This window comes from Ursus americanus, chromosome 22 (assembly GCF_024610735.1).
Source record: "Ursus americanus isolate L20-20 chromosome 22, mUrsAme1.1.p, whole genome shotgun sequence".
Classification (NCBI taxonomy): domain Eukaryota; kingdom Metazoa; phylum Chordata; class Mammalia; order Carnivora; family Ursidae; genus Ursus; species Ursus americanus.
In genome coordinates, this window is record NC_142148.1 from 27,733,792 (window position 1) to 27,875,015 (window position 141,224).

At 53.1% G+C, this 141,224-nt stretch overlaps 2 protein-coding genes and 1 long non-coding RNA gene across 8 annotated transcripts; 2 read left to right on the forward strand and 1 right to left on the reverse strand.

Annotated features, from left to right (window-relative positions):
* The first annotated feature begins 14,812 nt into the window (after nucleotides 1–14,812).
* LOC123800494 (uncharacterized) lies at nucleotides 14,813–28,166 on the forward strand. The gene is made up of 3 exons (XR_006781927.2): nucleotides 14,813–14,967; nucleotides 25,612–25,817; nucleotides 28,064–28,166. It is a non-coding gene; the product is annotated as an uncharacterized LOC123800494 (long non-coding RNA).
* An 8,646-nt stretch (nucleotides 28,167–36,812) lies between these two features.
* Nucleotides 36,813–77,481, forward strand: LOC123798988 (tyrosine-protein phosphatase non-receptor type substrate 1). 2 transcript variants are annotated; one of them, XM_045807827.2, is made up of 9 exons: nucleotides 36,813–36,972; nucleotides 38,000–38,087; nucleotides 55,158–55,511; nucleotides 60,022–60,342; nucleotides 60,930–61,268; nucleotides 63,125–63,232; nucleotides 66,139–66,163; nucleotides 72,596–72,635; nucleotides 74,898–77,481. In XM_045807827.2, exons 2-9 carry the CDS (start codon nucleotides 38,009–38,011, stop codon nucleotides 75,150–75,152), a joined length of 1,521 nt encoding a protein of 506 aa, XP_045663783.2. In that variant the 5' UTR covers nucleotides 36,813–36,972; nucleotides 38,000–38,008; the 3' UTR covers nucleotides 75,153–77,481. The 2 variants fall into 2 exon arrangements, with proteins under 2 accessions (XP_045663783.2, XP_045663791.2); XM_045807835.2 differs by lacking the exon at nucleotides 36,813–36,972 and adding an exon at nucleotides 37,358–37,428.
* A 35,424-nt stretch (nucleotides 77,482–112,905) lies between these two features.
* PDYN (prodynorphin) lies at nucleotides 112,906–131,388 on the reverse strand. Of its 5 annotated transcripts, XM_045810219.2 has the most exons (5): nucleotides 130,462–131,387; nucleotides 127,397–127,519; nucleotides 126,097–126,153; nucleotides 116,363–116,510; nucleotides 112,906–115,010 (listed from the first exon to the last, which is right to left on the reverse strand). In XM_045810219.2, exons 4-5 carry the CDS (start codon nucleotides 116,489–116,491, stop codon nucleotides 114,363–114,365), a joined length of 777 nt encoding a protein of 258 aa, XP_045666175.1. In that variant the 5' UTR covers nucleotides 116,492–116,510; nucleotides 126,097–126,153; nucleotides 127,397–127,519; nucleotides 130,462–131,387; the 3' UTR covers nucleotides 112,906–114,362. The 5 variants fall into 5 exon arrangements, with proteins under 5 accessions (XP_045666175.1, XP_045666182.1, XP_087709836.1 ...); XM_045810226.2 differs by lacking the exon at nucleotides 127,397–127,519; XM_087853710.1 differs by lacking the exon at nucleotides 130,462–131,387 and having other exon boundaries at nucleotides 127,397–128,108.
* Nucleotides 131,389–141,224: the final 9,836 nt, after the last annotated feature.

The window sequence follows — 141,224 nt, forward strand, 5'->3', positions numbered from 1 at the left end:
AATGGGGCTCAGAGATGGAAGTGATTTATGCAAGGTCACAGAGGGACCAGCTGAGTCGGAAGCAGGTGGTACCTGTGACCAGGCCAGACAGTCCTGGGGTACAGGATGTGGCATCTCTGGTCTTCCAGTGAGAAGGGGTGAGGGGAGGAGGGAAGGAGGGGAGGAGAGGGGGGAAGAGGAGAGGAGGGGAGGGGAGGGGAGGGAAGGGTGGGGGAGGGGAGAGAGGCAATGTTATTAGACATCCAGGTAGGGCACATGCACAGACCTTACCTGGCCTTTGCACCTGCTGTACCCTCTCACCGAAATGCCCCACTGATGTCTACCAGCTTGTTCTAACCCCCCAGTCGGCTGTCTGCTCCAAGCCCACCTTACCAGAGGGGCCTCTCAGCTGACTTCTCTAAGTACAAGAGCACCACCTGCCCATAACTCCAGCCCCGACATCTATGCCCTGCCCCGCCCAGCTTGCTTTCTCTTCAGAGCACTTACCACTTCTCTCCTGTATGTATTCACTAATGGCAAACAAGTGTGCTCTGTGATAGTAGGGCGTTCGGCGCTGGGGTTCACCTGTGTTTCCAACACCTGGTGCATACCTGGTGTTCAAGACACAAGAGTCAAATGAATTAATGAGTAAACAAACGAATCCCAACTCCCTCTGGACCTAGCTATACAAGCTTGAACAATGACCCAACGACAATAATAATAGCATAATTATTAATGGTGCATTATTATTATTATTATAGCTAACATTTCTGAGCACGTGGTTTTACATCCCTCATTTAACCCTCACATCGACCATCTGAGGCAAGAGGGAGACCTGTTTCCATTAGACAGCTGCAGAGGCCGAGGCTCCAAACAGTCAGCTACATGGCCCAGAATCAGACAGCATCACCAGCAGAGCCAAGCTTGAATCAAGTACGTCTGGTTCTAGAACTTACTTCCCTACCCACCACGTGATGATGTGCTGGGCGCATTCCACCCAATGAGAAGGCAGGTGCTACCTCTGCATTATTCATTGCTGTATTCCCCGTGCCTGGCACTCACTTGCTCCGGGTGAGAATTAGTTAAATAAATCAGTGGTTCCCAAAGCGTTGTCCCTGGATCAGCAGCAGCCTTGGGAACTTGTTAGAAATACTGACTCTCGGTCTGAAGCAGACCGACCAAGTCACACCAGGTGACTGAGTCACACCTAGAGTGTCAGAACCACAGGGATTAAGGAACAGAAGCCCCAACCTGTTGCCCCATCCCTACGGGGGCTGATCATTCAGTAGGGTCTCCGTGAGGGCAGGATGAGACTTTTACCCAGTGCCAGACCTGGCAGGGCTACAAGCTTTCCTGGTTCTTCCCACAAGCTACTGGAGGAAAAGTTTTCAGCTCACATTTCAGGCCTTTGATTTTGGCCTCATCTGGCGGGGAAGATGCCAGCTTGTCAGAGGGAGCGGAGAGCTGGGAGTGATGGCGCTGGAGCAGGAGGATTTATTATTAATTACCATGTAACATTGATTAAGAGCCCACAGGGCACCGCGGCTGCAGGAGCGTGGGACGGCCTCCACTCCTGCCTGGAGGGGAAAATGATTAGCCACATTATGAAAGGAAATATTCATCCTGTAGCAGCCCTGAGCAAACACCTCCAGGGGTGGGGAATTTCCTTCTCCCAGGGATCTCTCTTCCTGGAGCAGGGCAGCTGGCTCTGTGGCCTGGGGCAGGGTTGTTGGGGTAGGAGGCTGGACCAGCTGACTTCTAACCTGCCTGCAGTCGTGGGGGGACTGACAGATCTGAGAGCAAGGGCTCCTCCGCCCAGTTCTAGGTGGTCCGAGATACCCAGCTCAGCCTCTTGAGAAAGCAGTTCAAGGGGACTGGATCTTTCTGACTGAGAGACAGAGCCAAACCGGATTGGGATGTCAAGTCTCCTCATTTTTAAATATGTTTAAAATAAATTCTGGGTTTCTAGCTACTCAGCTGCCATTGTCCCACTTAAGCTTTTCAACAACCCCATCTCCATCTTCTAGATGAAGAGACTGAGGCTCAGAGTGGTCATTGGCATGGTAAGTTAGTGGAGGAGCCATGATTCAAGCCCACAAGTACTTCCTGAGTCCTACTGGACCACCCAGGTGTCTTGCCCTTTGTGTTCCCAAACCACCTAAATATATTCCAGAAAGTTTACCATTACTGCCCAGTCTGGGCTACCCTCATCCATACTGTGCCTCACACGCAGGTCTAGCATAGAAATCCCTAGTCAGACAACACATCTAGGTGTCTAGATTCGAACACCTGGTCAACCCACCTATCCTGTGCTTCTAGAGGTAACTAACTCCCTGCTGCTTCCCTTTGCCTCTCACTTTGACTACAGAACGCTGTTATTTTTTTTGCCACTGACTAGCCTCAAGATTTAGACAAGACCCTACCCTTCTCTGGGACTCGATATCTTCTATGTGCCAAAGAGGACTGTTTAAACCCAAGAATCAAGTTCTTCACTTTGTTAGTTCTATGATCAAGTCACTGGCCAAGGTGATTCCTAAATTCCAGAGCAAGAAGATGCACCCCGTAGATGGCGGTGGTGATGAGGTTGATGGCAAGATCCCAGCTAACAGTGTTTCCATGCAACCCATGAGCCAGGCACTTAACGTGGGTTCTCTTGTTCAAGCCTCTTGCCAGACCTCCAGACAAGGCGGTATTTTAAGCGCTGTTTTACAGAGCCGAGATTCAAGCCCAGGGAGGGAAATTACTCCAGAGCACATGCTCTGAGCCATCACTCCGACGTCCACCCTGCACCCTCTCCCTTCGCCCCTAACCATGAGGCACGTTGGCTCCTTCTACATTTTTCCATTTGCAGATGGAACCACACCAGATCCCTGGGGGCTGAGCGGTTCGCCCTTGTTTCCCAGGAAACCATTTTGAGCCCTGCGGACCTATTAAGGAGTCCACAAACTTGGGGAAGAGTTTTAAAATTGGTCCAGGTGACAACCAATCCCCAGGGAGGTAGTAAGCTCCCCGTCCTTGCGGGTGTGCAAACTACGGCCAGGCAATGAATTTGGGGGAATGTTGTAATAGAGTTTCCAACAACAGATGCGGAGACAGAGGATGGGCCAAATCAGCGGCATTCTGGGGAGAAAACAGAAGTGAGGAGTCAGACTGCCTAGGTTCAAACTGCACTTGCTTTGCTATCTGACCTTGGGCCAGTTGCTAAGGTTCTCTTTGCTCCGTGTCCTTGCCTTTAGAACAGAACTAGTAATAGGACCTACCTCCTTGCACGGCTGTAAGATTACACAAATTAATATGTGTGAAGAAACATTTAGCAGAGTGCCTAGCACGTGGCAAGTTTACAGCATATATGTTTAAAGTATTAGTTATTACTTTCGAACTTTAGATTTTAACTTCAGAGCCCAATCTTCCAAACCCAATTGCAGTGGATGCTGATACAAGAAACAGATCAAAGAGAAGTCGCTTGCCCGAGGAAGGGGGGCAGGGGCACGGGAGCCCTGCCAAATCTGCCCCCTTCCTGCAATGGTCTCGATACCACATCAAGGGTCCGTGTGGCCGACGCGCCACCCACAGCCTGCGCCGCCAGAGGCCCTCCACCTTGCAGGCCCAGAAATGCTCCCTGCCATCGAAATCCAATCTAGTCAAGATTCTCAAAATGATAACATTCAGCTGGGGGGATTTTACAGATAGGGGAACCTGAGGTCCAGAGAGGAGCGAGAGCTTGCTCGGGTCACCAGCCCGTTGAGGGACAAGTTCCCTTGACAGGGCAGAGGGGCTTCTTAGCCCAATTCCCAGAAAAAAACCAAACACCAGGTCCCAGAGGGGCCTGCGGAGCCTCCTAATACCTCCTCCCCAAAACAGGGCCTCCCTATGGCAGGAAGCTGGCTTCTGAGAACAGTTGCGGCCTGCTGGAAAGTCAACGAGAGGAAGTGATATTTAGAGAAGGAAAGAGGGGTGGCAAGAGGAGAGAAGGTTGAGATGGAGGGGGTGGGGTGGGAAGGCAGCTCAGGCCTCCCAGAGACAGAGAGAGGCTCTGCCCAGCCCCACTCGCCAAGCCTGGGAGGGAGGAAAAGGCAGTCAGCAAAGCTAGACCAGCCCCCAGATTCCCCCTCACTGCCCCTACCAGGACCCCGCTGCCTGGCTCTCAGGGAAGGCATGGCCACAGGCTGCCTGAGGTGTCCTGCCTGGTAGGATTCTGTCTGAGTCCCATCAGGAGAGGCCTGTAGGGACCGTCGGATTCCAGACCCTCCCTATACAGAGGGGACACCAGCCCAGAGAGGGGCAGCAGCTTACCCAAAGTCACACAGCAGGTTGAGGCTGAGCTGGGACCAGGCCCCTGACATCGGGACCTCACTCGCTTTCACTGGCATCCAAGCTTATCACAACAACAATTGAAGAAGCAGGCACAATTCTAAGTCCTCATAAAGCAACCCCATGGGGAAGGACCATGATCCCCGTTTCACAGATGAGACCCATGAAGGTTATAGAACACGCCAGGCACGCAGCTGGTACTCGGTGGAGTGGGGATTACACACCCCAGACCTTGATCACTACTCTGTCAGTGGGGAGAGGACCTTCTTTCTGGAAGTTCAAGCATTAGGGAATATGGGTGAAGGGGACTTTGGGGTTTGGGGAACCACCGTAGAGCTGTTGAAGCCATGTGTGGACAGCTGCCTTCCACACAGCTAATATTCCTCTCGCACCAGCTACAGGAAAGCCAAAAACGTGATTTTCTCAGCTTCCCTTGTGGCCCGGAGTAGCAAGTGACAATGATACGGTCAGTGAGATTTAGGTAGACGCCTCCCAGATAGCATTTCTCCACAACCAGAAAGCCCTTTCTTTTTACTCAGTCCTTCCCCTTCTTCCTCCATGGAACAAAGACGCGACGCCTGAGACCTGGCAGTCATCTTGGAACTACGAAGCCCCAGGAAAGAAGACAAAGGACTACACGCAGAAGACGGCAAAGACTCTGGTGAGTGGAGCCCGGGGTCCAGGGGCATCAGCAAGAACCACACTGGTTCCGGGGGCCTACCCTGGACTTCTTGCCATTTGGACAGTAAGCACCAGCCAGGTTATGCCTCGACAGTAGGGTTTCTGCTATTTGTAGCTGAATGTGTTACTAATTCTGCTAATGGTGGGGACGAGATGGGACCGCAGGCCCAAGTGACCCCAAGCCCATGCTCTCTGTCTGTGGAATCCCACTGCCTCTCAGGGGTCAGCCCTTTCCCCCTGCCTGTCTCCCCAAATGCAGTAGCATTAGGCCTCAACCTGGATCAGGGCTCAGAAAAGGCTCCCGAGGGATTAATTGGCCCTCAGGCCACACTGTCACCAGCCACCAGACCCCCTGACACGAACCCACGGGAGAACTGTAAGGAAAGGAGTGGGGGTCTTGCCCTAAACCCAACGACATGAAAATGCCAGGGTACCAAGTATCCAGAAACGTGGACCTTCCGGGACCACATTTGACTTTGCCCACGATTGTCCAATGCCCCCACTGTTCATTTGACTATTAAATATTTATTGCGGACATGCCAAGTTCTAGGTGCTTTCAGGTGACCAAAGCCAGCCAAGTCCCTGCCAGCAGAGCTCACATCCTAGCGGGGAGGGCCGACCATGAACAAGCGCATGGCTACATTCTGCTGGACAGCACCCCTCACCTCTACAAAGAAAGCACGTTACAGTTGACATTATCTAACTCCGTCCCCTCAATGACCCTGCAAAGTGGGGGCCATTTTCCGGTTTTGCGGAAGAAACAAAGACACAAAATGGGGAACTAAGTAGCGACTTTCCCAAGATCACCAGCCACATCCAGGAGGCAACAAGGTTTGAACGTTGGTCAGGCTGGCCGCAATGGCCCTCTCCGGGGTATGTCCTCTGTCACTGGAACAATCGAAGCAGGTCCCTCTGCCACTGGGATCTGTTGCTCCCGGCGGCCATGGAACCACCGTCAGAAATGAAAGGCCTCCACCCCAAAACAGAGTCGGGCTGGGACGCAGCATTGCCAGCTACACAGGAACCCCCCCCCCATCAAGCTGTTGGCGCCTGATGGTTCTTTAATTATTCATCCCTGCTGAACACAGGCCCAGGGCCTCAGCCATGCTTTTGGAGCTTACCCATGGGGGAGCCTGGGTAATGAGTCCAGACCTGTCAAGAAGTTTGGAATCTGTCTGCCCACGACATGTTCCCTGGTCCTCCCATACCAGCCCCATCAGGCAGAGCAGAGTATGACAACGAGCCAGGATGCTTCAAAGACACCAGGGCCCAGGCTGGGTTCGCTGTTTCGAGAGCTCCAAACCTCTTGGCCCAATTTCCATCCCATCCAGCCCAAGGTCTTTCAGACTTCGAGCTAAGCAGAGGAAGTTGTGAGGGCAGGTGAGGGGTGAGGGTGGGGGAGTCATTTCTTCAGGGGACCTGGGGGAAGGCAGTAGCTCAGTGGTTTGAAGAAGCCACTTGAGAAGAAGATCTCTTTCTCAACCTGGACAGAGCCCAACAGACCTGGCTTCGATCTTGGTTCTGGCATTGGCTAGCTGTGTGTCCTTGGACACGTCACTCACCCTTTCTGAGCAGGTACCTTGAGTATAAAATGGAGATTCATCCATCCCCTGAATGTGTATTGGGTCCCTCGCCTGCACCTGGCACTCGGGACACAGCAGGGAGAATGATGAAGAAACCCCTGCTCTCAGAGTGGGGCTTCTGTGAAGACCGGGGGACATAAGTAGCATCATGGCCCGTATTAATAAGGATTCAATGCCTGGTCAGTAGGATTCTTGTTATTATAAGAGAATTTGGGCTTTATATACCCAATTCTTTTCTATCACCCACCCCATATGATCATTTTTTACCACGGCAGAAAAAGATCCCCCCTTGCCACTCATGCACGCACACACACAGGTGGGCACACACACCCGTGCCAGCCATTTTGAGGGAGTTTATGTCCTCCTCCAAAGTTGCCTTTGACACTCATATTTCCTACCCTGCGAGTTTTTTGTCTCATTCATTTCCCCTCCGTCCCAAAGCTAACTTGTCCTGGTCTCATCCGGCATTGAGCAGGGACCAGGGACTCTTTCGTTCCCTCATTCCCTTATTCATTCAGCCATCCGTTCATTCACTAGACAAACTCCATGGAGTCCCACAGGGTGCCAGGCCCTGCTGTGACCAAGACAGATAAAAGCCCTGCCTCATGGAGTCTCCATCCTCAAAGGGAAGACAGAGGACAGGCAACAAGTACACGGAACCCACAGGTGTGGGTGCTAGGAGAGGGTGGGGTGGAAGGGCCGTTCCAAATGGGCTGCCGAAGGAAGGTGTCACTGCAGAGGGGACATCTGAGCCCCAAAGGGTAGCCTGCCCTGGGTTCCCAGCCGGCCAGCACTGGTCATCAGCCTGGCGACTCCCTGGACTTACTCAGACTCCTAGAATAGGGGCTCGAGAGGTTACCTCAGACTCCAACCCCTCTCTGAAGAATTGGGAGAACGGGGAACAGAGAGGTAAGGGGGTTCCCCAAGGTCACAGAGCCCACAAGGGCACACCTCCTAACTCCAGCCAGTGCTGTGGTCACAAAACTACTCACTGCCTTTCTGGATGTCACACTAAGGGGTCGAGAAGAACCTAGGAGATGCAGAGGGTCGCACAGGTTCACAGACAATCTGGAGACAGAGAAACACGAAGTGTCCCTCCACTTCCAGCCATGCTTGTGCTCCTGCTCAGAGAACCACAGGAACCCACAGAAGGCAGCCCCCATCCTGGCTCAGCATCTGGGAACCATGGTTACAGCTGCCTTGATGGGCAGGGGATCCGGAACGCCTTCGAGCCACCCCTGGTTCCTAGAGGTTGTGTCAGAAACAGGAGCAAGGTTCCAGGGGACAAGCTGGAGGTCACCAATCACCCTGGGCTACCACCGCCTTCACCTGCCCCTCCAGAGCCGATCATCCGGGCACCTTGCACCACTGCGAAATCCTTTTTAGAGCCCTGAATTAAAAATAAATTTGCAAGCACATAACCAGATGTTACATGGGGAAAAGATAAATAACTCAGCCTGTCAAGGAACTGCCTCATCTCAGTCAACCCTCTCTCTTTCACAAGGTTTTAATTTTTAATTTCACAGCGGTAACTATAGCAACCTGCAAAAATAATATATTCCAAAGCAAAACAACTTTCTTGGCTCTGGCTTGGCATCTCCATGTTCCCTCCTTCCCTCCTCTCTACCAACTTCACGCAGGTCTGTGCCCAGAGTGGATGAATGTTCTCAGCTTTGAACTCCCTTACTCATTAAGCAATTAATTCATTCATATGTGAGTATCTCTTGCCACCCAAATCCACACCACTCCTGGGTTCAGGCTGCAGATTGTTGGACAATGGGTTCAGAATCTTGAGGGACACCATGTTACCTAATTTATTGGTTCCTAAGTTTCGAGTGGATAGGAGTTAAGAGTTTGCCTAGCAAGGGACCCCTGTATTCACTGGAAGCCAAATTCGTCCCGGGTTCAGGGCTGGGCACCAGGCCGAAAGAGCTGAGGAGGACTCAGCCTGCCTTCAAGGAGTCCAAAGTCCTGTGGGGAAGACAGACATATAAGCAGATCATTGCAAGGGTGCCTGGTCAGCTCAGATCTTAATCTCAGAGTCATGAGTTCAAGCCCTGCCTTGGGCTCCCAGTGTGGAGCTTACCTAACTCGGATGGCTGCAATAAGATAAGACAAGTCTTGGATAAAAGGGTGAATCATGTGTACAAATGCGGCACAAAAGAAGGAAGAGGTTTCCGTATCAAGGGGGCGTCTAGGAAGGCTTCAGAGAGGAGGCGACTTCTGAGATGGGTCTTGCTGATGAGCAGAAGTTTTCTGAGTGCCTAAGATAGGAAAGGGCCTGCCAGGCAGGTGGAACGGAAGTGCAAAGGCAGAGACACGGGAGACAGATTGGAGGGGCCCCCACGCAGGACGCGGGTTGTGCCTCGGTGACTGGAATGCTGGAGAGGTCAGTGGATACAAGCACACAGAGCCTAGATTGTTGTGCTGAGGAGTTCCACTCGGAGGCAAGGGGAAATCAGCAAAGTCATGGGGGTGGACAAAACATATTTTAAGAGGTGACTCTGGGGACAAGTGTGGGGAATGGATTGGAGGGGACAGAGTGGAGACAGCCTGTGGGCAATGCGGTGGGGAGCAGCCTACAGTGGGTCTTGGCTGCAGGGCAGAAAGGAGGGTGGAAGTCTTAGTTTGGGGTCCCTGAGAAGCAGACCCCGAGCCAACGGTTCAAATGTATGTGGGAGGTGATCCCCAGAAGCACTGATTGCAGGTGGGGAAGTGAAAAGAAAAGAGAGGAAGCCATTGAATGTTTAGTAAGAAGAGGCTGGAGCGGAGCCTCTGCTGGGAAGCTCTGGGAGCCAGTGTCCAGGGTTGTGCCCCTTGACAGCAAAGGACCTGGAGTATTTACATGCCGATTTCTATACTAATTGGTAGGGCTGCTCCCAGGAAGCATCCGTTCCCTGGCACATCTGACCTGCCACTCAGGCTTCGGAGCAGAGCAGCCCCAGTGGCCAAAGTCCCCACACAGCTGGACGCAGGGCCAGAATGCCCTGAAGTAGGAAAGAGAGACCAAAGGGATATGGAGGGGGCATCAATAAATAGCATCTGCCCGAGTGAAGTTGTAGGAGGTAATAAGTGGGCATGATGGGCCCTGACATTGGGGGGGGATGGGCAGACGCACCAGCCGGGCAGCCTGGTATGGGGGCTCAGGGCAACATGCCCCAAATAGGGATGGACCCACAGCCATCTGGATGCAGGCAGGTTAAAGCTGGCTAAGGGGAGACTGATCAGAGCAGCCCTCGGGGCCCACACGGGGTGCACTAGACCTCCTCTCCGAATGGGGAGCCTCTGGTCTTGGGGACGCAGATCTACCCCTCCCCCCAGTCCCTGGTGGAATGTGGAATGGGGCAAGAAAATGCGCCAACGGGGAAGATGCATGTGCAGGGAAGTATTCGTGCAGAGATGTAGCATGGATGTGTGACCTTGGGCTGGGACTTCCCCTCTCCTGGCCTCAGTTTCCCCCTCTGTAATGAGATGTGATTTATGGAAGTTCTCGCTGTGCAGGCTTGTTGTGAGGACATCATTAGATGCTGCTTCATGATGCCTGGAAGTCACCTTATAAATGCGACCTGTTATTCTTGTTATTTGGGGCAAGAGTTTTGAGCACGGCACACATGTCAGGCCCCCGGGGGTACAGTGGTCATCACGCGCACACACGGCTCCTGCCCCCTGCTCGCGTGCTGCACACAGCCTCGTGGACATACTGAAGTGCTTTATATAGAATGTTAAAGAAAGCAAGATAGGAAATTATGCATAAAGCTTGATTCTAATTTTGTTTAAACACACACACTCACAAAGGCCCGAGGGATATACAGCAACGTGTAACGATACTTAACACTAGATGGTAGAATTGAAGGTGGCTTGCATTTTTACAATTCTTTTCTGTTTTTTTTTCTTTTCAAAATTTCGCAGTTAGATTGTATTATTTAAATAGCCATTTTGCAAAAAGAAAGGAAAACAAACATGCTTCTTTCCCTGACTTCCCACCCCTCGCGCATTTCATCTGCTTTCTGGGGAAGCGGGAGCTCCCCCTTCTAGGGGTGGCTTGCTGGTGCTTGCCAGGGGTCCTGGGGCCTGGCCTTGTCCACAGCACAGGGCGCGGTGGGCCAGGGCTGGAGGGCAGCCAACAGAGCTCCGATCCCAGCCTGACCGACCATGAGTCGGGAGGAAGAGTCGAGCTCCCTGTCAGTCTGCCTGTGAAGATGGGCTGTGCCCCTGGGGTCTGAGGACGCGCTCTGTGCTCGCCCATCAGCCTGTGACCAGAGAGGCAGAGCTGTCCAGTGCTGCGGGTTGGTGCGAGCTGTTCCATGGGCCCGCCTGTCCAAGCCACGCTGTCTAGATGGCTTTCTATAAGCTGACATTTGTTCATCTCTAGGCTCCTTGGCCCCTCTACTGTTTCTGAACTTGAGTGGGGGATAAAGGAACGTTGTATGGACACCATCAAATCACAGGGTCTCCACCTGGATCCTAGAAATGGGCTATTCATACGGATATTAGCCACAGATTTTTTTCAAGGTTCCTATCCAGTTTGACATCTAGGACAGTGTGATATGCTCAACGTTCATGGAAGGTTCTCATAAGGCCCCCGTGGTGAACTTGATGGTATTATCTGAGTCCCTTGTTGGGAAAATGGTCCTTTTCCACATCATGTGGGCTTCTCGGAGCTTCCATGAAGGGCACTCGAACAAGGGTGGTCATGGGCATCACGGAGCACCAAAGTGATTTTCTGGGATGGATGTATGGACATATACACAGATATACGACATGTAGGAGAAAGAAGCCCTCTCTCCGGCCAGATGGCTGATCTTGGGGCACAGGAGTCTTGGTCTGCTTGTTAGTGGCCCCCTTCCCTGTAACCTGTGGAGAGCCGCTTGTAGGATAAAGCCAATCAGAAGAGATGACTGTCGAATCCCTCCGTCCAGCCATTCCTGAAATGGCCTTCCTAGACCAGAACCGGTACATTCCTCTTCTTTCTTAAGTGAATGCAAGTTGGGATTTTATCTATTGAAACTGAAGGAATCCTGACCGGCATACTGGAGTGGACATCTACTGGGTGGAAGCTGATGGCCACCCGAATCCACACCCCCTTCCTCCGCACCCTCACTGAAAACATCAGGAGGAGTTCCTGGGTCATGACCCCGTCCCTGCATCACTGCTAGGTCACTACCTGGATCCCAAACAGACCAGGTGAGTTGGCCATGAGCCCCTTCCAAGTGTGCCCACGAAACCTTCAACCTGGCCCTCCAAGCCCTACCCTTTCTTCTCCTCTACTGGGGGAGGCAGAAGGTCCAGAAAGGAACTCCAAACCCCAAAGGTATGTCAAAGCCACTGGGTGGAAGGTGGGGCGTCCCAATGACTGTGACGAGTTGACCCATGTAGGACTATATCATGAGTGGGAAACACACCTTGTTGGGTTGAACACTGAGATTTGGGGGTCGTTTTTTACAGCTGCCATCCCGCCCTGATCACTATGATAGGGTGGTACTTTGGGGATCAAACCCAAGAGCTATGACCCTGAGGGGTCTCAGAGCTTTCATTCCACCAAAGATATTTATTAAGCTCCCATTCTGTGCTTGCCTAGCCCCACTGCCTTTCTCTTTATCCTACTCTGGTCTCAATGACCTCCTTTCCCAAATATCTGTCTTAACCGCCTGGACCCTAAGCTCCCCAAGAGCCAGGTCCTTGATCTGTCTTCTTCCTCTATGCTGCGTCCCAGGGTCTAGTTAAGTGTCAGGCATACAGTAAGTGCTCAATAAATATTGATTAGCTGCTTTGCGAAAGGATTACATGCACAGAATTGTTTGAGGCTTAAGTGAGGTTTTGACTGTGACACCACATGGCACCCAGCAATTCCGCAGGAAATACAGAGTAAAAGGAGCTAAGTGAAGACGCCTGCGGGCTGGGCAAGGCTCTCAGAGGAAGGGCAGACATCAGCCAGGACTGTCCTAGGCCACACCCTCCACAGTCAGTTTCCTGGTCCCTGGCTGGCCCCAGAGTCCATGCAGGAGGCAGAAGCGGGGGACAGAGTGGACAGGGGAGGGGACCAACGCTTCTCTCAGGGAGCCCCGGTCCCAGGGGATTTGGGCTGTGGTTGGGGTGAGGAGACACTTCAGGAAACCTCACTCCGAAGGCTTTTGCTGTGCAAGCGGCCCTGGAGCAGACTTCTCACCTTTGTCTCCATGTGGGGGTAGATGTGGGAAGCCTGATGCGCTTCTGGGGTAAAGCTTCCCTTAGCTGTTTGAGATCTCGTCTCAGGAAACATTAACTCCTTGCACTCAGTCCTACTTGTCCAAGGCAGGCTCCAGGGATTTGGCCCAAGACTCCAAAATAATGTCCAAACTGCACACCTGGGCTGGGGATTGGGGGTGGGGGTGGCGTGTCCAAGCCGCATCACACAGTGGTTGAGAGCTTAAGCTCTGGAGCCAGAATGCCTGGGTTGGGATCCTGGCTCGGGCTACTTACTAGCTCTGAGACTGTGGACTACTAGCTTATCTGAGCCTCAGTTTTCCCATCTACAAAGTGGAATGACAATAATAGTAAGCACCCTGGAGGAGCGTTGGGAAGGAAGGAAGGAGTTAATGTGAGTCAGCTGTACGACACCATGTGGCCCCCGCGTCTGTCTGGGGATGGTGGGCAGCGTGACTCTCATATTTTTACTCTCGTGACAGCGCAGACCACTTAAAAGCTCTGACGTTCCCTCACCCCTTGATTGCACTATCCTGCATTTTAGGGTCTTTGGATCTTTTTTTTTTTTTAAAGATTTTATTTATTTATTTGACAGAGAGAGAGACAGCCAGCGAGAGAGGGAACACAAGCAGGGGGAGCGGGAGAGGAAGAAGCAGTCTCTCAGCAGAGGAGCCTGATGTGGGGCTCGATCCCAGAATGCCAGGATCACGCCCTGAGCCGAAGGCAGACGTTTAACGATTAAGCCACCCAGGCGCCCCAAGGGTCTTTGGATCTTTGAGACTCCACTTACCACATCCCAGCAGCCAGGCAGTAAGTCCTTCCTTCCTGCGGGGGAACTGGGCACCCACCATACCCCCTTACTTGCTGCGTGCCCTTGGGGAAGTTCCTGGCCTTCTCTGAGCCTCAGAGAAAGGGACTTGCAGAGGGAAGACGGTGATGAAACAAGATTCTTGAAGCTATTTATATTCATTCCACAGTTGCTTTTATTGAGCACCTACTATGTGCCAGGCATCGTTCTAGGCTCTGGGGACATGGCAGTGAACAAACAGACAACACCCTGGTCCTGATGGAGCCGACGTTATCACAGGGCTGCCACACACTAAACCAATAAGTAAAATAGACGATGTACCGGACGATGATAAGCGCTGCGGGAAGTAATAATTAAACCAAGAAAGGGGAAGGGGAGAGGGGTGGTCAGGGAAGGCCTCCCTCGAAGAGAGCTTGGCAAGGTGAGAGGGCCACGCAGATATCTCAGGGAAGAGCTTTGCAGGCAGACAGTTTCCAGAAGCCCGTGAGCGCGGGGAGACTGGTTGGAGGCAAGGTCAGGGGAGCAGCGGGGCCAGCAGGGCAGGACCTCCAGGGTCGCTGTGAGGACTTGCGCTTTTTTCTGCATGCACCAGGGAGCCACGAGAGCTTCTGGGCAGAAGAAGGCATGACCTGACTTGCCTTTTACTAAAGCATCACCGGCTTGACAAGATGAGGCTGCCTCGGTCACCACTCTGCAGGAGAGTACTTGGAGGGGCTCACAGGCCCTGCCCACCATGGTGGACAGTCCCCGCGCACTCTGCCCCGCAGCCCAGTCAGCTGGCACCCCACACCCCCACCCCTGCACCCTGTCCTCCGTCTTAACTCCCGCTTGTTTTCCACTCTAGCCTGTGTCCCACCGCCTAACCTGCCCTCATCCCTCCCTTCCCGGAGAACTGAGAAGCAGGGGCAGGGGACAGGTTTTAGCATCTGCGTACCCGGCTCAAATCCTCCCTCCTTGGAATCCCTGTGCCTCAGTGTTCCCCATCCAGAACTGGAGCGGTGATAATGGACTCACCCTCACCTAGGGAGTGGAGTCCCAAGGATTCAACCGTGTACAGTGAAGCCGAGTGCAGTCAGACCAGAGCATTTAGTTGGTCTGCATGTTCAGAAGAGGGAAGGCAGGAAACTCAGTTGCCCAGCGCTGCTGGAGAAAGGCCCAGCCATCACTAGGCTCATTTCCCAACCGTCCCCACCCCACTTCCTGCTCAACCCAAGAATGTCCACATTTTAAAACAAGTGCTGGACCAAGGTCAGCTGCTCATCACCACCTGTGGAGAGGGGTAAAGAGTCCCGATGTGAACCGTCCTGGGGAGCGCGCCTGGCGTGTTCGGGAAATGTCACCTGCTGCCACAGCTCCCATCACATCACATGGGAAGGACCTCCTTCCTCCTGTGCGTGGTCCCAGCCTGTGAGACAGACGCAGGTAAGGACCTGCTCACATCCGTCACGCATGCCCGGTACAGAGCAGAGGCAAATAGATGCTTATTGGAAGCAAGTAGAGCCCAGCTAGGGGCCGGTGTGGGTCCCCATTGTCCCATTTACCTTGTGGCTTGGGGAGAGTCACTACTTCTTTGAGACTCTGTCTCCTCATTTGTAAAATGGGATGACTCATTCCTCCCAGCAGGGTGAAGGGGGCTTCCCCGGGGCTCCTGTGTCTCACCCGGATGCCTCACTAAAGGTGCCCAAAGGCTACCTGGCAGAGCGGCCCTGTGGAGCCGGTGGGACCCATCAGAGCCACCGCGGCATCTGGGCAGAGCAGACCGGGGTGCGAGCTCTGTCTCGTGAGTCACAGGCTGAGAGCTCCGCGGGAAGGTCCGGTGAGACTCGCTGGTGCAGGGGGCCTGGGGCAGCAGGTGCTGGGGCAAGTGAGGTCAATGTTTCCACTCCATCAGCGACTCTGTTTGGGGTAGGTTTGCCCTGTACTCAGAGAAAAGCAGGACTCCCTGGGAGCCTCCCCCTCCTTTGCCCCAGTTCAAGACCAAGAGAGCTCCAAGAAACCCACCATATGTGAGGACCTTCTATATGACCCCTGTGCTTCTAGATACTTCCTGAGAGCAAGCTGTTCCTGAACACTCGCTAGCATGGGCTCTGCTCTGGCACTGCTCCTGGCCTCGTCAGAGGGGGCCTCACAACAACACCTTGAGATGGGTCTCAGTGGTATCCCCCAGTTGGGGGTGAGGGAACTGCGCAGAAAGGCTAAGCAACTCACCCAAGGCCACACAGGTAGCAAGTAGTAGGGCCAAGATCTGGGTCCAGGTCCAAACCCCTTCTCTGTCTGCCTGGTGGGGGAGGGAAAGCACACAGGCCACCAGTTCATGGTCCTGGCCTCCGCCCATCCAGACTCCAGCCTGGGGCTGTCGGCGGTGGTCCTCTCTGGGGATAGGGGCGAGCTCTGCTGACTCTCCTCACCTCGTTGCCCCTCTCTCCATAAGCTCTCTGTTTAAGAGGAGGCCTGCTCACGGTGAGATTCAGCCCTTCCTCCCAAGCTGGGCACTGGGGTTCCAGCCCGGCTCAGCACCTTTTGTTCTGCACCCTGCGTTTCCTCGGCTGGAAATGAGAGCAACAGGACCCATCTCGCCTCATTGCGAGACAGGAGCTAGGGGCTGTGTTGGGAGGGCAGATGGTCAGCTGCGCTCACTGCAGCCCTTCCAGCTCACGCCTTCCCTAAAGTTCTGCGGACTCCTCCCGGCCTCTTTCTATGGATTTCGCTCTCTCCCTCCTCTTCTGAGGCATATCTGTCTGGCTTTGAAAAGCTTCTCTTTGTCACTTTCCTCTCTTTCTCACGCCCTCCTGGGTCCTAAAACCTGGCTCTGCATTTCCGTGCTGCATAAGCTTAGGGAGAGTGCAGAGCAGGCATCCCGGCAGTGGACACCCTCAAACTTTACTCTCTAGAAAATTGTCCTGGGGAATCCCTAAGTGCAGATCCCTGGCCCCACTCCAGAGATCCCGACGGCGTGGGTCCAGGGCAAGGTCAGAGAACCTGAGTTTTACCCAGCAGCCTCCCCGCCACCGCTCAGGTGAGATAGGCTGGCCCTTGGACTAGACTTTGAGAAACCCTGCATTTGCCCTCAGTTTCCGCATCTGTAAAATGGGAGTAAACAGAACCCACCTCCCAAGGTGGTAAAGACGAAGTGATTTGTCTGCAAAGCGGTGCAGGCTTCTCCATTTTTCTCCCTCTTGGCTTCTGTATGATTTCTTTTGTCTCTGTCTTTCCCATTCTCTGTTTCTGGTGTTTTCATGCTTCTCTCTCTTCTCTTCCCACCCTCTGCCTAGAAGTGAACCCAACCCCAGAGCCGAAATGGCAGGACTGAAAAAAAGGTGTGGCCCTTCTGGAAGGGCTGGGGGCCCCATGACCATCTGAATCCTCTCCACCTCACACCCGCAGTTCCCCCCAGGCAGAGCATCTCCCGCCCCTGCAGCCCCCACAGCAGCAAAGCCCAGGGAAGATGGGGGATCCATTGTGCAGGAATGGCCCTGCTGCTATGGAAACCAGCGCTTAGGAACCGCTCAGAGAGACGATCCATTCTGGGGAGCGGCCTGGCCTTGGGGGAGGGGGAGAGGCCACACTCTGCGCCTTGGACCTTGCCCTCCCATTACGGGCCCTGTGACGCTGGGCAAGTCACTTAACCTCTCTGAGCCCTCTCTCCCTCACTGGCCCGGGAATGCAGCCCCCATTAGCGGTGGGTAATCACGGCCGCCAATGACTGAACGCCAGGCTGCGGCTTTCGAGCCTGAAGACACGCCAAATTGCCGTTTGCTTTCATTACTGCAAGCTCAAAATATTCCAGCGCCAGCTTGCTGTGCGACCCTGTGCCACCTGGGGGCCACCGAATGATTTCCATGATAGAATTCCCTCTTGTAGAGGCACAGGGTCCACTCGGAGTCACTAAGGAATACACGCGCACACACACACACACACACACACACACACACACACACACACGAGCCACTGAGCTAAGCTGCCCAAACAGTGCTCCCTCCCACCCCAGCCCCAGCTGAGAAATGTTTGCTGCGGTTCCTCTGTGAGAAAGGAGAAGCAAGCAGGAGGTCTGGGTGATGACTCCATCTGCAACGTCCGGTGCCCTGCAGCCCCATCAGCAGCACTGGCTGCCAGGGATCCTCTCTGCCGGTGCATTTTCTTTCTCAAACCTCCCTGGGGTCCCTGTGCTCCCTGTGCTCCTAGGGCCTCCAGACCCACCTCTGGGCTCACCAGCCTGACCTTCAAGGCTCCCACCACTAGCCTGAAAGTTTCCCCGAAGAGGCCTGCCCTGTCCCCTTGCTGCACAGCATAGCCCCCCTCGACCTGGTCCCTCCCTATGAAAGGGCGGGAGCTGCCTGCCCCCCCACCCTGGATGGGCATCAGGCCAGGGCTTCCCTCCTCTCTGTGCCTTGGCTTCCTCACACACTCACACACACCAAGGTACGAGGCACACACAGCACATTCCCACACACGCCACGGGGCAGGAAGACCACTGGTCCCCTGGACATCTGGCTGCTCCCTTGCCTTTGCTCCCATCATCCCCTTCTCCCTGGAATTGTTTCCACATGTCTGTCCAGAACCCTCTGGGATCCTTTGTACCCTCCCCCCCGCACTAATCCAGTTTTTCAGAGAACACTGTGACTTGCCCAAGATCACAGAAGCAGCATTCTGCTGCGGAGCCCCTGATCCTTGGGGGGACACTGAGTCCTGCTGCTCCGGAGAGCATCCATGCATTCATTCAGCCAGCCAGGCGTCTGTTTGTTTGTTCTCCCAACAAACATTTATGACGCCCCAGGCAGGCTGCTCGGTGCTGGGGACCCAGCCATGAACACGGCCGGCCGAGAATGAGAACGCGCCGCCCAGAGAAGCAGACAGATGCTAAACAAGTAATTACAAGTGTGATGGATGCCACGGAGGGAAAGCAGAGAGAGCCCCGGGACGGGACCGAGGGGGCCACCGAGGTTCCCTTCTGTACAAGGTTTTACAGCAGCCTCGCCCCTGGAGTGGTCCTCTAGCCCCCTGCATCAGAACCCCTGGGGAGCCTGGTTAAGCCCCCCAGGCCTGCAGACTAGCCTCCCTGGGGACGGGTGCTTCCTTCCGAACACAGGCCCCGGGAAGGCTGCTCTGAGATGTACGGAGCACAGCTTTAGAGGCCTGAGAGTTAGGGGGGAATATTTTCTTATCACCACCCAATCCTGACCCCACCCCCCACTTGCCAGCCTCTGATGTATGGAGAATTAGCCCCAGTGTACAGATAAGCAAACCAAGGCCCAGAAAAGCCCATTGAGTAGTGGGTGCAGAGCAGGGATACAACCCAGGCTGGTCAGATTCCAGATCTCCAGGCTGTCCTCAGAGAAGGCCAGGCTTCGGGTGCCCAGCACACAGCCCCTCTGAATGGGAAAAGGAACACGAGTAACCAGCACCCAGGGAGCCCAGGGCTACTGGTTAAAAGGTACAACCTGTTTGTGGCTACTGGTTAAAAGGTACGACCTGTTTGTTCTTCACCCCAGAGGATCTTAATGACGTAGGGAGAAGGGGCACCGGCATCAGAATGAGTAAGTCTCCAGCCTCCATTTCCCAGCTGTGTGGCCTCGGGCAAGTTGTCCAACCTCTCTGAGCTCCCTTCCCCCATCTGTGAGGTGGGGTGATGGAGAGACCAGCACTGGGGTGGTTGAGAGGGGTCTCACCCTTTCAGCCTCTTGGCCTTCCCTCTTCCTCTCCACCCCTCCATTCCAGCTGCTCTGGCCTCTGGGCTCTTCTCAAACAGGCCAGCTCCTCGCGTTGCTCACAGCTTCGCACATGCTATTCCCTACACCTGAAAAACGTTCCCCCAGAGAGCCACGCGTCTTTCCTCCTCCACCACACCCTTCGAGTCTCTGCTTCAATGTCACCTTTTTGGAGAGACTTTTACTCATCCTCTGGCAAAACCGGCCTCTGCAATTAAAAAAAAAAAAATACAGCCCAAGGAATATAGTCAGTGGTATGGTAACAGTGTAGTGTGGTGACAGGTAGCACGACACTTGCGGTGAGCACCGCAGAACATACAGATTCGTCGAATCACGATGTTGTACACCTGAAACTCATGTAACGTCATGTGTTGGCTATACGTCAATTAAAAAAAAAGTGGAAAAGAAAAGAAAAGCCCTACACCATCACCTTGTGTCCCCTTGGGCTCCTTATTTTCTCCCCCCGCCACCGTCTCCAGCTTTGCTCCCTTCTCCCTGCAGGAGAACGCAGGCTGCACGAGGCCAGAGCCTCTGTTTTGTTCCCTGTTGTTTCTCCAACCAAGGCACATGACAGGGGCCACCCAAGCACACAGGCCTTCTGCATCCCCGTGGCCCGCGTGGACCCTGGCAGCCCAGTGAGTGTCTGTGTGGGGCTGGTTCTAAGCAAGCCGCCCTGGCCCAGCAGATGACAGGGCCTAGGCAGAGCCTGTCCGCCGCTCTGAAAGCCTGCTTGGTCTCCTCCACCATAGCTGAGGCTCTGGAGCAGGGGCCGTGAGTCCCCGCTAGGCCCCCTCCCCGAACGCCCTGGAACGGGCAGGCAGTGGGAAACCAGGCCCAGGCTTGGCAGGGGCCTGGCAGGGGCTTGGCAGGGGCTCAGTGCCGAGGGGCAAGGCCCTGCCAACCTCACTCCCCCAAACAGCGACCGATTGTCCCAGCAGCTCCCAACTCCCCGAAGACCTCCCAGCCGTCACTCTCTCACGGGGACACCACTCTCAAAGGGACCGGCAGTCTGGCTGCTTCCGGCCACCACAGGGCATGGTGGTCCCGGCCTCATAAGAGGCCCTGGGACTTCCGGGCCTGCTGGAAACTCACAGCCTGGTGCTTGGCAGAGAGCAGGCGAGGACAGATCCCGGGGCCGCCTATGCTCTTGGCATTTGTATGCAGGTGCAGGCCCCGAACATGAGCTGGAATCCATCACCAGAAAATAAAACACTCAGGGAGAGCAGGCCTCGGAAGACAAACGGCTGCAGGGCTAAGGTAACAGACACCCCTGCCTGCTGAGTGCTCGCTATGTCCTGCTCTCAGGGGTGTCTCTGAATGAAGACTCGTCCAACCCTCGCGGCAGGAAGATGGGAGCTTATGGAAGCTCCACTTCTCACAGAGGGGAACGGGACACAGGGAAAGCCCCCAGCCTGGAAGAGGGGAGTCAGGATTAGAACCCAGGCCTCCTGTCTGCAGAGGCAGCTCCTTGACTACTCTGCCTCATTCCTGAACCTTCCTTGCTGGGGTAGGGGCTCGAAGTAGAAGGAGCTGGTCACCGGAGTCAGGTTTCCGTGACAAAGCCTTCCTTTTTTTTTTTTTTTTACAAACACCTCCCTGACCCCTGCCAGAGGTAGTCTTGGACCATCTGCATCACAATGGGGTACAGGGAGAGGCGCCTGGGTGGCTCAGTCAGTAAAGCGTCTGCCTTCAGCTCCCGTCAGGATCTCAGGGTCCTGGGATCAAGCCCCGCATCCGGCTCCCTGCTCAGCGGGGAGTCTGCTTGTCTCCCTCTCCCTCTCTCCGTCCCCCACTCATTCTATCTCTCAAATAAATAAATAAATAAATAAATAAATAAATAAATAAATAAATCTTAAAAAAAAAAAAAAACAACCAGACTGGAATACAGGGAATTTGCTAAAAAGCTCATTCCCAGGTCCACCCAGGACCTGCTGGGGCTGACTAATCTGTCTTTTTCACACCACCCTAACCGATTCTGATGCCCACCTGAGTTTGAGAAATGCTGGCTTAGAGACCATGCTGACCTAGACAGAATGAGTTTCTTATTTGTTGGGCGAATAGACCTTTTGAAGGGCTGCCCCTGTGGGATCTGGAGGAACGATGAGAACTGGCATTTACCATGTGTCGGGCCCTCTTCTAAGCACCCCATGCTCATCTCATCCTCAAAGCAGCCCCAGAGAGGAGCTAATGTGATGATTTTGCCCATTTTACAGATGAGAAAGTGGAGGACAGGGAGCTTTAAGTTCCTTTGTACAAGGTTGTGCAGCTAAAAGAGGGCAGAGGCGGGATTTGACCCCAGGTCCCCTCAGGTGGCGGCTCCAGAGCCTCTTAGAGCTAAGCTCAAGTCAGCGTCCATCTCTGCCTGCCCACTGCTACCCGGCTCACCCCTGTCCTGGATCCCACAGTTTAGTGGGAAAGGAAGAGGCCTGCACAGTCTGTAAGCTTCATGGGGACATTCTCTAAGGGAGGGAGCTGCGTAGCCTGGGAGCCCTGCCCCGGAATGGGGAACTTGTTGGACCCTCGCCCCTGGAGAGCTGGGCTCTGACGGAGGGGTAGGAGTTTGCCAGGCAGATGTGGCAAGATGGCGCCCTTGTTCAAACCCCTGGAGGCATACGTGGAGAAATGCCATGTGACAGCTCCATGGGGCTGGGGGAGCCATTGGTGGCTTGGAAAGGCCTCAAAGTCCTGGCCAAGAAGTTGGACTGCACCCTGAGGAAGACAGAGGCACCTGAAGGCTGCAGAACTGTGTTGACTTGCAGAAAGCCTGACCCATGCTGTGTGAATGCCAGACAGAAGAGCCATGGCCCGAGGGTGGGTGGGTAGCTGGCAAGTTCCTTCATAGGGCCCGTGGGACATCCAGGAGGGGTGCCGGGAAGAGTCAGAGATCCTTGGCAGTCATCACGGGGGGGGAACCTTCAGTCTGAGGTGGGTAAGGTGACCCTCTGAGGGGAGATGCAGGAGGGCGGGAGCCTCCTTTGGGAATCCCTCAAGTTCTAGCCTCCCAACCTTTGCCCACATTGGGAGTCCCGCCTTGACCAGCCCTCTCCCCTGCAGAGCGTCACGCCCGTTCTTCCCTCCCCGTATGCTTGACCAGCGGTTGGGGGGCTGCTGCTTGTCCTGCTGTCTTCCGAGATACAGTCATTTGGAGGAGGTCCATCTTCTCTCTCTGGGTGACCCCAGCAACCTCCAGGTGCCCTGGGTGTGCTCGAGGCACTAAATGTGAATCCAGCCAGCTATGCTAGGTGGTGTGGGGTCCCAGGATGAAGTCTCCAAGGAGGCAAGCTTTGGTAGCTCCCTGCCCCACTCTTCCACCCACGTTCATACATCCACCTTCCTGGGCTCCCTGGCAAGGGCATAGAGTCCCACTCCCCCGCAGTGTGCCTGTGAGCCAGTCACCACCCTCGTCTCCATCTGTAAATAGAGATGCTAGTACGTAACTGATAGAGAAATAGGGTCTCAAGGGGTCACAAGGATAAAGCCCTAAGGAAGGGATGGGGGGGGGAGTCAGGCCTGGAGTGCGTGTCCAGACCCCACTAGACCCCCACTTGAGGGTACACAGACTTCCATCTCCAAGTCTGCACAATGCGGGTCTGAATTGTATGCAATCATGTGAAGTTTGAACAGGCAAAAGGCCTGCACACAGTGGGCCTTGCTTTAAGGTGGCTGGGACAGGACTGGTGACTTCCAGGGCCCTGGCCCTGCGGGGACTATGCAGGGGAGTGGGGCGTAGCGGGGAGCCTGACCTGGGCTGGAGCCTGGAGCAGGAGGTCCATGGGCCAGGTCACAGGGAGATCAGAGCTGTAGAGTTGGCGCTGACAACAAAAAGGTATTTGCATCAGATGGGAAAGTGCCTTGTTATTCCATTAACTGGTGTAGTGATGACTGCAGCAGAGAGAAAGGGTGCTGGAAACCCACAGGGGGGCGGGGGGCTAAGATCACTGCCCAGCAACCGGACGGGGGGCTTCTAGAAGCTGCAGGGGGTGGCCTCTGGGTGGAGGGGCGTGGGTGAAGCTAGGCTTCATCCTAGACCCTCAGCCCCCAGCCTCAAGGCGGCAGGAGGCCCAGCTGAGGGCAAAATCGAGAAGCACATCCCTGATACCACAGTGACAGCAGTCCCAGGAAGGTCTCGGGAAGAGGGAACAGCAAGCACGGAGGCCCTGGGTTGGATCTGGCCAGCACATCCAGGGCAGGAAGGTGGCCAGCATGGCTGAAACGAAGTGAGCAGCAAAGATGGTACGACCTCAGGGCTGGGCGGATGGAGAGACCGGGCATATAGGGCAGTGCCAGCTATAGGATTGGGGTTTGGTTCTAAGCACCTTAGCAGCCCAGGACGTTTTCAAAAGCAGAGGAGGGACATGACCCAATTTAGATCATTCAAAGGCCTCCTGGCTACTGGTTGGGGAAGGATTGCAGGGGCCAGGGTGGGAGCAGGAGAGCCAAGAGGCGGACAGCATGATGTCCAGGGGAGGGCAGGTGGTGCTTGGGGACGGTAGTGTGGGTGAGGTGGAAGAGGCAAATGGACTAGAGTCAGGGTTTAAAGGTGCTGTCAACAGGCCCTGTGAATGGCTGAGGGGGTGAGGGGAAGAGAGAGGATGAGGGTGACAGGGGACTAAATGAGACTCTACGTCAGTAAAGGGTTTGCTTAGCAAGGCACCTTGCACATAATACATGCTCAATAAATACTCGGTCTCAGGTTCCTGGGTTGGGCCAGATGACCTCTGAGGGGAGAACAGAAGATTCCACACCGGAAACACCCAGCGCATGCAGTGACAGCAGGAGCGCTAGGCAGGGACCTGCCCAAGGCCACTGGGCTTGTTCAGGACAGAGCAAGACCCAGAAACCAAGTCTCCTGCCCCTGTAAAATCCTTGCTGGGATCTGAAAAGTCTCTGATTTCCCAGGCACGAAGTCCAGCAGCACCTTCCTCCAGAATCCACTGAGAAACTTGTTCTGGAGACTGTTTCCCGACCCCGTGGCTTCAGCCGTGCCAAGAGTCTTCACCTCAGAGCCTTCACGCTTACTGTTTCCTCTTCTCGAACCTTCCCATGACTGCTCCCCACCCTTTCCCCTAGCAGTCCTGCAGAGGCCGGCTCCCTGGGCCTGCAGGATTTCCCAGTGCAGGGCAGCAGCTCGGGCAATCCTGGGGGGCAGGTCACGCAAGCCCTGCCTTACCTTTTTCCACAGCTGACTTGGGAGGACTCCCCAGCCCTATGCCAAGAGAGGCCAGCATGGCTGCCAACACCCACGCCATGGCGCCACAGCCCCTCCACCCTCCCCACAGGCTGGCCCTGGCTCTTGGGGGCCAAGCCACAGAGGATAGACCCACCTTTCCTGCTGGGAGACAGCCCAGGCGGAATCCCCCTTTCTTCCTCCTCACCCAGCTCGGATGTGAGTCAGGGAAGGTCCCATTGACATTTTTCCTCTCTCCTCCTCCCTGGCTTACGAGGGCATGGAGCAGGCACAGACTTACATGGTGGGGAGGAGAAGAGGAGGCAGCTGGAGAAAGTGCAGCCCCTGCCTTGCCTGGTAAGGTCATCCAGGACCCTCAAGCTGACAGGCCTTCCTTCCTTCTGTCCCCAAGGCTTTGGCCCGATGCTGGCCCCAGACTCAGGATACAGGCCTCATAGTTAACCCCAGTGTGGTCTCCGCCTCACCCGGGGCCAAGTTCAGACAAGAGGCAATCAGGGGCTTAAGTGGGTGCCGGAGAGGCCAGCCGCCTGGTTATTAAATATTAAGTGGCTAGAGACTGGGAACGTATAATTGCAAATGAGACTTTGGAGCAGATGTTGCCAACAGCTTGGACCAGTGCTCACAGTTGGGACCAACGGGGGATTTCAAGTCACCACGCTGGGCTGCTGGCAACTGCTCTGTGTTTACTGGGCACCTGCTGGGTGCCAGGCTCTGAACTGGACGCTATATGCAGAAAGATTGATCGGGCACCGTCCTAACTTCAAGGGGGTCCTGGTCTGGTAAAGATGAGAAACGCAGTAAGCAAAGACTCATGACCTAGGGCGACAGGCAATCCTAGCAGAGGAATGGGCTCAGGGAGACACCTATAAGGGGGTGGGGAATAGAGGCCTCAGAGGGGAAATGCTGAAGGGTATATTTGATCAGTTAGTCATTCAACAAACATTGATTGAGGGTCTATGGTGTGTCAAACACTGCTGTAGATTCTGGGAAATAAAATATTAAATAAATCAAACTCTTTCTCTCGTGGCACTTAAAGTTGAGTGAAACCTTGCATTCCATGGATGGATAAGAGTTTGCATCATGACCAAGAGGAAGAGAGGAACAAGCCCATGTAGATTTATTTATTTTTATTTTTATATATTTTTTTAAAGATTTTATTTATTTATTTGACAGAGAGAGATAGCCAGCAAGAAAGAGAACACAAGCAGGGGAGTGGGAGAGGAAGAAGCAGGCTCCCAGCGGAGAAGCCTGATGTGGGGCTCGATCCCAGAACACCGGGATCACACCCTGAGCCGAAGGCAGACGCTTAACGACTGAGCCACCCAGGCGCCCCAAGCCCATGTGGTTTAGAGGCATGAAGAAGTTACAATAGATTCAAGGTGAGTAGGGAGTTCAGTTGGCTGGACACATGTGGAGGGAGAAATGGGACGGTTAGCAGTCAGGGTCTGAAAAGCTGTCATGCTCAGAAGTTTGGGTAAGTCCTGGACGAGATCAAAGTACAGTGGAGTGACCTCCCTCAGAGACAGTCCATGGCTCCCAGGACCCCTGCAATAGGATTAGCCTTTTAAGCTGCCGTCCTGAGAAGCCATGAGACGAAGGAGATACCCGAGTGGGCATCCTAGGGAATGTGGCTGCCTGGTTACCTGCCCCATCCACCCCAGGCTGGGTTACTGAACCTCCACAGCGAGGACCTCAGAGGATCCCCGCCCTGGCTCCCCTCATACCTGTTATGTCAGCTCCCGAATGGCTGAAAACATATGAACATAGGCGCCTTTGTCTTTGAGGGGAACGCAGTCCTTGCGGAAGGTGGCAGGGGTAATATGAGAGCCCAGACCATTCAGGAGACAAGTCCTTGCCAAGGGAAGATTCCAGTTCAACATCCCCAAGAATGTTCCAGCTGAGTAGGCCAGCCTCTCTCCCCTGCCCAGCCCAGAGCCAAGGAGTGGACAAGATGAACTTTCAAGGTCATTCCTTGGCCATGATTCTATACAAAGAAAGGCAAGAGAACAGGGAGAAAGAGAAGAACTCTGTTTGAAGATCCTAAGATCCCAGGATTAGAGTCCTTGAACATGGTTCTAAGAGTCTAGAGTTACATGAGGCTGAGATTCCAGAATCCTAGAGAGCGACAATTCTAGAATTCCAGAATCCTGTGATTCTAAGACGCTAGCTTGAGTAGAAGGAAAATACCATAGACCTCACATCTTCTTAATAAAATCTGTGCCTCGGGAGAGAACCCTACAACCCTAACTCCAAAGCCAAGCAGGCGTGGTTTCCCCTTTCTGCCTTTAAATTGTCTTCTCGCTCCTTGGTGTCTCTTCATCTGCACACCCCCTCCACAGTCCCTCCTCCAAGCCTGGCAGCCGCACATTTGCCATCTGCATGTAACCCAGTGATTAGCACAGCCGCCGAGCACAGAGGAGGGGTGTGGAGCCCTTGCTGCCTGCCAGTCAGACGGCCTTCAGTCGACCAGGCTGCAGGGGAGTCACTCCTGGCTCCCCAGGAGGGCTGAGCTGGGGAGGGGAGACATACTCATGCAGACACACACACACACACACAGAAGCGGACACACAAAGACACAGAGAGACCTGCACATCACACGTGGACATCTGCAGACAGCACGCACTCACACACATTCAACCAAATCAAAGCAGACACACACCCCTACAGTGACACCCCCCAACACACATATATACAAAGACCTAGAGAAAGACATGCACAGCTCACGTGGATATTTGCAGTGCAGCGTACACACATCTATGGAGACAAAGCCGCACAGGGGAACACAATAGCATGCACACGTATGTGTGGACACACGCAAGCAAACGAACCCAAAGACACATATTACTCAGACCGAGACCCTCCCAGAGGGACACAGCACTGAGTTGTGCCCAAAGGATAACTGGCAAGAACGTCATCCTTCCCATCCCCCTCTCATCCCTCTGCCACCCCTACTCATTCGTGGGACATTATTGAATTCCTGCTCTGCACACAGCCTGGCTTTGGGCCCTCGGGAGAGAGACCCCAGAGCTGTGACACAGGGGAGCGGAGCTCAGAAGCGGCTGAAACACATGTAGGCACTGAGTTCCAGAAATCATTCCCAGGGCTGAACAAAATGGATTGCCCAGACAGGTAACGAGCTCCCCGTGGCTAGAGGCAATCTAGCGTAACAGAGAGGTTTATGCATCAGGTGGGAGAAGGAGTGCTGGAGGGAACTGAAAGCCTTTAAAATCCTTCCAGCTCTAATACTCTGTTTCTATCGATTCCACGGGGTTTCAAAATAGTGACCTTCGACATTTTTATCTTATTCCTATCAGCAAAAACAGTTTATTTTTCAGTAAAAATATTTTAAACATACCCCCCCCATGTATGTTTATCTCCTTTTTGGATAATACATTATATTCTTCATAGACCCACAGACACAAAAATAGAAAAACTTGAAATAATGAGATGAAAACACATAGATCCCTACCTGAAAGGACAGGTAGAACTGGTGGGAAAGTGATAGAACATTTATTGAGTGCCTCCTGTGTGCCAGACTTTTGATATATGTTATTTCTTTGAATCTTCAGAATCGCCCTGTAAAGAGGCTATCATGGTTTTTTTTTTTTTTTCTCCCTTTTTACAGATGAGAAACTGAAGCACAGAGAGGCGAAGTCTCTTACCCAAAGTCACGCCACCTGTAGCTGACAGGGCCGCAATCGGGACCCAAGCAGGCTGGCTCTGAAGCCTTCTGCTTCCCACTGAAGCTTGGGCATCAAGCAGTGGACGGGTGGGGCTTGCGTGGGGGAGGGGGAGACCCATTTGGTTCTTGCGCAAATGGTGGCAAATGTGAGGCCCTCAGGCCGGGAGGAAGAGGCTGTAAAATGTGGCAAGAGCCTCAAATGACACCCCTGAAAGATTCGGGCTTGAAACTGAGCAGCAGGCAGGACTCCCAGGCCACCAGGCCACGCGGGCAAGACACATACTTTGCTGCTCAAAGTGCATTCCCCGGCCCAGCCGCTTGGGCCTCACCTGGGAGTTTGTTAGAAATGATAGAATCTCAGGCCCCACTGTCCACCTGCTGAGTCAGAATCCACATTTAACAAGGTTAAAGTTTGAGAAGCCCTGGGTTGCATGAAATTCCTGTGGTCTGTGATCCCATCCCACTGCAACGAAAGCAAGCAAGCCCAGCCTTGGTCATTCTGGGGGTTTCCTCCCTTCCAGAGCCGGCTCAGCTCCGGAGTCATAGCGAGTCCCAGAAAATCGGAGGTGGCTTCCAGGAATCTGTCTACGCTGCTTTCCTGTCGCTCCCGGGCCGCATCTTGCTCTAAAAGTCAAAAGGCTGTTCCTTTTGCCGATATTCGGGTGTGGTTCTCCCTCTCACTTCCTTCCGGAAACTCCATTCCCTGAGCAAGACCCTCCCGGTCACGCTTCTCCTCGGCAGCTATCACTACCTACAGAGTGACACACTCCACCGTGTGTTTCAGTGTTCATCTTCATGCTCCTGCTCCAACGGGAATGTCCCCAGGGCCCACACAGCCCTCGGCCCAGGGCAGGTCCGGACCTGTGACTGAGGGATGGCCAAACCACCGTCCCGCTCAAGGGGCCCCACTGGCTCAGCAGCGCTGTGCGGCCCTGGGGTCTGTGGTGAGGTCCCAGGCCTTGCAACCCAGGTCCGGCTTCCTGGGGCCACCCTGACGCTCACCCCAAGGCCCTGGCCCCGGCCCCCTGTCCCGCTCAGTGAGGGGCAGTGTTCACCAGTCTGGGAGCCCTCACTTCTCCAGCATGCTCTTCCTCTCCACCAACAACCCCCCCCCAACCTTCACCGCCCCGCCCCAGCCACTCCTGATACTCTCTGGTAATTTCTTCTGTTTGAGACTTTGACCAGAACACAGATGGGCCACCCTTCTGCCCAAATCCCGGCAGTACCTAATGACTAAACCCAGTTATTTGCTTGAAGCCAGGGAGAGGAAAGCCTGGGGGCGCAAACTCAGGCTAACATTGCCGAATTTGGCCTGTCTCCGTCTCTATGCCTCAGTCTCCTCTGCTCCAGGGCAAGGTTACTACTTTCTTGGCCGGACAGGGCGGGACACTCAAGGAGAGAGGAAACTCGGGTGGCGGAGTTCAGGCACTGGGAGTGGCACAGGGAGCTGGGTGGGTTGGGGATAAAGAAGACACGTAAGGGATTTGGTACCGAAGGGTCTGGTGCATCACCTCGTCTGCCACTGATCCCGTATCACCCAGGTAGTCTCTGCCCCTCACGGAGCCTCTGTTCGCTCGGCTCTACAGGTGCGGGGGCGTGAGAGGAGCCGACTCTGGCCGGGAGAGGCCTGCCTGCAAGCCCAGCCTTCACCCTGCATGGCTGCGAGGCTCCAGTGACTTAACGAGCTCGGGGTGGGGGGACCTCCTTGCTCCAGAGGCAGTGGTGGTGTGGAGGCTGGCACGGCCCCCTGCTGCCCCGAGGCCACCGAAGCTGAGCGGAGAAAGTGGTGTGTGTTGCTTTGGCTTTCCCTGAGAGCCAGGCCAGTTCCTGCCCAGGGACAGATACTTCCTCTCGGGAACAGGAATGAGGCCAACTGGAGTCCTGGCCTCCCTGCCTGGGAAGGAAACCCAAGTTCAATGAGGACATCTGTTCCTCGAGGAATCCCAGGCCAAGCAGGGCTGTCAGGGCAGGGGAGCCCACGCCCCTCGGTAGAGTGACCAGTGCCTCATGGACAGAGCTGCTGGCTGCTCAGCACCCTCTTTCACTCTGTCTGCATCATTTACTGAGGCCCTGCTCTGTGTGGGCACAAGGTCCCGGCGCTGGAGAATAGACACAGAGAGCCTGAATGGAGCTCAAGTTTGAGACCAGGGAAAGCCAGGGCAACCCAGAAGTATATAATAGTTACATGCTATCAAGAAAAAGAAAGTGAGGCCAGGGGATAAGAAATGATGGGACACTTTTAGATAGAGTGGTTGGGACAGGCTTCTCCAAGGGGAGACAGGGTTCAGGGCCCTGGGAGCAGCAAGTGCAAAGGCCCTGAGGTGGACACCTCCTGAGCACGTTCAAGGAATGCGGAGGAGAGGAGTATGGCTGGAGTGGAGGGAGCCTGGGCAAGAGAAGGGGTAGTGTGTGAGATCATGTGGGGACTTGGGGCCACACTGAGTCCTGGGTTTTACTGCAAGTGACAGGGACAGGGAAGGCTACTGGGAAGTTTAGACTGAAGACGGAGCAGGATGGGGAGGCCAGAAAGCAAGCAGGAAACCAGGGAGGAGGTAACTGCTTGAATTCAGGTGAGAGCTGGAGGTGGTGGGGCTGGAGGGTGACACAGGCGGTAAGGAGGGGTCAGATTCTGAGTCTGTTTTTAAGGTAGAGCCAAGAGGATCGACTGGCAGGACTGGAAGGAGAGAGAGAGGGGGCTTGAGGAGGACACCAGAGCACGTTCGTGCATGAGCGGAGGTGAGATAAAGTCTAGACAGAAGCCAGAACCAAACACGGGTCTCAGAGGCCATTCCTCCCACATGTTCTCTCTCTCTTTCAGGTTATCTATTAATCCTGCCCTCGACCTGTTATCAGATAAGGACACTGAGGCCGGGAGGCACCCAAGATCACACAGCTGGTGCTGGCTGGAACCTGGAGTTGAACGCACACGCCAGCCTGAGCTGTACTGTCCCATCACCCCTGGGAAGAGTTCAATGCCTCTGTTCATTCATTATTTCATTCGTCATTCAGATGCTCGTGTGCCTACAACGAGTCAACAGGCCCGGGGGTAGGTGCGATAGAGGGGCCTGGAAATCATGGAGCCAGCCCTGCGGTGGTGAGGGAGACCCTGAGATAGCAGCACCATGGGGCCCCAGGCTCTCAGCACAGTAGAAGTTAGAATGTACATAGGTTGGGAGTGGGGGCCGGGGAACGAGAACTCCTGGTTTCAGAGTCTAATGCTGCGGCTCACAAGCTTACCCTTAACCTCCCTATGCCTCAGTTTTCTCATCTGTGAAATAGGGATAAGAATTGTGGTCATGTGAGTTGGGAGTAAGGAGCACGAGAGAATCCACTGAAGTCCTTCAAGCCTGGGGCTCAGTAGGTGCTCCTACACTTTGGCTGTGTTAGTATGATTATTGGGCAGAGCCCGCACTTGAACGCAGGTCTCCCAGTGCACGCCAAAGCAATAAGCTCTCTGTCCTGACGCCAGCCCTTGCATCACCACCCTGCAGGGCACCCCCACCCAGAGGTGTTGGGGGGGGCTTGGCTCTGCACAGCTGGGCTCAGCTGCTGGCACAGCCAGAACCCCAGAGCCTGAGAACAGTGTTTAGGGCCTGACAGCCTGGTCCCACCCCTAAGGAGCTCAGGCGAGCTGCCTGCCTGCTTGCCTGCCAAGATACTTAGTTGCTGACTTCCCTTGGAAAGCACTAATTACAGCATGGCTCCCCCAGGCCCTGGCTCCGTGATCTGTCACAGCCCCTCAGCTCCGGGGCACTGGCTGCAATCTCTGAGCCATGCCGTTGCCCTCTCTGCTCTCTCCTGGGCAGGGAGAACAGGAACCAGCGTGGTAGACAGAATCCACCGACGGGAATGCCGGACTAGCCTCAGTGGTCCCTGGAACGCAGCATCAGCCTCGCCTGGGACCTTATTAGGAATGCACATTCTCCGGCCTTACCTACGACCCACTGAATCAGGAACTCTGGGGGTGGAGCCCTGGGATCCACGTATTAACAATCCCTCCAGATGATGATGATGCCTGCTCAGTAGGAAAACCACAGCTCTGATGCCTGTGCAGCTATGGTGGAAAAGTGGGGTGCTGTGGAGAGGTGATCAAGAGTGGGGTGCTTTGATGTACAGGTTCAGAGAGAGACACACACACACCCGCAAATCAAGGCTCTGCCGATTTCTCACCCCCCCATCTTGGGCAGGTCACTTTTTAACTGAATGCATATTTACTGACAACCTACTATTTACTGTTGAAGGCCCTGGGGCTGCAGAAGGAAGAGAAAACGACAGCAATCAGCAATATCTTTTCCTATATTAACTCATCCCTTGCAAGAGATGTTTAAGGTATGCTTCTGTTAGTCCCCAGTCGGGGCGAGTGAGGCATAGATGGTCAAGCTAATTTGCCCCATGACTGGTCTGAGCAGCGAAGGGGTCTGTGCCACAGAACGTGCCTCCTGAACCAGGCACTGAGCCACTGGGCTGGGCTGACCTGTGGCCAGTCAAGGAGATGGACAAAAGGCCGGAAAGACCCCCACCCCTGGCAGGTCATGCTGTGTGCCGGGAAGACAAAATAAACTCAGGAAGGGGGTCGAGTGCTTCGGGGTTTGGAGAGGTGACTCAAAATTTTAATAGGGTGGTCGGGCCAGGTGACCTGTGAGCAGAGACCTAAGGCGGCTTTCTGTCTGTAAAATGAAGGCACGGTCAGTACTCCTCCTCGGTGTGATCTGAACATGTCGCAAGAACATGCCTGTGATGCACAGTAGCTGCCAGACAAAGGGGAACTGTTACTATCTGGAGAACCAAGTTCGAATCCTAACTGGCCCGGCCACTGGCTAGCTGCACGTCCCCGGCAAGTCACTCGGTCCCTGTGAGCTTGTTTCTGTGGCTATAACGTGGCTGCTGGGAGCCGTGGCCATAGCCAAGCACAGGTCAGGGAGGGGAGCAGGTTCATGGCGCTGGCACCCCCACCACCTGCCCCCACTACGCTTTCTCACCAGCTCAGCGGGAGCTCCTCTCTGGGACAGTCGGCTCCCGGGTCCAGGCTGCCGGGGAGTCCTCGCTATTTTTATTTTTATTGTTTTGGCTTCACAGCGGAGGCCTCTAACTCCAAATGGCTCCCGTTGCCCAGAAAACGAGGTGGTTGGCAGCATAGTCTCCTGACAGGCCCCGTACAAAGGCAGCCTGGCGGGCCTGCCTGCTGACGCCAGCCCAGGGTTCCGGGAAGTGAGGAGCAGAGCCCAGGCGGAGCTGGGTCCCTGCGGGTCCTGGCATGCCCCAGCCAGGAGAGTGACCCTGGCCTGGTTGCTTTCTGCCTCTGGGAACACAGTGCAGCTGCTGGGGCTTCGGTGAGATGACGCACATTGAGGGTCCCCGCACCTGCAGAGGCGAACTCTAGATTTGCTCCCACCACGGCTGCTTCCCCACGACATACACACAGACGGTGACCCATCATGTCAGCGTGGGCCTGGTTGTTCCCATTTCACAGATGGAGAGACTGAGGCTCGCACAAAAAAATTTCCCTGAGTCACATGAGTCAAATTGGCAAAATCTTGACTTCAAAGCCGCTGATCCCCACCGCCTCCCACCCCCTCCCCCATGCTCCTTGGAATCTTCTTTCCAGCAAACTCTGGACAACAGGGGCAGGATGTCACCTGACTTCCATGAAGCATCCCTCTGGCTGCTGAGTGGAGAGTGGCTGGGGGAAGGGGGACTGAGGGTGGCAAAAAGGTGCCCAGGTGGGAGACGGTAGAGGCACTGAGAAGTGGTTTGGTTCCGGACGTGACGGGAAGGCAGAGCCGGGACTGCGGACAGGTGGCCCACGGGAAGTGGGTGATGGAGAAGAGCAGGGATGGGGCTGCCTCTGGCTTCCCTTCTTGAATCTTTCAGCCTTCCCTCAAATATCACGTCCTCAGAGGCCTTCCCTGACTGGTCTCCTCTCATGGGCACTCCTGGGCCCTTCCTTCCCTGTTTATCCTCCCCTGTAGCCTCATCCCCACCTTATGCGCTGAGCTGGTTTTTTGCCCCTGTTAGCCACGGTCAGCTCCTTGCAGGCAGGGGCTTATCTTTGGCTCCCCCCCCCCCCCCCGCTATACCCCCAGGGCCCATAGAGCACTGTGCCTGGCACATGGTAGGGATTTAATAAATATTGTGCAGGGCATGAATGAAGGGCAGTTCGATTTGAATCCAGGGCAACCCAGGACGCCTTCTCTGAAGGTGACTGATTCACCTCGGTTATCTGCCATAATCTGTGTGACCTCAGGCAAATTGTCCCCCAACCTCAGCATACCCAGCTGCCCATTGGTCTCAATGACCTCCAAGCCATGACCGTGAAGGGCGATTTTTCTGTGGCGGCTGGACCAGGAGAACAAGGCCAGACGCGCTCCTGGGCAGAAGGGAGGGTGAAGGGGGCCCCTGCTTGGGGCGGCCCTGCTGGCCGCCTTTGCCAAAGGTGCGTTATATAAATAGCAGGTGGTCAATTATTATCCTTCCTAATCCCGGGCTTCCTAATCCTGGGCAGGTCTGTGTGTATGTGCTGGGGAACGGTGAATGGCAGAGCCTTCTGGAAGCCGGGGCCAAGAGACGGCCTCGTCTCTGACCTTCAGCAGCGGCTCCTGCCCCCTCCTTGCACCCCAGGAGGATTTGGGTGATGGATTTTCCCGGGAGCCTGAGTGGGTCACCTTCATGGTCTCAGCCAGATGTGGCTGGCAGAGTCGGAGACTCCCTACCCCTACCTCAAATACGAGCAGGACCCCAAAACCACCTTCTCACTGGTGTCCTGATTCCATGATCCTCTCCCTCAAGCCCATCCTTCGGTCTCCACCAGAATGGCCTTTTTAAAACACATAAATCAGACCATGGCGCTTCCCTGCTTAATACACTCCTATGATTTCCTATCTGTAGAATACACGCAGGCTTTTTACCAAGGTCTGCAAGGTCACGGGGCTGGACCACTCTCCCCCATCTTCACTTATTCCCCTCTGGCCAGGCTGGCCCCAGGGCCTTTATATATGCTATTCCTTCCTCCTGGAATGGCAAATCCCCAAATCCTCACCTTGCTGCCCCATCTGGCATCTTGGCTCCCAGGGTCTCAGGAAGGCCCTGTGTTTATCTGAATGAGCCCTCACTCCTCACTCTCTATGCCCAGTCTTCTGTTGTTCATGAATTATTTCTACTTGTCTACTTATCTGTCTCCCCGCTAGCATGTAAATTCCTTGTGGACAGGGACCTTGTGTGGGCCACTGCTGTACTTTCCACACCCAAAGAAAAGAAAATCCCCCCCGCACTTCAAATACTGCTCAGAACCCTGTGGGCTCCCAAGGACCGTTGCCAAGCAGTTTACTTATTTATCAAATGCCACGTAGCACTTGGTACACACTAGGCACTTCTCGAAGTGCGTTACAAACGTGAATTCATCTAAGCCTTGCACCTGCCTTTTTAAGTTGCTCCTCCTGTTAGCCTCATTGCAGATGAGGAAGCTGGGGCGCAGAAATGGTAAGGTATTTTTTCAGGTCTAGCCAATCAGAAGAGAAGGGTGGCAGGATTAGAACCCAGGGAGCCTGGTCCTTGCTCTCAACAGGTGTACCCTGCTTGCCTCCTGGTGTTAGCACAAGAGCCAGGACCAGGCCTCAACAGGGAGGCTGGGGTGGGGCTGGGGGTGGGCTCGCTGGGCTAAGGTCTTCAGCCTTCCCCACAGGGTACACACAGACCCCCACAGGGTACACACAGACTGTGACCCCTCATTAACAATTAAAATCTTGTTTTTACCCCAGGCCTTGCTTGGTGGTCTTAGGCAAGTCCACTCCCTCTCCCAGCCTCAAGTGCCTCTCTATTGATAGGGCTGGCCCGTCCTCCACCTCACTTCATTCATACCTTCTTACAGGCCTTGGGAAGCAAAGTTGGTTATAGCTTATTTCCAAGCCCCAATCCCTCCAATTAGCAGAGGGTCTTGGACTCCTCCACCGCCTACTGTCTGCTCCCTCCCTTTGCCAGGCGACCAGGGCATCCCCACTCCCTAGCACTGACCTGGCTGCTGTTGGGAACACAGCTTTCCCTCAAGGAAAAAGAGAGACAGAGACAGAGGGGCGGAGAGAGTGGTTTCACCAGGAGGCTCTGTCCGTCTCCAGGCCCCTTGCCTCTGCTCTCCTTTACCCAAATCTTCCCCCCTGCCTGTCATTTTCTGGCCTTCAAGCCCCGTCTCTTCCCCGCACCCCTGCCTGGGCCTTCTGCACCCCTTGAATGGGCCCCGCCTGACAGAGAGGCACCTGGCCTAGAGCCCACTGCCCCGGGGGAGGCCCGGACCCTTCCCTTCTGGTTTCTCGGCCACAGCCCCCCTTCTCGCTTCTTCTCCTCCCTGCTTCCCTGCGCCTCTTTTCCAGGCAGTACTGAAGTCCTTCCTACACACACGCTATTTTTGTACCATCACTCTCTCCTTCCTCTCCCCCTTCCCCCTACATTCACTTACTTCCTGCTTTTCCTTCACCTCGGCCCAGCTCTGAAAGAACCGGGCCCCTCCGGCGCGCGCCCACCCCCCCAGAGGGGCCTTCGGCTTTGGGGCCCAGGGGCAGGGCCACTCCGGGAGGGGCAGAAGGCAGACACCCCCCGCCCCGTCCCCCCTCCACCCCCACTCCCGTGCCGCCTCCAGCCGCTCGCCAGCCGGCGGGAAGCAGGGACTAACCGCGGCCCCGAGTCCCGAGGCGAGGGGAAGGAGGTCGGCCGCAACTTCCCCAGTCCACCTTAAGAGGACGATGTAGCCAGCTCGCGGCGCAGACCTTAGAAAAACAAGTTTGCGCAAAGTGGAGCGGGGGCCCTGGCCTCTGGGCAGCCCCGGCGGCGCTCCCATTGCCTCCCAGACCTCGCCAGCGGCGCAGGTCCGAGCGCGGCGGGCGGGCGGAGCGGAGCTGGGGGCCAGGGACGGGGGACAGGGGAGCTGGGAGGGAGCGGCGCGGGCGCGCGAACTGGCACATTGTTACAGCCGGCGGCCCGTCCGGTCCCGGGCGCTCGCGGGGCGCGCCGGCGGCGGGGATCGCGGGGCAGCTCCCCGGGCTGCAGCCGCGGGCCGGGCGGGGGAGCTGGGGCCCCGGAGCGGGCAAGAGCGCGACGCAGCCCTTCGCCTCCTCCCTCCCCCCGGGCGCGCGGCTGGCGAGCGACACGGGGCTGGCGGGCCCGAGCCCCGCAGCCTCCCCGGGCTGGCGGGAAGGAGGGAGGCGGGGAGGGCAGGCGGGAGGGGGCCGGGCTGCCGGGAGGGCGGGGGCAGCGGCCGGGACTGCGGGCCGGGAGCGAGCCGAGCCAAGCCGCCGGCGCCGCGAGGAGCCCGGGCGGGGCAGGTGGGCAGCGGCGGGGGCGGCGCGGCGGGGCTCGGCGGGGCTCGGTGGGGCTCGGCGGGCTGCCCCTCGCCCCTGCGCGCGCGGTCCTCCTCTCTCCCGCGCTGGCGGCCGCGATCTGCGCGCCGCCTCGCTCACTCCTCTCCCGCTCGCTCTCTCCCTCTCTCTCTCTCTCTCTCTCTCTCCCTCTCCCTCTTTCTGTCTCTCCCCCTCTCCCCTCTCCCCCTCTCTCGCCTCTCCTTGTCTCTGGCTCTCCGCCTGGCTCCCTCGGGTCTGTTTCTCTCTCCTGCCGCCTCTCCCTGGCCGTTCCCTGGCTTTATTTCTCGCGCGCTTGGGGTCTCTCCCCCTCTCCGTCTCTCGATCTCTCGGGGTGGGGGGGGGGTTCTCCGAAAATCGCGGTGGTGACGGCGGCTCCTAAGCCGCTCCAAGCGCCTGTTCCGGGGAGGGGGGGAGGGAAGCCCGGCCGGGAGGGGAGGTGGGGGGGAGTGGAGGGGGGAGCCTTAGTCATTTCCCCGCTCCAGCCTGCGCCCGCCCGAGCGCGCACTCACCGCCGCTCTCCCTCCTCGCTCCGCAGCCGCGGCCCATGGAGCCCGCCGGCCCGGCCCCCGGCCGCCTCGGGCCGCTGCTCTGCCTGCTGCTCGCCACGTCCTGGGTCTGGACAGGTAAGCACCCCTTTCCCTGGTCGCGGCCGTCCCCAAACTGTGGGCCCAGGCCTGTGAGAGCGCCACTGGGAGCCATTGGGCTAATGTCCAGCAGTAGTAAGGGGAGACATGTCTGTAACCAGGGTTACAGATGCAGAAACTGAGGCCCAGAGAGGGCCAGCCACTTGCCCAAGGTCACACAGCCATGGATAGGACCCACTCTCCCTCTCTCTGTTGACTCTGACTGTGTGGGCATTGTGCTGGGCACTGTGCTGGGCACTGGGACATAGCCAGATGAGTTGGTCCACCCAGCCCCTGCCCAATCTGATGGGGGAGGCAGGCTGTCAGCAGCTTTCAGAGCTGGGTGCCCCTGCCTTCTCTAGAACGTCTTTCCCTGGACTTACGCTTTCCACACGTCGTCTGACTTCAGGGTCTGAGAGGAGGGGGTCGGGGCAGAGGTCTCCCAGGTACTGCCTGGCAGGGAACGGAAACAGGCTGTTGCAGTTAGGGACGAGTGAGCTCTCCCTCCGGTGCACCGAGCAACACGGTGTTGGTGTGTGTATGGGAGAGAGAGAGGAAGGGAGGCCACAGTAACTCTGGGGTGAGCTGCTGTAATCAACAGATCCTGATGCGAAAGCACGGTGGATTGTCCCTGTGCTTGCCAAAGCCTCTTGCTGGATGGTCTGCTCCTTGCTGCTCTCCCCGCGCCCCCACTTCCTCCTGCCTGCCTTCCCCGGGCTTCCAGGCAGCTCCCTGCAGTTCAGGTGCTCTGTGTGTGTGTACCTGTGGCTCTGAGCATGTCTTTTTGTTGGCCTACATCAAACACCTGGCTGTCTCCAGCAGGCGGGCTCTGAAGGCTACCGTGTGTGTTCGCCAAGGGGTGAGGTCACCATTCAGGAGTCCTGCTTCTTAAAGGGGTTTCGCAAAACCGTGGGTCTCCTGGGAGGGCACAGGCGGCAGAGTAACGGCTTTAAAGGAGTTGGGGTGGAGGAGAAGAATGGGCAATCTTGTGTTTTGGCTCCTTGAAGGCTGTGTTGTAGGCAGAGGGGGTCTGCACCACCCTCCTCGAGCAGGAAGGTAAAGATGAGCTCAGTACCTACCCCCCCCCCCCCCCCCCCCGCCGCCGCGTTTTGCATTTGCCTAGAGACTGGTAACCATCTGATAGCAGTGAGGAAGGGAGAAGTAGCAAAGAGTGGGTGGAGGGAGAAGTGGGGGTGGACAGCAGCTTCTCTCTGCCCTGCAGTTTCCCCAGAACCCCAGGAATCTACGTAGGCACCCCCCCACCCCACTCCGGGTCTTCCCATTACGTTTGGGTCCTGGCTGGGAGGAAGGAAGCACTGATACATTCATGTCTGCCTGGTGAGTGGCATCTCCGATCTGATATGCTCCTTCCTGACCGAGCCAGCCATTTATACCCTGCAAAAGTCCTAGTTCCTGCCCCACGTCCTTCCTGGATCTGGCCTGGAAATGCACAAGTGTCCCTCACAAGTACTTAATTTTCCTGAAACAGGGAACTGGGCCCAAGTTAATTTCTAAATGTCTATTCCAGACCCTTTTTCAACCAGGACCCTGTGGTTCAGTTTCTGGCAAATGACCAGTGACGCTGATTAACAAGTGTTCGGATGGGCAGCCTGCCTTTCCTGGGGCGCTGGCTGGGAACACCGACACCCTTCTTGTGAGCAAATCTCCCTTCTTTGCCTATAAAAACAATCTATAAAATGGTAAAGATTAGGCCATAAAACTTCTGTTCCAATCCATTCAGCATCAATAGCCTGAAAAAGTGGGAGCAGCAGAGGGGCCAAGATTAACTTTGAAATAAATAAATCTTAGGAGGTGAGAATAAATTTCTTGGCTGAGGGTGGTGGGGCAGGTGTGGGGTGTCGCCGTCATAGCTGAAGCCTGCCAGCATTCTTCACTCTGTGTCCTCGGGGCTCCTGGTCACGCTCTGGGCCTTGTGTGGGATTCACCTGGTCTGGCTGCAGGATGGGGCTTCGGGCCCCTCCCTCGGCCGCTCCCAGCATGGAGTTTATGACAAAGCAGGAGAGAGGCAGGGACAGAAGGGCAGGAAGGTAGAAGGAGGCAGTTGTCCAATTTTCCAAGAAAATAGATTTGTTCGAGTGAGAAACTCAAATGTCAGGCTTAGGAAGGTGGCGTTAGATTGAATGACTACTAGTGTCTCAGGCAGAACTGTCAGCCCGGGAGGTGTCACATGATCGCTGTTTGCAGGGGGCTGGTCATGTGAATTATCTGGGTTGGGGAAGGCAGGAGAAGAAGTTTCTAAAGATTGCTTTTAGCACGAATGCTGCCAAAGGGAAATTCTAAAAAGATGCCAGTGAAGTCACCAACCTGTGTTCTTGGAGCCAGCGTGAGGCCTGTCTCCTAAAACAACCTCGCTGAGGGAGATTCGGAGGCTGGGAGCAGGGCAGGGGGCTCGGGGACACCGGGGCAGCGGGACTCCGCAACAGGCCGCAGCACCTGGCATTGAGTCTACAGGCTCCTTGCTTGGCCCCACTGAGGTCACGGACCTCCGGGACCCCCACTGGGCAGACCTTGGTGAGCTCCCGCTGGCTCCTCACTCTGGCCTGGAGGAGGCCAGGCCACGTTGGGGTTTAGGTTGTTGGGGGTCAGCTGGGCTCCCTAGCAACCTTCTGACCCTTTCGTAGAGGGGGACAAGTTGGTGGCTCCCATGTACTTTTCTAATTGGTGAAGTTAATCTCACTTCCTCTTTCTCAAGAAGACAAAGGGGGTGGGGGACACTTTGGCCCCGATGGGCTTAGGCTGTTGGAAGTTTCTTTTAAAGCCATGGTGTTCTCCGGGTACTTTCTGGCCATGAAGTATTCCTTTACCGATTCTCTGGAGACCTGCGGTGTGATTCATTCCTGTGTTTGTAGTCAGGCAGCACGTTTGAAGTCCTGATGTGAACCACACGTGGAGCGGAGGGAGAACCCCGTCTTTGAAAGGCAACTACACCCCAGCCTGTGCGCCGAGGGCCTGCCTGTGTCATCTCATTAATCAGCAAAGCAAAGCATGAGGTGGCTATTAGCCCCATTTTGCAGATGAGGAAAATCAAGTCCCAAATTGGAGAAGTAACTTGTCTCAGGAGTAAGTGGCAGGGGGCCGGGATTTTGAATCCAGCCTCTGAGAGAAGAACTTTACAGACTTAATCAGAGTGACTTAGTCCAGGCTGGAGGGAATGAGAGGAGCCCCCTCCGGGCTTAGACGGAGGTGTGTCAAGAGTTCCTTCTGGGTCAGAAGCCCTTCTCTGAGTCACGGTCGCTTCTCGGAAGGCACACTGAAGATGGAAACATCAACGGCCCCTTGAAAGTGACAGCTCACGGGAGCGATGTGGTTTCCACCAGAGCCCCCCATCTGGGCTGCCGAGCTCTGGAGGCCCCCAGAGCTGGAATATTCCTCCTTGCATCTTCCCGGTGCCCTTTGCGACAGATGGAGAGGGGGTGTGTGAGAGGAAGGGAGTCTAAAACTGTTGTACGGAGCCCACACACACTCGCTCGCTGCTTCCAATGGCTCCGTGCGACAGGTTATTTTCTTATTTGTAGAGTCTTGGACTGATGGAAGGTTCTCCCCCCCTCCTTTTTAAATGTGCTCAGATTTCTGGCCTGTCAACACAACACAGATCATGTCACTCCCCGGCTCAAGACTGTTGAGTGGGTCCAGGTTTTCTACAAAAATATTTAAAAAGAAAAGAAAAGTGCAGCAGTGTGTGCCGGGCTCCCTCCCTGACAGGCCTTACTGAGAAGCTGCCAGATGCGAGGGCTTCCTCCCTGTAGACCGAAGCTGGCCCGGCCCCTCGAGCACGTGAGCACCCAAGACCCGAGAAGCCACAGAGCTGTAGAATCCCAAATTGGACCCTGTTTACTCCAGCGTTCCCCAAACATATGAACACGAGGCGTTTGGCTGGTGTAATGCTCGCGAACACGCGGCCTAGCCCAGTTTGGGAAACGCTTTTGTACCCATCCGTGCCCTCAGCTAAACTCTCTCATCTCTCTGCTTTCGCTTATGCTGTTCCCGCCACCAGAGCTGCCCTTCCCTGTACCTCCTTATCTTCAAAGGCCCAAACCTATTCTGCCTTTAGTTTGATCCAAGGGAGCTCCTTCTTCTCCAGACCATCCCCACCCCCAGGGTTGTCTCCGCCCCTGACTGAGGCTACTTGTTGCTCTCGCCTTGTTTTCTCGCCATATGCATACGTGGTTTCTCGCCATATGCATACGTGGTTAGCACCTGGTGGGCGTGGTGGTTCTGGATCCCTCGGTGTGGGTCTCAGTTCCCTCCTCTGTAAGACAGAGATGACATCAGCAAACTCCGTTTCAAGGATCAAGTCCACTCCTGCACGGGTGATGCTCGCAGCTATGCCTGGCACGGAGTAGGAGTCCGTGCCGGGCACGTGCCCCCCAGCCTCGTAGCCACCGTTGCTTTGTTCTCTTTGGATTTCCTCCTCTACCAAAGTGGGGCTGACTTTTGTAAAGTACTTGGCACAGCTTTCACAAAGTAGCAAAAGCTCTCACGGGAGTGCGTGCCGTTCCGTTTGGAGTTTTTTCCCTGTAGCTTCGGGGCCCTTGGGGGCTGGACAACTCCAGTGGAACCCCAGGCCAGTGGGATCTAATTGTCTGTTCCTGGGACTGAGGCTGTGGGCGCAGCCTGCCTCTAGGTGTCTCTGTCCGGATCCACAGGTTTGGAATTGTGCACGCCCAGACCAGGAAAGCCAGAGAGGAAGTCTGGGAGAGCAGTTGGTGGTCTCACTGCGCACCTCACTGTGCCCCACTGTGGGACAGAGCCCAGCACTCGCAGGCTCAGAGCAGATCCACTGCGAGGCCGGGGTGGGACGCCAGGCGCCCTCTTGTCCAGGCCAAGGCTTTTTAAAAACTGGGCTGTGCTGGAAGTTTCCATCGTTAAAGCCAGAAATCTGACAGGATCCCAGATTCCATGGAAAAATACTAAAGTAATAATAATGGGAACCATCGTTTCCAGCCACTTACTGGGCTGAGCAGTTGGCCTGTATGATCCCGGTGGTACTCACGGTTAGCCTGGATGGTGTGCTCGGTGATCAGATCCATTGGACCGATGAGGAGACTGGGCTCAGAGAGGTGGAGCAACTTACCCAAGGCCACACAGTAAGTGCAGCGATGGGGTGACAACCCAGATCGGCCTGACTGCAGAGGGCAGGCTGTTAGGTAGATGTCTCTTAGCCTTGTTCTACAGATAGGGAAACCGAGGCCCTGGGGGGCTGGCATCCTGCTCTCTTGATGCTCCTCTCGTATTTCTGTCAATCAGTGTATCCTCCCAGGAGGCGGAGGTGGGGGGTGTTCCCAAGATGGGTTTCCGTCCCATACTGGTGAAGGAAGCATCTATTTTCACAGCTGAAACTGCTTTCCTGTTCCCTTGGGCGTTGCTGGGACAGGTCTTCTCACGGAGCCCTCCGCAAGATGGATTTCCCCCGCCAGGTGTCTGGCCAGGCCCTCGGTCCAGAGGGATGCAAAACAGCCGAGGTGGAAGTCAGGCCACCATACAAATCGGCTCTTTGTGTCTGTGAGATTTCCTGGCACATCCATATGGGGGCGCAGGCGGTGAGATGGCCGCAGATTGGTGCCAGGAGCCGAGGGGATCAGGACGGAGATGGGGAGCCTCCGCCTGGAGAGCCGGCCAGGGGGTGGGCTCCCAGGCCCGGGCCCATTGCCACCATTCTGCAGAGCCGACCGTGTCCCCCAGAAATGGAAGCCCTCGATGGAAGGAAAGAGTGCGCTTTGCGCTAGGGATGAGCTGAGCCTCAACCGTGCTCTCCTTGCTTACCTTTTTATTTTGGAAGATTTTGAACATACACAAAAATGAGCAGGACTGGTGGGATGACCCCTGGCTTCCAGAATGATCTATCATTCTTGCTTTGCCTGCCCCCCACTTTACTGGGAGCGAGCGGAGGGTTGGGGGAGTTTTGGAAAACAAATGCTTGATATCAGGTGTCACATCAACCATTACTAGTCTGACGTGCACCCCTCGATGGGCTGTGTTGTCTGCCGCTCACGATGTGCCGAAAAGCATGGAGTCCTTCATCCGCATTTCACAGATAAGGAAACTGAGGCTCCTGAAAGCCAAGTTGGGCTCCTGCCATGGCCACGTAGCCAGTGAGAGTTAAAGCCAGATCCCAGCCTCGGTTTACTCTTAACCACTTTGCTATTCTTGGTATAATCATTTTAATTATAAATATTGGTCCAACAAATACTTTTGAGCATCTACTATGAGCCAGGGTGGCTCTGGTTGCTGGGGATACAACCATGGATAGACAAAAACACCTGTTCTCATGGAGCTGACGTTCTGGTGAGGAAGAAAAATAGACCCAAGTAAATATTGCATCAGGTGGAGACAGGTGCTATAAAGAAAGGAAAGCAGGACGAGGGAAAAGAAGGTCGGGTGGGGACAGAGGGAGGGCCTCTTTGAGGAGTGGAGGCCTGAATAACACTGAAGGAGCAGCCATGGGACTATCAGGAGAATGAGCCCCATAGAAGGAATAGCAAGTGCAAAGGCCCTGAGGCTGGAATGAGTTTTCCATGTTCCAGGAATAGCAAGGAAGCCAGTGAAGCTGGAGTCAAGGGAGACAGGTAGTGTGGCAATTGGGAGAGGTCAGGGCCAGACAAAATAGGATCTGGTTCCCTGAGCTCCTCGACATTGAACATGTCAGGCCTTCTGATAGAATCATTACTCTGTGCATCACCTCGTTAAATTCTCACCACAGTTCTGTGAGATGGGAACTATTATTATACCTACTGTGCAGGTGAAGAAAGAGACTCAGAGAGGTGCAGTGACTTGCCCAAGGTCACACAGCTTCTAAGTGCAGAGCTAGGATTTGAGCCCTGGCCCTAAATGCTGCAGCATCCTCGTCACTGCTTTCCTGCTTCCACTCCTGACCCCTCCCATCTCACCACCCAGAGCTGCTCTCTGAATCAAATCCTCTTTGTTCCTGCTCCAAACTTCTCAGTGATTCCTACTGCCCTTAGAATAAAATCAAACTTCTTATGTGATCCATGGGGCATGGCATTTTCTGGACTACGTCTGTCTGTCTGACCTCATCTCATACCACCCTCTCCTTCCTCTGTGGGCTTCGGCCACAGCAGCCTTCTTTCTGGCCCTCTTATGCACTAGCCTCTTTCCTGCCTCAGGACATTTGCACATGCTCTTCTTGCCTACTGGAACACCATCCCTGGCTCTTGCTTCCTTCACGTTTCAGTAGTAATCTCGTCTTGTCAGAGGGGCCTTTCCCAGGCACCCCATTCTGAAAGCGGGTCCCCTTGTTTTTCTCTAACATGATGACAAATTTGTTTTTGAGCACTCCTAGCCGTTTCTATATTTGTGTCATTCTTTCAGCCTCGTGTTCCCCACGAGGATGTAAGCTACGTGAGAGTAGGGACTGTGTCTGTCTTATTCACTGCTGGGCCTCCTGGCCTGAGCACAGGGGCTGCCAGCAGCAGGCAGCCTAATACATATGGCTGAATGAAGGAACAGGTATGTAGTGAGATCCCCATTTTCTCCCCAAGGAGAAGGCTCGGAGCCATGAGGTCACACAGGCAGTAACCCTGATCTGAAAGCAGAGTCCTGCCCTCGCTACTACACAGTCCCACTTCTGTGGCTGGGGCCAAGGCCACGACACAAATCCCCGCCCATCTTGCTGTCATAGAGATCCCTAAAACACACAAATATCAGGGCCAGCCCGGGTGGAGCAAGGTAGCCAAGAGACCCCAGAATTTGTACTTAAAATTCTGGCTGTCCAAAACGGCTTGCCCCGGTGTAGACACAGTGATGAATGAGCTGGCAAACCATGAAACGTGATGCAATTAGTGCTCCGATCTCTCAGCCGGGTTTGGTTTGGAGGCCCAGCCCGAGGTCAGCCACTCGCAGAGATCCATTCATTGCGTGAGGCTGCCCAGTGCCACGGATGAGGGCGCAGGTGGAGTCACATTGCTCGGCAGCCCATGACCCTGAGCTTCCGTCTCGTCCTCTGTGAAACGGGAGTGGTAACAGCCCTGTCCTCCTGGATCCCTGTGGCGGTTCGGCGAGGCCCGTCATGCTCCTGGTAATAGCGGTGCATGGTGCTGTCCAGCTGTGGCTACTATTACTGTTATTGTTGCGTGGTCATCGTGTCCTGGTTTGGGGCTGGAAAGAGCAGGTGGGACCTCCATTCCATCCTTCACCGGCGGGGAGACTGGAAACCCATAGGCTGCCCCTCTCAGCCTCAGTTTCTCCTTCTGTGAAGTGGAGGCTCACCTTGGTTGCCCTCTCGCAGACCTCTGCCAGCGCCGATGCTCCGACCCAGATGCACTTCTCACCCTTTGTCTTGCTGACACCCCAGGCCCCCTCTCAGCACGGGAGGCAGTGGCATGGGGCCATATGCATATCCATATGCATACGTGGCCCATTCCTGAGTTCAAATCCAACATGTGCCACTTAGCCTGTAAGCATGTGCTCTGGAGCGTGTGCCTTTCCGTGTTCTGAGCCTCACTTTCTCCATCTGCAAAATGGAACCTCGGCCCCGTTTCCTCTCGCACGGGGACTGTTGAGGGTTAAGGGAATTAAGAGCTGTGGAAAGTGCTTTGTGAGCTGCAAGGAACGCTATAAAAGGCATCAGTGAGTAGTGTCAGCTCGGGGAAAAATCTCATCCCAAGACTATCTGCTGTCGGCAGCAGAGTGTGCTGGAGCCTTGGCAAATGCCGTTTAATAAATGCGCGTCTCTTTTAAGGGGGCCTTTATCTCAGCTGGGAAAATGTGTGCGCGTCCTTGGCAGCCTGAGAATCCAGAAGCCTGAGCTGGAGGGGACCCCATCGTCGCAGGGAGAAGCGATCGCGCACCAGCTCCGGGAGCAGATGTCTGTTTGAGCCCTGCCTCTGGCCCCGCTCTGCCTCTCAGGGTCCCAGCTTCCTCACCTGGAAGAGGGGGATGGCGACAACTGGCACTCCCCTCGCCGGGCTGTCGTCATGACAGTTAAGTGAGGGCCCCCCATGATGTAACCTCATGCACACGTGGGACCCATGGGAGCACCCGGGCTTGTCCTAGAGGAACAGTGGGGTCTGCGGTCGGAAGGATGCACCTGGGTTCTCAACCTTTCCAGACCCCACCTTTGAGCCTCAGTTTCTCTGTCTGCCAAATGGGAAGGTGAGAAGAAGGTCCTTAGGTCGTCAAGGCACCAAGTACAGTGGGTGATGGGGTGGTGTCCCCTGTATGCCCTCCTTGACTCAGCGGGGCCGCCTAGGCCTTGGTCGACATGAAGCGTGTTTATAGCATACATACTGGTAGTTCGTTCCCTGCTGCTTTGCAAACAGGGCCACACTGCAGGCATTGCTTCCTCACCTCCAGGTCCCTCCTGCACCCTGCAAACACTCACCAGGGCCTTTGACTCTCCCCACCTCTGGGCCTCCTAGCCAGCGGTGGGCTCAGCCTGCTTACCTGTGCAGCGATGAGTGGTCTCGTGCATATGTCGGGCAGAGCTGGTTCTGCGTCGGCGAGAAGCCTTAGCTTCTGTCTTAAAGCTGTGATCGTCCGTCATCCCCTTCATCCTTACGTGTCTGTCGCACGGTAACAGCTACCCAGCATTACGTGCTTCCTCTCCGCCAGGCACAGGACTGGGCTCTTCGCATGCATTAGCTTGTTTCATTCTGGAACAACCCTGGGGTTATTATCATCCTTTCTACAAATGGGAAACCACAAGTCCGGAGGGGTTAAGACCTTTCCTGGAGTCTCGTAAGTGGCAGAGTTAGAATCTAAACCTGAACGTACATTCAATGAATACCAGGCACGCACGTAAACCTGGAGGAGACTGCAGGGAACAAAACTAGGTGCGTGCTCTCCACGGGCTTATAGGTAAGTCCAGGGTAGGGAGATGGCACTAATGAAACTGACAGATACCTGTGTGATATGTCGTGTGGTGGGTGATGATATATAGGAAAATAAAACAGAGCAAGGGCCATGAAGGGGTCGTGTTTGATACAGAGTGGCCAGGGAAGGCCTTTCGGGTAGGCCTGAAGGAGGTAAAGGAGCCAGAGTGTAGATATCCAGGGGAGGAGAGTACCAGGCAGAGGCAGTGGCAAGTGCAAAGGGCCTGAGGTGAATGGAGCATCTGGCATGATTGAGAGCAAGCTGTAGCGCCCTGGCGGCCACCAGAAGGATTCTGGGTCTCCCTTGGAGTGCAGTGAAGACTGCAGGAGGGTTTTGAGCAAAAGGAGATGGTATCAGGTTTAGATCTCAGAGGCGTCTCTGGCTGCAAGGAGAGTGTGTATGGTAGAGAAACGAGGTGGAGGCAAGAAGGCCAGTTGGAATGTCGAGGTGAGGATCCAGGTCAGGGCGGTGGTGCGGTCAGGTGGCTAGAAGAGATCAGAGTCTGGCCAAATCCTGGCAGCAGAACTGGCAGGATGTGCTCATCAATGGGCTGTAGGACAGGGCGGGGAGGGGGACAGTCCTCAATCCCGTTCTTCTAACCACTAACATCTGACCTTGGGGAGAGAGACCATTGCACCCCCTTGTTTACAGGTTTGAGAAAGCAGAGGCTCAGAGAAGAGTGACTTTGCCAAGTGTCCCCGCTGGGGATGAGACATATGGGTCTTCTGGCCCCAGAGCCCAAGCTCTGGACTGTTGGCCCCTTGGGAGTTTCCCTGCTGCGTGGAGGGGCTGCCAGGGGCTGCCGCTCCCTGCAAGGATATGGGCCAGTGCCCAGTTCCCAGAGTTGCCTGGAGTGGGGCTGGAGAAGAGAGTACCCCTGTTTTATTTACAAGGCCACGTGCATCCCCATTTGCACTGGCTCCGATGCGGTTGGTAGTGTCTACTGAAGCATGATGGGTCTGTCCGGCGGCGCCAGGAGACCACTCCCAGTGCCAGCCTCCCGTGCAAATGGCCTCCGAAGCCCAGTCCCAGGCTAGCCCCAACCCAGCTTGCTCCCGGCTAGCAAGCATGTCCCAAGACCTGCGCCCTGGTCCCCAGATTGTGCAGACCCCTTTCCTGTCCTCTGCACCTTTGCTCCTGTGGTTCCCCTTTCCTGGAATGCCTTCCCGTCTCTCCAGCCTCTGTCAGCCTTCATGACCCAGCTCAGGCGGCTACCACCTTCAGTTGGTCTTCCCACACCCCACTCCTCTCCCGGGACCCCGTCCCCCAGCCCCTCTTCACTCGATCTCCCTCCAGGTGGTCAGCGCCTACATCCGGGACTCAGCTCCACAAGGGCCAGGACCCATCATACTCAGCTTTGTGTCCTATGGCATCGAGGACTGGGCCTGGCATTGGTGTGGGGTTCGAGAGGGCACGAATGGAGCAGGCCACCTCCAGAGAAAGTCGGTGCCTCGCTGCAGCTGTCGGAGCCACGGCACGCTTGCGTCAAGCCCTATGCCCCCCTCTTGGAAACTGCAGGATCCTCAAGCCCTCCACCCAGGCAGCGCCCCGTGGATCAGCCCCAGGGGCTGTCTGCTCCCTGCTCTGGGGCGTGGGGGCCAGAGTCTGGGTCTGGCCTCTTCGCTGCCTAAGCAAGTAGTAAGCAGGTGCCCTGAGCCAGCCGCCACGCCGGGCTTCGCCCACCAGCAGCTGGTGGCAGACCTGTCCCGCCCCTTCTCTCACCACCCTGGTGTGTGGAAGCCCACGCGTGCCAGACACCTTTGCAGCTGGGCACGTGGACACACGGATGTTATGCCGACAGTGCTCCCCACACACCGCCAGCCCTCTGCCAGTGCACACACATTCACACTCGAGTGTACACCACGCCCATCGAACTCAGGCTCCCCGCCCCGCACCCGCAAACTCCCTACACGTGCATGCACACACGAGTGCACACACCCCGCTCCTGGGCTCCCCTGCCCTCACACACATTCACAGGCAGCCCCGTGCTCACATCCCTTCCAGACATCTGTTCACACCGTCGGGCACACCTCTCGCGCCCCGCCGTGCTCACGCACACCCAGACCACTCACGATTCGGACGCTCTCCCACACAGAGTTCACACCCCCTTGTGCCGCCATTTGTTGGGCGCCATTCGCGCACACTCTTGAGCACACTGTTGCACTCGCCTGCGCACATGCCTCGTGTCCTGCACATGCTCCCTCGTGCACACGCCCCTTTGTTTGGCACAGTCATGCACATATGTACACACTCCCAGTCTGCTCCTTCACTCCAGTGTGCACGCTCATCCACACTCCTGCATTGCACGCTGTCACACACCACCCTTAAATCATAACCCAGAAGACGCCAAAGGCAGCCCTTGACAAGGTGTGTGTGTGGGGGGGTCATAAACCAGCACCATCCCGCGCCCCCAGGATGGCCAGGAATGATCGTGGTCAGGGAAGGGGCCGCTGAGCTCCCCTGCTGGGGGGGGTGGGTGTTGTCTGCACCTTAGCAGGGTCCTGAGCCCCAGGCACGGCCAGAGCTCTGGCCATGGCCTCCCAGGCTCCTGGGCTCCTTGGGTTTGTGGAAATCTGAGGCTGGCCTCCAACCTGCCTTACAACAAATACAGGGGGCCGTCACCACCCACTGGGCTGACTTCGCCTGTTAGAAAACTGACTCCCAGGTTTTATTTCATGACTTTAATTCTTTTCCAAAAGAAGTCAATGTTCACTGAAAGAACGAGATTTCAATATATTGTTAACTCCAAAGTGAAAGAAGAAAATGGGCCAATGTCTGGCCTCGTTTCCTGGACACAGTACCCCCCAGCATCACGGTGTTTGTCGTGCTAGACCCTTTTTCTCGAGACATTCGAGTGGTCCGTCAGGATCTGCAGACGTTTCTCAAGCGTCTAGTCCGTGCCGAGCACGGTGTCAGGAGCTGGGGGAAAGCAGCAGTGAACAAAACAGACAAGGTTCCTGGAGGGGAGGCTCATTTAAACAGTACACATGTATGTAACATACGTATTACATGTATAGATTTTCTTATTATAAAATAGCATGTTGTAAATAGTTAATACTCGTTCAGTTTAGGAAATCTGAAAAATACCCAAAATAGAAGGAAATACCCCTCAGTTTTAGATTCATGATCCAGGGAGAGTTACGTTTTATAGCCTTGTATATATAGTAACTTGCCGTTGTTTATTTAAATATAATTTTATTTTATTTTACAAAGTCATAATCATACCAAAAGCACAGTTTTTCTTATTTTTTTATTGCACGAGTCATGCAAACAGAAAACATAAAAGCAAAATCCCTTGTAAATCTCCTACAGAATTAAGCACCGCTAGTCTTGAACATGCACTTTTTTTTTTTAACTTCGCAGTCTGAGATCACGCTGAACGTGTCACTCGGTAACTGACTCTGACCTCATAGTATATTTTTACGTTGATAATTGTCATTCTACGCCACCATTTTTAATGGCTGTAGACTCGGTCCTCGTGGGGGTTCACCAACACAGGATCGATCAGTCTCCTTCTCTTGGACATTAGGACATTTCCAATTTTTTATTTTTCTAAGAACACCTGAGTAAACGAAGCTAAATGTTTGCTCATATTCTTAGTTACCCGAGTATGATTTTCCATTGTTTTTACTCATATTTTAACAACATCAAAATGTGGATTGCATCACCTTTGATGGCATTCTATGAGATGATTGTTGTGTTTTTATACTTTTTCATTTTCTCTAAATGCTTTGCAACGGGCAGGTTTTATTTGCATAATCACAATATCATTTGTAATTATGCCCTGCAAAAAAATGTCCAGATTACCGGTTTTTGTGGTGGTGGCGTTTTAGGCCTCCCTGGAACTCCACGAAGGGGATAGGCCGTAATTCACTTAGCCATCCCTTCTCACGGGCCACCCGGGGTTTTTTTCCCCCAACGTTTTCAAGATAGTCATATGGGAACCCCACGCCCTGTGTGGGGTTATGTCCTCACGGAACAGACCCGCAAAGGCTGATGAACAGCTTTCACACCTTTGTTACATCCTGCCAAAGTGCCTTCCCGAGACGATGTTCCAATTTCCACTCCCACCAGCAGCATGCAAGAATGCCTGCCCAGCCGCCCTCCTCTCCTGGAGACGGTTCAGGCCCCTGGACCGCGGCTCTCCCTTGCCAGTGAGGGCAGGGACAGAGCAGGAAATGGTTCTGTCCGCGATGCCAGCATGATGACCCCAGGCCCAGAACCGCAGGAGTGATTTTTAACAAGCCCGGTTCCCAGCACAGAACCTGCCGAGAAAAAGAAAAGCATAGCAAGCAAGGGAAAAAAAAAAAAAAAAAAACCTCTCTGCTGGAAAAAACACATATATACACAGATTAAAATAATATTTGGCACTTACGTCGCACTTTTAAAATTCTTCAAACGCTTTATAAACACTAGCTAATTAATTAAGCCGCCTAAATCTGGCTGCAGTTGGTGGAGAGAGCTCAAGAGGAGCTAAAAAAAAGGGGGGGGGGCCAGCCCTCCCCAACTCCAGATTTTATTGTCGCCTGCCTGGGGTGTGATTGCAGGCCTCCGGCTGCACCCCAAGAATAGCCCTGCTCCAACACGTTGCACGCTTGGTTCTGCAGCCACCGCTCGCTCGCGCCGCTCCCCTCACCAGCTGCTGACTCACGGCCCTGTGCCGCGTTATTGATAAGGATAATAATAACTGGCATCTATTCCGCGCGCCTGGAGGCTGGGCGCGGTCCCGGGCTCCCAGCTCGCGCGTCTCCTGCCTCCTGGGTATGCCCGTGGCAGCTCCATTCGGCAGACAGCCGAGCAAAGCCTCGGAGAGGGGCTTTGCCCGGGAGCAAGTGGAATCCCTCCTTCATTCATGAGTGCGTTCATTCAGCACATGGTACTTGAGGGCCCGGTGTGGGCCAGACACTGTTCCAGGCAGGGGGTTGGAAGCAGTGCCGTGTGGATGCTACCTCCTGGTTGGGGGGAAACACGACAATCAAGTAGATAAATGTTCTATCTGTGATAATAACGGGAACAGAAACTGAAATTTACCCAGCCCCTACGAGGCATGCGCTTATGCCCCACTGTGTCCCAGTGCTCAGGACGGTCCTGGGGGGTGGACGCCGGTACCTCCACTTTGCGGATGATGGGATGGAGGCCCAGGGAGGGCGGGTGCTGAGCTGAATAAGAGGGGAACCAGTGCCTGCACTCTTCCCCAAGGGGCATTTCCCGTTCCTCCGGGGTCCCGTGCTGGAATGCACACCCGCTGGGGTGGTTCTTGGCTGCGTGCTGCTAACAGCCACCTGTGGTGTGTCGGGGTGGCCGGCTGCCTCTGGGGGCCTCCTCCTCCGTGTGCCTGTCCCACACCTGGCCACCCGCTCCGCCCTGAGCCCCTGCCCCCTGTAGGCTCTGGTTTCCTCCCTGCACAGGGAGGGTCGGGCCGCCGTCTACCTGAAGCTCTGCATCTGGGGCACTTGCTAGGAGAACCGGGTGACCCCCAGCCTGGGAGGCAGGCCCGGGACAATGGGCACAGAGGTGGAGAGGCCTGTTCTGAGGCCCTGGGATTGCCAGCAGCGAGGGCAGACTGGAATCTGTGGGCTTCCCAGCCTTTGGGCACCCTGCCCCTGCCAGCGGGTGGTGCCAGGCCAGGGGCAGGTGGCAGAGTCCCAGCTCTCTCTCCTGCCCAGCCAGAGCCAGAGGGTGCTGCCCAGGGCATTGGCTGCACCCTGCGTGGTGTACAAGGCAAAGGTGGCATAGGACAAGGTATCAGGATAGGACAAGGTCACACTGAGGGTCAGTGAGTGACCAGGAGGAGACAGATCACCCATCAGCACCTACACGACCCCAAGTCTGTCTTTTATTCTCTCTTCCCCCACTGCATCCCCCTCGCTTGCTGTCCCTGACTGTCTGCCTTTCCCTCGGCCTGCCTGCCTCTCCCTCGGCCTGTGTCGGTCATCCCCTCTCTCTGTCTCCCCACCTCTGTGTTTCTCCAAGGGCCTATGATCCCTCCTCTCTCCCCCACCCCCACCTTGCTCAGAATCGGACCCTGGGTGCACAACGACCTGAGTATCTCAGCAGCTTTTCTCAGCAACTTCCCACAGCCTGGTCGCCTTCCTGGCTGTGTCTCCCTCCTCCCCATCACCACCACCATGTCCTCTGCCCGGAGTCCCTGTCTCACGTGCCCCACTGCTTCCCAGGCCTCTCCCCTCCACCACCCCTAGGAAGCCTTCCAGCTCCCCAGTGTGGGAGTCCTTGAGGCCTGACGTTTGTCCAGCCCCTGTGTGTCCCCAGCATCCAGGACGGCCTGGCCTGCAGGCACATCAGCAAGGGCAGGAGTGAAGTTCGCACAACAGACCCCCCCACACTAATTTCTTTGTTGTGTGATGGCAGAAGCTTCCCTGTGCCCCGCGTGGTGCTAAGTAACTTCTACGTGTCATTGCATTTTCTTCTCAGAACAAAGCAGAGGGCTAGGTGCTGCTTAGATAAGGAAACTGAGTCTCAAAACCAATGGATAACCTCAGGTCATGTGTGAATAAAAGGCAAGCCAGGTTTCAGCCGGGTCAGATGGCTCCAAAGACCAGATGCTTCTTTTTGATGCTGTCCCTGGCTGGGGTTGTTGTTTGGTCCTGCCACAGACCCATTGAGATGGGCTCACAGTAACTGATTGACAGATGAGGAAACTGAGGCTCGAGAGCCATGGAAGGACCTGCTCAGAACTCACATCCACACCCTGTCGGATGGTCTTGGCCCAAGTCCTTGTCGGAGCAGTAAGGCCTGAGCCCGGACTCAAATCCAAGTCCTCCTGCCTCATGACTCCACAGCCTGGACGAGCCCCAGCTGCTGGGTGTGGCGTCCCTGCTTGGGGCCTGCTTCCAGGCCAGACCCAAAAGAGAACCTAGGCTCCCCATAGAGCCCCACGCATACCGTGCTGCCCCCCACCTCCGAGCCCCTGCCCTGCTGTGCCCTCTGTCAGAAACACTGGGCCCCTCACATCCTGGGAAGCTCAGAGCCCAGCTCAGACATGAATCCTCCGAGGGGGGCTCAGGACCTCCGGCCTGCTCCCTGGCACGTCACTGACCTCAGTTTCCTCATTTGTCATGGGGAGGGCTGCATGGCGTGTACTGAGCCCCAGGCCCGCTCACGGTGCGCACTCCGTCAATGAGCTGTTGTGGATAAACACTTGAGGGGACGTACGGGATCACGTCAGGAGCAATAAATTCCTGCGCTGTTTCCCTCCAGGTGCGGCAGGCGAGCAGGAGCTGCAGGTGGTCCAGCCTGACAAGTCAGTGTCTGTCGCAGCCGGACAGACAGCCACTCTGCGCTGCACCGTAACCTCCCTGTTCCCCATTGGGCCAGTTGCGTGGTTCCGGGGCACAGGGCCAGCCCGGGAGTCAGTCTACAATTTCAGAGGAGGCCACTTCCCCCGAGTAACAAATGTTTCTGACGCCACAAAGAGAAACAACATGGACTTCTCCATCCGCATCAGTAACATCACCCCAGCAGACACCGGAACCTACTACTGTGTGAAGTTCCAGAGAGGCAGCCCTGATGTGGAGTTGAAGTCTGGACCCGGCACCCAGGTCACCGTGAGTGGTGAGTATGGCCTGGGCCTCCTTGTCCCCTGCTGGTGACAAGTCAGTAAGAAGCCCTCCATTGTCTGAGGAACAGTGACGAATCAGGTGTTGTGGTGGGTGCCCCTGACTTCAGCCCCTTCCACAGATCAGGGAAGGTGAGGCTTGGAGAGGTTGTGATGTTTGTTCAAGGCCCCCCCAACTAGAAAACAGTGGGAAACTCTAGAACCCCAGTCTGTGGACTCCACAGCTCTCACCTTTTCCACTCCTGACCAGCCGTCTGGTTCCAAGGTTGAGGGACTGAAAGTCTGGGTGGCTTGCCCAGTCACAAGGTCCCACCTCACTCTTGCCTCCAGAGAGCAGCCCCCTCCATGTGGCTGACTCTGCTCTTTACTCAGCGTTTACTGAGCACCTACTGTATGCAGGCTCTGCTCTGGGTGCGGGGAAGCAGGGAACAAAAGAGGCAAGGGCCCTTCTCTCATGAAGCGGACATTTCCTTCTTTTCCAATGAGAATAAAGACTTCCAGGGCAGAGAGAAGGAAGAATGTGTTTCTTTATTTCGTCTTTAGAAACATCACATGGAAGAGACATTTCTGAGAGGCACAGACGCACTGTTTACTCTGACAGGCCAGGTGGGAGGAGATGCCAGAGGTTGGGCTGTGCTCTGGGTCCGTCCAGAACCCCCTCGTGTGATTCAGGGCCCGACTCGCACAGTCACTGCAGGCTCCGAGCAGACCTGGGGCATCCAGAACGTCCTCGCCCAGGGAAGAGGTGCCCCATGTGGGTGATGAAGGTTGCCCCGTTGACGCAAAAGGTGATCGTTTAGGGTTTGCTGCCAGGGGCCCAGGATCCAGGACGCTGGGCTGCCACATCCAAGCCCCCGTGTAGACATTCAGAGCCTGTCACAGGATGACAGGGTCTTGCTCATGCTCACGTACCCAGTGAGTGAGATCGTTCCAGAACCCATCTGATTCCGGGCGGGCTCCTTCCTGCCCGAGCTACAGATACTGTTTCCGTGGAAGAGCCTGGCACAGAGTAGGTGCTGAATAAAACCCAGGTGCGCTGACCCTCTGAACAGGGAGCCAGTGTGTCTCCTTTTCATCATTTTTCCAAAGTTCAGAATGCTACCACCCTCTCCTTTAAAATACCGTCTTCTGTTCTTCAGCAATACGCATTGAAAAGAAGAGTCCTTGGGGGGAGGTGGGGTAGCGTTGCACCCCCAGATCCGACAGATACACAGTCATCTCATGAAGTGTTGAGCCTGCTCCTGGAGGACATGGCTGCACACGTAAGAGCATCAAGAGTCTTTCCCCACTGTGCGATGTTGCTCCTTCACTGAGCAGCCTGGAGCAATGACCTGGACAGAGCAGAGGGGCCCCCGCAAGCCCAGCAACACGGGGCACCCCATTCCTGGCTCTGCAGACTGAGGATGCTGGGGAAGCACTTTCTGGAGGATGTCTAGGGCCTCGTGAGCCAGAGTTCATATTCTAGACTCCGCTGTAGGGACCCCGCATCTTCCCTCTGTTGCCACAGGGTCAGCAGGTCTGGGCGCCCAGAGGGACCCCTCCCCCTAACTGCTTGCGGTGGAGAATTTCAGAGGGACGAGGAGGGTGGCGGTCACTAAAGAAGGTGCTCTGTTGGGAATGTCAAGGCTGGGGGCCACCTGTACAAAGTGGTTCATCACGCCAGCCTCGGCAGGACGTCAGGAGGACACAGGGAGCCGGATGAGGGCACAGACCCTCGGGGAGGCCGGTAATCCTCTCAGAACTGTGTGATCCTGGGCTAGTCTCCGTTTCCCTTGGGGCCTCCGTGTCCCATCTGTGACCTGGCAATCATCAGGCTGCTGGTCAGGGGGCTGGGGACTGGCGAGGAGGTCCAGAAGGCCCCGGATGTGGGGGTTAGGCGATTCTTGGACATCCACACAGAGCATCTGAGAGCGTGGCCGAGCCCCACTGCCCAAGCTCCCACCCAACTCTGCCTTCCCTGCTCTGTGACCTCTGATGACTCATCCCCACGTTGGCCCGCTGTCCTCGCCTGTCTGTGACAGCATGACCTGCAGAGCCGCTGCAGGGACTGAACGAGTGAATGCCTTAAAGCACCACAGCAGGGCCTGGCACGTGGTCCGTGTCCCAGGAATGTAGCTAGCATATGCCGAGCCGTAGGACTGTGGCCAAGTCACTCTTCCTCCCAGGCCTCGAATGTAAGTGGGGTTTGGGGGTGATATTGGGTGCCTTGCACCCTGGACTTCTCGTTTAGAATCACCTGGGAGAAAAAGATCCCCAGCCCCTGGCTCCCCCTAGATATTCTGACTGACTTCGTCAGACATGAGCCCGGGCAGGTGAATTTTTTACTACTCCAGGGGACGCTAAACACTGAATTTTTTCCCCCCTGTGCTCCTGGGGCTGGGAGAGGAGCTTTTTGGTCGGTAGGTGCTTCAGAAGAGCCTGTGCCCGTGACAGCTGTTGGGAAAATGAGCCCGAGTGGAGAGGCCAGGACACGGTCCCAAGGAGCAGGCCTGGGGCCGAGCCGCTTCCTGCCCTCTGGCCCCGGGGAAGGGGCAGCCAACACCCTGCTCAGATCCGAGCTCCCGGCTAGGGGACCTTCCCATCTGGAAGCCCGTGTGCCTCTGAACAGGGGCTGGAATCCCCGCGAATACTCGCCGCTCAGCCCCAGAGCCCTCCCTGCCTCAACACACCCAAAATGTCATGGGCAAAATCTGTCCTCCCTCTTTCAAAACGCTCCCAGCTTTCTGTAAATAGCTAATCTGCAGGAATACGCCTGTGATCGCGTTTGTGTTTTGAAAGCCAATTCGCCAAACTTGTTTCCTGAGGGGATTATTAAAAGAAGAGGGAGAGAATCATAATTTGCTGGTTTCTGCTGCTTTTCTCATTTGGGGTTTTGCACGGCAGCTGTGGGGAGCAGGCCTTGGGACTCCTCTTGTGTGTCCGCTAAGCCTTCGTTTTGCCCTCTTACGGCCTAAAGGACAAATAGGTAGTTACAGAAGAAGTCACGGCCAGATCTTAGGATAATCATCATCGGTGTTGTTTATGAAGCACCTACTGTATGCCAGGTTCTGTGTTTTACATACATTCTCACATGTCACCGAGGCGGTGTTTTGATCTGTTTTATACCTAAACAGACACGGAGGTGCAGGAAGAAAGAACCGAGAAGCTAAAATGAACCCGTCGTGCATGCGTGTGTGTGTGTGTGTGTGTGTGTGTGTGTGTGTGGTGAGATGAGCTCTGCCCCTCATTCACTGCGTGTCCTGGGTCAGCCGCGTTCCTCCCTGAGTCCTGGCCCATAAATGGGACCGTACTGGGGGCCCCCTGAAAGGGCCGGCTGAGGGGTGAAGGAGCTGAGGGGCGAGGAGGAATCAGCCCAGTGTCGGGTGCCCAAGATGCTGCCCATGAAGGTAACTGAGCTCAGCCCCTCGTCCCTCCAGGGGCGTCCGGGCTGCGTGATTTCATGACTTCACTTATTCAAGTGACCTCAACATGTTTCATGTGTTTTAGGAAGCAAGTTAAATATTTGCAAATGTAAATATTTGTAGTATTTCCTATGTTTGGTGTAGAAGGTGTTGGGTAATAAGGAACGATCTGGAGACACCCTATAGAACCTTCTATGGGTGAAATGCCCCCCCCCCCTTTGATTCACTGATGTGTGTGCTTCCAGGACACAGGACGGCTTCCCCCTGCTTGGAGTCCCATGTCTCTGTCCTTGAAATTAATTCATGTTTAATTGGGCTTTCTCAGCACTCAGTGATCTTGATTTTCAACTTGGGCTTTCTCAGCCCTCAGCGATCTTGGTTTTCAACCCAAAACGGTACCAAGAGAAGAACGCAGTTTTAGAAAAACATCCCTTCATTCCCTCCTTCTTGGATTCAGGGATGGCACAGATTAGATCCTATGGAGTATTTATGGAAAGAGTGAAAACTAGATTAAATTCATAAATACCTAAACGGAGAGTTCTGGGTATGAATTAGGTTTGGGATAAAGATAGATCTGTGTTTGTTCGGTTCTGAGAAGCATTTTCAGTGTTTTATTCAAAGCAAAACTGCTTGTATTCCCTCACTGGCCCTTCACTGCAACCCCAGGAAGGAGAAATGCCTGCTGTCCCATTTCACACTGTGCCACGGCCACGCCTCCAGTGGGCTTCCATGGGGGTTCTGCTCCGCCCTTGCTTCCCCTGCACGGACTCTCTGACCTCGGTGAGGTTTGCAGGGAGGCGGCTAGGATGGTTGATGCCAAGAGTCACACCCATCAGAAATGTCATTCTTGTGCCCAGATTGGTGGCAAGTCACCTGGCAGAGAAGAGAAGGGGGACCTTGAACTCAGGCCTGGAGCTGCACCTGGGCCCTGCCCCCGACTCAGAGTTCAGCTCTGGAACCTGGGGTCCTCCTCTGTGCGATGAGGAGATGACACCGCCCTCCCCACACTATCCGAAGGGCCGAGGGTTCTCCAAGGTGTCACACACGTGTCCTTACTGCTGATGACCACAGTCATGCTTACTGATCATAAATGCTCCTCTTGTAGCCAAACCCTCTCCTCCCGTGGTGTCGGGCCCCGCGGCCAGGGCCTCGCCTGAGCAGACAGTGAGCTTCACCTGCGAGTCCCACGGCTTCTCCCCCAGAAACATCACCCTGAGATGGTTCAAAAACGGGAATGAGCTGGCAGCCTCCCAGACCACCGTGGATGCAGAGGGAAACGGCACTTCCTACAACATCTCTAGCACGACCAGGCTGGCGCTGGCCCCGGGGGACGTTCGCTCCCAGGTCATCTGCGAGGTGACCCACGTGACCCTGCAGGGGGGCCCTCCTCTCCGTGGGACTGCCAACTTGTCTGCGGTCCTCCGAGGTAGACCCTCCTCACCCCCAGCCCAAGCCCGGGTCTGCCCCCAAGTCTCTGGGCCTGCCCCTCCCCCACTCCCTGCCCCAGGCCTTCCACTGCCCGGGGTTGACATCTGACAGACCCTCCCAGTCACCCCTGACCTAGGTGCACCGTCATCCCCTACTGTTTTCATGGCAGCTGCGGGGTGAACACCTACCGTGTGCCAGCACTGTGCTGGGTGGTTCATTTACTTTACCATAGCAATCCCAATTACTGAGCACCTGCTATAATCCAAGCCACCGTGTGCTTGCTGATGTCATTTATTTTGCTACAGTTATTCTATTCCAACTGCATGCCATGGACTGAGTATCTTGATTTCACTCATTCTTACCTCAGTAGGAGCTACCAGTCCTTGAGCACCTACTGTGTGCTGGGCACTGTGCTTAGGGATTTCATTCATATGCAGAGACTACCCTCAGTGTTTGAGCACCAGCTGCATGCCTAGCCCTGTTCTGGGTGATTCCCTTGTTGTGTGGGGCGAGCTAAGTTCTCGAACCCTCCCCTGTGATCTGTCTGTTCCATAAGGTCAGAGCTTCTGCTCTGTGCTGTTTCAGTTCCGCCCACCTTCGAGGTTTCCCAGCAACCCGTGGCAGGGGACCAGGTGAATGTCACTTGCCAAGTGACGAAGTTCTACCCCCAGCACCTACAGCTGACCTGGTTGGAGAACGGAAACGTGTCCCGAACAGAAACGGCCTCAACGGCCTCGAACCTCATAGAGAACAAGGATGGGACGTTTAACTGGACGAGCTGGCTCCTGGTGAATTCGTCCGCCCACAGGGAAGATGTGGTGTTCACCTGCCAGGTGCAGCATGACGGGCAGCCCGCGGTCACCAAAAACCATACCCTTGTGGCCTCTGCCCACCAGAAGGACCAGGAAACCCATAAAACCCAGGGTGAGGCCTCAATGCCGACTGTCCTAGCACTTTAAATTTTATCTTTTTTTAACACTAAAAGTTGTAATTCATGTTTATTATGGAAAAATCTAGAGGTCTGTAGATAGAAAGGCGAATTTTACAGTGAGCGCCCCTCCCCCAAAGCCCACACCTCAGCACTGACCACTGGTAAGAGTTTGGTACATATCTTTGTAGATCTTTGGACAGAAGCATGCATTCGAGAAAGAAGGGAGGGAGGGACACTGGCCTGTTTCTAGCTTCCCGCCTCCTGTTCCTGTGCCTGGCAGAGACTGTCAGCACGCCAGGCCAGCCACCCCCTCCTGCTATTCTTTCTCACCTCGGCTGCCTTCGCAAGCCTGCACCCCTGGAATGGGATGGGGGCTTCAGAGTCTTTGCAACTTATCTCAAGCAGAACCACTGCTGTGATGAATGACCTTGCACAGACTCTCTCATATGTGCAGCTGCTTCTGGGGGACAATTTCCCAAAGAGCATTTCTAGGCCGAAGTGCGTGCCCGATTAAGACGGTGAGAGCCCTGCCACTCCCCTGTTCGAGGGAGAGGCTCCGGGTGTGATTTTCTCAGCCCCTCCCAACCTGTTGTCGCCCTCTCTCTTTTCTCTCTGCAAAGTGGCAGCACCTCGTTGGCATTTTGTGCCACTATGGAATGTTCCATCCCTTGTCATTAGCATGGCTCTGCCTTGCATCTGGCTGAGGATTATGATAGAGACCGTTTCTTTTTCTCGGTGCATCTTGGGAGGGAATAGGGGAGCTCTAGGCGCCTTAGGGCCCCGCAGGGTGTCCCTTTGATGTCACTGATGCCTGGTTTCCATAGGATGAGCCCTATACTAGGAGATAGGACGTGTGGATTTCGACTCTGGCTCTGTCACAGACATGCTGGGTGACCTTGGACTAGTCAGGGCCTCTCTCTGGTCCTTGCTCATGGCCGTGTTGAGGAAGGTGCGCTTGACCTTCAGCTCTGAGACTCGGCTGCCAGGGACCAGGGCTGTCGTGTTCAGCTTCGTAGCTTCAAGGCCTGGCACATAGTAGACACTCAGAAAATGCTTTTAAAAAGAATGAGAGGGAGTGAGTGTGTTGGTTGGTGGTTTAGTGAGTAGGTGAATCCTCAGAGCTATACGAAGAGGGAGAGATTATTATCGGCCTCAACAGCACAAGACCAAGTCAGTATGTAGAGGGAGGTTTGAATGACTTGCTCAAGGTCATACAACCAGGCGCCCACGTTTCCGCCGCTCAGAGCCCTGCTCCTAACTACGCACAATGCTCTAGTGCAGGACCCCCCGCCCGTGCCCTGGCACCAGCCCTACCCCCACAGTGTCCATTGCAAGTGTCCTGGGTTCTGAGCTCCTCTGCCGCAGTCCCGGGCACAGATGAGTGGACAGCTCGCGAGAGCTCTGTGGAGTCCAGTAGCCAGCTGCACACGTCTGCCCTTGACACCCACCCTCCCCCCCAGCCTATGTGTGACAGTCAGTTGCAACTCAGAATTTCAGAAGGTCTGGGCCATGATGGTGGCCACTCTGGTTCATTCCAGATGAGAAGGAACATGTTTCTGTTCCTTGGGAGTGAGATTTCTGCCCACATCCTGAAGCCAGGGCTCCTCCGTCGCCGTCAGAAACGAACGTTTTCCCTCCCAGCACCTCGGCATGGTTTTTGCACGGCCCGCGGGTGACCCACGTGGGGAAGTGTGTGCCTACCCATGAACGTGCCCGTGTGGCTCAGAACATGTATGGCCAGATGTTCTCAGTTAATGACGCCTACCTAGCGGCGACAAGGGGAGGTGGGTAGTAAGTTTCACTGTTTTTAATTTGCATACGTGAAGCCTCTGTTCCGTGTGGTCCCTAGACAATAATGACAGCCGGAGTATCTTCATCGTGGTAGGCGTGGTTTGTGCCTTGCTGGTGGCTCTGCTCATCGCAGCCCTCTACCTCCTCCGAATCCGACAGAAGAAAGGTGCGTGCGTTCTCCTCTCTCTCCCCAAGAGTTGGCCCCTGGGCTGTCCTTCCCAGAGGGAGAGCCCACGGGGGTGCTTTGGGCTAACGGAGCTGAAGCCGTAAGGAAGTCCAGTTGCTTCCACAAGAAGCCCAGCGGTAGCAGTGTCGAGGCTGGCACAACACCTTCGCCAGGCTGCAGTGTGGTTCGGCCTCCCCTTGTGGTTGCAAGATAGCCGTCACTGCTCCAGGCCTCACATCCTCCCAGGATCACTTCCAAATTGGGAAGCAGGGAGATGCCAGGGCGTGAAGGGGGTCTCAGGAAGGAAACAGTATTTGCCGGGAATTCCCGGCAAACGTCTGCTTTCCTCTTATCCATCCAGGTACCTGCCCAGCCCCTAGGCAAGAGGCTGGAGGAAGGGGGGATCATACCAGCCCCTCCTCCAAGACTGTTGGGAAAGATTAAGTGGGCGATGTCATGTAAAATGTCAGGAGAGTGCCTGGTACACAGCAGGTGCTCAGTAAACGTTAGCTCCTGTTGTCAGTATTGTACGTGAGCCCAGAAACAGGAGCCGCCTTCCTGGAAAGCTGTCGTTACAGCGGCGAGGCACACAGCCTTGCACTCCACAGCAGGAGGGTCCAGGCGCACATGTAGGACGTCATGCCCTCGTCCGTGTGCGTGCGTGGAGTTGTTGCTGTGACAAGGCCTCTGACTTGGGAATCAGACAAACCAGGGTTCCACAGCCTTGTTACATGTTCTAAACAACCAGTTTGGCCTCTGTGAGCCTCAGTTTCCACATCTGTAAAATGGGTATAGCAGTACCTCCCTTGGAGGAGAGTTACGAAACACAAAATCTCACGTAAAACAACGTTCTCAGACCTCAGAAAATACGTGTTCTCTCCGGCACTCTTGGAGGAGACAATTTTAAGCCAGTGTTTCTGAAACTTACTTGACTCCGAGTTAGAGAAATACATTTCGTGTCTCCACTCAACGCACACCACACTCCTGTAGATAAAATTGGAACTCTGATATTTTCTTTTCTGTCATATTCTGTACTAAATTCTCTTTAAAATGCTGGTTGTGACCCACCATATGCCACAGACTGCGTAGTGCTGTCCTGAGCTGCCTTTCTGCACCCGGACCCCTGGGCTGGGCTCAGATGGGCGTGTGGTTCAATGGTCACACACTTCTGCGACCCCTCCCCTCTGCTCTCCAAGCTTCCCTCCCTCCTGGACTGGCTGGCAGGACTCGGCTGTGAGTACTGGCCAAGCCTGAGCCCCCCATCCAGAAGGGCTGGTGTCCAGCCCCACCTCTCTGGAATCTGGAAGACGTTCTGCCAACTGATCTTTTGGTGGTTTTTCCCTAAAGTCCAAGCCTTCACACAGGAAGGGAGGAGAAGCAGGCTCCACTGCTCACTGAGGGTGACAGGCCAGCCCATCGGATGGCATTCATGGTGGCCATGAGTGCAATCCCAGCCCCTCTTCAGCGGCTCACCCCTGGGCGCCATGTCAGGCTCTGGCACACGCGCACTCATTACTGTGGGCTGGGCGGTAGGAACTGGGTATTCCAGAAGAGGAGCAGGGCTTGGAGAGCTGCAGACGCTGGGGAAGGGGCCCAGACCCTGAGTGACGGGTCTAGTTGTGTGCAGAGCCCAGCTCTCACACATAGGCTCCGGTGACAAGGATGACTAGCGCTCTCTCCGTTCTAATGACGTGCCACGCACTCTGTTCTCACCACAGACCCGCTTTTACAGAGGAGCAAACTGAGACATGGAGAAGTTAGAAAACGTGCCCAGGGCCTCACAGCTGCTAAGTGGTGGGGCCAGGATTCAAACGTGGTGGGTCCCCAGGGACTATGTCTGGGACCACTCTGCACATCATCTCCGCCTTAATGAGATGACCCTTCTCTCGTCATTGGTCCCTGGGGGGGTCTGCCCATCCTCTATTTCAATACTTGCTATGAAATGTCCTAATTTCAGCTTTCCTGCTTACCAGCCGTGTGACCCCAGTCCCTCTGCTGTAAAATGAGGGTGATTGGTGTCCCAGCACGTTGCGGCCCACCAGCTCCCATTCAGACCTTGGATGCTGAGCTGCGGCCTTCCAACTGCTACCTGCTCACCTAAAAAACCCACTACCTGCCCAGGCACCAGGCATTCCCCTGGCGGGGAGAATTCTTGCACTGGGGCAGCCGCTAGCCCGGTCAAGTGCAGTGAAGGGCACCTTTGGTGTGCAGGGTGCTTTTTAATTACAATTTTACAGTGGGCTGGGAGTCAAACAGTGGCCAAACCCCAGCAGCTTCTCTGTGGGATGCCCCATATCGTAGGCTTAAAATCTCTGAACCAGATGGACCCTTTCTTCCCGCCTAAGATCCTTTTTTGGAAAGTGGTGACATGAAAAGAAATGGATGTCCAGCCCACCCCTGCGAGCTGGAGAGCTGAAATCCAAGTTCAGAGAGGGCAAGTGACCCAGCCAGGGTCGTATAGTGAGTGAGTTGGAGGCAGACCTGGGATTTGCAGCTGCTCCCCCAACTCTAGCCCTGCTGGAATCTGTCCCTCAGCCGTGAAGGGCCCTGACTGGGCCCCGGCTCCCGTAGGGTCTCAGGTGTAAGGTACCTGGTGAAGGGAAGTGAGGCCAGACAGAGGCAGGGCAGTCGGCCCCTCCTGGGCTGAAGGCTGCTCTGGGATCTGACCGTGGCAACCCCCGGAGGTGGGAAAGGGGAAGGCCCAGCCCACTGGTCCTCCTGATGGAAGATACTGGACCATCCCACCGGCGTGGGCGTGGGGGATTCCTGTGGTTCAGAGGTGATTTCAACAATTCCTCACAACCTCCCCGGAGGCAAACCTTTGCCCCCCACCCCCAGCAAAACGTTAAGTAAGAACGGTGTGTTTCTAGGTTAAATAACTGGTTTTGGTTTCTTTTCTCTTTCAGCCAAGGGCTCCACTTCTTCTACAAGGTAAGTGCTCTGCAGGGCGAGGATGCCTTTGTAGTGGTCGGTTGGTTGGTTGGTTAGTTGGTTGGTAGGTTGGTTGACAGCCCCCCAAACTGTGAAGCACCATCCACTCCCATGCCGGGCAGCCTTTCTTTTTCTCTCCTTTGTAAGCGGCTCTGACAGGTCCGTGTTTAATAATTGTCTCAAGTGAGGGGATTTGAAGGGATTTCTTCGGCACACGGAGGCTCTGATTTCCTGCCTGTTGTCCACAGACAGCGAGACCCTCATCTGATCCCATTTGGATGGTGGCAGAAACCTGCTCCCCCCCCCGTGCCACACGGCCCCCAGATCCAAGCTGTGTGCTTTGGTCTTTCCTCCCTTCGCTCAGTGTGTGTTGAGTACCTTGGTACGGGCGGCTCCGGGAATGCCGGGACAAGTAGGGCAGAGACCGTCTGTCCCCCCATCCCCCCACCCCCCGTCCCCGCCGGCAGCCGAGGGCCTGCTCAAAGGGTAAGGTGATGATGTTACGCCACAGACTGCATGTTAGTTTGTTGACTCCTGTATTCAGTGACTTCTGCTGCTGTTCCAGGTGCTAAGGATATAGCAGTGAGTAGGAACCCAGGCCTTCATGGGGCTCAGGCCCCAGGGAGAGAAGCAGGCAGTAAGCATAGAGGCAAAGGGATGTGTCCTGTCGTGTCGGGTGGTGACAACTCAGGCCCAGCAAGGGGACGGAGATTGATGGCGGGATGGGGGGGGGCTCCACTGACGAGGGGACACGAGCAGGGACTGAGCCAAGGAACTGTGAAGGGGGATGTGTTTGCTGCGCGAGAGAGCGGGCATGGCCAAGGCGAGAGGACCAGAGGAGGCCTGTGTGCTGGGCCGGAAGGCACGGGGAGGGCAGGAGGTGAGGCCAGGGAGACGCAGGTCCACGGTCTCAGCCCAAGGCCACGCAGCCAGATTTGTTACTAATTCAGACTTTCCAGCTTTTAAAGGAAAGCCCCCGATATTCATCCCCAGCGGAGAGATCCAGAACCCCATAATCTACCACTTGAATGTACCTGCCTGGAAACAACAAATAAATTGCATGGGCACGCCCCGCATGGGCCATAAATAAAAGCCATAAATAGCTTCCTGTTGGTTCAGGTCAGGTTTTGCTAACAAATGGGTTGCACGGTCTTTCTTTTTTTTCTTTCTTTCTTTTCTTTCTTTCTTTCTTTCTTTCTTCTCTTTTTCTTTCTTTTTTTCTTTTTTTTTTTTTTTAGAGCTTTGTGGATTTCAGAATGGCAGAACAGGAGCTGAGGTTCGGGGTGGAGGCCAGTGGTCTAGGGTTTGACTCCCAGTGGGATGAGGAGCTATAGGAAGGAGATGATGTGACTTTTGTCTTACAAGTACCGCCCTGCCCGGCGTGTGGGGAGCAAGCTGTAGGAGGTGAGCGTGGAGGCAGAGAGGTCCAGGAGGAGGCCACTGCAGTGGTCCAAGCCCATGTGGGTGGCCTGGACCGTGGCGGTGGGATGGCTGAGAAAGGGGCAAATTCTAGATATGTTTTGGAGGTAGAGTCAAGAGGACTTGTGGATGGATTGTAGAGTCAAGGACAGTCCCAAGGTCGGGGGCAATGGGAATGCTCCGTGCATATACACCAAGTACACTCGTTTCCAAGGGCAAGACTTGACTTCTTTTTTTTTTTTAGATTTTATTTATTTATTTGAGAGAGCGAGAGAGAGAGAGCATGAGCGGTGGGGTTGCGGGGAGAGGCACAGGGAGAAGGAGAAGCAGGCTTCCCATGAAGCAGGGAGCCTGATGTGGGGCTCGATCCCAGGACCCTGAGATCATGACCTGAGCCGAAAGCAGGCACTCAACCGACTGAGCCACCCAGGCACCCCAAGACTTCACTTCTGTCCTTTGCCTGAAAACCTTTGGTGGCTCCCCACGGCCCTCAACAGAGTCCACCCGTGCCACTGAGGCCCTCAAGCCCCTAGTGGTCCGGCCCCCACTGACTTGGACAGTTTCACTTCTGGCCACGCCCCAGCCCTCACACTCCGTGACTCAGCCATGCTGCACTCCCTTCACAGCCTCCCACATGCTGTGTCCTCGCTCTCCTCCCAGCCCTCGCGTGCCGGCCTCTCTCTCTGAGATGTGTTCCCGCACCACCCAGGGTTTCCACCGCGCGGGGGGGGGGGGGTGTGCGGCAGCAGTCACTGTGGGCTCTGCGAACAGCGCTCCCTGGAGTTGTGTGACACGGGAGCTTGGGTGGGCACCCCTCTTTTCACCTGCTTACCTCCCGCCCTTCCCCCAGGCTCAGCGAGGGCATTACCCACCCCCCTTCAGGGACAGGGGCCCGTCCTGGGAGCTCTCCTGGTGCCCCTGTGTTGACACCACCGTGTATTCAGGCTGCCTCTGCGCCTGCCCCATGCTATAACCCACCCCCCTCCCCCTGTTGAGGGCAGGGAGCTTTCCCTCAGGTTCTAGTGAAACTGGCACCGTGCCTGGAATGGAATAGGTGGTCAGTTAAGGTTCGTTGAGTGAACCAAATGCGTGAGGAATGACGACTGCCATCCCAAACCACGGCCCCAATCCCCAGTCTCTTCCTCTTCTGAATCCAACACTGTCCTTCTCAGTGCCTTCACGGCCTCAGATATGGGAGGATCATTCTTTTTTACTTCGTCTTTGTTGTTGTCATTATTTTGTTTGTCTTATCACCCCAATTAGACAATAAGTTCCCAAAGGAAAGGGACAGCATCCATAATAGTAACGACAGCGTCAGCAGCTAACATCTATGAGGCACTTACTGCGTCCTGGGAACCGATCTATGTCTTTTCCTCTAGTGGCCCAACAGTCATTTTAATTATAGCAAAACCCCTCTGATTTACTCTCACCCCATGTGAATTGAACAGAGCTTCTCAAACTCAAGCGTGTGGCAGAATCTTCTGGACAGCTCGTTAAAACACAGATTACTGGACACCTCCTCGCCCGGGAGTTTCGGATGCAGGGTTTGCATGTCTAACACGTTCCCAGGTGGCGCTGCTGCTGCTGCTTCCAACCCAGACTTTGAGAACCCCTGTTCTAGAAGGTTATTCTTGTCCCGGTGTATGCGTAGGAAACCGAGGCTCGGAGAAGCCGTGTGACATTCCCAAGGCCCCACCGCCGGCAGGTGCCAGAACTCCGGCTCCAGCCCAGATTTCCCCAACGCTGCAGCCGGCGGGGCTCATCGCTGCTCTCATGTGTCCTGCTGCCTATTTTTTCTTCCCCAGAGAAGCCAACCATTTTCTGCCTGTGTTTTATTTTTTCCAGCGTGAACCTACCAAGGGAGCCGTGAGATCGCTTGCTCCCTTTCATCTCCCTAAACCAAAGCGCTAGCTGGTGAGCGGGGATGGTGGTTCCCATGCAGCGGCCGGCTTCACTCAGCCGGCTGGGATCAGACGCTTTCCAGAAAGACGCGGGTGTGAATAACAACTGAGGACCTTGGAGAGGGTGCCGAGCGGGGGGTGCCGCCGCTTTGAGCTCAGAGGGCCCTTCAGGTTGCAGGGCTGCTGGAGGAGCTGGGTATCTCTAACTCCCTGGGTTAGGGACATACCGGTAGAACATGGTCTGTAATCTTCCCCGGCTCAGACGAGAGAAAAAATATGTCTCTGTTCCCTTAATTGGGCACTGGGGTTCATTTGGTCGGCCATTCGTTCGCTTGTCAGGCATTCACTGCGTTTATTCTTGGAATATTTAGGGCTTCTCTGATTCTTTCATTTATTCATCGGAATTGAGCCCAGCTCAGTGCCCGGGCTTAAGCTGGGGGGTTGCGAAGGAAAGCAAAAAAGATGCTAGCCCTGGTCTCGTGGCCCTTTTGATTCAATGTTCATTCATTCATTCATTCATTCATTCGTTCAACAAATACGTAGGGCGTGCTGACAGTGCACCAGCCCGTTAGAGGGTGTCAGGGCTCCAGCGTGGAGCCCACGATCCATCAGGAGGCAGGCCATCAAACAAGCTGGGTGGGAGGTTAATACACCATGTGATACAGGTGCTGGCTAGATAAAATCAAGCTAGGCAGGGAGCAGAGCAGGGGGTGGGGTGCAGTGGGCAGTCAGGGAAAATGTACGGAGGTGTCATTCAGAAGGGAGCTGAAGGACGGGAAGGCTCCCGCCACGGGGATATCTGGGGCAAGAGTGGGCCAGGCAGAGGGAACAGCCAGTGCCAAGACCCTGAGGCAGGAGCAGTTGGACATATTCCTGGAACACGGGGGAGGCCAAGGTAGCCGGGCTGGAGCAGGCGAGGGGAAGAGATGGGAGACTAAAGCATCGAGTCAGGGCCGACGGCACCTATGCGCCCTTCTGGATACGGAGATGAATCTCGCTGTGCGCTGACAAGGGGTTGAGGGTTTTGAGCAGAAAATGACATGACCTCACCTATGCCTTTTCCATGTGGAGAATGGCACACTGAGGGGTGGGAACAGAAGCAGGGACACCAGGGAGAAGGCTCTTGAGGAATCTAGGGAGCTGGGAAGGTGGAGGAGACTTGAGTAGCTGAGTTTGATACGGATTTTGGAAGCAGAGTCAAGACGACTTGTGATGGGTAACACGGTTTGTAAAGGAGGACGGAAGAGAATCAGGGATGATTCCCATTTCTTTAGCCTGAGCATACAGATGGGTAATAGCAGTGCCGTTCTCAGAGATAAGAGAGACAGACACAACAAAATGGATAATTGCGTCTCATCTGCAATATTGCTCTGAAAGAGAGGAGCCCAGTGTTCTGAGAATGGAATTTGAAGTTCAGTGAAGGTTTCCCAGAGAAAGGACTATTTGAAATAGAATCCGAGGAAAGAGAAGCAGTGAAGCAAAGGAAGAGGCAAGGAGGGCTGCCCGTGCAAAGGTCCTGGGGCAGTCTGAATGTCTTCATTCCAAGTCACTTTTACGCACCTGTACCCATGTGCTGAGGAATCACGGCAGGCAGGCAGCAGACGGACACATATGGCAGACAGGAAAATAGGCAAGGAGGCTTGAAGGTATCATGGAGGGCAGCCCAGCCAGCCCAGCGCTGTCAGAGCCGCTTTCCCAAGGAGGTGACACCATAGTTAAGTCTTGAAAAATGCACGAAAGTTAACTAAGAGGAAAAGTGGTTGAGGGCGGCTTTCCAGGCTGTTGTTGACGCAAAGGATGTCTCATCGAGTGGCCGTCGTGAAATATTTGGTGGGTGCATATGTGGGTAAATAAGGTCAGGCAGTGAAGGGGCCTGGGGCAGTGCACAGGGGCCAGACCACACAGGGCTTACGATGGGTTGATGGGTGATGGGTTTTACTTGAGCTAGAGGCAGCGGGGAGCCCTGGAAGCCCTGGAGCAGTAGGGGTGTGGATAGACTTCGTGATCTTCCTTAGCAGCCGGTGTCCCTGCTCCCAGAGGCCTGTTTCTGTGGCCACGTGGGGCTTGTCATGCCCCAGAAATGCTTCTGAGCCAAGATCTCGTGCCAAATCCATTAATAACCCTGCTGCCAAGCCCCATTGCTCATTTCTGACATTATCCAGGCTCCCATCCCCAGAGCTGCCGGCCTGAGAATTTACACAACTCCTGCAGAACCGTGGCTCTGGTGCGCTCCCCACCTTGACCATGACCCTGCAGTGAGCCAAGCCACCGCCTCCCATTACAGAATCAAGCGCATGAACAGCTTCTTTGATTAACCAGGACACTGCACCTTCTCTTTTCTTCTTTTTAATGCTAAGACCTGGATGTGTAGAATATAGAAGGTGTGGAAAATATGGGAACTAAAAGGAAGAAAAAAAAAGAACCTCCCAAAGACCACTGCTGTTCACATTTTACTGTTTCCTTCCCGTGTTATCCATACGTTGTTAGAATTGAGATCATTCCACGGAGAATGCTGTCGTGTCGCTTATCATTTTAATGTAATCATTTGTAATAAAAAAAAATCTCATAAGCCTTTTAAGTCTTTATCTGTGAACCTATCCTGATTTCCTTAACCAGTCCCAGTTGGCAGAGCTCTACCATATAAACAGTCCTCCCCATCCTGTTCTGTGACAAATGCCTCTGTGCATAACGCTTTTTCTATATTTTGAATTCCCCCCAAAATGTGCACTTATGAGTCAAACGATGAGGACACCTTCCAAGCTCTTGATTTTGCCAAGCTGCCTCCCAAAAGGCTTCTACGGTTTGCCCTTCCCGCCAGCAATACATGAATGTGTCTGTTTCACCATACCTTCCCCAGCACCCAGTATTTTAACTTTTAAAGATCCTTGCTGAAAAAGTAGGTTGGGAAGAAAAAAAAAAAAGATAGTGCAGTGCTTCAGATGCCTTCTCAGTGAGATCGGCCCTTTGGTCCAAACATTTGATAAACACTTGTGTTTCTGTTGTGACTTGCTGCACCCGTATAGGAAATGGAACGAAATGTTATTCTTACCAATTTGCATGAGCACTTGAGATAGTGAGGATATTTTTATCTGTGCGTCTCTTTCCTTTTTAGGTTGCATGAGCCCGAGAAGAACACAAGAGAAATAACCCAGGTACAGTCCTTGGTGAGATGCCCTTCCCGGGAATCTCGATGGTGTGATTTCCTTGCCTCAACCAGAGTTGCAGATCCGGTTCTAAATTAAGACTCCTTCCCCAGAGTGGGGCAGGGGGTGGGGGGTGGGGAGAGTGGGGGAGCCTGGCATTCCTGATGTCCCCCTTGTCCTCTGTGCACTCTCTCCCTCTGCCCGAGCCAGGAGAGTGTCACAGCCTCCTTGACCCAGCGCTTGCATTGTACAACTCCAGGGGGCACTGTCCACAGTTCGCTCACTAATTGCCTCGTGCAAGGGCATACTCGCTTTCTGGAGCCTTCTCCTCAACACTGTGAACGCAATTGCGTGGGCAGTATGGTTGGCCTAATTCTGGGAAACCTAGCCTGATGCTGTCAGACCTCAGAGGCAGAGGGCTCCTCTTTCCCTTGTAATGAGACAGGCTCTGCCCTGAACCCGAGAGCGAGAGAGCACCAGCTGTCCTTGACGTTTCCCGGGCTGTTGTCATCGTTTTAGATACAATCTGTTGTAGAGAGTCAGGGCTGGTAAAAGGCACAGCATTTGTCGGCCTAATCACCGAGGCCTGCTGTCCTGATCCGGACAGCCCCCAGTGGCCCTGACCTCAAGCTCCAGGGGTAACTTGAAAACAAGGCCTTGTCCCCAGTCATTTTACCTCTGGACTTCTTTCTGGAACTTTCAGGGGAAAGGATGGCGGTGAGAACTGGTCATTGAAGCCCCGCCCAGAATTCACAGCCAGCCAGGACTTTCTGAGCACTTACTGTGTGCCAGGCCCTGGGCGGCGGGCAAGGCACTCACAACCCAGCCCCGTGGAGCTTGCAGCCCAAATCCCCAGCCAGGGGCCAGCCCCTGCCGAGGAGGGAATTCATTGCTGTTGCTGAGGGTTTCCCAGAGAGAAGTGGGAGAGTGTGCAGGGTCCGAGACAGAGGGGCTGTGTGGTGAGACCACAGCTAGAGTCCACCAGACTTTGGACCTGTCCAGCTGTGTGACTTTGACCAAAGTATTTAACCTCTCTGGGCCTCAGTTTCTTCACTTGTAAAATGGGGTAAGTAACTCCAACGAGAGGCTAAGCTGGGCCTAGAGAAGGTGCTCCCTGGGATGGCACGCCCTCGGGAGCCAAGCTCTGCGGTGGTCACCATGCACCCACCAGGGGCAGTGGTTGCTGTCGCCCCCTGTGCTTCTGCGGTCTAGGTGCGGGGCACAGAGGGAGCAGAGTTTGTAATTCGTGATGAGTGATTTTAAGGCGGCCATTGTGAGTGATAAGACGAACACGTGGGAGACGTTCGGGTTTGCTCGGTGGTAGATGGTGGCTAACATTTATCAAATGTAGGTGTTCACTCGATAAGTGCCAGGCTCTGTTCTAAGAGCTTTACCTGGGTGATCATAACTGATCTTCACAGGGACCCTGGAAATAGACACTAGCATATCGCTGCTCTACAGATGGGGAAACCGAGGCCCAGAGAGGTTAAGTGAATTGCCCAAAGTCCGTCAGCAAGAGAGAACACAACCGAGACTCAAACCCCAGGCATCTTACCGCATCTGCTCCCTGGGGGCTCATACTCACGCGCCCCTCTCCTCTGTCTCCTGGACCCCAGCTTCACCCTGAGTGAGGCTGAAATTGCTATCCATTCATCCATCCATCCTTCCATCCATCCATTCAACACTGATGGGGCTTCTTCAACGCCAGCCTTACTTCCTATATTCTAACAAACACCTAGTGGATATGTGTTGAAGAAACCAGTAAGTGAATGACTGTCTCCACCCACTGCGGGTCGGGATCTACTCGGACCCGCCGACGGAGTCAGTCCTGGGTGGAGGGTGCCATCGTGGAAGGGCATGGGTCGAGGAAGCACGGGGCGGGAGCCGTGGAGCTGGCCGAGGGCAGGGTCTTGGGATGTAGCGGTGCTTGTGCTAGAACGTACAGGATGGAGTGGGTTTCATGACGAGAGAAGGGATGGACAGCAGGTAGAGGGAAGGATGCTGGAAAGGCAGGGCAGAGCTTCGGGAGGAGGGACACTGAGGCAGCGCTGTGGAGGGACCCGGCTGGCTGAGTGCGGGAAGCTGCTTCAGGCTGTGTGGGGATTGGAAGGGTGAGGCTGGAGGCAGGTAACCTGGGCCGGAGAAGAGCGGGGCGTGACTTAGGGCTGAGCCAGTGGGGCCCAAGGGAAGACAGAAGCGTCCAGCCTTGATGCCAATGGGTGGACAAGTGGCTCGGGGTTTCCAGAATGAACGTCTCTCCGCCACATTTAGATCCAGGACAACAATGACATCACCTACGCAGACTTGAACCTGCCCAAGGGGAAGAAGTCTGCGCCTCGGGCTGCCGAGCCCAACAACCACACAGAGTACGCCAGCATTCAGACCGGCCCACCACCCGCGTCCGAGGACAACCTCACCTACGCGGACCTGGACATGGTCCACCTCAACCGGGTCCCCAAGCAGCCAGCCCCCAAGCCCGAGCCATCCTACTCGGAGTACGCCAGCGTCCAGGTCCAGAGGAAATGAGTGGGACCGTGCTCGTCTCTAGGGTCTGTCCTCACGAGCCTTCCTGTCCCACGTGGGACAGCTGTGATGGGGACAGCCAGCCCGGTTCCCAGAGGGCCGGGATGGCTCAGGCCCTGGGACCCCAGGATGGGGCTGGCTCTCGTTTCCCCAACCCACTTGGCTCTCCAGCATCTCCAGGGCAGCCACCGTCCCCCCACATCGCCACACATGGAGGCCGATGTTGCCAGACCAGCCAGGGGACCGACCTGGGAACTGGCCAGAGCTGCCGGGGGTCCAAGAATCCTCATGCCTGTCTCCATGGACATGTGGGTCTTGGTCATGGTCTTGGAGACCCTGACTGCCCCCTTGATGGTCTGCAGCCTGATCTTCCGGGGTGAGGAGGGAGAAAACCCCACCTCCTTTCACCACCACCCAACTGGGGCTTGGGGCAAATGTTCCCTTTAGATCGAAGTGCCCCATCCATGGAGAAGCTGGGGGAAAAAAACCACAAAACCCTCTGGGACCCGCATCCCAAGACTTGGTGAGATTGCTCCAACAGTCCTAGCCTCCCCATCCCTGGACTGGTGAGGCGCAAGCCCTGGGGGAGGGGAGGATCCTCCAAGGAACTCCCACACCACCACCACCACCACCACGACCACCGAGGACTGAGTAACAACACCCTTCTCCTCCTGGTGGCCGTCCGAGACTCCTTGAGGACCCACCATCCCAACCGTGACGCTCCACATGGCCCCTCCTGTCCTTTCTAGACCTGAGCTTGCTTCCTCCAGCTAGCACTAACTCAGCAACCTCTCGCTGTGGACGCCTGTAAATTATTGAGAAATGTGAAATGTGCAATCTTGAAACTGAGGTGTTAGAAAATTTGATCTGTGGTGTTTTGTTTTGTTTTTTCTTAAAACGACAGCAACGTTGTCTTGGCTCTTTGTCATGTGTTGAAGTACCTGGTTGGGTCTCGTGTGGTCTAAGGTTTACCAGTTGGTGGTCCTGGAGGGATCCTCTTACAGCAGAAACGGACTTCCTCCATGTCCCAGACCCTGAGGATGGGGAGGAAGGTTGCTGTGTGGCCACTCCATGGAGACGTTAGCCTTCTCTCTCCAGGACAAAAGTGGCCGCGCTCTCAGCTGAGCCACGTGGCTGGTCCTGCTGCCTTCCGTGCCCCCAGCGCGCTAAGCCCAAACCTGCCCAGTACTTCTCCAGGCTGCGTCCTTCACAGTGCAGTCTTGGCGAGACCTGAGGCCTCAGTCTTCTCATCCAGACAGAGGAGAGAGGAAACATGCCCCCCTCCCCGCTCCCTGCCATCTCACAAGCACTGGATGCCATGCAGGGGAGGGAAGCTATGCCTGGCTGTTTCCACCCCCTTTAGTGACTGCCCCCTTTCCAGCTCTCTGAGCTGACCCTTGCAAGAGGAATCTTCTATTTCTGCTCTCAAACCCTTTCGGGATCAAACTGGAATAAATCCAAGACAGCCAGGAGGTTGGGCAGATGCTGTGATCAATTACCCCTGCCCCCCCACCCTCCCGATGGGAGGTGGGGGCCTGGCTGGGCCCAGGGCCAGCACGTGTGGCAAGCCCTATTTATTCAGTCTTCACGTAGAACTGACCAACTCTTCGAGCTGAGAGCTTCCTCTTCCCCACCACCCTGGGTTCAGCCAGTGGATGCCCCAGGGATTCCAGGCCATCCGAACGAGGAGCTGAGGCATCTTGCCCACCAGCAGGTCCTACACGTGGAACACGGGGAGCTCAGCTCAGACCCAGTTCTCTGGGGACAGTGATTTGGCGTTTTACATGACGACATCCAGGAATCAGCTGAGCCAACAGGCCACGCGGGCAGCTTTGGCCCGATGAGCCAGAGTTTCTCTGTGGCACCTGGGAGCACAGTGGCCCAGCCACCTGGCTCGGGCCATTTCCAAATTCCAAAAGGTTGGCTTGTAAACCTTAGTCTCCCTCGCTTCTGCCCAGAGAAGGCACATGCGTTGAGCGTGCACACGCATGCACACACATGCACACACACGCACACAGAATTTTAAGAGAATGTTTTCTTGGTGCCATTTTAATTTTATTTTCTTTTGAATTTTGGAAGGGGAGTAAGGGAATGAGGCCAAGGAAGTTGTGCAGCTTTAGCTCCAGCCTGGCAGCCTGGAGATTCCCATACCTTGTGTATCGAACCCCAGGAAAAGGAAGAGGTCGAAACAACACTGCGGAAAGGAGCGTGGTTTCGGGAGTTTATTTTAAGACTGCTAGGAAGGAAACAGGCCCCATTTTGTATATAGTTGCAACTTAAACTTTTTGGCTTGCAAAATATTTTTGTAATAAAGATTTCTGGGTAACAACGACCCGTCTGGATGTTGAGTGTTTTTGTCTTTGCGCGTGTGACCTCCTGTCCCCAGGAGACTGGGAGAGGATGGCGTGTGTCCCCGGGGCTTGGAGACCGCAGGGTTTGGGTCTCTCTCTTGGGTTTTCTAGACACAACGACTTTGTTTTTCCTGGCTCAGAGGGAGTCGGTGGAAGGTTGTGCCCCAAACACCTGTGTAAGCAGAATTTCGACAGACAATCGCGTTTGAATCCCAGCTCCACCACTTTGCAGAGTCCACACAGCTCGCCTTCTCCCGGAGACTCAGACTCACTGTGTCATTGACACAACGGGGACGGTCGTATCCCCAGCCAGGGTTCCTGCAAGGATCGAAGAGGGCCAGGGGGTGCTGAGCCCCATGCTCGGCACGTGCCAGGCCTTCACTAAGTGTTGGTCCTTCCTTCCTGCCCTAGACGTTGCACAACTGGGACTGATCGCCCCTCCCCACCTGTGGGATCTTGGACAAGTGGGTCACCCTCTGGGAACCTCACTTCCCTATCGACTGAATGCGGAAACCCGGTGCTTGGCCTAGACTATCCATCCCAAATGATTCGTGTCAAGTGCTAGCATATAATAGGTACTCAACAAATTTGGCTCCCTTACCTCTCCTCCATTAGAATATTAATAATATTAATGACAATTCTATAATGACAGCCATATGATATTAACAAGTGGTGCTTACTGTGTGTCAGCACTTGACCTTGATGAGCTCCTTCAAACCTCACACCTGAGGTAGGAAATAGTCCTGACCTCAGGAATAGGTAAGGCACAAGGAAGAGGTCGAATTTATGCAGGGTCATACAGCTGACGAGTGCTGTCGCGGAGACTCAAGGCTCCAGCTGTCTGACCTCAGCGCACAGCTTCTAACCCCGAGTTAACAGTTGAGACCTCACGTATTGGCACAGATCAGGCCAGATGGGAAGGAATGTGCTGGTGCCTCCCAGGCCTTCCCTCATTTAATCCCCCCAATCACTGGATGAGGCGGGAACTCTTGTCACCCTGTTTTACGGATGTGTAAACCGAGGCCCAGAGAAGCCAAGTCCTCCCCCCAGTGTCCCGTGGCAGAGTGAGGCTTCAACCCCAGAGAGTCTCGCTCTTCCTCATCACATCCTACTCCCCCATTCACTTCTCAGAGCGGCCAGATAGCAGTGGCTGTGCCCATCTGGCAGGGAAGGAAGGTGCAGGCATGGGAGACGCGGGGCACCTGGCCGGGCTCACGCAATGAACCCATCGTCGAGTCGGGACTCGCACTTGGATCCCCAAGCCCACGTGGGATCATCCCCGAGCCCTCGGCCTGATTCCGTGATCAGAGATCTAAGGCACCCAAGGCAAAGGAGCCTCCTGCGGGGCTCAGGGAAGTCACCTGCCTCGCAGGCCCGGCCAGAGAACTGTGACGGAGAGCTCGGCTCTCAGCCTCCCTCGGGGCCCAACCTAGGAAACCTGGGTGCTGCTGGCAGGGTGAGGTGTTCGAGGCAAGCATCCAGGCTGAGTGGGCGGGGAAGTGCCTTGCGTTTTCTGGGAAGGTGGGGGAGGACGACAGCGAGTCCGGGCAAGGAGACTTGGGGATGTATTTCATGCAGCACCTGGGCCCGCCTTCTCTGCGGCCCAGATCTCCAGGGCTGCGGGCTGGCAGGCAAAATGAAAGTTGATAGGAGCCAAGTGACCCTCTTCCTGCCCGCCAGGAAATCAGTCAAGCATTTGGCATTATCGGGTACCTCCTCTGGTTCTGCGTTGTGCAAAGGAGAACCACAGGACCCACCGCATGCCCCGCCCCCTCCATGAGGACCCAGAGGCCATTTGCAGCCCCTCTCCCGGCCCCTTTTACGTGTTCATCAGGAAAATCTCTGCCTTCTCCGCCAGATTCTAACGCCCAACTGTGAAAAACCCTGCGTGTTCTAGAAAATTCCCACCAGCCAAAATTTGACCGAGGTTTGTTTATTTAATTTTTACATAAGTACTTTTTACGTATCAGATAGTCTCCTAAACTCTGTACAAATATTAACTGATTTAAAATCGATTCACTCCGTCCTCTTAACAAACCTAGAAGGTAGGTAGTTTGATGGTGCTCTGTTTAATAAAGACATGGAAACACAGAGAGATTGTGTGTCTTGTTCAAGGGCCACTGTCCAGGAAGTGGTGTCACTGTGGGTATGGGTGGGCACTGGACGGGCGTGGGGTTTGCTGGAGACACAGCAGGGGGCACAGACAGTGTTGGCGTGCACTGGGCTCTGTTGGGAGCCAGGAAATGCCATGTGGTCTCAACCACCAAAACATCAGAGTATGAAAGCAGCCCCAGTCGCCTGCCGGGTCACCGGCCAGCTGACATAACCTCAAGCTTCCCTGGGGCTCAGCCTGGCCACCACTGGGTGTCTCTACTGCCCCCCCCTTAACCGCAACCATGGTGCTGTGTTTGCGGGGGTCCGGGTTTGTTTTCTGAACACAGGATTTTGAAATGGAGAATGCTTTCCAAAAAGACATGTGCCCCAGATGCTCGTGAACAGGCAAAACCTTGGTGACGGGTGGGGGATGGCGGCTGTCCTTGCAGGGATGCTGCGATGGGGAGGAGTCTGAGGGACCCTCCTGGGCGACAGGGTGTGCCGTGTCTCCATCTGAGTGGGGTTACGTGGGGGCTTGCGGGTGTAGACCAAGTGCACATTGAACATGTCTGCATGTCCCGTGTGTAAGTTACACCTCAAAAAAGACAGGTTGTCCCCCTGGGGCTTCGGCCCCCACCCTCAACCTAGGACGCCCGCCCCAACCTGACAGTCCGGAGCCCAGCCCCGCGCCAGGCGCAGCTGAGGGCCCTGGGAACACTGTTGAGCAACTGGCAGCGATAGCCTCCCAGTGACCAAAAGAGCACAGGATACAGTGAAAGAAAAAGTGCAACACGAGGAAGGCCAAGGCCACAGGGTGAGCCATTTATTTGGCATCACCCGTCCACTGAGGCCGCCTTACTGCTCCCGGGCTACGGAGGCCTCTGCACGGTCTTCACCCTGTGACCTTGGGCAAGGGGCTTCACCTCTGAGCCTCAGTCTGTGCTCCTGGGAAATGGGACGGACTCTTCACGTCCGGGCTCCAGGGAAGGTTACATAGAGAATAGACGTCAGACCCTTTGCAACAGCGTGCGGCAGACAGCAGTCTGCACACTCACATTCACGCTCCCACACAGACATGCTGCACGTTCGCACCCCACACCTTCAGGCATTCACACACACATTCTCACACACACAGACACACTCATATTCACACCCACACAGTTCACACCCACACACACCACTGCATTTACACACACCACCCACATTCCTGTACGTTCACACCCATATGCTCGCACACATCCATACACGCAGTCACACTCACCCCCCACACTCACACACACATTCACACCCATTCACACCCATTCACACTGAGGCCAGGGTCTCAGAGGAGCTCAACAGTGGTGGGTCTCCCTTTGTGGCTGAAGCAATATTACCAGCTCCCTCCTCCCTCATTAGCCTGGGGTGGCTCCCTCTCACCAGCTTTGGGGAGTCCAACACCCAGCCTGGCCTTCAGGCTCCTCTTCCCCACAGCCCACCTGACCTCTTTAAGGACACTTCCTGCTCCTCCCAGGCCTGGCCTGGACTGGACTCTCTGACCAGCCTAGTCCCGCCAGGTACCAGGTGGAGCTACCTGTGAGTGCCCTGGCCCCACGGTGAGTCATCCTCCCTCCTGCCTGCCCCCCAACCAGACCAGGAGCTCCCCAACACCAGAAAGTCACTTCCTGCCTTTGGGATCCAGCCCCTGGGAGAAAGGGGACTGAAGCCTGCCATGTGACAGACAAGATCTTGGCACTTGAATTCTTTATTTCACCGACCTCTTACTTCCTCTGAAGATGGGCACAATGTTGTCCATTTCACAGGTAAGAAAATTGAGGCTCAGAGAGGTGAAGAGACAAGATCACTCATTCAGCCAGTGATTATTTCTCCAGCTCCTGCTGTGTGCCTGGCCCTGCCAACCTCTGGGGAAAACACGCTGACTAAAGCTAGGCCACACCCTTATGAGCTCATGGGGTGCAAGGGAGCCAGAGCATCTGGACAAGGGGGTGTCCGTGTGTAATTTTCAGGAAGTTGCGAAATGGGATAGATGCAAATTCAGAATGGCAAAGCCAAACTCAGCCACACTCCTTGTAGAATTAACCAATCCTTCAGTGGGCCTTTCTAAACAATGCCCCAGTAGGCATTGAAAGAAAGTTCCACCTTCTTTGCCTTATTTCCAAGTATTGGATACTTTTTCTTTTTAGGAGAAAGTACACAGGCCTCACTCAGTGTGCATAGGGCAATCGACGATTTCTGAAGAGGAAACCCCAAGCTGAGGCCTAAAGGATGAGTAAGAATGAGCCAGATAAAGAGGGTGTGCTGGAACCAGCACTGAGCAGAAGCGATCCTTCCAGCCCTGCCAAGCTTGTCCACCCCATCTTGCATCACTCTCCCCATCACTCCTTGCACTGGAAACACTAACCTCCTGACAGTTCCTGGAATGAACCACAGGGCCTTTGCACATACTACTCCCTCTGCTTGGAACATCTGCTGGGTCTCTTTCCTGCTTATCTTCCAGTGCAAAGACTGGGCTGAGTTCCCTTGTTAAACACCACCAGAACCTGTCCAGAAACTCTCTTTGCAACCCTTGTCACTGTTTGTAGCTAGGTGTCGACCTTGTGGTTCCTTGATTAACATCTGTTTCCTCCGGGGCGCCTGGGTAGCGCAGTCGTTAAAGCATCTGCCTTCGGCTCAGGGCGTGATCCCGGCGTTCCGGGATCGAGTCCCACATCAGGCTCCTCTGCTGGGAGCCTGCTTCTTCCTCTCCCACTCCCCCTGCTTGTGTTCCCTCTCTCACTGGCTGTCTCTATCTCTGTCAAATAAAATCTTTAAAAAAAAAAAAAAAACATCTGTTTCCTCCACTGTCCTGGGAGCTGCCTCAGGCCTTGGAGGGTGTTGGCTTTGCTCACCAGGGACACTCCTGCGCCTAGCCCAGGGAATGCATCCAATAAATACTTGTTGGATGGATGGGAGGAGGGAGAGAAGGATGGGAGGGAGGGAGGATGACTGGGTGGATGGAGGATGGATGTGTGGGTGGGTGGAAGGGAGGGAGGAAGGGAGGAAAGGTGAGGAAAGGAGAACACGTAGAAAAGCCCAGAAGCTGGAGACTGCGGGGCCTCTTAGGAGAACAGAAAGTGCCCCAGCTGACAGGTTTGGAACTAGGATTCAAACCCCAAGCCAGCTGACTTTTCCCACGGAGTCACTCTGCCTTTCATCGTGATCCTGGGTTCAGAGCAATCACTTTTTAAAAACTGAATGTGTGCTTCCCACCAGGCAAGGAGCCAGGGACCCTTGTCTGAGCCTTTGATGCCTCCTCCGGGGAGACCGGGGCCGTATGTAGAAAACATGATGAGAGATCTTGAAGATCTTCCTTTACCCTGAGATGGCCCAACCCCCAGGGCGGCCGGGGCAGCTTCGAAGCTGGTGGGGCTCAGCCACTGGCCGGCAGACGCGTCCTCCTGGCCCTGCTTCAAGGAGAACAGGCCAAGCCCTCGTGGGGGAAGGTGCCATTCACGGCCATCCAGGCCTTCTCCTCCATGGGCCCACTCCGGGCAGGGTCAGCTGGTGTGGCAGCCGGTCATGGTCACATGGCTCTGGGCCACGGACCTGTCTCCAGAAGGAGGCGGGATGAGGGTTTAATGGCGAGCGGGCTGTGGCCCGACAGAGGCTGTCGGCTCCGTCCTGCCCCGGCTCCCAGGGTGCCAGCAAATGCACCCCGCGCACATGCAGATGAACGCATTACCGCCAAGGTCATGTGCGGGAGGCCGAGGTGCTGCGGCGGCCGGGCCAGGAGCTGCCATTACCCCAGGAACTTTCGCTGGAAAATTTTTCTTGGGGCAATTACATCTTCAGCTGTCTCCTCGCAGGGAGTGCCTGCTTGCATTTTAATTATCCTTAAAAGAGAGAAGTAGGGGAAAGGACACGAGGCGAAGAATTAAAAAATAACAAATCTGCTTTATAAACACAGCCATCATCTTGCCACAGCGCGTCTATTCAGAGGGCTGCTCCGCAAAGCACTTGACCCTTTGCACTCCGGGCTCCCACGCGCGGTGGAGGGGGCCCCCTCTTGTGGGGACAGCTGGGGGCCGGGGGAGAGAGCACTGCTTGGGTGTGGCTCCAGGGTCCTGCTTGGTCCTCACCACCTGCCCTGAGATGGAAGTTACTGCCCTCGTTTTACAGATGAGAAAATATTGGTAATAGGATAGTTACAGCAATAAAAAGGAACAAATACCGATACGCGCAACAGCACGGATGGGCCTCAAAACCGTTATGCGGGACGCCCGGCGGCTCAGGGAAGCGTCTGCCTTGGCTCAGGTCATGATCTCAGGGTCCTGGGATCGAGCTCCGAGTCGGGCTCCCTGCTCAGTGGAGAGTCTGCTTGTCCCTCTCCCTCTCCCTCTGCGTGTTCTCTCTCTCTCGCCTTCTCTCGCTCTCTCAAATAAATAAATAAATAAATAAAATCTTTAAAAAAAAAAAACAAAAAACGTTATGCTGAGCAGAAGGAGCCAGACTCAAGGGTGAACACTGTGTCATCCCATTGATACCAAGTTCTAGAACCAGCGAAACAGAGCAGAGGAAAGGAAGGGCTTGGCCGAAGGGGCAGAGGGCACTTCTGGGGAGATGGAAATGTCCTTTAGGTTGATTGAGGTGGTGCTTATGTGGGTGGGCGTAGCCATCAATACTCATCGAACGGTATACTTAAAATGAGCGCATTTTATTGTTTGTAAGTCATATCTCCATATAGTAGATTTAATAATAATAAGATAATGTGAGTTAATGTTCATCTAGACTCCTCCGTGCCAGTCCTTACTGTAAGCTCTTTCCATGGGCTAAGCTACTGAGCCCCCACACCAACCTGTGACACAGGCATTGTGAGGGCCCCTGTTTCCCAAACGAAGAAACTGAGGCACAAGGAAAGTTAAGGAATTTTCCCAAGGTGAGGAGGCTAGAAAGAGGCAGAGCGTGCGTTCAAATCCAGACAGGCTGACAACAGGGCCTTATAGTTTTGAAAGCAAAGTTCAAAGTCACCCAACTAATTAGTCTTAGAGGCAGGATTAAATCCCAGGGCCTCTCCAACATGGCAAAGCTGGCGGGAGGGAAAAACGCATTCATTCAAGAAAGATTTACCCCACATCTACCGTAGGTTACACTGTAGACGCAGGGGGAGCCGGAGAAAAGTCCCAGGCCCTTGGGGTGTCTACGGGGGAGGGGATCACCACATAATCACAGCAATAAATGTGGAGCTGTGGTCAGCGATGTGCGCTTGGAAGGGGAGGTCGCAGGGCACCCAAATGCACCATCCAAGCCAACGGGGAGTGAGCCCAAGACCACAGCCTCTCTTCTCCCCTCGCATTTGTGTGGAAACAGTGCTGCTCGGGCTCGCACCGCTGTCCTGAACCACCATCTCCTCACTTGATTTCCCTTCCAAGCCGTGCGTTCTGCTGACGCAGAACAAGTTCTGAAGTCTTGTCTTTGAAGAGATGTGCCAACGGCCCTTTGAAATCGCCGCCTGCTCTGAGCACCTTGGCCTGCAGCTCAGCTATTTCGGGAATGGCCCCTGCGCATTCCCAGGGCCCGGCCGCCCCCGGGGGTCACATTCCAGCCCGGTGGGAACAGCACCGGGGTGGGGTCGGGGGCGACAGCTGGGAGTGCCTGGGCCCCGAAGGGAAGACCCTTGCCTTGAGCCAAGCACCCAGGCCCCTTGGAGACCCCGCGTGGCCTGGGAAATCGAACACGGCTTTCAGGCTATGAAGGCTACGCCCATTCCCTGAACATTCACAACTTTGCTGACAGCTACCACGTGTTGGGGCCCGGCCCGGGCACTTTGGGTACATCATCCAACGTATTCCTCTCGGGAGCCCCAGACCACCACCCTGGCTTCCCAGGTGAGCACAGAGAAGGGAAGTGAGTTGCCAGAGATCACACAGTGTTGGCGTCTGGGCCCCTCTCCTGCCATCCATCGTCTCCCGAATTTCACCTCGGCCCGTCTCCACCTGCGGAGATCATCGCTCTACACCACTGAGTGCATATGTTTCTGGAAGTCAGACGCCCTGGATTCGTTTCCTGCACCCCCTACTTTCCATCAGCTGTGCGACCTTGGGCAACTTTCTACACCTCTCTGTGTCAGCGGCCTCCTCTGCAGAAAGGCCCCTAAAACTCTCCCTACAACAGCGGATTGCCGTGAAGCTCCAATGAGACAAGAAGTGTGCACACGGCTACAGCCGGGCCCCGAAGATTGCGAGTCCTCCAAACCCGGCCGCTCTTCCTGTTAGGCTCACTGCTGTCGGCATAAATGGGCTCCTCCCGATGGCTTTATATGTCTGCGGCACCCTTCCAAGTAACACGCAGAGACCGACCGCACGCTTTTAAACAGCTTCATACTACTCGAATTTAGGTGCTCACCCATGCATTCATTTGCCAAACGTGTGCACTGGCAGCTTCTAGACACCAGGCCAGGGCACCCGACACATACGGCGGCTCTCAGTTCTCGTCGGGGAGGCGATCAACAAGTACAGAACAAATACTCGAGATCGTTTCACCTTGTGCTGAGTGCTTGGAAGAAAGGAAGACAGGGCAGAGAGATGGAGAGGTACTGATAGGAAGGAAAACAATTGAGATACAGAACTCTTAACTCCCCGAGGACAGGGCAGGGCGTGTTCCTACTGCCACCAGCTGAAAGAGAAGGGGGAGGCAGAGGCTAGAAGACTCCGGGAAGAGGCAACAGCAGGGGCAAAGGTCCTGCGGCTGGACTGAGCTACGTGTGGTTTGACTGGAGGCAGAGAAAGAGCATCTTTGAAAGGGTGATGGAGGGGCAGGCAGGGGCCATGGCGAGGAGCTGGGGGGTTACCTTGAGATATGGAAATAGGAAGCCGCTAGAGCAAGGCAGCAGTCCGCTCTAATATGGCTTTTTACAAACCGCCCTGGTTGCTGGGCAGGAACGGATCGCAGGAGCAGTCATGGAAGGAGGATGGTCATGAAGTCCCCATTGACGGAGGTTTGGGCTCCTGCTATGTTTTTCCCCTCCTTGCAAACAATTTTTCAGTAAACAGCACAGCACAGCACTTCCTAGAAGTGGGATGGTCGGCTTTAACACGTGAACGGTTTTTTTCATGGTGCCCAGATTGCCATACTGAGTTCTGTGTCACCTCCCGTCCCACGTGCAGGCGTTCCAGCTGCCACCCCTGATCGGCTCCACCTGCCCTGCTCCTGGCTACACTCCCCCCAGCCTCTCCAGCCCTGGCACAAACCCACGAGTCCTGAATGCATTCCTGGCTCTTGCTGCAACCCGGAATTACAAGCTGTCGAGAAGAAAATCTCAGAATCAGGCTAAGTGGCTAAAAAGACTGCCCAGGGGCTGACGTTTCCACTAGGAGTCAGAAACAGGCCTCCAACACCCCAAAGAGGCCAATTGGCCCCTATTCTTCCAACCACAGAGAAGTTGCTTTTTTTTTTTTTTTTTCCTTCTGTTCTACCGTGAAAATCAGGCATGGCACAGAGATGACATTGCAAAAGGCCCTGGGGTTATACATGACGGAGGGCTCCTCTCGACCACTCTCTGAGCACCAGGTCTGGAGAGAGCCGCGGTCTGTCCTCTGATCCCTCTGCCCGACATCGGCAGCAGCGCGGAAGCATAATTTTACGATTTTTCTCATCATTTGGGGCTTATTTCTGTTGTTTATTTTGGGGAAGGGGAAGGCGTGCTAAGACCTCAGTCACTCACCACCGGCATGCATGATTCTAATCTTGGCATTTGGAGATGCTTTTGAAGATGGTTTGTGTTATCTTTCCAAGGCTGACCCGGTGAGTGACTTGGGAGAAGACATTGCAACAGACTGTTCTTAATATTTTATCTTTTAAGACAAGGGACTTTTGTGGTCTTTTTTCCATAGCAAAATAGCTGGATAGCAAAGTCTTTGACACAGAGAGGAATTATTATTCATCACCTGCTTATGAGATGTCAGCTGCTAGATGAGACGCATTGTCTCGTTTTGCCTTCTCAGCTACTCTGTAAGGGAGGTATGAGTTTTGTACACATTTTACAGGTGAGAAACCGAGCCATCGAGAAGCTGACTTACCCAGGAGCCAGTCAGGAGTGGAACTGGGAAGCAAATCGGGCGCGCCCAGGGCCCTCCGTTTGTGATCACCATTTTCACCAGCCACGGGGCCTTGAACTGTGTCAGCCTAGCCGACTTGGAGCTGCGTGCCCCAGAATTCCTTTCCCGTATGGTTCTGGGGTGGTAGTGGCCCTGTGCTATATTTTGCTCCAGGTTCCGAAGACATCAGTGAAGAAGCCACCATCGTTTTAGGCTCTGAAGGTCGGTGCAGGGCCCATGCGTGTTGTCGCTGACCCATTTGTTCATCTAGCTGGCAGGGGGTGGGAGGAAGGGTTGAGAGGTGAGGGGTGGAGGTGGGAGGCTCAGCCCTCAGATCCCAGAATCGCTCAGCTCCCCAGGACCCGTAGCTCCCACAAGATCATCAGCTTCTCTGAGTCCTGGTCCAGGCGCCCTCCCCTGTGACGGGTCCGTAGACACAGCTGGCACACAGTGGGTGTGGAGGGGACGGCTTCCGCACCGCGTGACGTCACAGCCCTGAGATGCACTCCTCCTTCCAGACCACTAGTAAAGGCTCTGCTTCTCCGGCGGGACCCTGACTGATCCACAGGAGTTCGGATTTTATTTGGAATGTGGCCCGCTCGCCTCCACCTAGATTTGACAGGTTTAGCAAATAAAATACAGAAGAGCCAACTAAATTTGAATTCCACACACAAAAAAATGAAGACTTTTTTAGTGTGAGTATATCTCATGCAATATTTGGGGGCATACTTACACTAAAAATGATTTGTAGTTTGTCTGAAATTCAAATTTCACTGGGCGATGGGCAGCCTATATTTTATCTGGACACCCTGTCTCCATCCCCTCATAGATGCCTTTCCAGGGACACCCCTATAACGGAGCCTCTTCCATTTGACAGACAGGACAAGAACGCTTGAGGAAGCACTCAGCACGTGAGAGGATGTAGGACAGGCTGCCGCTGGTCCTTACAGGGTCTCAGTTTCCCCCTTGGGCTATATTGTAAAGCTGTGAAGTCCCCAGGGAACCCCAAGTTCACACATTGATCATCTTCATCTTCAAGATAGAGTTCCGGTTCCTTCCTGAGCCATCCGAGGGCCCAGCCTGCCACCAGGACCTCACCGGCTGCCCAGCTCACACAACCGCCTAGAAGGACTTGATATTTCCCCAAAGATAATCTCTTCTCACCTGTAGAGCTTTACCTTGACTCTTCTTGCCTTGAATGCCTCTCTCTCCCTTGAATGCTATTTAAACTCCTATTTACCCTTTACACCTTCAATGCCACCTCCTCCCAGAAGTCTTCCCTGACCACTGCAGGCAGAGAGACACCTGCCTTCACTTCTCTGTTTACATTACAATGAAATCACAGCTTATGTATGTTTAATATCCTCTTAAGAGGAAAAAGAAAGATGAATAATTAAAGCACCAGCGGCCCAAGGGGCACGTGCACGTCCTGACCGGATGTGAGATACAGGTGAGAATCTGTTCTCTGGGGCTCAGTCCCCTGGGGTCTCTCATCCTAGAACTACCTGGCCTAAGTTCGATTCCAGCTCTACCACTTACTACCTGTATAACCTGGAACAAGCCGCTACCCTTCGGTGCCTCAGGCTCCCTATCTCTACAATGGGTATAAGAATACCGACTTTATAAGGTTGGGAGGGTTTACGACATGTCAGGTGTTCACAGTGGTGCCCAACACCCAGTAACATGACCCTCTAACATCACACCAGGCCCAGGAGCTCAGGGGCAGAAAAGCAACCTGCTCTAGGGCTACAGAAAAGCCTGGCCATGCCAGATTCACCAGGAGACGTCCCAGACCCGGTGTCTCTTAAGGCTACGTCAAGTGCCATTTTCATTATACTTGATTTTTGCTTTCCAAGCTGACTCCATTGAATAGCACCCTCTGAGGAATATAAGCAGCAGAGAGTCCTGGGCTTAAATCTTCATCCTGCCAGGTCTCGTGGTGTGTGACCTTGGGCAAGTCATTTCAGCCCTGCTTATTTCCCCAGCCAAGTGGAGATGATGTGCTCCCCTTGCCGGGCTCGGTGGAGTTACCACCCGTGCTAATACACTTGCTACCCGGCTGCTTCTAGTATTTTACTCTTCATGCAGCTGTCGTCACACCGCGCTGCATTTCCAGCTCACGTGGGTTCTCCCCGACAACCTGGGGGAGGACGGGCATTAGCTCCAATTAGTCTGGGCTGCCAAGGCCAAGTCTGTTCTTGGAATCAAGGAAGCATCCACATATGTGGAAGGAAAGAAGGAAAGAAAGAAAAAGGAAGGGAGGGAAGGGAAGGGAAGGGAAGGGAGGAAGGAAGGAAGGAAGGAAGGAAGGAAGGAAGGAAGGAAGGAAGGAAGGGAGGAAGGAGTAAAGGAAGGAGGGAGAGAGGGAAGAAGAGGGAAGGGAGGGAGGGAGAGAGGGAGGAAGGATCGACTCCTTTCTCCGCAGTCTTGTCTGACAACAAGATGATAATCAGAGGAATGGATCAACAGCCCCTGTTCATTCTCATATCTCTTCTGGAATCACAACTTAGGTTTGTAGCTGTCTAATTTATTATTATATGGTGCAGTGCGGGGTAATTATATGCTGTGGTATAATTTGTTATAACTTGGGCTGAGGCCTATAACTCTATAATTTATTATTATACAGTACAGTGTTGAATAATACGAAGAGTATATAATTTATTTCAGGCTTACGAGCCTAACCTGTAATCCAAATGCAGCACGCAGTCTATGTGCGTGAGTTCATGTTTCTACAGAAGCCCCAACTTTGGGATTTCTTCATGGCGAAATTCTTTCCTTGGGTTTCTCGGAACTCCTAGCCGAGACTTGCGGACCTCCTGACGCTGTTCGGAGTGAAGCTAAAATCTCAGGCAGCCCCAGCACATGCTGAGTGGGGCTTAGGCATCGGGTCATAGGAAAGGGGGGCCAGAGCTGTCACCCTGCCCAGCCGGGTGTCGCCCTGTTCAGCTGGGCAGCAGGTGCAGAACCATGGTCAAAGCCCAGCGTCCTGGATCCCCAGCAGGACTGGCTGGCAGCGTCTCCATGCATTTATTTGATAACTACTTTTGTTCTGTTCTCAGCCCTGGGGATACATCCCTGAACCAGAAAAGGTTTCCCCCCGTAGAGCTTGCTTTCTGGCGGTTGAGTGCTTGTATCTCTCAGGTCCCTGTTTCTCAAAGTGTGATTCCTGGACCCGCATCGTCCAGGGGCTGGTTAGCAATGCGGACTCTCAGCCACCTGACCTCGTGAACCAGAGTCTACATTTTAACAGAGCCCCCGGCGATTCACCCACTTGAGAAGCAAAACTGTTCCCTCCTGTACAACCCCCTGCCCTCCCAATATGTACCCACTCACTGAGCTTGAAAGCAAAGTTCCTTCTCTCCCTGGGGCTTTTTTTTTAAAGAACATCTTTTTTTTTTTTTTTTTGGTGCTGATCACAAATGTTCATTGTGTCACTTTTGAAAGTGACAAAAAAAAAAAACTCACAAAGGAGGAAATCAAAATTACCCAGGATCCCACTACCCAGACATGCCACTGTTAATATTTTAGTGCCTAATTCATCAGACATTTTTCATACACGCATAGACATTTTTTTGAACAAAACTTCAAGAACAGGGGGAACAGAGGCGCCTGGGGCGGTTCCGTTGGTGAAGCATCTGCCTTCAGCTCAGGTCATGATCTCAGGGTCCTGGGATCAAGCCCCACATGGGGCTTCCTGCTCGGCAGGGAGCCTGCTTCTCCCTCCCCCCGCCCCCCCCCCCCCAGCTTGTGCTCTCTCTCAATATCTCTCTCTCTCTCTCAAAAAAATAAAATCTTTATATATATAAAAAAAGAACAGGCAGAACAGTATAGAGCAATGGTTCTCCAAACTCAGCGTACATCTGCCTGAAAGCTTGCTCAAACACACACTGCTGGACCGACCCTCCTCCCCTGCCCCCTTGCAAGAGCTTCTGGTCAGAAGGCCCTGGGTGGGCCTGGGAGTTTGCATTTCTAACAGGTTCCCAGTGATGCAGAGCAGCTGGTCCAGAGACCTCATTTTGGGAACTGCTGGCATGGCTGTTCAGGTCTTGGCCTCCAGGGTTTAGCATTAGGGGTTAGAATCCCGGCTCTGCCACCAACCGCCCGCCCGCAGGGAAGTCATTGGCTTCGACGCTCCGGCTTCTGTATCCGCAAGGACGCCACCTGCCTCAGAACATTATGGGAAGAACTAAATGAGTTAATTACATTAGTGAAGCACGCAGGAAGTATTAATTATGATTAATGTGAATATAACTTTATAATTGAGTTTTCTTCACTCAACCATTGTTCATAAACATGTCTCGAGTCATTATTTTCCTGCATATTTGTTTCTAAAGGCCGCAGAGTTGTCTTTCAAATTGATGCATTTATCAAGTCCGTGTTTTTTGACTAGGATAACATCAACAGGGCTGCAACGAGCATGTTCATGGATAAATCATGGTGCACCTGTCCGATTATCTCCGTTGGCTAGAATGTTCTAGATGTGAAATTGCTGAGTCAAATGGTATGAACATATTTAAGGCTTTTGATAAGCTTTGCTAAATGGCCTTCCAGAAAAATAATACTGATTTATAATGCCATCAGCAGCATCTGAGTGCTTCTTTTTCCTTCTTTTTTTGTTATACCCGTGTTGGGTTTTTTAAAATTATGCTAATATTTTGTTTGTTAGTTTGAATTTTTTTGATGACTACTGAAGTTGTATATCCCCCTCCGTTACCCTAGGACTTAATTGAAAAAAAAAAAATCCCTCAGGGACGCCTGGGTGGCTCAGTTGGTTAAGTGCCTGCCTTTATCTCAGGTCATGATCACAGGGTGATGGGATTGAGCCCTGTGTCTGGGCTCTGTGCTCAGTGGGGAGCCTGCTTCTCCTTCTCCCTCTGCCCACCCCACTGCCCCATAACTGCTCGTGCTCTCTCTCTCTCTCAAATAAATAAATAATCTTTTTTTTTAAATCCCTCAAAAGTTGTGTTTACATGGAGTCAACCAGGCCTTTTCCCCTCTAATGAACCGACTATCTTGGCTTGGCTCCACTGCCTCAGCTCTGCGGTACCCCTCGCGGGCAACAGCTGCCTATGTAAACCCCACCTGTGCTGCTGGTAACATTCCTCCCACTTAATAGACAGGTGTGGACTCAAGAAGGCATGAAACATTAATAAGGCAAACAGAGGGAGAGAAGTCATTTGTTCAACAAAAATTCCCTCGTTACCTCCCACAGGCCAGGCCCTCCGCGAAACATGGAGGGGTGGGAACACAAAGACCAGGAAGTCTCAACATCTGGGGGTGAGGTGGGTGGAAAGAAGAACACAGTCAACACACACAAAACAAGGTGTAATGAGGGTGCCAATGAGGACAGAAGGGTAGGGATTTCGAGTAAGAAATGGCATGGCTTTGAAGTCAGAGCAGACCTGGGTTCAAAGCCTGTGTCTTCCAACTCCTAACTTCAGGCAGGTTGCCTGACTTCTCTGAGTCTTAATTTTGGCGCCTGTAAAATGTGAAGGCTATTTTGAGGTTTAAATGAGTTAAAATAAATAAAGAGTATCTGGAAACAGGTAGGCAATGAATCTCAAAATGATGACCCAAGGGCCAAATATGGCCTATAGAAGGACTTGTTTGGTCTCTCCAGTGTTTTTGGAAAAAAATTTTTAGAAAGGAATTAGGATGGCTTGGGCCAATAGTTGTCCATCCTGGCTGACCAATTGAAACACCTGGAAATGTGTGGGTTCCTTGAGAAGGGATCTGGGCTCATCCATTGACCTTCTTTCTGGTTAAGTAACATGGAATAACATGGATTGAGTTTATCCTCTTACCTGAAACAAAAAACTGGGCAAAATATACAAAACAGCAGTTTTTAAGACACTGTATGTCAGATCACAAGGAAGTGATCCCTGAGAGACAAAAAACAAAAGAGGGGATCCTGACAATTGTCCTGCAGCTTACTATCTAGAGAGAGTTTTCAAACCACAGTGCAGAAGGGGGAACCTAGGTGGAGCCAAGTGGTCTCCCTGAGTTGAAGAGAGGCAGCTGGGAGGCCAAAGCTGCTAGGGTTCACAGGGCAGAGTCACTGAGGAGAGAGGAAGGAAGGAAAGGAGGGAAAGGAGGGAAAGAGAGGGTAGAGAGAGGAAAGGAAAGAGGAATTGAGAGCGAGAAAGAGAGGGCAAACAAAAGTTCTGGAGATCTGCAGAGAACCCCTGGAGACCTCTTCTGAGCCCTGGTGAGCACATCCATATTAGCCAGAGTTTTCCAGAGAAACAGAACCAGTCGGATATATACACCCAATGGATAAACGCCCAAGAGAACCAGGGGTGCAAATGGTGTAAGTCTGAAGCAGGAGAGCGAGGTTCTTGTCTCATGGAGTCAAAGAATGAATCTCGTGGACAGAGAGGGAGCAAAGCGATAGAGTTTTATAAAGCAACAATACAGCAAAAGCTCTCAGGAGTGAGAGAGGTCCCGACCAGGTTGCCAGTGAGGGCTTTTCATCTCTTACCTTTTATTAGGACTTTACGAGGAAGCTTGCTGGTGGTTCGGTCAGTGATCAGGAACTAGACATTGTGTGAGAGTCTTTGTTTCTTGGGACATCAGTGATTTATAGATTTGTGTTGGTCTGGTTCATCTTTAGTTAACCTCTCCTTTGAGGCCTGATCATTTTTTGTGGTTATTTGTTATTTTCTGTGGTCACAATGTAATTATTAGAAAAGCATTTTTAACCCTAGTGGTTGGGACAGAGTGGTCTGATTTTTGTTCCTCATCTTTGTTTTTGTTCTATCTTAATGTCTACACACCTGACATACCCTCGGAGCCTGGTCAGGGGCCTCCTATCTCTCCCTGCCGAAAGTCCCATCCTTCCCTATCCAAGTCCCAATGCAGGTCCAAAAGCCCAAGAGCCAGGAGCGTGGATGTCTGCAGTCTGAGGGCAGGAGCAGACAGATGTCCCAAATCAAGCAAAGGGCAAATTCATCCTTCTTCCACCTTTTTGTTCTAGTCAGGTCCTCGAAGGATTGGATGAGGCCAACCGCCATTGGTGAGGGCCTTCCTCATGACTCAGTCTACTAATACTAATCTCTACCAAAAACGCCCGCATAGACACACTCGAAAATGTCTTACCAACTCTCTGGGCATTCTTTAGTCCGGTAAAGCTGACACATGAAATTAACCATCAGAGCATGCATGGAAACGGAGGTCACGGCCATCATAAATCTACCCCTTGTCAACGTGGTGCATGCATATCTATTTCCTAAAGCCATACTTAATCTTCAAATAAGAGCAATAAAAAGTCATAATTCCATCTAACATGACAAAGTCACCCTGCGTACAACCAAAAATGCACCAATCCCTTCCCCCAAAGAAGAGATAAGGTCCTTGAATGCTGTTTACTCTCCTGCTGTTCCTGAAATGCAGTAGTTCTCCTCACCTGCAGGACAGCATTCCAAGACCACCAGTGAAGGCCTGAGAGCCTGGATCGTACTGAACCCTATATACACTATGCTTTTTCCTATCCGTATATACTAATGATAAAGTTTAATTTATGATTTAGTCACAGGACGAGATTAACAGCAACAACCAATAATAAAATAGAACAACTATAACAATATTCTGTAATAAAGGTTATGTGAATGTGGTCTCTCTCTCTCTCAAAATATCTTACGCTACCCTACTCGCCTTTTTTCTCCTTGTGATGACATCAGATGCTAAAAAGCCCACGTGATGAGTCAAAGTGAGATGAATGGCATTGGCCTGGTGACGCAGCATTAGGTTACTACGGAACTTCCAATGATGTCAGAAGTAGGATCATCTGCTTCTGGAGCGTGGTTGGCTGTGGGTCACTGAAACACTGCAGCAAAACCATGGATAAGGGAGGATTACTGGATGTAAAATTAATGACACTGAAGTACTAATATAATGCAAAACATCTTATGTGACATGATAAGGTCATAAGAGAATGAAGAACACAAAGATATTTACTTAATAAATATGAATACACACAAATGGATTTGTAATTAAATAAGCAGGAAATACTCAAGACAATGATCATCCTTATTTCTGTCCCTGGGTCCTGCTGGATCAGATGGTGCAGTGACAGAGCTTTCCCTTGCTCTTTTCCCTGCTCAAAGCTAGGCTGGACTAACACACCCCAGCGAAGAATATGTCTCCTCTGAATCTGGGGAGGCACACTGGGCATTGTGCCTCTTTCTCGGCCATCACAGGGGCCAGATGCAACAACTTACTATGACCCTGGGAAGGAAATCTCACCACGCCCCACCCCACCAGACCTCCAGAAATGTCACTGAGTTAGAAGACACCAAATTTTCATCAGATTTACTTCCCACTTTGTGACACACAAATGTCTTACCAGTAAGTCTAGAATAGTGGCTGCTCCCTGCTTACAGGGTCCGATCCGCATCATGCCATCCAAGTCAGAGACCAGCGTGATGTCTTGCGGAAGGGAAAGGTGATCAAGATCCCTGCCAACTCAATCATAATGTGGGTCTGGAGAATTGATGTACCCCCAAGGTAGGATAGGGAAGGTGCATGGCTCACCTTGCCCGCTGAAAGCAAGCTGCTTCTGGTGGGCCCTGTGGACAAGGATGGAGGAAAAGGCATTTGCCCGATCAGGAGTGCACACCAAGTACTGGGGGATATGTTAATTTGCTCAAGGAATGAAACCACATCTGGTACAACAGCTGCAAAAGGAGGCATCACTTAGTTAAGCTTCTGATAATCGACCGCCATTCTCCAAGCTCTGTCTCTCTTCCACACAGGCTAAGTAAGAGTGTTGAATGAGGAGATGGTGGGAATCACCACCCCTGCATCTTTCAAGTCCTTGGTCGTGGCACTGATCTCTGCAATCCAAGAGGAATGTGGTATTGCTTTTGATTCACTATTTTCCGAAATAGAAGCAGTTCTAGTGGCTTCCACTTGGCCTTTCTTACCATAATATCCATCACTCCACAAGCCAGGAACCCTTGTGGGGATCCTGCTGGCTGCTGAGTATGTCAGTTCTGATTATACATTCTAGGACAGGAGAAATGACCACAGGTTGGGTTTGGGGACCCACTGTGAGACAGATCTGATTGAAAACTCCATTGATCACCTGACCTCCATAAGCCCTCACTCTGGTGGGCCACAGCAACGTTTTGGGTATCTTAGAATTAATGTCAGAGCCACTGTCCAATATTCCCTGAATGGTCTGATTATTTCCTTTTTCCCTAATGTACAGTTACACAGGCGAAAAGCTGTAAGTCCCTTTGTAGGGAAGACTGGGAAAAGATTATTGGTATAAATTTTTGGGAGTATATCAGGGCCCTTCTTCAAGGGGACCTGGCCTTCCCTCCATTTAAGGGCTGTTGGTCTGTAAACTGACTCAAGTCTGGGGATCAATTGAGGGGCCATGACTCCTTCGTTATGATTTGAATTAGACTCTTATTCACTTGACCTAGAACACTTCTGCTTATACAGATCAAGTAAGAATTTAGTAGGCTTCCTATTTCACTTCTAAGAATACCATGATTAATACCATGAATATCAGTTTCACTTCTAGGAATGACATGATTGATACCGTGACTACCTGTTTTATTTCTAGGAATGCCATGGGTCAACATGAGTCACACTATTCTAATTGCTGCTTGGATTCTGCTGTCCCTTATGGTCATCACACCCATCTTGCCTTTGGTGGTTGAGTGCAGCCACATGGCTCCTACCACCCCCGTAACCCTTTTCTCCCATTGCATTTAGATTTACCAGTTGTGTGGCTTTAGTTCCCACTGTGACATCTGGCCTACAGAGAAAGGCAATCATGGAGTTCTTCAAGGATGCTGGGACTCTTCTCACAAATGTATTTCTCAAAGTATTGGTGAAAGGTATGTTTTCTGAACACTCCTCATGTAAGCTCGGTCTTAAATGACAAATCCACTCCAACATTCCAGTCTTCCTAAGCCTCTGAATCTCTAACTCTACGTTAAACCAAAGGAGGTTGGGCATTTCCAATTCACTCACCGTGGGCTGACCACCTTTTGTCCATCCTTCAGCTAATCAACCAAACAAACAGTTAGAGCCCTTCCTGACTTCCTGAGCTGCATCATCAAATGTGGAACCCTTGCTTAGTGAACCCATGTCAATAAATTCAGCCTAATCCAACTTTATGTTTCTTCCACCATTTTCCTACCCTAGTATTGATTCTCACACATGTTCCTGGGGTTTCTGTCCATAAACATTGGAAAACTCAAGCAGTTCTTTTGGATTGTAACTCACCTTATACCTCAAATGTTAGGACCTACTGGGATCTGAGTCTAGTTACAGGTCAGGAAACAAAGAGGGGTCGTGGTGGAAGACCCTGGGAAGAATCAGCATTGCTTTGTATGGCAATCTAGGTTCATCACATGTAACAAATGTACCCTGTGGTGGGGATGTTGATAATGGGGAAGGCTGTGCATGTGTGAGAGCAGAGGTTATGTGGGAACTCTCTATACCTTCCTCTCAATTTTGTAGGGAACCTAAAACTGCTCTAAAATATAAAGACTTTAAATATAAACAAAGAAAGTTATAACTAATAAACCAACAAAGGAGATAAAAATGGAATCATAAGAAATAACCAATCCAAAAGAAAGCAGAAAAAAAAGAAAGGAAACAAACAACAAATGGGACAAATAGAAAACAAATAGCAAGATGGTGGATTTAAACCCAACCAGATTAATTATCACATTAAATGTAAATGCTCTAAATGCCCCAATTAAAGGGGCAGACATTGTCAGATTGGATTAAAAATCAAGACCCCAGGGGTACCTGGCTGTCTCAGTCAGAAGAACATGCAACTCTTAATCTCGGGGTCATGGGTTCAAGCCCCACACTGGGTGTAGGGATTACTTAAAAAAAAAAAATAGACTTAAAAAAAAAAGACTCCACAATAGTTAGGCACTTGTGTTTGCTGCCCTTGTGGCAAAGACTCAGGAAATGACCACAGCTAACCCTTATGGAACATTTCCTGCTTGCCTCATAGTGTTTTAAGGGCTTGAGATGTATTATCTCATCTAATCCTCTTAACGGCCCCAGAAAGTAGGTACTAATGTCACCTTTTTGTGTGGCTGAGGTTACACATTCAGAGGCAAAGAAGTGAGGGAATTTGCCAAGGTCATCTCCTAGTTAGAGATGGATCCCCAGGAGCTATGCTCTAACATCCCACTCTGCCTCCTCTTGGACACGCGGTGCCTTCCTTATAGGGCCAAAGCAGAAGGCTGGGCCATCTGTGCCGGGGGCTGAGAATGGGGAGGACTTCCCAGCATGTGCTACAGGAATGTCAGCGCAGAGCAGCATCAAGTTAGCCTGGGGAAGCAGCTGCTAGCACCTTCAAATGAATCTTCATGTGCCACCGCCTTCTTCCCAAGGGCCTTGGCTCTGATTCCAAACTTCAGCTCACTGAGAGCCTGGCAGCTGTGTATTCTCTGGGTGGCCCGTTCCCCCCGCAGAACATTGTTCTGCCCATCAGCATTAGACATAAGATCTCTCTGGGAAGACAAGCCCTTGGAAGCCAGTTCCAAATGCCAAGCAACCAGATTGCCCTAGCATTTTTTCAGACCTTTGCCAAGGTCTGCAGAACTGCTCCAATGGCAGGATAAATGGGCAGGCTGGACACACATCTCAGAGGACCCAGGAAGAGTCATCGGTCCAATCCAGACTCAGGCATCCATAGAAATATTTTGTTCATTCATTCATTCTTCTATAATTTTATTGAGCACCTTCTGCATGTAAGGCACTGTTCTAGGCTCTGAGAATTCAGTGAGGACTGTGAAAAGGCTCTGCCTCCCAGGGGCTCACAGTCCAGTGGAGGGAGACAGACAGTTGGAAAAAGGTCCTTGCAGTAAAGCATGATGACTGGCAAAATAGCAGCCATGACAGTGTAAATGGATGTACCCATCCATGTTTTGAAGGATGAGCAGGAGTCTTCTGGGGAGACAAGATAGGGAAGACCATCGCAGGTGAGGGCTAGTGTTGCAGAGGCAGAGGAGAATAGGAGCAGGATGTGTTGGGGAGCTCCTGGGGCTCTGGTAAGCATGGAGTATACAGGTAAGGAGGTGGAGTCAGGCAAGCCTAAAGAAATGGAACGTACCAGATGGGAAAGGTCTCTGAAGGCCTGGCCAGGGAGTTTGGACTTGACTCATTGGCCTGGAACAAGGTTCCCTTGAAGGGTTTTATGCAGGTGTATGACATGAGGGTACTGGAGTTTCAGAGAGGCCACTCTGGAGGGCACAGGAGTGCCCACGTGGGTAGGGGCTCCAAGAGGCCACTAGAGTCAGTGAGATGAGAGAGAGGGCTGGTAAAGAGATATTGGCAAGAAATAATGGGGGGGTCAAATTAGGTAGATATCAGTCTGGCCCTAAAAAAGGGGTAGATGGGGTGAAAAGATGGAATGTCAGGGCCTGGAGAATTACCAGATGTGGGGGAAGAAGTGGAAGCCAAGGAGGGCTGTGCTGGAATAATCTAGAAAGATATGACTATAGACAGAGGTGAAGGCTAACAGCGACTCTTCACCACCAGCTCTAACAGTCATCAGGAGAGGTGCTCAGGAGAGGTGGGCTTTGTCATCAAGGACATATGGGGATGCCTGGATTTCTCATAGTCCTACAGGACTGTTCTCTCAGAGCTAATGGAGACCAGAAGGGGATTAGGGCAGATTAGGGCAGACAGAGCTCCAAACAGGGCCATCTTCATAAGGCACAAAGGCAAATATCTTAAGTCAATGTCTGGGAGAGAAGTGAGTGTGGCCCCAGGCAGTCACACCCACCCTTTGCTGCCTCCCAGCCCTTCCCTTTATTTGTTTCTAAGTTCCAGGTACGCTTGCAGTCTCCTGCTCTGCCTCCAAGTATGCATGCAAGTTATTCCCTCTGCCTGAAATTCCTACTGCCTCCAAAGTGCTCCATTTGGCTAATTCTTTCTTTAGGACTTTGCCTAGTTCTCCTCCAGGACTTCTCACCCTGCAGACAACTTAAGATTCCCTCTGTGCTCTGCCAGCCCCTTGTCATGGTTCTAATTACAGTGAAGTGTGGCTTTTCTTCTTATTATCCACCACTGGACGGTGAGTATGGCAGAGGTTAGGATTGAGTTTTATCCACTTCTTGATTTTCAGGATCAATATAAGGCCTGAAAGAGCAGAGGTGGGTGGGTGGGTGGATGGATGGATGGATGGAGGGAGGGATAAATGAATATGTGAGGGATAGGTGGAAGAATGGATGGATGGAGTGATATACAGATTAGCGAGTGTATGGATTAATGAAAAGATGAGTAAAGAAGGACTAGAAAAGTGAAGAGGTGGAGTAAGAGAAAGAGAAAATAATGAGCAGGCAAATAAATAAATAAGTAAATGATCCTAAGAATGAATGAGCAAGTGAATTGATGAGTGAGTGAGTGAATGAATAAGTAAAGGAGGAAATAAGAGAGAATGAATGAATTGATAAGTAAACAACTTGCATGAATAAAATTAAGAAGTAGATGGGTGGATGAGTCGATGAACAAAAGTAGAAATGAGGGTAATCTGGGCCACCCAAGTAATCACTGCTTGGAAGGTATCTGATGCATAGCAGGCACTCAGTAATCATCTGTTGAGTAAAGGAAGGACCAAATGAATGTTAGTAGACCAGTTGACCCAACTCTGGCAAACACTAGGGCTAATACTAAGAGATTTTGGTTTTAATCACTGCCCTTCAGTTTTCAATTATGTTACTTTGAGTTCGTCCTTTTCCTTCTCTAAACCTCTGTTTTCCCATTGGTAAAAGGTGATTGTCTTTATTTGTCATGCCTATGATAAAGATGGGCTAGTAAGAGCCACATGGCGATAACAGGGGCTCAAGAAATGATAGTTCACTCCAGCCCCCCCACTTTTTTGTACTATTTGAAGTACCTTGAATGTTTTTTAATATTACAAAGCCCCTCCTAGTCTCCCTTCTCACAGAAGCACACTTGCTCCCTAATACATCTGAGCAAGCTGAATTCAACCCACAGCACCTCCTGCGATTCTGGTCTGTCTGTGCTCATGAAATGCTCTTCCACTCAGGCATTTCAGTCTTAGTGGAGAACCCTCAGCGTTATTATTGTTGCTTTTATCATCATCATCATTATTTAAATTTTTCCCCAGAGCTTCAGGGCCAGGTGACAAAATAAATCGGTCCTGTTTTTATCTTAATTTTAAATTTTGAGTGGAGAAAAGATGGGATGGGTGGAGAAAGAAAAGTGCTTTGTTCTTGAGTGAGGCTTCAATTTCTGAAGGCCAATTGCCTAAGCTCGCCGTCCTCCCTGCTGAGGAAAGTTACAGCGAGCCTCACTTCCTCTTCTTTGCCATGAGGAAATGGCTTCATCATTTCCAGCCAAAGAAAAAAGACAGCCCTGAAGAACAGCCTGTTTTAATAAGAAGTACAGAGAAGACGTCTCATCATGATGCTCACAAGCGCCCATTTATATTAAATAGGCCCCTGAGCTCTCACCTAAATTCTCATTTTCTATCTACAACCCCAAGACCACGGGGATGGAAGGAAAAACCTCCCTCAACGTGTGTTGCTCTGTCTCGCCACGAGGGGGCGCTCCCAGACCAGGCAGAGGTGGCTCTCAGCCACCTGCCTCGCTGCCGCCACCTCCTGTGGATGCAACAACTTTGCAGACCTATTCGGAAGAGCGGGACCAAGGAGTTCTGCCCCCTTAAGATCTCCACGAAGACCAGACCCAGCTCTCAAGACCGAAGCAAGGTCACTACAGAGGAACAGGATGTTGCTTGAGACTTCCCTGGACCACCGCAGAAGACACTGGGCCTCTGGAGGGGCAACGGAATCTAAATGGAAGGCCTACTGCGTGCCCCGGCTTTACATAACCCAAGTCATTCACTCCACAAACTGAGGGCCTTGGGTGATGGCTATCCAATATGAAGAAGAGACTGAGGGTCCAGAAGGCTGCTTGACCTTCCCAGGAGTCTTGTCGACAGCCAGCACCGCCTCCCCAATGTGTTGTTAAGCAAGAAAGTGGCCTCAGCTGTGGACTGGTTTCAGCCCGATCCCAAGTGAGCTCTGGAGTGTGAATGGCACCCATGAGGGAGGAGAGGGCCTTTTGCAACCCCAAGCCTGGTGGGGGTGGATAGACTTGCTGAAGAGAGGGCACCTTTCTGGAGAAGAGGGCAGTGGGGTGCACCAGCCAGAAATGGGGTATGGCTCCCACAGCATTGATTACCGAAGTCAGCGATGGTCGTTTCCAGAGTGTTATTAGGTCCAGGATTTAGGCACAGAGTGAGGCGATGGCTTGCAGAGCCCCTGTCTTCCAGAGTTCCCCAGAGGACCTCCGTGTCCACCCTGGCATTTTCATGAGTCCTTCCTCTCTCCAAAGGATCTCCTTCCTCTCTCCAAAGGGAAGTCTGCGGTGAAGGTCAATGTGTAACCCTGGGAGTTGGAGCCCGGCGAGGTGGGGCAGTGGGGATCCTCCCAGGGGACCCGAGAACACACACCGGTGCCCCACCTGCCCGCACATCGTTCACCATGGCTTTTCTCTCGCCAGCCCCGCACCCGGCCTCGCCGTCCCTGTCAGTTCCATCCCCCTAACGTTCCCCAGCCAGGCTGGCGTCACTGTGTGGCCGGGGCATTAGCAGGGACTTGGGGGTCACCCAAAAATCCCAACTTAGCTCCTGAATGAGCTTGGGAATATCAGCGTGGGGAAGATTTTTTTTGTATACAGAAAAGTTCCTTGCAAATGCTTGTAATTTAATTAATATTCAGTGTATTACAGTAGCCTTAAAAAAAACACCCTAGTTATGCTTAAGCCTTTAAGTTCAATTTACAAACCATTATTCTATTTCTATACAGTCACTTTCAAGGGGGCTTTTGATTAATGCTCAGTCCACTCGTACTCAGTTAAATGATCCATCCCATTTGCAAACTTGGTTAATTTAATTATCTTCAACATTTTACATAGGACTTACTAATTTAACACATTCAATTTCCTTTTTTAAATACTCCCATTGCCTGAGCTGACAAGCAAAACTTTCCAAAGCACTTTGAAAAATCTAATTTAAACTTATACATACAATGAATCTCAAACTCTCTTATACATTTTGGTAGTATTTATAAATTTGGTATGAGAAGATTTGTTTGCTTCTTGACAGAAGAATCACAAGTCTTAAAATTCATTACACAGTTTAAATTGGAGTCACAAGGCTAATTTGTTCATACTCTAATATGCAAAAAAAAAAAGTCTCTTCCATGTGATGAATACTTTAAATACCAAATACACGATGATGTGGGTTTGACTTCTAAACCCTTGTGGGATTATGAGTATTTGCTTAGTGAGGGGACAGTTCTCCAACCTACGTGAATTGGGGTGACTTCCTTCCAGGCATTGTTATAATCTCAGGGGTAAATTTTCATATTGTGTCAGAAACTGCTGGGTCCCCATATCCCTGCTCCCCTTTCTCCTTAAAAACGGAACCTCAGATTCTAAATGGGCATTAGCTTCCTGGACTAGAGATGGTAGTTCCCGGCCTCCCTTGCAGCTACGTGCAGGCACATGCTATGACCTGGCCAGTGACATCTAAGCATGAACGTTCTGCGGCAACCCCAGCAACCCTTCTGGAAAGCCAGCTGGTGTTGGTGTCCTTCCTCTCTCTTTCTCGTTCTTTTTTCCACCCTCCCAGCTGAACCACGCATGTGGCGGGCAGCATCTCGCTCTTCTCTCGGACCCGGAGGACCAGGGCTCCACACAAGGGATGGGGGGATGGTGAGCTGCAAGGACCCCAGGATTCGGACGACTCCGTGGAGCAGGACATCTATGTGAGCCTGTGATAGAGTGTTGGGAACGATCCTTCCCGTCCCGGTGCCTCCTGGCAACGTGACTTTCCTCTCTTCCCATCAGGAGACGTGCATTTCCCTCCCCTGGATCTGGACTGGTCCTGTGACTCGCTCTAATGGGTAAAACGAGGCTGAATCGGCATGGGGGGGGACTTCTGAGGCCAAGCGATTGCCACACAGCTTTCGCGTGCGCCCTCTGAGAGTGCTGACCCGAGCCCCCGGGTGAGGAAGCCAGCTTAGCCTACTGTGGGGTGAGGGTGTCAGCCCGGAGCTGCAGCTGAGGCACCAGACAGAGGCCACGTGGGAGCACCAGGCCGGGCCAGCCTCCCGCAGCTGCAGGGGGGAGCCCAGATAACACGGAGCAGGGGAGGGGCTCCACCATCCCACAGAAGAGGAGAAATATTTCGTCGTTTCCAGCCACGAAGTTGTGGGCCAGTTCATGTATGCAGCAAAAGCTCAATGACACCCAGCCCGAGGCTGCCCGCCTCCGATTTTTTTCACGAGGAGGAAACTTCCTCTGGTTGCTGCCGTCACTGTTATGGGTCCCAATGTCCCTGTGGGCAGGAGATCGTGCTGGGAGGGATACCTCAGTGTCCAGGGTGATTCTCTCCTGCAGCTGATGGACCTGCTGAGCCGGTTTTTTTTTTTTTTTTACATTGGTTGCCATGACAATAAGGGACTCCATTTCCTTTAAAGAGGTTGGTCTCATGGGCAATTAGATTCTGGCCATCCCCATTACTTAATTCATCTGTCTAATCTGAAACCACAACCCCCGCCCCCCCAACACACACGCACATACTCCCTGTCTTGCCCACCCTCTGCCCTGGAGGTCAAAGCCGACTTCCTTCGCTAATCTCCTTAGAGCCTAATTGAATTCTGAAGCCGTCTGCCCAGGCCGCCACTGAGAGAGAGAGAGAGAGAGAGAGATTTAGAGGCTTCCCTTCGGTTCTGCTTGTCTCTCTCCCCAGGCTCTGGGGGACGGCAGCCCTGGAGTCGAGTTAGACAGGGGACGGTGAGCTTCTCCGGATCCGAGCCTCAGTTTTTCTGATCTGCAAATGAAAACTGTGTTCTGCCCCCGTCAGGTGTTGGGAGACCCCTGAGGTAACGTCTACAGGCACCTTGCAGTTCTCAGCCCTGCACCCCCTGCTCTAAGGCCCCACGTGACTTCCCAGAGCACGGGCAATAAAATCGTGGATGCCCACCGTGGCCTCCAGGCCCGCCTTGAGCTCGACCTCCTCGGCCAGCACCGGTGACCCTGGCCTCATGCTGTTCCTCGCAGCCCAATGTCTTCCCACCTCAGGGCCTTTGCCCTTGCTCTTCCCTCCGCCGGGGATGCTCTCCCCTCAGCTCTGCCATGGCTGGCTCCTTCCTACCCTTGAGGTCTTATTTTGAAAGTCATCTTCTCTGATCCTATTATCAAAAGAGCCAACCCCTTTCCTCTTATCCCTACTGATCAAAGGACACACACACACACAAAAAACTTTAATAGTTAAAGGGTAACTTCAGTAAAAAGTGAAACTCTTGGTTGCGAGCTTTGGCCCACAGAAAAACCCGAACTCAGGTGTTTACAGCAGATTTATCTAGAATTGCCAAAGCACGGAAGCAACCAAGATGTAGGTGAGTGGGTGAGTAAGTTGTGGTGCCATCAGACAACAGAGGAGTACTCAGCACTAAAGAGAAATGATCTGGTCACGAAAAGACACGGAGGAAGGGTAAAGGCATTGCTAAGTGAGAGAAGCCGATCCGAAAAGTATACATACTGTATATTATACATACTATATGTACCATGCACTATAATTCAACTATATGACGTTCTGGAAAAGGCTCAACTATGGAGACAGTAGAAGAACAGTGGGCACCAAAGGGTGGAGGAGGGGACGCCGGGGAGGTGAACAGGTGGAGCACAGGGGAGTTTTAGGGAGTGAAACTATTGTTCTATAGGGTACCTCAGTGGTGGATACATGTCCTGACCTTTGTAAAAATCCGTGGAATCTGCAGCACAAAGAGCGAACCCAAATAATAATGCATCGGCATCTGGCTCGTCAGCTACGACAAGCGCGTCCCTGCTAACGCAAGACGTTAAACAGCGAACACCGCAGGTACTGGGGGAGGTGAAGTGGCAGATGGGAACTCTGCACTGACGCTCAGTTTCCCTATAAACTTAAACTAAAAAGAAAGCTCATCCGTGTTTTAAAAATGAAAGCTCTTACAGCATTTAACGTCTATAAAGTTCAAATGGGGTTTTCCCGGTTCACTGCTGTCTCATCCTCTCGGGCGCGGGGTCCAGGAGAGCGGGCAGCTGGCCTGGGCGTCCCCACGAGGAATGAACGAGCGAGCCAGTGAGTCGGGTGACAGCTCAGGGCTCGGTGCAGAGCAGCACTCGTTACATGGACGCCCAGGGTATAACCGCGCCACCGTCACGCCGACGACCCGTGCGTCACAAAGCCATGATCTGAGGTTACCTACCTCAGCTGTCAGTGACTACTGCTTCTCGGGTGATGCTGGCCCTGCTTTGAGCCCACCCCACCCCCACCCCGGCCCCCACCGGAACCCCAGAGGGAGAAAAGTCAACATGCTCTTTGAAGCCTTCTGATTGTATCAGAGAGAGAGGCTCCATCTGACGCTAGAGTCTTGAACAGCTGACACTTGCAAAACTTCCTTGTCTTCTGTCTCTGGCCGACTTTGGCCCAGGGCTGCCTCTCGTAATAGTATTCCTTAAATTCATTGTTCCGCCCCTTCTGTTGACAGAATAAAATACTGGCTTCCCGATTAGGGTAGTGACATGAAGTTTTCTTCCTTCGTCAACTAACTCACAGAAGTTTAAAAAAAAATAAGTTGAATTAGAGACAAACATTAGATACAGGGTCGCGATGATAGCGTGTCTATGACAGGTGGTGGGTGGATGTCTGATGCTGGAGGAACGCGACCAGGTGAATTCTGAAGGTGTTTTCAGCAAGGACTGGTGGTGACCCTCTGGTTCGTTTAAGCAGATTGGCTGAAACGCACATATCCCGGGGTTATATACAACAGCGGTACGATAATAATAATAGCATGAGCAACTCAAACGTCTATCTCCTAGGAAGGGGGACCGTATAATTTTTCACTCAGGACTCTTTCAAAAGTGAAAGAGGGGCTAGGATGACGCCAGAGCAAAGGCACCATCTTGGGAATGTTCCACGCAGATGGGGGTGTTCAGTCCCTCTACCCATCGGGAAATGCTTGGGTAAATGATGGTATATCCAGTTTGTGAACTACTGTGATTGTGTAGATTTAGAAATGGCACTTAGGAAGAACGTATAAAAGATGCTTAAAACATAGAGTGTGAGGGGGCGCCTGGGTGGCACAGTCGTTGAGCGTCTGCCTTCGGCTCAGGGCGTGATCCTGGCGTTAAGGGATCGAGCCCCGCATCAGGCTCCTCCGCTGGGAGCCTGCTTCTTCCTCTCCCACTCCCCCTGCTTGTGTTCCCTCTCTCGCTGGCTGTCTATCTCTGTCAAATAAATAAATAAAATCTTAAAAAAAAAAAAAAAACAGAGTGTGAAATGAGGACAGCATGTCATCCGAATTCAGAAACAAGCAGAGAAGCTGCCCTGCGAGGAGGTGCGATGAAACATTAATCCGGCTCTCTCTAAGGATCAAGGTGGTCTTGTTTTCTTTGCTGTAGGTTTATATATATGTATTTGTGCCTCACCTTGTTCCAGAAAGCTCTGATTCAGCACACCTGACCATGGCACTTCGTCGCTTGAAATCCTCCGCTTGCTTCCCTTGTTCTTGAAATAGAGCCATCGCAACATGGCCTACAGGTCTTGCGTGATCGAGCTCCCTCTCAGTGTCCCGGCATGGCCACCGTGGCTCTCCTCCAGATGCTCGCCCACACAGTGCTCCTTCCACCTCTGGACCTCTGCCCTTGCTGACTTTCTCCCGAAAACCTGCCCTACACTCACCTGCACTTACACCTAGCCGACTCCTGCTCCTCAGCTTGGGGGTAGGGCCGAGCACGGCTTCATGTAGCCCTCTGGGCACTGCCATCGGGCCAGGCCCCTGTTCTCTGCATCTGAGCTCCCTTTGTAACACCCTCCTCCCCTGAGCAACTTCTCGTGTGCTCCTCACAGTTATTTGCCCCATCAGGTCTTCTCTGCTGAACTGGAAACTCCTTCCGGGCAAAGGTCACGCTGGTTTTGCCCCTCACTGTGCCTGGCTGGGCCCGGGATGAAGGCTCAGCAAACGTCTGATACCTGAAACCCGACTCTTGGTTCATTTCCCAGGAGCCTTCTTGATACTTTTCTGACTTTGTCAAAGTCTCTAAATGGGCAAGAGACGCTGTCGTAATCTGCAAAATCAATAAGGAAATTGAACAGCAGCATTCTCCAGGGCATTAAAATGCAATCTGATTTGTAAAAACTTGATTTATACACTTTCTAATGATGCATCTTTTATGTAAAGCAAGTCCCAATTCAGGGACTTTCCTCCCCCAAAGCTCAAAGCTCAAACCAGCAAGGCAGCATTTTTCAAAGCTGAGTTGGGGCACGGCAGGAGGAGTTCGCTGCCAGCTGTCTTCTGCCGTCTGGTTTCTTAAGTGCCATCCACCAGCACTGTGGGCAGAGTCCTGAGAGCTCGCCTCTGCCTGCCGTGGCCCTGGTGCCCTTCGCTGCCTGTTAAGAAGAGAATATAGTGCCTGGGGCCTCGATCCCAAGAGAGAAAAGTTTCTGCATCATTCCTGCATCTCTCATGTTCACTTCGGAGGGTACTGTTCGCTCACAGGACCACAGAATGACCCCCATGCTCCCTGCAGCTCTGCAGCTGGCCTGATCCTTCTGAATTTTTATGTCGGATAATGTCTCTCCTGTGCTTAAGACCCTGCAATGCTCGCATCTCACTCCCAGCAAAAGTCAAGGTCTTTCCCATGCCCCTAAGTTGGGCAACGAGATGTTCTATTACCCAAAACAGGCACTTTGAGGGTAAAAGAGGCGTTAGCGATTCCACGGGTAATGGTGTACCCCGTGCGGTGCCTAGTCCTGGGGGCCCTCTGTGACCTGTCCTGTCTGCTTCTGCAGCCCGCCTCCTACCCTCTGCCCTCGCTCCTCCCCTTGGCTTTCTTGCTCCTCTCTACACGATGCACCCTCCTCTCGGCCTTTGCACCTGCTGATCCCTGCCTGGAATGCTCTCCCCAGACCCTACTCAGATACACTCAAGGCTTCCCTCTCCCCACCTCCTACACAACTCTGGCCAACTGTGCCCCCCAACCAGAGAGGCCTCTGGGACTCCCTGAGTAACTCCTCCCGTCTGCGCACACTCGCATCTCGTACCCTCTAATTTCTTCACGGCACTCATGACCCATCGGTTAATCTGTAGGTGATGGGTCTCCTCTCCCTAGAAACTGAGCCCCATGAAGTAGGGACTCTACTTGATCCCTGCCCCTATGCCAATGCAGGGTATACAACAGTGGCTCAATAAACGTTCATCAAGTGATCAGATGAATTCGGGTTGGGAGAGTACTAGCACCGATCACCCAAATTTGGGCCAACCACTGTCCCTGTGTCTTCTTATGTGACCCCCACTACCTGCCAGGGCAGAAATCATCACCCCCATTGTCAGACAAGGAAACTGAGGGTCATTTGCTTTGTTCACCGTTTACTGACTCGATGCTTGACACAGAACAAGTGTAATGTGTCAGCTCTGGAAAGGACGAAAGCCCTTACGATATTATCCATTTTACATTTTTCGTGTCACAAAAGAGAAAACCGTGTCCTGGAGAATTCAAAGCCCACTCCCATGACCAGTTAGCAGAGCCTGGCCACACTCAGGTGCCTAGGTCCCCAGACTCTCAGTCCAGTGCTCCTTCTCCAAGTCCAAACCCCGCATGGATCTTCCCGGGGACAGGAAAGCACTCCCAAATTTCACAGACAGCAGGGCAGGCCCTTTAGGAGCCATGCTGATGTAACAGGGAGTTTAAGAACGAGCTAGGTGGGCATTTTCCGATGGCAAACTTCACGTCAAAAGCGATGAAGAATGAGGGGAGTCCTGGGGACAAAGAATAATGGGGCTTGGCTTAAGTTAGACAGAGACAAGACAAATAGGGTGGGAGTGCAACTTACGTGCAAATTTACATATCAGAAGAATAATTATAAATCTTTGTTATAAACCTCCACAGCTACAATGGGAGTCCACATGGACCCAGCACATGAATCAAGAATGCCGAAATGACATCTATTAGGCAACCATTGTTCCCAGCACTGTCGCGGGGATTTTTGTTGTCTTCACTTGGGGGCCCTTAATTAATAGACAAGCACCATCGCTGGGCCTGTTTGTGTGAAGGGCTTGGAGCTGGGGGTGGGGGAGGGGTGATCCAAATCCGAGAGATCATTACGATTGTCATGATCATTATAACAAGACTTCCCTCGCTGCCGAGGGTGTAAGGCGTTGTCGTGGAAACGGCGTGCTTATTAGTAACACGCTCTTCTAAGGTTACCGGGATGTTGGCATCCCTTAACCAAGGGCTGCTCTGTGATTGCTGCACTGTGGCCTTGGTGACATGGACAAAGAATCAGGACTCCGCAGGGTCTGCGATATTTTTGTTCCAATCCTTCCTTCTGGCTTGCTTTCCGTCCCTCAAACAGCTCCCAAAAAAGTGATCACCCCTCTGGGGGGCTGGCAATGTTTTATATTCTGATGGGAGTGGTGGTCACAGGGGTGTATATATGGGTAAGAGCCCATTGAGCTGCACACTTCAGATTAAGGACACTCGACAGCACGTATGTTACAGAGCCACAGAAAACAATTCTTTTTTTTTTAATTTCATCCTTCTCTTACCATCAGGAGAATTTTGTTCTTTCAACAGGTGTGGAAAGACATCTGGAATACCGTCATCAGAGACACCACCCTTCGGGATGGGGCAGCACCTCGTGTCATACTCCTCTTTCTGCCAGATGCACGGGAGAGTTCCCGTGACCAAACCCTGGCCTCCCTCGAGCAAAGTCAGGGTTTTCCTCCCCAGTTGACAGATTGAAAACTGAGGCTCAGGGGCGCCTGCGTGGCTCAGTCCGTTAAGCGTCTGACTCTTGGTTTCCACCCAGGTCATGATTTCCCTCTGTGCTCCAGGGGGGAGTCTGCTTCCCCTCTTTCCTTCCTCTGCCCCTCCCCCACTCATGCGCACTCTCTCTCTCTCTCTCTCTCTCTCTCACACACACACACACACACACACACACACACACACACGTTCTCGCTCTCTGTCTCTCAAATAAATAAATAAATCTCAAAACAGAGCCAACAAGTGAGGCTCGGTGAACTGCAGTGGCCTGCCCAGAGCCACCCAGGAAAGTGGGATTTGCACCCCGGTCTCCGTGAGCCCTAGGCAGGTTCTTTCCACCGCACATGGCCATGCCTCGTTGACCAAGAGAAATGGGTCCAGAAAAGGGAGTCTAGAGTAATAGCATTCTGGAATCCATGGCATATGGGGAAAATGTAAAAACCAAAAAAAGAAGTGTCTCTTATTAAAAAACAACAACCAAGATTTAGAAAGAAGTCACAAAATAGCAGTAAGAAAGTGATGTGTCTCATCAATGATGTTACGGTTTATCCTACTCAATACTTCTTTTAAAAAACTACTTACTTACATGGAAAAAAATGCAAAGTCAGATTTCTGTGGTCTCTTAAAGATCAAATCTGGCTACTCTGTGCCCATATTCCCCATGACATACACTCTCCAGTTTGCCCCAGTTCCCACCAGCTACTTTCACTCACCGGGGGGAGGGGCGTGAACATCTATAATTTGGTGGGCTGGCATTTATTCTTTCTCCTACTGGGAACCATGTTCCAATTGTCCTAAAAAGAATCCCCTCTTCCACTCCTAGTCCAACTACTTTGAGTTGTGTTGAATCGATCCCTGGCTGCCCATGTGGTTTAGTCCTGACCATCAGAGACTGACCTAGCTGGCCCTGTGTTTTCTATGAAGTCACTCAGAAAGCCGGTGGCCAAATGGGACCCGTGAGGTCTGGAGCCACTGAGACTCTTACATACCAGCCCTATGTAAAGACATCTCCTTGCTGCCATTTAATAAAGCATGTCACTGTAGTGAAAGACATTATGCCACCCACCCTCTAGAGAGTTCTTCACCTTTGTCTAGGAACATTTGTCCTTCTTGCCTTAGTAATCCACCATGGGAGATAGTCCCTGGGAGTCGGGGGGAGGGTCTTTCTTTTACAGAAGAAGAAACTAAGGGTCAGAGAGGTCAAATAACTCACCCAACATCACACAGATCTCAAATTTAGGGTGATAGCTTTCTCAAGTTTGTGCTCTTTCTGTTACCCTACACTTAGTGCTCTGGCATGAGTGTGTGTGTGTGTGTGTGTGTGTGTGTGTGTGTATTTTTCATTCCCCAGCACTCTTTTTGGCAAATGGTCTTTCCACGCTCTGGGGACTGAGGCGCACACATACACACCCCGAGTCATCACCATCTTTCTTTTATTTATTGCACTGGAGTAGGAAATAACACAGGCCTGTTAAGGAATAAGCAAATTCTGGGTTAATTGCATAAGTGGGATTTTTTTAAAAGCACATGACGTAACCCTACAACAATCCATACATGTCAGAACATCATGAGGGACCTGGGAGTTGCGCAGGAAGAGGAATGCTCAGCAGCATTGTAGGCAAATTAACTGAACTCAAGACCCTTTCCTCTCTTACCCAGCCCACCCTCCTGGACCCACAAACCAAACCATAGTGCCTAGGGGTGCGTGAGCAAGAGCAACAGAGAGAGAGAAGACTTTGATTGAAACCAAGGCATTGGGAAGTCTCTGCCTCCGATTCTGGGTTATTTGAATCAAGGGAATTCATTTGGCCTCAAGCACTTAATCACTTCATGCCTCTTTCTGGTTTTATTCTGAGAAATCAAGAGGAAAGAATCATCACAGGGGTCGAAGAAGGACTGTCTGTCTTTCTAGCTGTTGCTTCTGGATTCCCTTACCCAATGCCCAATGCATATGTTTGGCCAGATGGCTAAGACTCTTGGCGGCCAATTCAGCTGCTCAAGAACATGGTTGTGCTTAACCTCATCGACTTGACTCAGCTGCAGTTCATCCTGGGGTAGGAGTGGGATGCCGATCTGTTTAATTAGTTTAATGAGGGCTGAGGGAACTGGTCCACATTTTGAGTTTGCTGCACAGAGCAAATTGGTTTGTCTTGCTCCCTCTCTGATCATTTCAGTATTCAGAGGGAGAACTGCTCTTATCACCATTTTGGAAGGCGTTTTCACGCCCTTCGTCTCCTGATGAGTTGGGTGCTATCCAAGGTACCAACATGAACTAGAGTCCAGGAACTCGGGTCCTCTAGAGGTGTGTTTCTAAATGATGAGAACACAGAGAACACAACTGAACACATACCCCCTGGAGGACTGAACTCTCTAGTGCAGGGCTTTCTGCTCCAATAAAATTTACTGTTTGAGCGTTTTACCTAAAGCATGGTCTCCGAAGTGGTGAGCACAAGAAGGTCCTTTAAGGTTTGGGATAAAGTGTTAAGATTTCTATTTGTTTCTTTATCTTGTTTTACTATTTATCTAGAAGGACAAAGAACAAGTCAGTCTGGATTCTTGGAACTGGAGAATCACATTAATGGGGGGGATTAGGGGTTAATAGCGAAAGCTGCTGTTGGCAGCAGTTTCAATGTTCTAGAGTCGGAACCAAGCACTGAGCCTCCTGAAGAGGGGAACGTCCATCCTTCCTCCTCGCTGACCCCAGACAAACACTGCACCCCAGGCAGAAAAGGCGCAGGCCGGGTTTGTATGTTTTGCCGACAAGGCTGAACTGAGCATGGGGACAGGGGGTATAAGGTAGGATGAACGAGGGCACTCCAATCCGGAAGGGTGTCAGGGGGAGCTCCTGACTCAACTCCATGATGGGGAGGGGTTTACCCATCAAGAAGCTCTCCGGAGTAGGCATTGGGGTCTTCCTGAGACCGAGTTACCACCTTGAACTGGCGTCGGAGAAAACCTCCATAGCGTTTCTGGTTGTCCCATTTGAGCTTGGGACGGATGCGCCTCAGGAAGCCCCCATAGCGTTTGTACAGGTCCTCATGGCCCACCCCATCCCCAGCCCCAGCCCCAGCCCCCTCCCCAGCCACCTCGGAGCTTCTCTTGGGGTATTTGCGCAAGAAGCCCCCGTAGCGTTTGACCTGCTCTTTGCCGTCCTCCTCATTGGAATCCAATGCCCCGGCCTCCATGGCATCATCGTTCAGCTGTGTGTCCCCCAACAGTTCAGACTCCTCTCCCTCCCCCAACCTGCCAGAGAGACCCCTGAGCTTCTCCACCAGGCTCCTGCTCAGGGCATTCTCCTCTGCTGGGGTGCTGAGGAGAAATCTGGTTTTCTCGAGCTCCTTTGGGAAGGGCCCAGAGCGCTTGGCCAGCTCCCTATAGGGCTCCTCCAAAGCGGCCTTGGTCTCCAAGTCTTCTTTGCCGTTGAGCCCAAAGGTGAAGGGGGTGAAAAAAGACAGAAGGCCTTGGCATCTCTCCCACTCCTCAGCCGGCAGCAGAGCAGACTGGCATTCCAGGGAACAAATCTGTAAAACCCCAAAAAAGACCAGAGTGGTAACGTCACCCCCGTCAAACTGCCAAGCCCCATGCACTCCCCCGCCCCAGAGAGTCCCTTGTCCAATGGCAGAAAATCAAAAGTCGCTGCTGTGACCAAACCCCAGGCTTCCCACATTGATGCTCCCAGGGGTGCATGAAGATAGGGGACTGGGCGCCTGCGTGCAAGACGCGGAAAGTGACGTGGAGAGGTGGAACGGCTTTCCCGGGGAAACGTGGCCATGGAAGGCAATGCCAACCTCCCAGGTAAGATCTCCCCAGAGCGCTCTGTGCGCTCACTTGTCCTCCGCAGCTCCTGACTCCAGACGGAGTACTTGGTTCTCCCCTTCCGGGTGTGAAGGATGTTCGTGCCACGTTATAGAGAGACATGGAAGCCATGCAGGATGGTGGAGAGAACACATGTGAGGGGTCTGAGGGCTCATCAAACTCGGGGGACAAAAGTATCTCCTTCATAGGAGTGCTGGGGGAACTAGAACATGATCATGATGGTGGTCATGAGGAGGACAGTGACAACACTGGACAGCTCTGGAACTTGGACCTGGGCAGGCTCATGCCACAGCCCTCGTGCCTAATCACTGTGCGCCCCTGTGATCGTGTGCGGGGAGCAGCCCCCACGCCGCGTGCCTCTCGATGAAGAGCCCCTAGAACCACGTGTTCAGTACTTCGCGTTGTTATCTCATACAATCACGCCCATTTTGCAGATGTGGAAACTGAAGAGGGAGAGGTTCCAGGGTTTCGGAGGGAGAAAGCGGCAGAACCAAAGCCTGCACTCTGTCTGCCACACTCTTGGGACCTTCACTCTCACCTGTCTGCTGTCAAGGGAGAGACACGTGGGGGAGTTTGATTCAAAGCAAAGCCAACAAGGCCAGGCCAAGAGACGCTAAGACCCAGGAGAAGGGTCAAGGCTCGGATCCTGTCAACCAAATCCTGGCATTTAGTAGTGGTGGAAAGAGTTCCTTCCATGGGAGTGGCTAGACTGGGAGGCGCCCAGCAGCCTGGTGGGACGAGGCCCTGGAAAGTTACCATAAGGCTGCCCACCCCCAAAGCCAGCGCGGCCTCCTTGATGACCCTCCTTGTTGCCAGGTGTCAGGCTCCTTGGAAACCTGAGTGTCCATCCCAGACAGGAGTGAGCCAGTGGTGGTGAGGTCTGAGGTGGGGAGGGAGGTGGGAAACTGCAGCCCCGGCTGCCCAGGCTGAGCCCAGGGCAGGATGTGCTTGGCACAGGGAGGACGAGTCTACCGGACAGACACCCAGCTGCCCAAACTCCACGCACAGATGGCCCCTTCTGCATAGAAGCCCAGGGCCTGGGCCTCCTGAAGCCTACCAGAGGGTTGATGGGCTTGGGCCCATCCTGGGTCTTCACAGCACACAAGGAGCACTGGGATAGGCAGTCCGCCGTGGCTGCGGGGAGCACAAGGAGGCAGGCAGCCAGCATGAGCCCCTGCCACGCCATGCCGTCTCCGCTCTTCCTGCTGGGGAGGGAGAAAGAGAAGAGAATGAATCTGTGTCAGTGTCCTGAGCCATCTCACCAAGCCCTGCGGATGACACTGCCAGGCCAATATTCTCATTCCCATTTCACAGTCAGGAAAATAGAGGCCCCAGGAGACGCAGTGGGTGCCCAAGGCCAGGGGTCAAGGAAGGGAATTAATGTGCTGAGCACCTGCGACATGCCAGCAGCTTTCCCCCGTATTCACAGTCATCTGTACAACAGCCCCGGAGGCGGGCTATGCCATTTTCATCAGACAGATGGGGAAGTCAAGGCTCAAAGAGAGAGAGTGATTGCGAGCACAGCTAGGCAGTGGACAAGCCAGGACTGGGTCTGTCAGCTGTCAAAACCCACTTTGCCCATCTCCCCAAGGCCGAAGACACTTGGTATCTGGTCTCTCGGATTCTCTGAGACCTCATCACCTGCCTTTGGCCCCCACTCCTCAGCTTGTCTGCAGGCCAGTCCTTCCCACCTTGTAAGTTCTCTGGAATTTGCCTTTCTCACCCCAGCATTCTACTTTCCATGGCCATCATTCCACCTTCTCCGAGCTGGCCTCCCTGCCTCCAGTTCCTTCTTGGATCCCTCCCGCCTCTCCTAAAATGCCCTGCTCAGCATGGCAATTCTGCGGTCGGATCTGTTAGGCTGGGTCAGGCCTGGCCCTTTTTCTAAATGACAGCAACACCCTCCGTCTCATCCCTACACCCTAACACTTGGTCCCAACCATATCCAGCTACTTGCAATTCCCTTAATAAATGTAACAGGCCCTGTCCCATCTCTGGGCCTTTGCATATGCTGTACCCTCTGCTGGAAAACCCTTCCTCTCCTCTTCTGTTACCTGCTAATTTAGGCCCTACATTAGATACCACTTCCTCCAGGCAGCTTTCCCTGATCTCCGAGGCTGGATAGGACGCTCCTCCTTTGTTTTTACCCTGAAATTTGTGCCTCCTCCATCAAAATACCCACTATTTGGTAATGAGCTGAGTCTTCAGGCTTTAGCTCCATGAAGGCAGGAGCTGTGTCTTGTTTCGTCTCTCTCTGTGCTCCTCAAAGCTGCCAAGCTTGCTCCTACCCCAGGATCTTTGCACTTTCCACCCTCCCCCTCCCCCCGCAGGACTCTCAACCCAGAGCTTCACATGGCTTGCTCCTTCTTATAATTAGATCAAGTCAATGTCAAATCACCAGGGAGGCTTCCGCTGCCCCCTGTATTTAACGACACTTCCTGGTCCCTCTCCCGTCACCCTGCTTTGTTGGCACTAGGACGCTCACCATCTCGTAGGATCCTATGGCTTCAGGGTCTGTTTGCTGTTGTTCTGGTGAGCATGGTCCCCCCCACTGGAGTGTTAGCTCCTCCAGGGCACAGACGCTACCTGTTATGGTCACGGCTGTGACCCTGACCCGCCCACAGCACATGCAGGCAGGAGTTCTTGCTTCACAAATAGTCTGTTACAAGCTCTTCCTCTCCTAATTCACTCCTTATAAACCAAATATCAAGACTCAATGCCACTCAAAAGGGAACACAGTACCGTTCTCCCAACTGGAAATGGGGAGTTCCCCTGAGACACCCCACTCCAGGCGGGAGGCTCCAGGCTCTTTCCAGCCTGGTCTTTGCAGCCGGACGCCTGTCACACGCTCCCTCCCGGACCCTGTCCTCCTTCCCTCCTCCAAGTCTCCCGTGCCTGCCTTTGCTGCAAACTCCCCTGTTTGGTCAGGGGATTTAGAGGATACCTCCCCATGGCCCCAGAGCCCCACACTGTAGCCCAGAGGAGGGTCTCCCCCTCGGAGCACACAGTAGGTACCCCCCCCCCCGCCGCCCACCCCAGTATGCCTACTAAGATCCCAGCCAGCATTTACAGAGCCCTGCTGTGCTCCAGGCCTTGAACCGAGCCCCTAGGCCCATCATCCCATCTACTCCTCCCCAGTGAGGTGGACACTTCTGGCTCAGTGAATCGCCCAAGCCCTACAGCGAGCGGTGAGGCTGGGGCGCAAAGCTGTTCTGCTTGACTCCCGACACTTGTGCCCTTAATGACCACAATTTCCAGAGCAACTTTGATTCATTAACAGCTGAACCCTCCGTGAAACCCAGAGGACCCAATGCCTGGGGCCTTTGACTTGTACGTTGTTCTCAATCCGCCCACCAACTGTGGGAGGTGGCTATCACCATCCCCACTTTATAGATGAGAAAACTGGTGCTCAGAGAGGCTTGGCAGATCTCCTGAGGTCACACAGCGATTGAAGGAGGGAACCTGGGCCTCTCTTGAGGTGGGGCAAGCTCTGCTCCCTGAAGCAGGGAGGCTCAGAGAAGAAAACCCAGGAAAGTGGACGTGGGTGCATCCCCCCTCTCTTGTCCGCCCTGGACATTCTCTCATGCTCTACCAGCCTCTGAGTGGGGCTTTGAGGTCCAGGAGAGTTAGCTGTGCCTCTTACGTGCAGATACAAAGCAGGCGGCTCGTGTTTTCTCCTTTATCAGCGATGGTGATGGCGGGGCTGGCCCCTTAGGAGATGAGCAGTGATTTACCTGCAGGGGAAGACGAGCCCACGCCAAACAACTCCCGGCCGGAGGCTTCCCACGCAGCCCGGCTGCCAAGGTAGGAGACCTGATTTGAGATCCTTTTTGTCCCAGGCAAAAATAGCATCAGCAGCCTTTCCTTTCATCCACTAACTTTATATTTAATAATAATCCTAGCTGATCAGATGGTTGTTAAGTACTCGTGACATTCTGAGCGATTCTCATGAATGAACTCCTTTCCACTCATCGCGACTCTCTGGGGTGGGTACTATTGTCATGCCCACTTTACAGATGGGGAAACTGAGTTAAGACACCTGCCAAGATTCTAGAGAAAGCGGCAAAGCTGGGATTTGCATCCCAGGGATGTGGCTCGAGCTCGCCTTCTTAACCACAGGGTACCGGCCAGGCTCCCCCAGTCCACCCCCTACCCCCACCGCCAGCCTCCAGCTTCTCCCTCCAGGGCCCCACTCAGCCTCCAATCTTGCCAGTCTGCCTGCACCCCTGCCCTGCCTCCCGGCTCACCACTGCCCTTGAGGGGAAGCCTGCCCCTTAGCCAGTTGCTCATGGGCTTTCCCACGAAGCGGAGGGGACGCTGACTAGTGCCCACTGCGTGCCAGGCCGTGCTGAGACCCACATGCGTCTTAACCCAGCTGCGTCCTAACAACCCCATCAAACTGGGACTAATATCCTTTCCATTCTATAGGTGGGGAAATGGAAGCACAGAGCTTATGTTAACTGTCTAAGGGATCCCAGCAAATGCACAGCACCCAGACTGGCTGTGAGCTCTGTCTGATGTGGGCCTGACCACACCACCTGCAATTCCAAAATGAATATCCCATGTGCCCCATCTTCCAAACTTCATCCAAGGGGCTCCCTCTGCCTACACCTTTCTCACCCCACCCATCCACTCCCAGTTCCCTCTGACCTGGCTAACTCTGATTTGTTCTTCAAAACTCAGCCTCAGTTGCTTCCTCCGGGAAGTCTCCCTGGATTAGGCCCCTCCTCTGAGCTCCCACAGTCACCTATGCTGGCTCTATCACATAACTGCCTCTTGTTTTCTGATTGCCCTGTCGGGGTGGCAGCGGGGTGGGGGTGTGGGGGGAAGACTTCATCTCTGCAAGTGAAAGTCACTAAGGTGTGTGGTGTGTGTGAGGATGACAAGGAGGCCAGGGTGGACAAGGGGGCATGAGGCAGGAGACTGGGGTAGAAAAGCAGAGACCTGAGCTGTGGCCAGGTAGTGTGGGCTCCTGTAGGCCAAGGTGAGGAGTCTGCATTTCGCTCTAATGCTATGGGAAGACTAAGGCCGTCTGAGGACTGATGAATGAACAGATGAGTGAATGGTGTGCCCAGCGCAGCACACGGGGCTCCAGTGCGAAAGAGAGCTCCACCCACGTTTGTTGAGTGAATCCACAGGCCACCCCTGGACATCTGGGAAGCCTAGTTTGAATTTTTCTGGATCACAGCTCCGTGCCCCCAGAGAAACCTCACGGGGTCTGCAATTGTCTAAAACCAACACTGCTAAAGGAAATTCAGCGACTGTTATGGAAACCAGGGAGCCAGGGGAGGGGAGGGAAGAGGAAGTAAGAGAAGAGGGCAGACAGGAAGGGGAAGGGAGCTGACAAAGGAATGAGGGGGGGGGGGGGTGGGGAAAGGCAGAAGAAGGAACCAGGGCACATGCTGAATATTAGGGGCTTATTCTGAGGCTTTGATTTTTTTCCCTGACTTGCTCAAGGCGTGCTCAGAGCTGTGGTTCCTCGACCCTGGGAAAGGTCGAGTCCCTGTCTTCCAGCAAAGCCCCTCTCACCCCCCCCCCCCCGCACACACACCCCCACGCCCCACTGTCATAGCCCTGGCTTCCTGGGTCTCAGTGGGTTTCTCAGGAAGAACTGGGGAGGGATGTTCATGGCATGGGGAGCGAGCAGAGGGCTGCCCAGAGAGGGTCAGGGTGGTGATGCGGGTCAGGCAGGGTCAAGTAGGGCTGAGGCCTCTGGCTTCCTCCTCCCCAGCCCGCCGCTCTCTCCCTGCACAAGACAAACATCCAGAGGCTACAGACCGGCTGCCTGCAGGACAAACTCAGCAAACAGGCACTAGGTGTTTTGACTTGCACAGGGATTTTTTTTTTATTCTGTTGCCACCATTTTTTTAAATTGGGACATTTTTACATTGCAAAATCTTAATTTCCAACTTATCTTTAAAAATCAGAAGTTCTGGAGATGTTGGGCCCGTCTTGCAATGTGGCCACAGTCGCCCAAGGGATGCGCACAGCCTGGTCAGCACTGTCCCCACCCAGTGGTTTCCCTCATGTCTGCTGCTGAGCATCTGATGGACAGTTGACTCTGCGGCCCCTGCATTGCCTCCTCCAACAACTTGGAGAAGCAGCATGGGTCAGAAAGGAGAGGGGCAACTCCAGTTCCTTCCTGACCCAGAAGCAGGATCACCAAATGCTTACTTACGCAGATTCAAATCCCGACCCACCCCTTAGCCCCAGTCTGGGAAAATGACTTAACTTTGTTGAGTCTCCGTTTCCTTGACCACATAGTGGGGCTAATAATTACACGTCAGGGGGTGGGTGTAGGAATTAAGTAAGAGATCATGCACAGAGCGCCTGGCTGAGTACCTGGCACATAGTAGGTGCTTTAAATAGAGGCGAATGAAGGCTCCGTTCAACTCTTAGGCTAAGGAGATGCGAAAAGAAGAAGGCACAAAGGAGTGATAACAAAGGCCTGAAACACAGTTGAAACTCCAAAGAACAAGTTGTTGAATGAATGAACAGCCACATTTGGAGGGCCTACCGTGTGCCAGGTGGGGCTGTGTGCTCCATATGCTTGGTCACATCAGTCCAATACAGCCACCACAGCTCAAGAGCCTGCTAGATGCCAGCCTACTCAGTGCATTCCCACTTTACACACACGATTCTAATCCTCACCACAACCTGGGGGCGAGTGTCTTTATACCCTCTGCACAGAGAAGACTGAGGCTGGGGGAGGAGAAGCTTGGCCAAGTTCGCTTGGCTTGTAAATGGGAGTTGGGCTTCTGACCAGATCTCCCTGGGTTAAAAGTGACTCTAATAAAGACACATCAGCCCTGAGAGTTTTCCCAAGGAATTCTATTTCCTCCCTATTCTAGGATAAACAAATTACTGGGCCATGCCAGATGGGTCCTTTCACCTTTGCTCAGGGGATTTGCTTGAAGCCGTACATCAGAGATGGCCCTGCCTGCTTGTCAACTCCAATCCAGAAAGAGCTGAGAAGAACCGGCACTTGGATGCTCATGGGGTGAGAGGTGGAAACAAGCCCACTTGGGGGGCGGAGGGCCAGCGTCAGTGCGCAGACCCCAGTGGCGAGCGAGCACGGCCCCTGGGGAAGGAGGGGCCCCATCCACAGACTGGGTGGGCCAGGGGGCCTCCCCACAGCCCTCCCAAAGAAAATCCCTCTTTACTCACAGGTCTCTGAAGGATTTCTCAGCCACTAGCTCGTGGGCTTTGTGACAGCACAGGGAGGGAAGCAGGGGCTGGTGGGGAGGAGGGGTGATTCTCCCCCACCAGGCAAGGAAATTTTGGACCCTCCAGCCTCCATGATCACGTGATCCAATTCCTTTGACTCCATCTCGTTCTCTCTATGAACACACCCTATTGTTTCCGTTTCTCTGGAGAACCCCGAGAACGTGTCCAACCCCCAGCCCATCTGCTCAGAGTGTTGAGACAGGGACTGGAAGCCCAGACATCCCAAAATAGAGACGAGCTGGTCTTTCACAGCCCAAGGGTGCCGACCCCCTGCTTTCATTAATCTTATCACCATTTTTCTAATTCTGATCATTTTCATCGTTTTGAAGCTGACTTCTTTGGGAAAAAACAGAGGGGAATCGCGCCCCTCCCCAAGCCTCGGCTTCTCACTTCTCGTCTGAAAGGGGCTGCGTCACCCCCTGCCCTGTGCCAGGGCTGCCCCAGCGACAGGGCCGGCACGCAGCAGTCCCCTCTCCTACCCAGGCCCCAGCGTTCCTTGAGAGGGAAGGGACTGCCTGCCCGCCCTCTCCTCTCCTCTCGGTGATATTTCTATATTGTAGTCAGAGGGCTCAGAGGAGCAGCAAGCATTAAAAAGCCAGCATGGAATAATAATGGCTTGATTTAACATCGCAATTATCTCTCCCAGCACTTTATCGCATATGATTATCCCTATTTGATAGAAGAGGAAATGGGAAAAGGTAGGAATGAAGTCACTTGTTTAAGGTCACATCATGAGTCAGGAGGGAAGTGGAGACAGAGCCGGGGCCTCCCACACCCAGGCGGTGACTCGCACTGAGGAGATGGCGTTTCAATGACCCTCCAACAACCCACTTCAGGGCGGCCGAGGGGCGCTACGCTGTTGCTCCAGGCCAGGCCCATGGCCTCCCGTGGCCTCCCGTGGCAGGTGCCACTGTTATAGGCTCAGGTAGGAAGGGTGAGGACCAAGGGACCGAGCGCCCCAGGGTCCCCAGGGCTTGCACAGCCGAGCTGGGGTTCTCTGAGTCCGTAGTGTCGCTGCTTAAGGCGTAGCTACGGGGCCAAACTCGCTTTCACCTCCCTTATTGCATGTTCGCCCCCAGCGGACTCCAGGAAGCTGGCACGATGAGCCCCATTTCCCAGATGGGGAAAGAGAGTCCCAGAGAGGCAAGGTCACCAGGTCGAGGCCGACAGGCAAGGACATAGCAGAAGCAGCTTGAAAGTCAGTCTGCAGCTCCAGCCACAAAGCATCCCTGAGGTGTGGGGTCACGTGAAATGTCCAGCGGACCCTCCCACGGAACCCTCACCTTCCTGAAGACTAGACCGTTTCTGGAGTTCTACGCCACCCGAGAACATGTAAAGTTCACCCTTGTGGGTCTCCAGTGGCTGGCAAAGGGCGACCCGGAAAAGTGGAGGGCAGTGTTCCTGTGAGGCCTTTAGGGTCATTAACAAAGAATGATTATCCCCTGGGGAGAAAGGGGGACCCGGGTCTCGGATCTCAGATGAAAAGTGAACCCACCGTGTAGTCCGGCAAGAATCAAAGCACAGAACGTGGGATGGGGGCCCACGCCGAGGGCCAACCCTCGCTCCTGGGCCATTTGCTGTTCAAGGACCAGAGTGAAACAGGGCCCTGTACTCTGTGGTCATGGGACGGGGGGTTATTAATTTTGTTTTTAAAAGAATGATTTTTAAAAGCAGGAGTCACATGAAACCCCCGTCCTTTGTTACTTGATACAATTAAAGGATGGGGAGAAAGGCAAAGGAGGATGGGCAGAGAGAGATGGGGGTAGAGATGCAGCAAGAGAGACAGAGACAGACAGGGAGACAGAGACAGAGAGAGGCGCACGCACCAAAAAGAGTGAGACTCTTGCGTACAAAGAGATAAAGACACCAGAGAAGCAGAGAGATGACGGAGAACAGAGCGGGAGAGGTGACGGGACGAGAGGCGGAAGTTACAGAAGGAGTAGAGCAGGGGTGGAGGGGGATGGGAAGGAGGAGGGGAGGAAACAGAACCAGACCGGGAAGGCAGGGCGGGAAGTGGACCTCCTGTGTCATCACAAACACCAATTCCTCCACCCGCCAGTGGACCAGCGAGCCGGCCACATAATAACTGCTCACTAGACTCTTCTCAGCTTAAACCGAACTGTCCAATAATAGGTCAAAGAGCCAAATGACGGTGGACAAATATGGTGAACGAGCCTGGAGCCTCCCACTTCGACCAGGGGGACAGCTCGATGGCCCCAGAGAGAAGCCTCCCAAGCCCATGGCTTGCCTCGTGGATCTGGGCCATTTACCCTCCTGCCAGGAGCATCAATCTGGATCTGGGGGGCAGGGATTAATGAGGCCCAACATCAAAGGACCCAGGACCCCTCTCCATCTCCAGGGCCCGATCCTGGGCTGAGTGTCTCCAGAAATATTTACTGCCCGCCACAATGGCCAGCCCTGTCTCAGTGAAATCGTTTTAGCCCTTTGTCAGACGCAGTGAGATTAACCAACATTTATGGGCTGAAATGAGCGAAAACGGTGAGAGAAATCAGCTAGCTGACTGCACTTTCTCAGACACGCGTTGAAATCAAACCACCAACTATTGATCCCGCTCAGAATGATGGAAGACATCTAATAAATACAACAATTGTGCAAGAATGGCCCGAGGAGGTGGGCAATGGGGGGCGGGGCTAGGGAGGATCGGAGGTAGGCAATGGGGGGGGCTAGGGAGGATCGGAGGTAGGCAATGGGGGGGGGCTAGGGAGGATCGGAGGTAGGCAATGGGGGGGCTAGGGAGGATCAGAGGTAGGCAATGGGGGGGCTAGGGAGGATCGGAGGTAGGCAATGGGGGGGGCTAGGGAGGATCGGTCTGGAAGAGACTTCATGATCCCGAGGCAACAGATGAAGAAATGGTCTTCTGTTGGTGCGGAGAGGATGGGATTGGGAGGGGAGGGGAGGGCCAGCCCTGCAAACTGAAATACTAGACGTATTTCCCGGACACAGGGCGCGGCTCGATGGTGTGGCGTGATGAAAGGTCTTACACCAGACTGAGGGGGAAGAGGTCCAACTCTGCCACCTTGGACAGTGAGAACTTGAGCAGTCACTCGAGCATTTATTGAGTACCTACTGAATGCCAGGCATATTACAGTATCCCATGGGAGTCTCACCATATCCTTCGGAGGTGAATACTATTATCCATACTGTGTGGGTAAGGAAATGAACACTCGCCTACTGTCCCCAAATCACACAGCAAACGAGTGGTGAGACCTGGGATTTGAACCCAGATCTGGGTATGGTGAGACACACATTGAGACAATATATGGACCATTCCTGGCTCCCAGGAGTTATCTCAAGACCCTAACCCCTTTCCATTTGCTTTATGGTGACCGCAAATTTCTCAAAGAGCCCCCAAGCCAGTCCCTTTGCCTGCTCTGCTAAAACAACCTGGGTTCCTCAGGAAGCAAGGCGACATCCCACTCCCAGCTGCCAGCAGAGACACAAGATTCGCCTGCCACCCATCACACCTCTACCTCTTCTGGGGCAAAGCAGTGGGCTTGAGATCCCGTCAGCAAACGCAAACCTCCCCCAGGCAGCGCAGCTCACCCTTGGGCTGCTGCAACAGCTCCCCCACGCAGATCTCAAAGCCTGGAGATAAATGGCCTGCAAAAATAGAACAAAAGGCAAGGTAAAGTGGGACTGAGGGGAGGAAGAAAGGGGAAAAGAGAGGGAGATGTGGCGGTGGGAGGGGGAGGCCGGGGGTTGACATTCTGAAACATTTGCCATGGATCTTGACTGGAACGCCTGTCAAATTAGAAAGACTTGTATATTTTACCAACCCTTGGAAGAAAGATGGTAATGAAGACTTTCAGTCTGTGGGAAGGGAATTGAAATCAGATCCAATAACCTGAAGAGCTTGTTTCCCCTGGGAAGGTTGGAGGCTTAATTAAGGAATGTTTGTAAAGCTTGAAGAGATTCTAGATAAAAGATACCCGGGAAAAAGTACGAGGTCACAGAATTTACTATTCAACCTTCGTGTCGTCACCAGGCTTTTTTCTTTTTCCCCTTCTTTTCTTTTCTCTGAAGCTCATCAGCTTTTTTGCTAGAGTCAAACTTTGGGATTCTATAATACTTTCTTTGAACGAGGATATCTTTACCAGTGAGCAAATGGCTTTCCCATCTGAGCTTCTTCTTCCCTGCCCAACTTGGCTATAATTTACACGAAAGCAACAAGTCCTTTCAAAGTAAAATTGACAAGAAAAAGCCTGCTAAGCCTGAGTCTCCTGGCACGCTGTCACTCTCTTTCCCTATTCCCTCCCAACAAAATAGCCCCAAACTTCATTTCTGTGTAAATTATGTCAAAGGAAACCACTCAAGCCAGCACCCTGTCAGCAATTAAACGCGATCCAAAAAAGAATGAAAAGGGTGAACTTGGTTGTACATTGATGTACATGATACCTGGTAAATGCCAGAGCCCCGAATCTCATTAACGTCCCCCAGACCTTGTTCTCTAAGTCCGGTGAGAATCACTGACCTTTAAAACCACCCTGAGTGGCTCAACTCACCTCTTCCACCCAGGGCATCCCGTCCTCACGTGGGAAACATGTGTGCCGACGGCTGGGGGAGAAGACCCTGGAGCTAACACCGAGGGGTGGTCCTCTTGGGGGAGAAGAACCCACCTGTTTAAGCCAGGGCTGCACTGAGGGGGGTTCCGAAGAACCGTCCGTCTCACACAGACGGATCTGGCGTTCGTAAACTAGCCTCATAACTGTAACTATATCTGTCAGATTATCAGACCCAGACCTGAAATCCCCCAGCCCGAGCTCCTACCACCCCCAGGTCCAGAGGACCAGAAAAAAACAAAATATAATCAAAAGAGAGATTCCCGTGCCCCTCCGGATATTACCTGTGTTCTTCTTTGTCCCTGGGCAGCTTCTGGCCGAGCAGGTCGGAGGGTGGTGGCAGGTGGCTGGGTCAGGACTCAGGGGTCTCCCTGACTCTGGCTCGGAAGGAGGTGCCAAAGAGGCAGCTGTGAGCACCACCAAAGCCCCTTAGAATGGCAGTTCTGGTGCCTCGCCCCCCCTTTTATGGACTAGAGCCTCCCCCTGTCGCTCAGCCCTTGCTGAGCACAGGCTGCTGGGAGCCAATGGGGAAGTAGCTCAGAGCAGTCAGAGGAGCAGACCCCCGGGCCCTTCAACCCGAACTCCCTGGGCCCCACACAATAGGCTTCTCTTCGTGACAGGGGATGTGGAGGAGGAAGGCAGCCGTGCAGGGAGGGGGCTGGATCCTGGGTGTAGTGCCGTTTGTCACTTGAAATCCGGCCACTTCAGTCTTTGATGTGTTTCCAGGAGAGTGTCACAGGAAAAAAAGAGAGAGAGAGAGAGAGAGGTAGGGAAGGACAGAGACAGAAAGAGTTGGAGAAAGAGAGACCCAGAAAGAAAGAGACAGGCAGACAGAGAGATACAGAGACAGATGGAGACACAGAGAGAGATAGAGTCAGACAGATCTGGAGACAGACAGGGAGTCAGACAGATATGGAGACAGATGGGGGCACAGAGAGAGAAGCAGCAAAACAGAAGATTCAGAGAATCGGAAAGAGAAAGAGACCCTGTCAGAGAGATAGGGCGTGATACAGACGAGAAAGAGTTGGAAAAACGGAGAGACGCGGAGTGCCAGAGATGGGGCCACCCAGAGAGACTGGGGGAGAACGGAGGGAGAGTCAGAGGGAGAGAGAGAAGGAAACCAAGAAAGAGGACAGGCTCTGAACCTACAGGGATCTAGAGACAGCAGAAGAGGCAGAGGGAAGCGACAAGAAGGGGAGGGCGGCCGGGGCCAGAGCCGTGCGCCTCGCCGGGTGCCGTGTGCCGTGTGCCGTGCGGGCTCCGTGTGCGGCTGCTCATGCGTGTGCTGGAATGTTTCTGTGTGCACACTTGCCTGCACCCACTGTCGACTCTGGTACATGCCTGGGCTGGTGCCAGGCTCAACCAGCCCTGGCAGGAGCTCAGCCCTTCCCCGGCAGCCAGGAGCTGAGTTTACTTTCCTCTGGTGGCAACGCAAATGCATATCATGAAACCCCCTCAAATACGGGCTCCGATGCGCCTTTGCCTGCGCTCCGGGTGGGGGCATCCCTCCCTCCTGCGAGCCCTCGGCCCGTGCCAGCGGCAGCTTGAAGGCTGCACTCTCATGGCTACGAATACCTTCCAGAACATGGGTGGGGGGTGGTCTCTGAGTTTGGAAGAGAACATGCTTCTCCTCTCAGTCAACAGCAGACACGCGGTTTGCGGGGGGAGGCACGACTGTTTCGTAAGCTGGCAGGGGCTGCCCATTCCCTGGGCACCACGCTGTGCCAGGCGCTCGGCCAAAGCTGTCAGGTTGAATCCTCACCACCTGGCCAGGTAGTGACTATTATCCCCATCTTGCAGGTGAGGGAAAAGAGGTTTCAGAGCTGAGAAACATCCCCAAAGACAAACAGCAAGTTAAGTCGTCAAGCTAGCTAGGAACAGACACAGGCTTGTCTGACCCCAGAGTCCCCCACTCACTCCCTCAGCCCTCCTGGGTGCAAAGCCCCCAGTCAGGGCTGCCCTTTCTGGGACTGTCTCCCGCCCCACCCCCCACGGTCCAAGGTAGGACAGGGCTGCAGCTCAGAATATTGGAGATATGGGTTTGCTTCCCAGCTCTGCCAGCTCACCGGTGGAGAGACCTTAGACAAGTTTCCAACTTCGGCTTTAGTTTGCTCATCTATAAAATGGGGATAACAGTCTCTAGCTCATCAGGCTCTTGGGGGGGTGAAACAGAGGGTGTGGGCAGCATTGCTTAACGCAGCCAACACTTAATGAGTGCTCCATCACCATCTGTCCTTGTGATTAATCCCATCATTCCCACTCTGACGCACCAGCCTTCTCCGTTTTCCGGGCGCTGTCCTCTCCCTGCACCTGATTCATCACAATGAGGAAGATGGAAGGAGCCTACTATGTTCCACACACTTCCGCATGTTGCGCTCTGTCGTCACAACCAGCAGACGTGCGGCATGGACGCCCCAGCCCACAGAGAGGGAGGAGGAGTTGAGCCCAGTGCCTTGGGCCCCAGAGCTCAGCTCCTGCACACTCCTCTCCAGCCTGGAGATGACGTCTACCTCCTCCCTTTCAGAGAGGACTCTTCAGGATCCGAATTTGCCTTTCTGCTCCTCCCTGTTCGTGTTCTCAGGCAGCACGCGGGGTCTGAGAGGCAGGTGCGAGGACTTCAGATACCAGTGTGGAAGCCCCTGTCCCCGGTGTCCGATGGCCACTGTCCAGCCTCAGTGAGGGCTTGGCCACACGTCGGGCTGGCTTTCCGCTAGGGGACTCAGAGGACTTGGGTGGAGTCGGCTCACTGCCACCCCGGGAATCTGGGAGCCTGGGGCTGCAGCTGCTTCTTCCTCCCCAAGGCCAACTCCAACCCCGGTATCCCTCCAGCCTCCTGATTCTTTCCCTCCTGCTCAGCCTCCCCACCTCTACCTCCATAAGCTCTTGGTAATAACCTGGGAATAGACAAAGGCTCTAAGAGATGGGGCACAACAGCTCCCATTCCTGGGAGTCAGCAGGCGCCCGAATAGAGGAGTAGGGCCTCTCTCGGCCATTGTTGGTCATAAAGAGGAGTAAGGACAGACAGGGCAGAGACGCTGCAGATAATCCCGCTTTATGCCATCGGGGTTTGGCATCCCTCACCCCTGGGGCCTATCGGGAGCAGCAAGAACAAGTGGTTTACTCATCTGCTTTTCCTTTCCTTCCACGGCGTCCTTTACGCGCATGCGCAGGACAAGGCCGGGAACAGCTTTCTCCCACAGTCCTAGAGCAGCTGTGGTAAAGCTCACCCCTCCCCCCGGCTCAGCGATGCTCGGGGTCACGTCCCGACCCCGTGGGCAGCAGCACGTGGGATGGGGAACCACAGCATCTCAGGCTCGCTTGGGCTCAAGCCCTGATAGTCCTTACTCACCGTGTGGCAACTGATGGGTCCCTCGCCTCTGCGGCCTCCTGACTCCTGAGTCAGCCGAAGATCGGAGGACAAAGCTAGCTCCACGCAGGCGTCGGGACTAATTCCAAAGCTCTGTCATGCTCCCTTCCCTGCATGACGAGGCTCTCATTCAGATCTCGAAGTGGGCCAAAAGCAAACACTGAAGAGAAGAAAATATTTGCAGCAACCAGCCCTTGAATCATTCTGTTCGGAAGGAACAAGGAAGAACTTGGCAGAGGACAGACAAGCAGAGCCAGCATTTCTCAAGGCCTCCCCCCATGCCAGGCCCGGTGGAGAACCGTTCACAGTTAGTACCACGCCTGATTTTCCCAATAACCCTGCAGTTGGCTGCAGGTCGTACCCCTTTACAGATTGGGAACAGAGGCTGGGAGAGGGTAAGCCGTTGGCACGGAGCCGTGCAGGGGGGCCATGGCAGAGCACAGCCTGAAACCAGGCCGCCGGGTCCCAGGTGTGTGCCCCAGGCACGGGTCCTACTGCTTCCCAGCGTCTCTCCGCCCGCACTGCTTCTGACTCATCTCGAAGCTCTGTGTATTTTCTCTCTTCACCTGTTGCACTGGGAACGAACGTAGGAGCAGCTGACCTGGATCACTCCGGAGCACTTGGGTGGAATTCAGTCCCTGTCTCCAGCTGGCTTCCGGTCCCCTGGCTGCTCTCTGGCTGCCGCGTGCTGCCCCTGCTGGAGCCCAGTCTGCTCCTGGCTGCCACAGGAACAGGGACAAGCAAGTCAGAAGCTGGGCTTGAAGAGTCCCCCTGCTCAATCTCTCCATCTCTGTCTCCCCCTCTCCCCCTCCTCCTCTTTCCTACTTTCCTATCAAAATGCCACTGTGTGCCATTCTGTGCTTGGCCCTGGGAGAGAATATGCCACACCCAGCTTTGTCTCTTTGTGCTCATGGTCCGGGGGGTGGGGGGCGATGGAGGGGCAGGCAGTGCCCACCAGTGTGACAAGGACGAGGCTGGGAGGAGACCTGGAATTTGTAGGAACACAGAAGAGGGGCTCCCAACCCAGCCAGACGTAAGTTGGGGGGAGGTGGGGGGAGGGGAAGTTTTCCTGGAGGAAAGGAGAACTAAGTGAGAAATGATCACGAGTAGGAGTTGTCCAGGCAAAGGGGAGGAGAGGACATCCAGGCAGAGGGAACGGCTCAGGCAAAGGCCTAGAGGCAAGGAGAGTCGAGGAGGATGTCATCCACCAGAGGACTCGTGCTTGACTCCCGTCTTTCTCTCACCCCACATCCAATTCATCAGAGGTCTTCGTGGCCATGGCTCTGTCGCCCTGGGCTGGCCCCCACCACTTCTCCCCCGGCTCCTGCCTCCACCCCTTCCCCTACCTACTACTGGCTCCTCCGCAGACAGAAAGGTTCTTTTTAAAGTGTGCCTCCAGAGGTGCCTGGGTAGCTCAGCCCGTTAAGCGTCTGCCTTCAGCTCAGGTCATGATCTCAGGGTCCTGGGTTCGAGCCCCACATCGGGCTCCCTGCTCAACAGAGAGTCTGCTTCTCCCTCTCCCTCTGCCCCCATTTGTGTGTGCTCTCTCTCTCTAATAGACAAATAAAATCTTTTTTAAAAATGTAAAAATAATAAAAATAAAAAGGTACCTCCAATGGTGCTACACCCCTGTTTTAAACACCCCAGTGATTTTTATCGGCTTGAAAGAAGATCCGCGCTCCTCACTTGCAGGACCTGCTCTCAGCTGACCCGTCCCCGGTTCACTGCTTCCGTGCAGCAGCTGGAGCAGGCAAACTCGCAGAGGCAGACGGGAACAGAGATCACCAAGGGGCACGTTATTGCTTAAAGGGCACAGAGTTTATGTTTAGGGTGATGAAAACATTCTGGAAATAGACAGCAGTGGCGGGTGCACAACGTCATGAAGGAATTTAAGGCCGCTGAACTGGACACCATTAAATGGTTAAAAATGGAGGGGCAGGACAGGTGGAAGAAGGTGTCTGTTTTCCTAGGTGAGAAGAGTTCTCAGGGAACAATGGGGAGAAAGCAGTTGTTCTTCTAGCCAAGAGACACAGATCACTGCCAACAGCAGACTTGATGACCTGAAATTGGAGAGAATGTCCCACACCTGGAGCCTGCCCTTGACCTCCGCCAACAATCAAACAGGAGGTGAATGGTGGGAAATGGTTTTACCCAAATGAAAAGGAGAAAAACCTTCCATTTGCAATCACCCAAATCTTATCACAGCCGTTGTATCCAGTTTCCGTCGGGTGCTACACACGTCTCCTGAACCACCTCATTACCCCTCACCACCGTCTCTGGTGTAGAAACCATTAGGTCCACTGTACAGATGAGGGAGCTGAGCTCTGAGGAGTGCAGTCACTTGTCTAAGGCTGCACAGCCTGTAGGTAGTAGTAGAGCTGGGATATAAACCGCAGTCTGTCTGCCTGGAAAGCCGGGGCTCTGCGCTCAGCATGCTGTCTCTCAAAAGCCTCTGGTTCTTATTCCTCGGGAGCAGCCTGGGCACCGGGAGGAGGACAGATCTACCAAGGGATTCTGGATATGTGATCTGAAATGAGAGCCTTGGTGTGGGAGCTGGCCCTCATCATCCCGCAAGCTCCGTGAGGTCCATCACCCCTAATAATAGCTCTTAATGAGAAGTGAGTTTCTTTTTGCCAAAGGGGGAGATTAAATTGCTTTATTCTCAGTCTGTGAATCTCATAGTTTCACCTAAATCCTATTAAACCGGCAAGTTGCTACCTTTTCTGCATTCATTCCACACAACGCTCACGGAGTATCTGCCATAGCCCAGGTTCTCTGCTAACCACCCAGGGGTGCACCTGAGAAGACTCGGCCCCAGCCATCGGGCGATCACAGTGGGTGGGGATGATAGGAAGTAAACAGTTAATTTCAGTACCACGTGGAAAAGTCTGAGCCGGGGGTGACTGTGGGATCACAGAGGAGAGGTACCTAAGTCAGCCTAGCGGGTAAGGGCAGTCAACCGAGAGCTGAAGGCTGAGGCTGGGTTTTGAAGACTAAGTAGGAGTATGCCGTGCTGATGGGTCAAGGTTCAGTGCAGATGAAAGAAACTATCCCAAGCTTTCATCAACAAACAGAGATTTAATGTTGCAAGTTGGAGGTGGGGGGGCATCTGCTGGAGGACTAGACTGGTCATCTGGGGGCCCCCATAGAGCCCCAGCCCTGTGGCCCACATAGTCACAGCGGGAACAACCTGTCGAACCAGATGGATCCAAATTGTCGTTTTAGTGATGAGGGAAGTAGGGTCCGGAGAAGAGGTAGTGCTGTCAGAGCCATAAGCCGCCACATGGCCAGGCCTGGAACTTAGTTATTCCCGTTGTATCACACCTCTTCTGCCAGCTAGCCTCAGCCCCTCTCCTTCCTATCCTGGGGCTCATCCTGCCAGGGCTGGGGCTCGGCTTGCACTGGGGGTGGTGGCTGGTGCAGGCCAAGGACAGCCATCTGACGTGGTGGGAAAAGTTCAGGCCCTGGAGTCAGACAGACTTGAATTCTCTTCCTGGTCCCAGTCCTCCTAGCTGTGTGACCTTGGGAAAGTTACTTTACCTCTCTGAGCTCCAGTCGCCTCCTCTATGAAATAGACATAGCGGTAGCACAGAGTAGCGATGAAAACACAGCTAATGTATACGAAAAAGTACACAGTGGGTATCTCTAAATGGAGCTTGTTGACTAGTTCTATAATATCATTGTTAATTTATAAACTGCTGTTATTATTAATAGCAGCTCATCTTCCCCAGTTCAGGAGAAAAAAATTTTTGAAAAATGTCTTCTATTTCCTTCTCTTCTCCTACATCACAGCAGCATCAGAACACCTGCTCTCTAAGTGCTTCCTCCATCCTGGCCCACCTACATGTCAATTTCTAACCAAACATCCCCACCTGGAGGTCCTCAGACACTTACAGCCAGAGACCCACAAGAACCCTCAGGCCCACCCTCACGGATTCACAGCAAACACACAGTGATGCACACACATGGGTAAGAAGACACACACAAACACACTCACATACACAGACCCTCACCAGCACTTCAGACTCACACACAAACTCACAGAAACACAACCTCACCCAAGCGCACCCACAGCAACCACAGGCAAACATACCCTCCAACAGGCACACTGCACACCCTCACAGCTGGGGGACACATCGGGGATATTAAAAGTTGCAGGAAATGGAAGATGGGGAGCCTTGTTGTCAACTTCCCTTTGAATAACTAACTGGTCAGTGACCACGCAGGACTCCTCCTGGCCCTCGTGGAAAGCACTTTATCAGTCTAATTCTGAGTATGCAGCTTGGGTCCCATCTCTGATAAAATAATTAATTTTCCATTATAGCTTCTCCCTCTCTGAGTCATCCTTACAGGTCCCTGGAATAATAACACTTAAGGAGGAAACATTCTGAACACCCCAAATCCCTACAGAAAAGTTCAGCTTCCCCGGTGAAGCATTTATGAGGTGGGAAAGGTGCATAGAGTGACATGGTTTCCACATTTGAGAAAAGTAGTGGGAGGGAATATCAGACAACTGCACAATGCAGATCAGCATTTAAATAAAATCCCCATGGGGCTCCTTGGCAGCATTAAATCACTCTGTGCTCCATGAAGGTATCATAGAACAGGCTCTCTCTTTTCTTCTGCTTTACCATTGAGAAAAGCAGTGTGGAGCAGTGGAAATATTCTGGAGTTTGATCGTGGGCTTGAGTTGAGCCATCATTTCTGGACTATATATAACTGGGCAAGTTGCTTACCTCTGAGTAATGGTTGTTTTATCAACAGAGTACAGTGATAAAGAACAAGGGCTCCCACATCATACGACCTGACTCTGCCCCAGACTAGCTGTGTGATTTTTTAGCAAGTTATTTAATTTCTCCCTGGGTTTCAATTTTCTTATCTATAAAATGGGAATAAAATGGCACTTACCTCATAGGTTTGTTGTAATTGTGAAACTAGTATATGTAAAATGCTTAAGAAAGTGCCTAGTAGGTATTTAGTGCTCAATGAATGTTAACTATTATCATTCTCACCGTTGCTACCATCCAACATTGTTGGGAGGATTAAGAGAGATTAAGAATAAGACTGTGCCCTATGGAAGGGGCAGAGATGTCTGGGGCTTACCATTATCAAAGTTGGGTCTAAATATCCAGGGGATTGGTCATTTTTCAAAAAAGCCAAACACGAGCTCAAGGCTTGAGATCCAAGAGCAGATTAGGACTGCAAATGGCTTTGGGGTCAGGCAGATTCAGGACTGGGTCCTATTTCCTCTCTATAAGCTTTCTGTGACCCTGGGGAAACCACTTAACTCTTCCAAGCTTCGGTTTCTCATTTGTCAAAAGAATAGACGTTACTCTGCCAACATCTCAAAGTTGCTGAGGATCCTGAAGCTACAAGGCAGGATGTATAAAATTCCTTTGCAACCTAAGACCAGTGAAGGAGGGACTCATCTTGTTTGGCAGGATTTATTTCAGGGACTTGGGAGTCTCCTAATGGGGGTGATAAGGAAACTCCAAACAACTCATGGAACCAATGTGAAAACTAAGTGAAGTTCTTAGCAAAGATGCCTGAAATGTGAGCTGCTTTCCCTATGTTGTCTGGCAGGAAGTAGCCTATGCTGCTTTCCTTGGACTGAGCCTCAGTGGTGGGGGCTTCTAAAGCATCTGTTTCTAAGGCATAACCTACTCTAGACCCCTGCTATTCCTATCTCTCAAGAGGCCCTATAGGAGGACAGGTAAGTATCAGAGAGAAGTGGCTTTACCTCAGCCTTCTGCTATCTGGAGCTTCTTACTGGCCTTTGGATCTTCTGGCTCCCTCCAGTGATTCATTCCCTCTTTTCCCCAGGTCCTACACCTGAGACTTCCATTAGACAGTGGTCTTTGGGTGATACCAGGCACTCAAAAAATGTTGGCTGAATAAATAGTACATTTCTAACTCCCTCTGGCCTCTATTTATTAGATCATTAGCCATGGCGAGATCTATATAGGCAGGAGCTCTAATTAGCCTTGTATCTCTTGTGGCATCCAGAGTGTTGTGGTTTATCCACGGAAGGTGCAGCTACAACCGTCATTCTGTAAGTGTTTCCTCTATTCTGAGCACCTTGCTTTTCCTCCTCAAAACATGGGATCTGGTTTCTGTGTATTTATCCAACGCTTTCTAACGTCCCCTTTGATAAATCTGCTCCACTCACATTGACCTCTTCGCTGTTCCTTGAACATCTTTTTCCCACTCAAGACTTTTGCTCTTGTGTTCCCTCTGCCTGGAACACTGCCCTTCCCCAATATTTACATTTCGTATTCTTTCAACCAATTTACATCTATGCTCAGATTTCACCTCCTCAAAGAGGCCTCCCATGATCATCTTACCTAAGAAAAGAGTGTTCCTTTTCATTATCTTTCCTCTTGCCTGGAATTACACAACACATTCATTTGTATAGTTCATTGTTTCTCCCCCCACTGAAATGTAAGTTCCAGGAAGCCAGGGCCTTGACTTTCTTGTACTTGACTCTATCTGGAGCTCCTATAACAATGCCAGGCCATGGTAGGCACACAATAAATATTTATAGACTGAATGAATGAACAAACATTTTATCACATAAAACCCTGGTCAAAATGAATCCTTGGCCAATTGGAACACTCACCCAGCTCCAAACTATTAATCTCAGGTCTTGCCCCTCTCTGGTTTCCCTATGGCCAGCTCTGACTCAGAGCTTCCCATATTCCTGAGTGACAGACATGGGTGAAATCAACTGGGGGTGGGGGACACCTGTGACTGTTGCCTTTTACTTGTCCAGGAAGAGACTGGAAAAGGGACCACCAATTTTCAAACAGTGCTTTATAGGGACATGGGCTCCCAGGAACCACCCTCCCACCCATCTTAGAGATTATTACCCTGTGTGGTTATCAAAAAGAACACCTATCTACCTAATGTTCCCAGCTAGCAAGAAATGCCAAATGGGGACAGCTGGAAAAAGAAATACCAGCTTTGGATTCCAAGATATGGCAAAATGAAGATGTCACTAATAGCCAGTGAAAAGTTGGCTCATTCTTCCCCCCTCTCTATTCACTTCCCCTGGGCTCCATTTTCTGCCTCAGCACCTGCGCTGCCTCATGCCTAGTAGCAGGAATTTGCTTTTCAGCACCACGGACAGCAATCGGCTGGCAGCCGGGAAGGCAGAGGGAGCCAGAACTTGGGGCATCTATGCAGCCAAACAAATATTTACTGAGCACATCCTGGGGCCAGGCACACTGGAGAATACAAAGATTTATGTGGTCTTGACCTTCAAATAACTTAATCCCTTCAAGTCATCAACATTCCTAGACTGATATAGCTGGGGCAAGGTCCTGAGCCTCCAGATACTTGAAAAGCTGGAGAATCAAAGGGAAAATGTTTTATTTTTCAACGATTGTTGAATTTCTGCCTGTGTGTTGGCACATGTCATCTAAGTTCCTCACTAGACTGCCACCCTCAAGGAGAACAGGTAATGCACCGTCCTATGTGTTGTTATATTCCAAATTCTCGGCACAGTTCCTGGCACATAGTAGACACTCAGCAGTCTTTAAATATGTATGTGGACAAAGGAACTCTTATAAAACCTTATTTTATACCTTGTCTTTTTACCCTTAGTTTACAGATGAGAAACCTGAGGCTCAGAGAACTGTCTTCTCATGACAGCTGTTAAGGGGCAGAGCTTGGATTAGAAACCAGGACCTTCTGATTTCATGCTATCATGCCAATCAGAGACACTTACTATGTGCTGGGTACTCTTAGAACCTAGAAAAAGTATTCACCATGGAAAGACTAGTTCTAACCTTAACATGACTGTAAGTAAATCACAACCTGAGTATATCATGTTTTTCTTTCTTGCATCAGTTTCCCCATATGTAAAATGAGGAGAGGAGGTTGGTATGGCTAAAGGCTCCCCTCCCCCTGCATCTGGTTTATAAACTCCCCCAATCCGGGCCACTCCCATCCCCCAATTGAATCATGTATCCGTTGCAGTTGAGCAAGTGGACCAGCAGGGGGCGATATAAAATGAATTTAGAATCTCTTCCTCTGGCCTCTGCAGGGCGTCAAATGAGAAGTATATCGATATCCCAACAGACCTTGGGCTCCCTTTTCATCTTCCTGCTATAACCAGAACATGTGAGCAAGAAGTGCAGGCTCTTTTCTTTTTAGAGTGTAACAAATGAACTTCAACCTCTCTTGAGAAGTGAGTAAAGAGGCAGCCCCAGGACACAGAGACAGTGGAGTGAGGTTGTGGTGACTTATCGCCCAGGAACCCACTGGTTGAGTAACTTTGGACAAAGCCCTGAGCAAAGATAACTGTTTAAATGGCTGCAGCAGCGGAAAATCAGTTTGGTTGATTGATGTCCTGGGTTTCTAGTTAGCGGGTGGCTTCCAGCCATGGCTCTGCCTCAGCTCCCAGAATTACTCCAATAAGTGATTTGCTCATCCCTAACTCTTCCTGGGAGGCAAGGGAGGGGGCTGAATCAGCTATCTCCCAGCCTGATTGGGATTTAATGGGGGCCAGTGGGTATTTGCACTGGGGGCAGCGTGGGGAGAGGAGAGGCAGATCCATCAGGCTTGGCAGAAGTATCTGGCTCCTGCCTGGGACCGCAGAGGAGAAAATAAAATCAGGAAAGAACTGATTGCAGAGCGAATGTCTTTCAGTTATTTGAAAAGGATGTGAATCAAATGTTTCATAAAGGCCGATTCTCTAACCTTATCTTAGTCATTGAAATGTAGATTGGCCAAGGAGGGTCTCCAGGTTGAAGAACAGTAATGGGGGATTGGGAGATTTAGTCAAGGAGACTGACTCAGTCAGAGTCATCTAGAATAATTGGAAAAGAGCAAGATCTACAATTGGCCAGACCTCAGTTCAGATCCTGACTCTGCCACTGACTACCTGTGGGACCTGGATCAAGTTGCTTCATCCTTTTGAAACTCAGTTTCCTCATCTGTAAAACAGAATAGTAATAATAGTACTCACTCTTTTGGCTGCCTATTTCTGCATAAGAAACCACATTAACACTTCGTGGCATAACAATACCACCATTTTATTACTCTCACGGATTCTTAGGTCAGGAGTTCAGACAGGACATAAGACTTATGGCTTGTCTCTGCTGCCTGAAGTCTGGGGCCTCAAATGGGAGAACCCAAATGATGGGGGTTAGAATAGCCTGGAGGTTTCTTCACTCATAGAGGCTTAGGCTGGGGTGACTAAAGGCCGAGATCATCTGGAACAATGACTAGTGGCCTCTCTTGCATGGCATCCTCAGGGTGATGGCTCAGGACCCAAAGAGCTAGAGTTCCAGTTAACAGGCTGAAGCTGCATGACATTCTATGACCTAGCAACTTCTTGGAAATCATATAGTATCACTTTCTTTGCATTCTGTTTGTCAAAGCCATCACAAATGCACCCAGATTAAGAGGAGGGGACATAGACTCTACCTCTAAATGAAAAGAGTATCAGTTTGCAATCAAGTTTTGAAACCACCACCCCTACCGTGCATAGGATGTTGTAACAATTAAATGCATGCCAAGTACTTAACACCAGCTACTCCTGTTTTCTCAGAGGATTGACTAGTTCATTGCCTGAGCTCTTCATTATTCTTAGATAAAAACTGTAAATCCCTACCATGGTGTACAAGGACCTGTATGGTCTGGACGTAATTTCTTCTCCAGCCTAATTTTGCCTATTTCTTCTCTCAAATTCCTTGCCTGTTGCCTTCCTTCAGCAACTAAAAGGCATCATGCCCCCTCCCATTTTCTGTGTCCCTTTGCTCTGCTGCTTCCTCTGCCTGGAACAATTTTTCCCACTTCACTGCCTAGGAAAAAACACACATACCTTAGGTCACTGCTTCAGGGAAACCCTCCCTCATTCTTGAGACCTACACCAGGTCCCCTCTTTATATGCTCTTAGAGTGTGCAATGCTTTCCTTCAAAGCACTAATCACAATCGCAAGGTAATTATTTAATTAATAGTCATTTCTTGGGGTGCCTAAGTGGCTCAGTCGGTTGAGCATCTGACCCTTGATTTCAGCTCAGATCATGATCTCAGCATCATGGAATGGAGCCCCGTGTCAGGCTCCACACTCAGTGCAGAGTCTGCTTATCCCTCTCCCTCTGCTCCTCCCCCCCACCCCTCTCTCTCTCTCAAATAAATAAATAAATAAATTTTTTTAAAAAGCCATTTTTCCCCCATGCACAAACTGACCACCATCGTGTTAACTAATGGACAGGGACCCTGTGTCTCTTGTGTCCTCAGCATCTAGCAGAGAGACGGACATAAAGACTCAATAAACATTTGCTGAATAAATGAGCAGATGGGTTCTTGGACCTTCAAGGCTTTAGATGTGGGCTTGAATCACACTTACTAACAGTAATTAGTTCATACTAATCAGAAGATCTGATTGGCTTTGATGTCATCATGGGGCTTAGTGGGCTTCAGGGAAGAAGTTTCCAGTATTGAAGATGATAAACTTTTGAGGGTTGGTCTCTTGGAGAAGCCTTAAAGATTGCCATCTCTGATGTTACACCTAGCACCTTCTAAGACAGCATTGGAGAATTTTGAGGATTTCCAGCTGGATTTTACAAGGTGCAATAAGAATGTTTCAACGTTAACTCACTTGAGCTCAGCTTCTTTTCAGCCAAATGGTGCCAACACCACCGTAAGTATTAAACGAATAATTAAACCATAGAATTGTATACACAACACACACTGAGTACTAGACACTGCACCAGGCAGTAAGAATACAGTGATA

Excerpts from the sequence above, each read along its gene's own strand:
- LOC123798988 (XM_045807827.2), top strand. The coding sequence starts at position 38,009 with ATGGAGCCCGCCGGCCCGGCCCCCGGCCGCCTCGGGCCGCTGCTCTGC. Across the intron at positions 55,512-60,021 it reads CACCCAGGTCACCGTGAGTG|CCAAACCCTCTCCTCCCGTG; the intron begins GTGAGTATGGCC and ends CTCCTCTTGTAG. Across the intron at positions 60,343-60,929 it reads CTTGTCTGCGGTCCTCCGAG|TTCCGCCCACCTTCGAGGTT; the intron begins GTAGACCCTCCT and ends GTGCTGTTTCAG.
- PDYN (XM_087853711.1), bottom strand. The coding sequence starts at position 116,491 with ATGGCGTGGCAGGGGCTCATGCTGGCTGCCTGCCTCCTTGTGCTCCCC. Across the intron at positions 115,011-116,362 it reads CCAAGCCCATCAACCCTCTG|ATTTGTTCCCTGGAATGCCA; the intron begins GTAGGCTTCAGG and ends GGGGTTTTACAG.